General features: G+C 39.6%; 1 protein-coding gene and 2 pseudogenes across 1 annotated transcript; 2 read left to right on the plus strand and 1 right to left on the minus strand.

Annotated features, from left to right (window-relative positions):
* Positions 1-5,955: 5,955 nt before the first annotated feature.
* Positions 5,956-118,592, plus strand: HSD17B12 (hydroxysteroid 17-beta dehydrogenase 12). Its single transcript, XM_016197655.2, has 11 exons — positions 5,956-6,195; positions 38,009-38,055; positions 41,956-42,031; positions 70,337-70,444; positions 82,864-82,928; positions 83,776-83,820; positions 99,906-99,940; positions 106,506-106,587; positions 108,160-108,225; positions 116,698-116,847; positions 117,171-118,592. The coding sequence occupies exons 1-11, from the start codon at positions 6,036-6,038 to the stop codon at positions 117,273-117,275; spliced, it is 939 nt and encodes a 312-aa protein (XP_016053141.2). The 5' UTR covers positions 5,956-6,035; the 3' UTR covers positions 117,276-118,592.
* On the minus strand, positions 90,140-95,485 carry LOC148092047 (small ribosomal subunit protein uS11 pseudogene; annotated as a pseudogene).
* On the plus strand, positions 94,127-94,220 carry LOC148092048 (U6 spliceosomal RNA; annotated as a pseudogene).
* Positions 118,593-119,702: the final 1,110 nt, after the last annotated feature.

Consider the following 119,702-nt stretch of genomic DNA (forward strand, 5'->3'; position numbering starts at 1 on the left):
CAATCTATAGATTCAATGCAATCCCTGTTAAAACACTAACAGCATATTTCACTGAGTTAGAACAAATATTCGGGATTGAATAGCTGCAGCCATCTTGAGAAAGAAGAACATAGTGGGTGGGATCACTTTATGGGATATCAAACTGTACTACAAAGCCATTGTGATCAAAACATCCTGGTATTGGTACAACAACAGACACATAGATTAATGGAACAGAACAGAGACCCCAGAAATAGACCCACGCCATTATGGTCAGATAATATTTGACAAAGGAGGCAAGAGCACACAATGGAGTAAAGACAGTCTCTTCAATAAATGGTGCTGGGAAAATTGGACAGGTACTTGCAAAAAAATGAAACTAGACCACCAACTTACTCCATACACAAGAATAAATTCAAAATGTATAAAAGACTTAAATATACATCATGAAAGCATAAAATTCCTGGAAGAAAACGTAGGCAGTAAAGTCACAGACATCTCACACAGTGGAATTTTCACTGATACATCTCCTAGGGCAAGAGAAACAAAAGAAAAAATAAATAAATGGTGACTACAACATCAAATTTAAAAGCTGCTGACAGCAAAAGAAATAAGCCTCAAAATACAAAGGAAACCCACGGTCTGGGAAAACATATTTGCCAAGGATGTATCTGATAAGGGGCTAATTTCCAAAGTATACAAAGAACTCATACAACTCAACAAGAGGAAGACAAAAAAATCCAATTAAAATTTTGCAAAGGACCTGAATAGACACTTCTCCAAAGAGGACATACAGATGGCTAAGAGACATGAAAAAATGCTCAATGTCGCTAATCATCAGAGAGATACAAATTAAACCACAATGAGGTATCACTTCACACCTGTCAGAATGGCTACCATCAACAAATCAACAAATGACATGTGCTGGTGAGGATGTGGAGAAAGGGATACCCTGGTACACTGCTGGTAGGATTGCAGACTGGTGTAGCCACTGTGGAAAGCAGTATGGAGGTTCCTCAAAAAATTAAAAATTGAACTGCCTTTTGACCCAGTGATCCCACTTCTAGGAATATATCCTAAGAATCCGGAAAGACTAATCAGAAAGAATATATGCACCCCTATGTTCATAGCAGCGCAATTTACAATAGCTAAGATCTGGAAACAGCCCAAGTGCCCATCAGTAGAGGAGTAGATGAAAAAGCTGTGGTACAATTACACAAAGGAATACTACGCAGCTGTAAAGAAGAAGGATCTCGTACCCTTTGGGACAGTATGGATGGACCTAGAGAGTATTATGCTAAGTGAAATAAGCCAGGCAGAGAAAGATAAGCATCATATGATCTCACTTATATGTGGAATCTAAAGAACTTAATAAACTGATGAACAGAATAGATTCAATGACATGGAAGCATGGATCAGACTGACGAATCTCAGAGAAGGTGGAGGTGGGTGGGGAGAGACTAACCAAAGAATTTATATGCATATATGCATAACCCAAGGACACAGACAATAGTGTGGTGAGGGACTGGGGAGAGGGGTGGGGCAGGGTGGAAGGGGTCAATGGGGAGAAAAAGGGACATCTGTAATATTTTGAACAATAAAAAATCCCCCAAAAATTATTCTTAAATTTTCAGGTGGGGGATTGGTATTACAGTTAAATAGTATAATTTTAGAGGTACATGCTGAAGTATTTACAGATATAATAAAGGGAAAGGAGAAAAGAACTAGGCAAAAGTAATAGAAATTAAACTAGCTACAAATTCTGGGGAAAATACCTGGGTACAGATAGCAAATTCTGAGTCCATTGCTAAAGTAAACATTCAGGTGAAGAAAAGCTTCTGAAATTACCATATATTATTTACTTTAGGTTTGCTTATGTAACATTCCCACAGTTTTTAATTTTTTGTCCGGAAGTATGGTATTGCCCAAACATATATGTTTACAGGAGGGTCTATGAAATGTGAGCTTAACTCCTCTCATAAAAAAAGTAATAGAGTAGAGAGAGCCCTGGATTTTCAGTGCAGATGCCTTGGTTTTAGAACCAGGTCTAGTGCACCAGAGGATTCTTAAGCAATGGGGCGTTATTGTGATGTTTGCACGGGATAACATATGTGAAGTCACTTTGAAAATGAGAATGCAATATTGAAACATCATAAATGTTAATGTTCATTTCTATGGCAATATTGCTTGTTAAGGAAAGTAAGTATTAACTGTTTTGGAAACCACACAATTTGTAATGCCAAATATTTTTTCCTGTCGAATTGGCATGTTCCTCAAGGCACTATTATTTGTTTATCCCAGGACTGAACACCTTCTCAACTGAACTTAAAGGAGAGATCAAGTGCAGTATTTTGAGCCATGTTTAAATGAAGATGAAATAGAAGACTGACCTGGTAAAAACATGTAAGTTTTATTGTACAGCCAAATGAAGGATTCCGCTCTATTGTTCTAGTAGTCTTAAAAATTTATCATTTCTGTGTAATTCCCTAATTGTGGAATTTTCTTTCATTACATTGAACAACCCTGATTTCACCATGAAAATCTGATCTGAAAGTCAATTTACAGAAATATTGAAAATGAATGTAAAGATAAAGGGAACATTTGTTTACTAATATGATACAATGTTGTTCATTCTCATTTTTCCATGTTAAAGATCACTCTGAACTTTAAATCTTTTAAATAAATAAGAATGAAATCCAGTGTTGTGTCTGAGTGTTATTTGTGTAACAACCAAATATTTCTAGAGACTCTTCTCTCCCTTAACCATTTTTTTATGTTGCCTTCTTTGAGTAGTTCTTGAGACAGGATTTCATAACCACACCTTTTTAGTTGAAATCCCAATTCTGCCACCTACTGTCTAATGGTTTAAGCCTCAGTTTCCTCATCTTTAAAATGGGGATAAGAGTAGAACTTACTGATAGCGGACACAGGGGGTCCAAGGCCACCTGTCACTACTTGAGCCAAATTAAGCAGAGACAGGGTTGAATCACATGTGTTTATTCCATTATTGCTGGCAAAAATGGGAGAGCAGTTGGTCACTCTGGACATTCTGCTCTGACTCCTCTTGCCAGTTGGCTGATTATATACCAGTGAGGGAGAAGATAACTATGTGCAGTTGTGAACTGCAAGTGTAACAGGGAAAGGGGAGGGGAGGGGCTGCAGTCCGGCCTTCAGGAGCTCAAAGTCCGATAACCAGGTGGCTAATCTATGATGTTACAAACAGCACAGCCCGTTCCTGGGACCGGAGAATGGTCAGCATTCCTGAAGCAAACTCCCGGAGGGGTTCAGGGCCGGGGAACAGCAACCAAATCAAAGCGTGTCCTGTCCTTGGTCTGTTCTCAAAATGTATTTCTTTTCTGAGTGATGGACTTACGGAGGCATCTTATCATTTTACAGCCTTGTCTCATCCTCCAGTTTCCCAGGGTCTGTAAGAAAACTTCTTATCTATGGTTAGTAAGGTGAATGATTATTAAACGACTGCAGCTCTATTCTTATTACATGCCCTTTCCCACTATCACCTACTTCATCTAACACCATCTATCTGCCAGTTGTTTCTAAATACTTAAGTAATAATGTCCCATCTTACAGATGTAGAATTTGAATGTTTAGTAGCTAAATCTTCATAAAATCATACAGCTAATAAAAGGTGGAATCAGGATTTGGCCACAGATTTACCTGACACCAGAAGAAAGAGCTTTATGATATTGCTTTCTCTTTGGAAAGCTATTAATGTTTCATATTTGGTTAGTATGGCTTTGTCAATTTCTAGGAACCCTGGTCTATATGTTAAATTTTAGCACAGAATACTGCTAAGTAGGAGTAGGGCATCATTATAGGTTCTTATATGCATTATAGTTTTTAGTGGGTCATAAATTTTAACCAGAGACAAAGGATTGCTGTTCAATTCTAGAAATGTGTAACCATCTGAACCCATAAAGCTTAACTCTGCTTCATATCACTTCACTCTATGAAGTCACTATTTTTAGTTTGAGTCAATCAAATAGTTATTGCTAAAAGGAGGCTGAGGTGATTAGAATAAAATAATGCATTTTAAATAAAGATTATTCCTCTTAATTGCATGGGTAGTGCCCAAACTTTATAGAAAAAGAATGGATACCAAAAATGAGATGGTTTCAATCTTTAATATTTCTTTAATTAAAATAACACTTAATATGAGTTCTAACATCCATGGAAAGTCCATTTCTAAGGTAGCTGTCCTTATTAAAAAATTGAAAATCAATAATTTTTTATGCCTGTTTAATTTTATGCCAGATGCTATGGTATGTGCTAGAGGCACATATATTTTTTTAAAACCACAACAAAAGTATTTGTTGCTCTTTCCTCTCCTCTATCCCAATTATCCTTAGATCTCAGCTCAAATGCTACTTTCTCAGAAAGACCTTTCAGAGCAGTCTTTTCTCCCTTTACCCTCCTTCCTTAAGCCCTATTCTTTTCTTTATACTTATTATAATTTTTATTATGCAATTGGATGTCTGTCTCTCCCATTAGACTATTTTCATTTATTCACTCACCATTCATTCAAAAGGTCTTTATTGCGTACTTAGGAAGTTTCAGGTACTCTTAGGTGCACATCTTAAGTGGAGATACAATGGTGAACAAGGAGAGGTCACTGTTCTCAGGAACTTACATTCTATTGGGAAGATGGAGAAAAACCAAATAATTCGAAAGCACTTAGTGCTTTGGGAAAAACAAGTTAGGGCAAAAGAATAAGTGGTAATAGGGCAAAGGAGAGGAGACTATTTGGGATATTTATGTAGGGCAGTCAGAGAAAACCACTCTAAGGGGGAGGATGTTTGAGCAAAAACCTAAATAATATAAAGGAGTGCGCCTTGCTAAATAGAGGGCAAAGGTCCCAGGGAGAGGGAACAGAAAGTAGAACTGCTTTGAGACTGGACTGAACTTGACTTAAAGAAACTGCAAGAGGTGTGGCTGGAATCAAGTGAGCATAGGAGAGGAAACAAAAACTTGATGGGAGTTATGATAAGAGGGTAAGTGTGAAGCTTTTTATTGCATTACACAATTTCTTAAACTTACTTTATGGTCTCACTCCTCAGGAGCTTTGCTGACGTCGTTCCCATACTGCACACTTTTGTGCCCCCTCACAACTCACTTCCCTCCCCCAACAGCAACAACAACAAAAGAAATAAAAAAGGAAAGCACACGAAAAATCTCTATCAGACCCAGTTAAAACATGGAGCTCCTTCCCAAAACCAACTGCTCATCAAGCTGTGTTCCTATATCTGTCATTCATCGTACAGCTCTATGTCCTCGTGTATTAGTTACGTGTCTCCATGAAGCCATTTGCCTTGAACTCCAAGATTTTGGAAACTAAGGCCAAGCGCGGGAGGGAGGCCTGGGCTCGGAAGGCCCTCAATAAGGTGGTGCCACCGGCGCGAAGCTGTGCTGTGGGGAAGGCACGGAAACAGTAGATGCAAGACTTTATCTGGAAAAGCCCATGGGAAAAACAACAGCACATTTAACAACGATAAAGCACTTAATAAAGAGGCGGAAATACAACCATGGCTCCACGCCTACTTCTTACTACATACAACCTGCCCATTCACTAGCGGCTTCTCTGAGCCCACTCCCCCGTCCAACCCGAGCTCAGGCTGGGCCTGATTGGCCAATCGGAGGGCAGTCTTCCGCAATCGCCCCAGCAGCCAATGAGGGACCTGGGTTATTCGGTGGGGTGAGACTTTGAACTTTAGTTGAGACCCTGGGGGCGGGCCGAATCTTGATTGGCAGGTGATCAGCCTCCCTAGAACGGAAACCCCGCTCCGTGCGCGGGAGGTAGGGGATGTGGGTGGGAAGTGAAACTGGAGTTAGCCAATGGCTGACGCACTACGCGCAAAGGAAACAACAGATCGCCAAAGGCGGCACGGATATGGCGCTGTGGGCGGGGTTTAGGCAAATACTGTGTCGGAGCAGCTCCTTATTAGGCTCGTCCTCACCGTCACGGCCGGCTCTTCTTCCAGGATTCATTCATTAGTTTTTTTTTTTCCATTCACGAGGGTTGTAAGGCCTGGTTGAAAGCCATGGAGAGCGCTCTCCCTGCGGCCTGCTTCCTGTACTGGGTGGGCGCCGGCACCGTGGCCTACCTGGCCCTACGCATCTCGTACTCGCTCTTCACGGCCCTTCAGGTCTGGGGCTTAGGTCACGAGCCTGGGGTTGGACCGGGGCTCGGTGAATGGGCAGGTGAGTTGGGCGGAGTGCCGCCCTCGTCCTCGGCCCTGCGGCGGCCCGCGCGGTCGCGGCGCGGCCTGGCCGGCGCTGCCCAGTGCCGGGCCCGGCGCGTGGCCTTCCCTTCCCGGCTCCCCTCCCTCCTGAGACGCCGGCGTCCTGCGTGCACGCGCGGCCCCGTAGCCGTCTCGGGCGCGCCTAGACCTGTGGAGCTTCTAAGCGCTAAATACGTTCCTGGCGAAACTCAGCGGCTCTGAAGTGCCGCTCGGTAGGTGAGGAGGAAATCTGGACCGAACTCTCAGGGGCTTGTCATTTAAGCCATTCCGGGTTCACGGCCCCGAGTCAGTCCGGCTCCTTGCTGCCTTTTCAGCTGCACTCGACCCACCTTGTTTCGTCCCCTATGAGTGTTTTAATGATAAAGTTTTTCGTTTGATTTGAACACAGGCCCAGTGCTAAGGATGTAAAACATTCTTTTGACTTTTTTTTTGGCGGGGTGGGGTGGGGTTGAGAGCTGGAGGAAGAGAATCTGCGAAGTCTTTCTGCTCCTCGGACCCACTTCCTTGGATTCGGCCAATTTCACGTAAATTACAAAAAAAAGAAAAAAAAAGAAATCCTCGCTAAACTTTAGTTCTGGAGTCTAAAAAGTAGTAAGAACTATTGCTTCTGCAAAAACGGTAACTCTCCATGTAGAAATCAGAAACACTTTTTTGCAGAAGGACATTTGTAGGAAAGAGTATTCTCACAAAGAGCGAGCTAAACAAAGGGATCTTGTTCCATCCAGTCGGAGGGTTTTTTAAAATGGAAGAGAAAGGTCAGATTGGAGAAGTTGAGTGTATTACCTGCAGGAAAGTTTTGCGCTTGCTTTTTTTCTTTTTCTGCTTCTTTTGTTTCTTATCTTTCCTGTATTTTTCGTTTCTTTTAGGTTTGTTTTTTAACCAAGTGATATGCTGTGGTCATTCCCGGATGCGATTATTTATTCTGTCGTTTTATAATTGAATGGTCACTTCACCAAGCATTTTATTGAATTCTGGGGTGTTCAGGGGTTGCTTTCAGAGTAGACTCATGTAAGGTACACAAATAATATTACTCCATATTCTTTATCATTCAAAAACATTTAAATATCCTTTTGGGGCAGCAACATGAAGAAAACATTTTAAGTAGGAATGGACATGTAAGAGCTTTGTCCATTATGTGAAGCAGCTATTAACATTATTGTACTCATTTTTAAAAATTACTTACTGTTGTTTTAATAGTCTTTGAAAAAGCAGGTGAATTGCTCGACTTGATTATAATCAGGATTATAATTTCACAGTTGGCTTGTCCAAGTTCTTGGTTGTGCGGTTTGGAGAACTTGATCGTGAACTTCTGAAATAGTTACACGAGACTCCAGCGTCTTAAGAAATCATATATCAAGAAGAAGTTCTGTAATTTGTAAGCAAAGACTAATGTTAATAGCTTTAAAAATATATGTCTAAAATTGGCCATCGTGGCTGATAACTCAGATGGTCTAAGTCATCTATATGGATCCATAGTAAAAGTCAAGTGATGCCACATTATCATTTCACAAGTAATATTTGTATTGAAAAGATCCCAGAGGAAGGATTTTCAATAAATTAAGAGAACTGTCTAAAAGATTTAGAAATGAAATTTGAACTAGAATACTGGAATATGGCAGAGAGGATCATAGTGCCCTAAAGTGAAATACTGTTGAGTTTAATTACCCGGGATTATTGGAAAATCTTTTTTAAGTACTTAAACAGAAGTGATCAAGTTATTTGTAACATTACTTATAAGCGGTGGCCTGGATCTTAACATACTTCCTTTATCTCTCCAAATTCAGTGGATCTTTATTTAAAACAGAGGTGCAGTATTGCATGCATTTTTTTTTTTTTTATCTTCACCTGAGGATATTTTTTCCACTGCTTTTCAGAGAGAGTGAAGGGGAAGGGAGGGAGAGAAACATTGAGGTGAGAGAGACACATCAACTGGTTGGTTCCCGTATGTACGTGCCACGACTGGGGCCAGGGATTGAGCCTGCAACTGAGGTACGTGCCCTTGGCCGGAATAGAATCTGGGACCCTTCAGCCTGCGGGCAAACGCTCTAACCACCGAACCAAACCAGCTAGGGTCATAGATTATCTTTAATCTCTCTTTGAGCTGTGCTGCATTATTCCCAGTGTACAGAGGAGGAAATGGAGACAAGTTAATGACATCCCTTGTCTGCAGTTTCATAGCTAATGAGTTGTAGAATCAGGATTTGAAACCAAGTTGTCCATTCTGCACCATCTACATGCTGTGTGTGTTGATGATTAGTTTACAGATTGCCTAGTATGTGGGGGTGGATTCCTTTATACCTTAGGAACTTTATTGCTTTTTGACTGAAGGCACACTTTCAAGTTTGCACATGCTTCATATTTCTGCAAGCATTGCAAAATAGGTAGCATGTTTTAGAATCAAGTAGGTCAGGATTTTCTTCAGATTTGCAACCATGAGTCTTGCTGCTGCCTGAGAAAACATTGAAAAGGTATTCATAAGAAAGCAAAGGTTTGACTGTTGTCAGTATGGCTGGACCTGACCTTAATGATATTTTCTGTTTATCACTCGCATTCTCAAATGGATTTAGCGACTTTTTGGAGGTCCAGCATGGTAAATGTAACGTGTTTCATGTTGACAGGAAAGTAGTATACCTGTTTTTGCTAGTGAGCTGATGTTGATCACAGTAGTGGTTTGAGTTTTTTAAAAAGCTGTCCTCCCCCCCAACCACCAAAAAAAGGCAGGACAGGTAGAGGAGGGCAGAGAAACAAATAGACTTAGTCATAAAAATTCTGAAAGATATTTCATTCTGTACTTCATCTCTGAAAAGAGTCCATGGGCCTAAATGGTACGAGCTTTCCAGATTGGAGTTAGCAGGGCACCCTTAAAGCACTAGTGCTAGAACTGTGTAAGAAGCACCAGATGCAGCTGGAGAATCAGACCTAAAAGCATGTCTTGCCTGGCCGGAGTGGCTCAGTTGGTTGCTGGTTTGATTCCCAGTCAGAGTGCATACCTGGGTTGCAGGTTCGATCCCCAGTTGGGGCATGTGCAGAGGGCAGCCGATGGATTTTTCTCTCTTTCTCTCCCCCCCTTTTCTCTTTCTCTCTCTCTCTCCCTTGCCTTGCCCTCTCTAAGTATGCCCTCTGGTGAGTATTAAAAAAAATAAAAGCATGTCTTGTCCCTACTTGGAGAAAAAAAAGAGGAAGGTTTCCTGGAATTAGAAATTCAGCCTCTGTACTCTGAACTAAAATATATTCCCCCTCCCCCCCCCAGTCCCCATTACACCCTCCCCCCCCTTCTGTCCATCTCCTTCCTTTCGTGCAATGTTAAGTTTCCTATTTGGAAGTCAAACTTGATGCCTTGGAGACTCAAATCTAGACGTGAATGATAGGTCCTCTACTTACTAGCAGTGTAACACTGAGTCAGGTAGTAAATATCTCCTAGCCTCCCTTTCCTCATCTGCAAGATAGAGATAATACTGGTGCCTATTTCATAGGATTGTTGCGAAGGGTAAATGAGAAAAATGAGAATACTTATTTTATGTAAAACAGTACAGTCCCTGGCACATAAATGCTTAATAACTTACTTATTATATATTATAATATATATGTCAACCATTGGTAATTGGTGCCAATTCAATGCCAACAGGAATCCCCAATTTGGGGTGTGGTGAACGAGGATACTATTCAGTGCAAACATCTCCGTTGTGACACTGAGTTGCAAAACCGCATGGCTGTAAGACAGCTCAATAGTGTTATAGCTCATTTATGAAACAGCATGGCTGTGAGGTGGCCCTGTGGGGAGGTGGCCCTAGGGTGAGACCCGTCTCCTGCCAGATGTCTTTGGTCTTTGGTGTTTCAGTTCCAGCTAGGGAGGAAACAGTCTTTACCCTTTGCTGGGAAAGGGAACGTGTACTCTGAGGGCCAGAGTGGAGCTGACTTACATAGAGAGAAATCCCCACACTTGGTCCCTGATTGGCCCATCTTTATGCAAATAAGGGCTCCAAAGCTTCACAGTTTGATTGGTCCAAAAAGCACTGTACTGATTGGTTAGACTGGAGCTGCTCCGATTGGTTGGTGAGGGTGCTAATGAGGCTATGGGTACCAGCTCTAACTGGACTGGGAAAGTCTCAGACCTGTTGCTTGAAATATAGTAACAGGAACTCCTTTAAAAGGATTGGCTCACACAGCAGGGACAGTGCAGGCTGTTCAGTGCCAGTAGCAGGCAGTTTAGTGCAGCCTTCTCTTTAACGTGCAGCTTGAATGAGAGGCCCCTCTTTAGCAGTGGCTGCTGTGCTCTTTGTAAATTTGAGCCTCTTTAGCCACCAGGGGGTCTTCTTGGTAGGTATCTTCTTTCTTGGGGTCAATAATATATTTATTATATATCTATATGTATTAAATGTATTTATAAATGATAAATTATATATCAGTAATATTATTAGTCTTAGTAGCATTATACAGTAATCACTTGAGCCAATTGACAAGGTAAGACTTAGTAAGAAAAAGTTAATATCTGGGTGACTGCATGTTCAGAAAACAGGTTACCATTGCTACTGCAACTGAGAGTGTTGAGCTTCAGTACTAATTCTTTTCATTTGTTTTGGTTGGTGGAATTGAGGATAATTTGTTTCTTTTAGTTTTAGGGAAAAAAATGTTGAAAGATGTAGATAAATGATATTTATAAGTTCAGAATACATGGGTGAGTGTATTTGAATAGATTAGTTCCAGTGCCATTAAATGTTATTTATATAGAAAGATAAGTTAAAAAAATGTTTTTAAATAGTGTGTTAATTTGTTTGGGCTGCTGTAACAAAATTAATATAGACTAGATGGCTTAGACAATAAACATTTATTTCTCACTGTTCTGGAAGCTAGAAAGTCCAAAGTGCTGGCACATTGAGTGTCTGGTGAGGGACTGCTTCCTGGTTCATAGAGGATTGTCTTCTCTCTGTGTCCTTACATGAAAGAAAGGGCCAGGGAACTCTCTGGGGCCTCTTTTATAAGGACACTAATCCCATTCATTAGGATTCTACCCTCATGACCTAAATACCTCCTAAAGGTCCCATCTTCTAATACCATCACATTGGGGGGTAAGATTTCAACATATAAATTTTGTCTGTAGAAAATGAATTCAGTCTATAGCATAGTGGATCCTTTATTTCTCTTCTCATCTTTAGTAAAAATAAAAATGTAGCAATTTGCATTTTTGTCTTCTGGAACGAATTGGATTTAAGGCTGGGAGGCAGGGTGTGAAAAGCCTTCACTGTGCTTGGTGGAGAGTATGATATGACACGATCCACTTGTCTGTCAAAAATACTGTTGAGTGCTGATCATGGACCTTAAAATAGACCAGTGGGATGGCAAATGATAATCAAACGAACAAACGGTATCCCCAACTACAGATTAATGGCACTGGATTGCCAAGGAAATACTGTACTGTTTTAGTATATGCTTCTCAAGGAGGCCAGGAAAGGACAGTATCTTTTAGTCAGTTAGATGCCAGTTTTAAAGTTCCCTTAACATTCCTTGTGAGTAGAAAACTCATTCCCCAGATTGGTTTTACTGTAATGACTGACATTAACGGCTCACCACCAAGCTAACTTCCAGTAGAAATATTGCCAGGCTTGCTTTAATGATAGCTGAGACTCCAGTCTTGTCACATTAAACAGAGCTAATACAGTAAATAAGCTCTCCTAATCTTCCCCATTCAGTCTCATAATTCTGCTGTGGAACAGGGAGCTGCTGCTTATCTGTGTGTTCCAATACCTATCACTGCCTGTCACGTGAAAGGAGGTGATGATCTCTTTACAGATAATGTGAAAAAAACAGCAGGTTAGACAACGATGTTCACATATTATGAATTAGAGGCTGAATTAATGACATTTTACTGTAATGATGACATCTTAATTGACAAAGTGCTTCTGCAAGTATTCTCAAAGGGTTTCCGCAACAACCTGGTGAAGCAGGTTAGGATTGGTTTTGTTATTTCCACATATATACCAGGACCAGTGACTGGTATAAAGGTTGCACAGCCAGTAAATGGCAGAAAAAATTGAATCTGGGTTTTCTGACTCCAGGCTCCCTGTTCTTTCCAATTTCCTGCCAAAGGTCCTGATAAGGATGATTTTGAGGTAATTTGGAATATCTGTCCAGCTTATAACTTGGAGAGTTCCTCAAATGTTGTCTGAAAGTGAAAGGTCTATTTATGTCCTGGCAATATCCAAACTCAGGTGGATCATGAGAATCAATTGGATGTACTTGTTAAAATATAAGTCTAGCCCCGGCCAGGCATGGCTCAGCGGTTGAGCATCGACCTGGGATCCAGCAGATCGCAGTTCGATTCCCAGTTAGGGCACATGCCCGGGTTACAGGCTTGATCACCAGCAGGGGGCATGCAGGAGGCAGCCGATCAATGACTGTCATCATTGATGTTTCTCTCTCTCTCTCCCTCTCCTTTCCTCTCTCTGAAATCAATAGACATATTTTATATATATATATATATATATATATATATATATATATGTCTAGTCTGGCTGGTATGGTTCAGTGGTTGAGTGTCATGCACCAAGAGGTTGCTCGTTGGATTTCTAGGCAGGGCACATGCCAGGGTTTTGGGCTTGATTCCCAATAGGGGGCGTGTGGGAGATAGCCAATCAATGTTGCTATTTCTCATCAATGTTTCTCTCTCCCTCTCCCTTCCTCTCTCTAAAAAATCAATGAAAATATTAAAAAAATATATAAGTCTAGGACTTCACCACAGACCTAGTAAATCAAAACCTCTAAGAAAAGAACATGGAAAAGTGTATTTTTAACAAATAAGGTAATTCTTAATATCGTGCAGTTTGAAAAACACTGGACTAAGGTCAAGCTAGCCCTAGAAGTAGTCAGTGGGTTATACATGCAGGCTTTTTAACTGGATCTCTATTCTCAGTACCAGAGCTTGGTTTATAATAGTGTTAAAACTTCCAGTGATTTCTGTATTAAATATTTACTTATAATTTTGACAGTTACATAGAGATTCTATTTTAGACTAGTTCTGTGTTTGTGCATTTGAAATAGATTAGGAAAAAAAAGAAAACTTGGAACTTCAGCATGTTTCTATGCGATGAGAACCATAAGCAGCACATCCAGTATTTCCCAGTCTTTACTAATTGGAGATTGGGAGTGAGAGTAGGGGAGTGAATAAGTGGTTTTTGGTAGATTCAAATAACAAGTTTTAATTTGCTTTTGGTTTAAGTGGACCATAAACTTTATTTTTTACACTTAGAGAAAATAAAGTTTTAAGTCTGCTTTCTTTATAGGTGGATTAAAGAAAATTATCTTTATTGTGAAATTAATGTGATATTTATTGATGATGATTCTTAAAGAGCCAATAGACTAAACGAGAATGTTCTAATTAGTTTTTTCCTTAAGTTTTGTTTTTTTAAAAAATCCTCTAAATGATGAGGAAGAAGGAAATGGGCTTAAGTTTAACCAGAAGGAATTTAGATTTTAGCTGGCCATCATGATGATCTTTGTAGTGATTAAATGGTGGAATTGGCCATTCATTCGGCAGGTGAATGCTCATGATGCGCCCACTGCGTTCCTGATTCAGCACTGAGTGTGGGAATACAGAGGTGAGCAAGAAAGCCATGTTCCCTTCCTCCACTGGGCCAGCAGAGGACGCAGATCGTTACACAAGCAGCTCCAGAAAGTGTAGCAGGAGCCACCTTTGGTGTCACTAACCGAGGCGGCGGGCTTCGAGTAGGTTTTCTGATAGAAGTTACATTTAATCCAACGTGTGGAAGAGAAGTAGTGGAAGGAAGAAGATGATGATATTCATAGTGCTAATGAGATACAGTGTTTATTAAAAAGGTTACCATGGCCCGGCCGGGCGTGGCTCAGCGGTTGAGTGTCAACCTAGGATCCAGGCAATCGGGGTTCGATTCCCAGTCAGGGCACATGCCCGGGTTGCGGGCTCGATCAATGACTCTCTCATCATTGATGTTTCCTCTCTCTCTCTCTCCCTCTCCTTTCCTCTCTTTGAAATCAATAAAGATATATTTAAAAAAAAAAAAAAAAAAAGGTTACCATGTACCAGATCCTTTTCTAATTACCGAAATGAATTCATTTATTCCTCACATAATCCAGTAAGGTAGGTCCTATTAATATCCCCAGTTGCTGAAAGAAAGCCCTTTGCCCAAACTCACATACTAGTAAATGGAGGAGCACCTAGAATTTGAGTGCCTGTTGAGCATTCTGCACACTGCATTGATGAATTAGAGGTGGGTAGGTGAGGGGGGTTGGAGGGCAGAATATTTTCAGCAGAGGAAACACTTTAGGTGAGGACCTTGAGGCAAGTGAGAGCATCCAGGAACTTTGGGCTGGGAGTCCTTGGGAGGAGAGAGGCGAGAGATAAGACTAGAGTCCAGTCACAAAGGACCTTGAGGCTACAGTGAGGGTTTTGTTTATCCTAAGGGCAGTGGGAAGTTGAAAGAGTTTTAAGCAGTAGATGTCATGATCAAGTTTATATTTTGGACAGTTTATCTGGCACTTTGGAGAATGGACGTGGATCCCTCCAAACCAGGAGACAGGGAGAACAGGAGACCTCTGGTGGTGGTGAGCCAAGCATTGGGTGATGGTGGCTTAATTAAGGTAACGGGGATGGGGACTGGGCAAGGGGGTCCGATGAGAGAGAGGAGGTGGAAGTACTGAGCCCTCATCATGAATAGATTGTGCAGGTGACGGAGTCACAAGGTCAAGGACCGTGAGTTGCGGGTAGATGCTGGCACTTGTCACTGACATTGGAAAAACAAAGAGAAGGAGCGAGCTTTGGGAGGAGATAAAGAGGTTGATTTCTGACAGGGTCTGTGTGAATGTCAGGCAGCCTTACCTCACATTAGCACCAGGCTGAGCCTAACGGTCAAGTTCCTCACTGGAGTCCTTTGGTTCAGCTATCGTTTATAGTGGTCATAAATCATATGCTGTATTATATGGTCTGTAGAAAAGTTGGGAGCCTCAGCATGCACTCTTTTAGGAAAGGGAGAAGAGTATTGAATGGTTTGAGTGTATCCCGTGTAGCACTTTGTACCTTCATTTGGTAAATGTTTGCTATTTCCTTTTTAGGCAGAGAAGTAGTGAAGTAATGTGGGTGGTTAGAAGACCTGAGTTCATATTCCACCTTCCCACCTTTGACATTTATTAGCTGTGGAATTTTTGGTCAGCCAAAAATTCTGTTTATTTGATCTATCAAAATGTCTAAAAATACTCACTTTGTCTTCAGAGATGTTAAGAGTCTCTGAGTAGTCTTTGGAAGCACTGTAGAAAGCACAAAGCGTTATACACAAATGAAACATTGGGCCTTTTCCCCCTTCCGTTCTCAGTCAGAGGCCTAGAAATAGAATTGCCCTGTGAGTTGATCAAATCCTTTGTGTGAGGTTCAAATTGCTTCAGAGGTTTATTTTGGGATCTGTTGCAACTTTGTCGTGATCAACACCTAAGTTTCTTTTGATGTGATTATCTAATATGTCACTTTTAGAATGTATCTAAAACAGATTTTTTTTTTACAACTTTGTTAATGTAAGCTGGCTTCTGAATTAAAAGTTAAACTTATTTAACCACGAATTGTGTTAGTTTGAAAGAAAGAACTTAAGCTTCAACTTTATTTTTAACATATACAAAAACTATGGTTGCGTATAATGGTAAGGATATAGTTAAATTATTGGTAGTGATGTGTCATTTCAACTGTGATATAATTGGAAGACTTTCAAGCCAGACATAAAGGAGGGAAACATAGAGATAGAAACATAAGGAGGGAGACAGGGAAGGGAACTCAGACAATAAAGGGGCCATTATCAAGCACCGTGGTCAACTGGATTCTGATCCCACTGCAGAACTCTAGAGCTATGCAGAATTTAAGTTTCAGAGTTATTTCACTTGAAGGGTCAGGATGCTCAGGAATTGATACACCAACAGCTGTTGGTGGGGAGGAACATTAATTTGATAGCACTTCTACCCACTGTGTGCTTGGGTGTTGCTGGTTTCAGCTACCAGAGAAAATCTCTGGGCCAAGAGATGTAGTTGGAATGTCCTCCCCAATGGTATGGCCAAAGTGGATATGGATGGGGCACCACCGGCTTAGTTGTAATTCCCATCACAATATTTGCCTTTGGCTTCATTTTATTTAAAGAAAGCAACAAAATAAGGCCAAGGAAAAGGTATAGAAGGAGTTAATTTCTGGAGGTATTCAAAGAAATAGTAGATTTGAGGCATAAATTGATATATGTTATAATCTTTCATTGTGGGTAAAGGTCTTGCCATTTCTTAGGGTGGATTGGTCTAATTCTGACTATTTTAACATTTTTTTTATAACTACACATGATTAGTGAATGGACCTTGCAGGTTTATTGTATTAAAAGTATAAATTAATCTCTTCGTCTTCATAATTGAATTCTGATGTACTGAATGGGAGATTTTTAACTCATTGCCATTTCTGCCCCCTTTTTGGTATTTTTCCCTCATATCAGGCATTTGACATATATCTTGGGTAGCTAAGGATAAGGTATATCAGGGAAGCTGTATCATCTATTCTTTTTTTTTCTTTTTCTTTTTTTTAAAAATATCTTGATTTCAGAGAGAGGAAGGGAGGGAGAAGCATCAACGATGAGAGTCCTCGTTGATTGGCTGCCTCTCGCATGCCCCCGACTGGGGGTCGAGCCCGCAACCCGGGCATGTGCCGTGACTGGGAATTGAACCTCGATCTCCCGGATCCTAAGTCGATGCTCAGCTGCTGAGCCATGCCCGGCCGGGCATGTATCATCTATTCTTGAGCTCTCTCCATACTCCCATAATTTTTCTTTTTTTAAAATTGACTCCACAAACATTCGATTACCTTGCCGTGCCAGGTACTTTGTAGTGTGCTGGGGTGTCGCAGTGAACAGAACGGGCGGCCTTGGCTCTCACAGCTTTCATTTTACTGGGGAAGGATGGACGATAAGCGAACCGATATTGGCTAAGTCTGGTGGTGAGATGCACTAAGAAGACGAATGAAGCAAGGTGGGTGCTGGAGAGCAGCAGAGGGAGAGGACAGGACATTTTCCTCCTGCTGCCTCGCTGGGCTGGCAGGGCAGGGTCTTCTCATGAGGTGCCCTTTAAACTCAGACCCGACTGCAATCTCCTCTCTCCGCTCCAACCACACTGGCCTCCTTGCTGTTCCTTGTGCATCTACAGCACAAACTTTGTACTAACTTACCCTTCTGCCTAGAATGCTCTTCTTGTGGATAGCCCTGATTTAAATACATAGAGAAAAGGAGTGGGAGCGACAACTGGGTTATCAGGCAGATGGAATTATTTCTTAGGACCGCAGAGGATGGTCTGGCTGCCATTGAATTATGTAGAAGACCCTAGCCTGGACTTTTGGGTTTCTTTGGTGAATCGCTTAAAATACCATGAATAATTTGTTTAAATATACTTGTTTAGATGATCTTTTTGAAGGTGTAATCCCACCCAAGTTATTTTACCACATTTTCTACTTAAAAAATATTAACTTGGTCTATAACAAAAAACTGAGTTATGATATTTTGTCAGTTGATCTAATAAGGCATGATGTCCTGGGTAATATCCATATAGAGGTGTCCTCCATCACATTACTTTCAATACAATAAAAGCTTAGAAAGCTTACTGATAAGTTGAAGCCTAGTAGTTTTATTCAAAAGCAAGTTTTAAAACGAGATTATTGTTTTATAAGCTCCCTGAAAACTAAGTTTATTGACTTTATCTGGAAGTGCAGTATTTATGTGTCTCTTTGCTAATCTTTTTCCTAAACATACTGAACACATTTTGCACTACACCTTAAGATTGTTTAGGTTTATAAAAAGGCAGCTATGAATGAATTGCTGAATAGCATTCCCTGTTGGCTTATCTCTAAAATGATAATGCAAAAACTAGAAAATAAAGATAAACTACTTTTGCTGAGCATAATTTATGTCATTGCAAAAGAACTGAGTAATTCGACACCACATTCTCATGGAAATGCCTTGTGGGGACTGTGGTAAGGGTGAATTTCTGTTTGCACTCCCACTTTAAGTTACTGTGTACCTAAAGTGGGTCATTTCCATCATTAAAAAAAAATCAGTCTTAGCTTTCCACCTCATCTTTTATTTATCCTTTATAGATAGTGATGTTTGGAACACATTTTTTTTTGTCTTAGCTCTTAGCCAGTTAGTGATTATCTTCAGTGATTTTCGAGGAGAACAGACAGGTGAAACTGAGAAATATTACTGAAACATCCTTTATGATAGCAGCTTCCCCCTCCTTTCTCGCCCACACTTTTTCTGGAACTGGAGAACAGACCAAATTAGGTTTCACCAAATTTTCCTTTAGCTAACTGTGCCCTCCAGTGGAGAAAACACAGGCAGGGCAGTGAAATAGCCCAGGTAATAAGCAGCAGAGAGGACAGGATGTTTCACATCCAGGTAAGATCCAAGCTGTGGGACTATTTTCTCTGTAAAAGAAAGAGCTCGTTTCACCCCTCATAACTAGGAACGTTAGGCATAAGCCCTCCTCTTTATGAGTTTGTTGAAAACCCGAAGAGGGATTATTAGCAGTGCTTTGACTTAATTGCCTTTAACAAAGTATTTGATGCAACGCTGTGCTGCTTTTGCCCCCTTCTTAATGACGTATTCAGTTATGAAACATTAGGTAAATCTAGTAAGAGGAGAGTTGGGAGTAATTGGATTTTTCCCCTAGAGTGAACTCAGATGATGACTTTATCTTTTTTAATTTTTGAAGAGACAAAAGAAAACCCCACAATAATTTAGCGGATGTAAACAAGAGACATTTTGCTGCTACACCCATGCAAATTTAAAGCACTCAGAAAACTGTGAGTAGAAATTTTCTGAATAGAAAGGGCTGCTGTCTTGTGCTCTGATTGCTGGCCTGACTGTGGCCTCTTGGTGAGCACGGGGGCCTCCTCTGTGGGAACGGTGGCTGCATGTGCCTGAGCCCCTGAGCATTGCAGAGGCTCCTGCTCAGGACATAGCTGGTGAGCTCCCAGCTCCGGCTGGGGAGTGGAGCCAGGGGTCCAGGGTCAGGGGCCCTCTGTGTCTGCCTTCCAGGGAGGGAGAGCTGGGACCCAGCTGAAGGGGAGACATAAAAGGAGATTTGCTAGTAGTTTTTGTGTTGGTGGAAATTTGCAGGTAAGTTTCACTACAAAAATTTAGTGGGCGGTATCTGAGAAATGGTATACACAGGCTTCCTTTTTCTTGACTCTTACAAAAACCCGTCCAACTGTCCTTACAGTGAATTGTCAATTTGAAATTTTCTACATATTCAAGAAATACAAGCTTGCTTCTATATCTTCTTTTAATGGAGTATATTATGCAAACTTTTTTACATTTAGAGTGATTCTTAAAATTTAGGCATATGGAAGACAATTAAAAATAAAAATACGTGACTTAGAAAACCTTAAAAACACAGGTTTTTTAAACAAGGATCTTGCATATTAAACCCTGAAAGGTATAGTGTCTTTCACTTGAATCGTCTTTTGCAAAACAGCATACATTTCTTAAAGAGACACTGCCAAATGGAACTTATTTTTAAAAAAGCATATGTGAACTTAGAGGAGAAGTTTGAAATTTATAAGGGAAAATTATAATATGAAGATGATTTAAGTTTCTTAAAAAGTCTTTACCTTTGTCACTTTTATTTTAAATAATGAATTACTATGTCTTAAGAGCTGCTTTATTTGGACTATAATAATTGACTCTAGAGGGTGCTGATGAGCACCAGACACTTCTAAAAATTTATATTGAAGATGATTTTTATTAAAATGATGTTTCCTTTGGGTTTTAATCTAGTACTTGAACATAAATGCATATTTTGCCTCCCAAGAGAGCTCAAAGCAAAGATACTTAAAATATTTTTTTAATTGGGCAAGTAATTTACCATCGTACTTTGAAATTCTTTGAAAATTCCATGGACTTTGTGCAATTTCTATAACCCACCTATGAAAGTTTGTTTAGTATTTCAAAAGAAAAAAACCTATTTCATGGATATAAAATATAAACCTTAGTACTGGATAAATTTTTCATCTTTTAAATTCAGAAAAGTTTGCAGAGATGTTTCTTATCTTTAGAAAGAAGCTGTTTAAAAAGTGTATTCTAAAGTTAGATTTTTAGAATTAACATTTAGCTATTAGAGTTCCAAATAACATATGCTTTATATATTTTAGCAGGTAAAATACTTTATAGTGTGATAATTTGAAGGAGATAATTAGAGCTTTAAGATGAGAAGGTTTTTAGAAAGTTGCTTCTTTTACCCAAACTCAGAAGGGAGTGATGCCGAAGATGTACATTAAGAAAAAGGTTTATGTTACAGGAAGAAAAGTTTATTAAACAAAATGAATTGCCATTAAGTGGAATATTGGTCACGTCAAAAAATGAATTTTAACATAAACTTTTGCATCTTATCAACCTATGAAAAACTGATGTATTTCTTTTTTCCCTGACTACCCCCAATTTAACATTTCTTCTGAAATCTCACACTGTTTTCATTACTGCAGGCGGGAAGCTATATTGGAAGAATTCTCTAGTAATTTGATATGAAACTATGTTTCATTTCATTTAAGGCAGCGTTGTCTAATAGGACTTTCCATGGCGATGGAAATATTGTGTATCTGCTCTGCATAGTTTGGTTGCCACCAGTGACATGTGGTTATTGAGCACTTAAAATGTGGCTAGTGAGACTGAGGAACTGACTTTTAAATTTTACCTGATTTTAAATTAAATTAACAACTACGTGTGGCTAGTGACTACTGTGTTGGACAGCATAGATTTAAAGTGCCTCTGCTAGATAGATATATTGAGGATTGAATTATGTCTCTGATGGTCTGTATGCTCACCTGTTCAGTGCTCTGCATTTTTAGGATATTGCCTGAGATACTCTATAATAGGTAAATATCTTGTTTTCAAAAAACCACCTTTATGTGAAAAGAAGAGGAATTGTGTCCTGAAAACCAAGTTGGTAAGGTTAAAATCTGTCTAGGTCTTGACTCCTGTGACTTTTAAAACCCACAAATTAAATTGTCTTTACCCTCTGGGTATGTCTTAAACCATGAAGGTTTTCTTTTATGCTTTTGAGATAAAAATACAGATACACAGGGTATGACAGGTGACTGCAAAACAGAATGGCCTATTAAAACAACATGAAAAACAGCAAACCAGAACTCACATGTACCTGTGTAGGAACTTTATCTGGGAGTCGGTATGCTTTTCTGAATGCCTTTAAGTGTAACAGGTCTTCCTACTTTGAGAGTAGTAAACTTCAGTATTGGAAAGGGGAAATTTGTGCTCCTATCTGATAAATAATGATAAAAAGTTTGAATAATGCCTTATAGTTTCCCAGGCAGTTGCAATTCCATCTTTTTTGGATTATTAGCTCCATTTTGCAGGTGAGGGAATCATGATTCAATAAAAGTTTTAAGGTTCATTCATTCAACAGACATTTATTGTTCACTTACTATTATATGTAGATTTCTGTGTTAGGAATGGAAAAACGATTCCTCTCCTGGAAGAACTAACAATTTAGTGGGGCAATTAAACAGATAAGAGGTTATAATGTAATAATATACCCCAGATTATGCTATATGTGTGCATAGGATGCAGTGAGAGAGCTGGAGAAGCCCCTGGAGTGGGTGGCTCATGGGGGCGTCAGGAGTCCACCACGTGAAGAAGGTGGGGGAAGGGCCCTCCAGGAAGAGCAGGCAGCTGAGCAAAGGCGCGACAGTGCTGGCCTTCTAGTTCAGCACACTGAAGACACCTGAAAATTCAGGTACACGCAATTTGGTCTTATATCATCTTGACCTTGTCTTTTTTCTGGCTCAGTCTGAAGAAGGGCAGGCTAAAAATAGCTCCTGGTACAATGATAAAGCATCCAAGTAACAATTTCAAGGAGAAAGTTAAAACTAGATTTAGTTACAGTATTTGGCAAACACTAACTTACAATATTGATGTACTAATTAGAAATCATTTTGTTTATTAAAGCAGATTCCTAAAGGCTTCTCCTTATTCCCCTTGCTATAATATAAGCTCCACAGGGCTTTAATTCACTGATGTTTTCCCAGGCTATTCTTCTAAAAATCAGTGTGAATGTTTAAAAGTATTAAAAAAGTGTTTTTTCAAAATTGAAAATTTCACACATTTCTATTACTCAGACTGACCTTTTCCTCAGTGTTTCAGTTACCAATTGCTGTGTAACAGACTATCCCAAAACTCAGTGGCTTAAGAAAACAGCTAAACCTATTACTGTTAATGATCTGTGGGTCAGGAATTTGAGCACGGGTCAGTGGAGACAGCTTTTCTCTATTCCACATGGTATTGGCTGGGGCATCTCTCCTGGGGCTAGAAGGAGCCTCAGTTTTCCTCCATGGGGCCTCTCCAGAGGGTCTCTAATCATTCCCTATACTAAGTTGAGCTTCCTTACATGGCACTGAGATTGTTCTAAGAAGGTAAATATAGACGTTGCAAGGTGTCTTAAAGCCTTGACCTGGAAGTAGACCGCGTCACTTTTGCCACATTCTGTTAACCCCAGGGAGTCACAGCACCATCCCAGAATCAAGCAGAAAGGGAAAGATTCCACTTGTATATTGAAGAATGGTAGCTTCCCAAAGCAGAGTGGCATAGGATGGGGAGGTATTGTTGCAACTATCATGGAAAATGATCTACTGCAGTCAGCTCTCCGAGCATAACGATTTTCATCTCTTCCACGTGCAAAATACACTTGCCTGTCTCCCAGAAGTTTTATCCCGTTATGGCATCAACTTAAAGCCCAGGATCTTATCAAAGTCATGATGCATATGAAGTTTCTTAGGCACATCTGCTTCAGTGCAGCTTACGATCTAGAGATCTGTGAACTAAGGAGTAAAGTTGTCTACCCTACCCCCTCACCTGCCCACCCCCAATATATGACTTCCTTACGTGCCTGCCAGGCCTCCTAAGGCCTAGGTCAGAAGACCCAAAGCAAGTTGGACAAAGTGAATCATCTGTCCAAAGGGACGGAAAGTAGATTCCATTTCTTGATGGAAAGAATGGCAAATGAACATTGTAAAAGGGCATGCGGGGGTGGGAGGGCAGTGGTGGTGTGGTCATCTTTAGAATAACCTGTCACACCTACTAAGTTTAAATTTAGGAGATTTACTATAAATGAGAGCTCAACAAATAGTGACCTGTGTATGTATCTGTCTCAAACGTGGTTTATTTGCCTTATACAGAGTTTTAATTAAAAAATAAATCACAATAATTTGCCGGCATTAAACAATTGGAAGATTTCATCTAGAAGGAATGTACCTGGCCTCTGTTGACAAATACTAAGCTATTATACTGGGCCTCCATTTCCACATTAGCTAGAAATTGCCTGCTTAATGCTACCAGTCTGACTTCTATCGGTATTGGAGTTTGTGCTCTGTTGCTGTAGATGATTGATTTATGTATTAGGTGTTTTAGGGGATACAGTGATGTGTAAGACATAAAGCTTATATTCAAGTAGGAAAATATGGACAATAGTCAACTGAACCCATAACTAATACAGTAGTAGGTGGTGATCAGTGCTCGGATGGAATAAAACGAAGGTAAAAGCATAGGAAGTAACTGGTGTGTGAGTAGAGTGGTGGGGATGTCTAGATGGGGTGGTCAGAGAGGCCTCTCTAAACCCAGGAGCCAGAGCGGAGGCCTGGTAATGACAAGGAGCTGATCTTCTGAAGCCCTGCAGTGAGAACTTTCCAGACATGGGGAAAAGCAAGTAAAAAGACCCTTGGTTGGGACTGGACTTGGGCTGTCTGAGAAGAGCCAAGGCCTTTGGCTGAGCTGTGTGACTGGTGGAGAAAGCTCGGAGGGGACAGTGGTAGAAGAGGTAGGCCGGGATGAGGTCAGGGAGGATCCCACAGGACCAGGAATGAACTTTGTATTTTATTCAAATGAGAAACATTTGAGTAATGGGAAGTCACTGGGGGAATTAAGGAGGGATAGTGATATGATGTCATTTACTTTTTGTAGAGATTACCCTGGCTGCTGTATGTAAATAGGCTGTAGGGCCAAGGGTAGTAGTAGGAAGGACAGTAAGGAGCCTTGCAGTCATCTAGGGGAGACATGAGTGATGATGCCTGAACTGGGGTGTGGTGCTTTAGGGGATGAGAAGTGCTTGTGAATGGTATGCACTGGAGGGAAGAAGTAGACAGGTCTGTGAATGGATTAGGTGTGTGGGAAAGAGAGGAATCAAAGCTGATGACGAGCCTTCCAGAGGGTTGTAACTCTTAGAGTTGAAATTACCATTTAGCTAAGAGCAGAATCGTCACTACATAAGGCAGGATTGAGCAAGGTGAATGGATTTGATAAATTAAAGTGCTGCTCGTGAAGGATAGTATATTCGCTTTTGCATTTGAGCTAACAACTTTTTATTGTAGAGTTCAGATGTAAAATGAGATCATAGGTTTTTCACCTCATCTCCAAAGTCATTTGGAGATAACATTTTTGGCAAGATCTGCCATTTAAGTCAGCTTGTCTTAGAAATAATTTATAACTTTATTTTTAAATTGATATTTTAGGATATTATCCCAAGATGGTCATAATTGTACTTTATTTTACTATAATTTTTGGGCTGGGAGAAATTAATCTTTATATAAGGTGACTTAACGGTTTATTACTATTACCATTTACCTTTTTTTAGTAAATAAAAATCATTTAAACTTAAATTCAAATGTATATTATATAGAGAACATAACTGATTTAAAACCATGTAAAATATCTTCTCTTGCCAACAAAACATTCAGTTTTTCCGTCTTTGTGAAACCTTGAGTCAGAACGTACTAGTGAGTGAGTGTGTTTGTATGCCAGCGGTGTAGCTGAACCAGACAGGTCTGCAGCACAGTGGTTTATTTTTAGACACTGGGTTGCCGTTTTTATCCTGCAAAAATATTCATCAGTGTCGTGCTGACAGGCCATCAGTTTTATAAACGTGCCACACAGGCCAGATTTTGTTCTTTGTCTCTCTTTCCCTCCAACTCTCTTCTTTTCCCCTTGATTTGTTCATATAGCTGTTTGGAGGAGGAGATTGTTTTTATTTCATGTATTAGATACTTCAGTTCACAGATTTTTAGTACCATACAGTTCACTCACCTATCTGCAGCTGCTTCAGCGTCCCTACTCATCCATTATGGGAAACTGTTCTGAGCTTAAGGCAAGAAAGAGAGAAGCATGCATTGGAAGCTCTCTTTCTGGGTCCATTCAGTTTTTGGCTGCCTTCTTCAAATATTTTATGTATATATGTGTGTGTGTGTTTATTTCCTTATCTTACCCAACTAACGACTGGCATCATTTTGCATGAACAATAGCTGCCTAAGACTAGGGCTTACCCCATGTGGCAGAAAGCCTAGCAGTTTACATTGAAAATGAATCCGTCATTATCTCTAAATACATACAACATCAATCATTTAATTTGTTAGGAGACTCTTTTTTTATTCTAGATGCTTGAGTGGCAGATACAACCACTATAGAAGGAGAATCCCTGCAATCAAAAGAAAGCAAGGGGAAACTCATGAATATAGTAAATTTATTATTATTATTATTTTTAAATACATCTTTATTGATTTCAGAGAGAGGGAGGGAGAGGAAGAGAGAGAGATAGAAACATCGATGTGAGAGAGTCATCATTGACTGGCTGCCTTCTGCACGCCCCTGACTGGGGATCGGGCCTGCAACCCGGGCATGTGCCCTGACCGGGAATCGAACCATGATCTCCTGGATCCTAGGTCAACGCTCAACCGCTGAGCCACACCCGGCCGGGCTAAATTAATTTTTTTAACAGTGCATACTCATGTCTCATTTTCCTAAAAGTTCAGAGTTCCAAAGTAGTTTTGGTATTTACTTGTCCATCTCTCCAACAAATGTTTACTAGGTAGATACTTAAGGTCCTAACACATTAATAGCTTCGATGGATACCTCAGCTTGGAAAATAGGGTTCCTGACTCGTAGAGCTTATGGGTATTTTAAGGAGATAAGACTTACATATGGACATTCACAGACATGGTAGAATAGTATACTAGGAGAGAGTGTAGGCACAGGAACCGGAAACTTGGGTTTACAACTTGTGCTTATCATTTCCTAGTTTGGTTACCTTGGGCAAGTTGTTTAGCTTCTTTGAGCTGCAGTTTCTTCATCTGTAAAACTGGTATATATCTCAGAAGTTACTGTAAAGGTTAAAAATAGGTGATGCTTCTTTAGCAATATGCCAAAAATATAGAGCATCATGCATAGAACATAGTAAGCACATAATAAATGCTAGTTAATTTACAATAACAGAAATAGCAATAATAATAATCACAAATGAATCTTCTACCAGTATTGTATAGTCTAACAGTCAGATGAGTGAATTAAGGTAGTTAATAGATCAGGGTTTTTATTTGTCTTTAAGGACAACAAAGGAAAGAGGCAAACAGAGAGCATCTCATTCCACAGTCCAGTGTATAGAGTAGGTGAGAATAATGGGGTGGGAGTAGGTTGAATCCCTAAAGCCTGAGCAAAGGGTCAAAGGAGAAATTGAGGGTGTGAGTTGGGCCCAAGATGGCTGTAGAAACAGTTACCCCTGATTTCTGCAACTAAGCCTTACCATTAGATGTGATTTGGTCCAGAGCTCTGTTGTATTTCAGTCTTCCCATTGCTAAGCCCCAAGCATATACCTTGCTCAACAGGTACCATTAGAATCCTTTGCTCTTAGAGAGTGTCTTTGTTTGTTTCTTTACTTGGTTATCTCTTGAATTAAATGAAGGAAGAATTTCCCAGCTTCAGTACTGGTCTTTTAATGGGCTGAGTTTCCAAGATTAATTAAGCACACTGAGGTAGTGTCTGAATAGCTCTTATAGAACAAACGTTATGACATGGCCTGTCTATTAAAATTTCCATACGGTTTTTGGTACACATTCTGTCCCTAATTAGAAACTACCTGTCTGTCAGAATATAGGCGTAGTCCACTCTTAAGAAAACCTGGTGTAAGAAAATATAAATTTACAAAAATAGCTAATGTGTGCGTGTGTGTGGGAGTTTGCATTCTAAAAATATTCTTAAGGCTTCCGTTAATTTATTTGGGGGAGTTTGCCTTATATAATGATTCAGAGAATAGATTTGATTTGTACAGTGTATAAGTGTGGGATCACAGTCACTCTTTAAAGGGTAAAGTTACTTAAATATACTTTGTATTGAGGATTTGGTCATGATACAGTGTCATGCTCATTCTCTTTAACAGGGACAATTGTGTAGTCAGATAGCATATGACAGAGAGGACTGTGGCCTGTTAAAGGCCAAGAGGCCTGCTGGAGCCTTGCTGGTTGAGCAGCCCCTGTCAGAAGGAATAAGTAGATTCATTCCATCAGACAACAAATTTAATGTAAAATGTTACAGCAGCCCTCATTTTTTTCAGTAAATACTTCTTAATTATTATTATGCTATATAGTATCTCCCAAAGTAGCGCTGTTGTATTGAAATAAAACCTGAGTAGAAGGCTCCCAGGGAAGACCCAGGTCAGAGAGAAGTTTATGGGAACTTTGAGTCTATTTGAATCTTTAAATGCTAGAGGAGGAGCTCATGATCATAAGGTACGTTGTTGATAGAAATTACCCTCCTAGAACAAACCACCATCTCTTAATGCTGAGTTTTACATCTTTCTTTCTCTGAGTGCTTGGTATTTTGGCGAAGCAGTAAAAAACCCACTGTAATCCCCTTCTCTCCACCCTTTTACCCCTTTTGACTTTTGGTAAGTCCTGTTGTTGTTTTCTGCAGTGTACCTCTTTGGTGTCGGGTTGGGAGAGGTGGACTGAAGTTGTAAGTGTACAGTGGGCAGTGGCTTCTCACTTCTCGGAAGTGGTAGAATAGGTCCAGTTCTTTATTTTGTTTCATTTCTGGAAGGCCTAAGTATATTAAGTGCTTTTCTATCTTGGGTTTTACATGCTAACTGAACTAAACAGACCATCTCACTGTGGCAATAACCTGATGGGGGCTTCTGCAGTATAATTCTGTTTAAATTAGCATTTAAAGAATATAATTTTATTTGAATTTTAAACTTTATAAAAACATTATATAAGAAATACATGCAATTATTATAGAAAAGCTAGAAAATGCCCTGCCTAGGAATTGAACCCACAATCTTACACTGCACAGTACAATATTCAACCAACTGAGCCACTCCAGCCAGGCCATTGTATTATTCTAAATCACAGTCTGACTTGACAGTACTATGGATGTGTATGTTTTTAGAAATTAAAGATGAGCAAGAAGCCATTGCTATGATTTTATATCCATCATAGTCATGGAATCATAGGGTCTTGGCTGTACATTTAATATATGACTAAAAAGATGCTGAAACTCAGGCTCAGAAATGTTAATCACTGGTCCAGGTTCATTTAGCTAGAATATAGGTTTCCTGACTGCCAGTCAGCTCTCCACTATTTTATGTGGAATATAATCTAAAACTGAGAAAAATATTGTTGGATTACATGAAGCTCCTTTTAAAAAGATTTGGTTGGAAATGTATCTCATTGAGTGTTCATTTTGAAAAGGGTGATAATTGTTGAGTTGCTCAGCATAATTTCATTGGCAGTCATGAGTTTTCCTAAAAAGTAGAAAGGATCCAGCCAGATGTTGTCTGACAAGAGGGAATTGTGCTTCCATGGTTTTGGCTCTTCAGGGATGAGTTTAAAACAAAACAAAAAAACAAAAAACTAGTAGAAAGAATAGATTAGCGTTCTCTTTCTTTCCTTCCTTAAATTTGTTGTTGATAATAGTCCTCAAGATACATATCATAAATTGTGTGTAAATTGTTTTTTGGGGAGGCTATTTTGAAGTTCTTGACCAGGCCTGCATCAGGTATGACAAGTAGATGAGCTTGATTTCTCCTTGGGGTAGGGTACCTAGGGATGCTCTGAGGCCTCTGGCTGAAGCATCAACATTTAGGCCTTTAGGGAAGTGTTTAATCTTTGAAAACAAAGAAATTATTCACTAAGAAACTCTGGCTCAAAATAGGACTTAATTGTAGTGTTACTGTGAGAAACATAGTGGCTTCAAAGCAGAATAGTTTCTCAGTAGGGAGGGACTGACTTCTCAGAGTGACTGATATCCAAGGACTCTTTGTTTTGGAGGAATTTACCCACTTTTTATCTGAAGAATGTTGGTTAAAAGCTTAAACTGGATGAATTAGGTTGAAACGAGCCAAATAAGCTACACCATACCCTCCCTATATATCTACCTTGGTGTTTATAAATTTGGGCCATTCAAAAGAAGTTAATTATTGGAATTAGCAATTAGTTCCCATTCCAGCTCTTTCACTTTACCAGGCTGGAGTTATACATTTCAAGGACACTCATGTAGTAGGCACTGTGGTCCTACTAGTGTGTTTGCATACTGCTTACAAGCTAAAGGAATATTGATTTCATTATTACTCCACCAGTTAAATGTGTAATCATAAGGTATCTCACAAGCTAACATTTCTTATTTTGAGCTACAGGACTGTTCCAATTTAGACTTGTTGAAGTAGCCTCAAACTTATAGGCATTAATGAGATGTAAATTTCTTACAAAGGAGTAGAGGCAATGTTAGGGTTTATGTTGAACGTAAAACAACTGCATAGGCTGGACAGGTCTCATTTGAATGTTAACTACTGCACATTAAGAAGAAAATAAAGCCAGAATTACACTGCATATCAAAGATAAGACTCGTCTTATTCCACCAACCCTTTTTCCTTGCCATATGTCATGACCTAATTAAGCATTAGGATTAAGAACAAGAGAACAGATCAGGGAACTCTGGTTCTATTTCTTTACTTCCACTTATTCTGAACTTGTGTACATTATTCAGCCCCTACTCATAGAAGGGGTTTGACATCGTAGAGGCCACATAGTAAGCCGGACTTAAGGATTGAAAGGTGGCTGATGGGGTTGGGGAGTAAAGAAAAATGTCATTCTCAATATGAGGAGTGACTTGGGCACAACATGAGCTGATTCCCTGGCATGTTATATTTGGGAAACACCAGACAGATTGGCTTTCATTCAGCCTTTTTATGGCTGAATAATGTTCCATTGTGTGGTTATACCACATTTTAAAGGTCTGTTCATCAGTTGATGGGCATTTGGATTGTTTGCACCTTTTGGCTGTTGTGAGTAGTGCTGCTACAAACATTCCTGTACAAGTTTCTGTACAAGTTGGGTTTGGCATTCAGATTAATGAGCAAGGAGCGCTTTGTAGCTTGTGTATGCACAGTGCATTATTGCTAAATATGACTGTTACAGATGGTTCCAGGTTTGTAAGTCGGTGTTCTTTTGTGTAGCGGGTTCATGTTCTGGTGATTAGATTTAAGATGATGTGATCATGGGCAAGTCACTTAAGGTCTCTGAAATGGTTTCTTTATTTATAAAATTAGGTACTGTAATAAGATCTTATTATGTGTAACCCTCACTCATCTAGTTACTGGGGAAGTTACTAATTGTACCTAATATAGTGTTGAGAAAATTAAAACTGTGTCTGTTTGCTGCTGTGTTTGGCACATACTAGGTACACAATAAATTTAGATACATGTAAAAGTGTTGTTCTACCCATGGGAACAATCCAAACTTAGGTTCCTCCGTATTCTATTGCGTAAATTGATGTTATTGATTGGAATTTTACTTCCTGAATTCAGGGGATGATGCAGCAAGAGAAATAGCAATTTCTTTTCCTTTCTTGATCTAGCTCTTGGTAAAAAGCTATTATTTACTTACTAGCTGCTTTTTAAAGAGATTTTTTTAAAAAATGGAGGTAAAATTTTCAACATGCAATTAACCATTAATCATTTTAAATTGTACAGTTCAGTGGGATTCAGTACATTTACAGTGCTATACAATCATCACTTCTGTCTAGTTCCAAGACGTTTTTATCACCATAGGAAACACCATACCCGTTAGGCAGTCACTCTGCCTCCCTCATTCCCTAGTTCCCTGCAACCACTAGTCTTTCTCTGTTGATTTACCTATTCTGGATGTTTCATGTCAATAGAGTCACTTTGTGATGCAAATCTGGCTTTTACTTAGCATAATGTTCATACATATAAGGTTCATCCACACTGTAACTCGGGCCAGTACTTCATTCAGCCTTTTTATGGCTGAATGATGTTCCATTGTATGGCTATCCCACATTTCAAAAGTCTGTTCATCAGTTGATGGGCATTTGGGTTGTTTGCACCTTTTGGCTATTTTGAGTGTTGCTGCTATAAACATTCCTGTACAAGTTTCTGCTTGAATACCTGTTTTCAGTTCTTTTACATATATAGAATTAGTAGGTCACATGGTGATTCTATGTTTATCTTTGTGAGAATCCACCAGACTTTTCCTCAGTGGGTACACCATTTAAATTCCCACCAGCTATGTAAGAGGCTCCAGTTACTCCACATGTTCTCTAACACTTCTTATTTTCCAGTTTCATTTTTAAAGAAATTATGGCCAAACTGGTTTGCCATTGTAGTTTTGATTTTCATTTCCTAAATGATGTTGAACATTTTGTCATGTGCCTGTTGGCCATTTGTGTATTTTCATTAGATGAATATTTGTGCAAATCCTTTACCCATTTTAATCTTGGGTTGTCTTTTTGTTGTTGAGTTGTAGAAGTTCTTTATGTATTCTGGATACTGGACCCTTATTAGATATATGATTTTCAAATATTTTCTCCCCATTCTTTTTACTTTCTTGATATTGTCCTTAGATGTACAAAAAATTTAGTTTTGATGAAGTTCAACTTATTTTTTACTTTGTTGCTCGTAGTTTTGTTGTCATAGCTAACCTTTGTTGCTTTTAAATTTTCCTTTCTATACCCCTTCCACTTTCTAGTGCTCCTTGGCTATTGCTAACATTTATTAAGCATTTACTATGTGCCAGGTCCCATGCTAAGTACATGATATACATTGTCCCATTAAATCCTCAAACAGTCCTTATGGTGGGTACTACATTAACATTTTTAATTGAATCTTTACAATGATTCTGTTGGACAGAGTATTGCCTTGCCTTCACTTTACAAATAAAGAAACTGAGGTAATAGAGGTGAACTAGCTTCTGATAGATGGCAGAGTTGACATTTGAACCTAGACTTGAACCTTGCTGGTCTCATTTTAGTGCCCGTGTTCTTAACCACTTTATATACTCTCTTTGTACTAAAATAATAAAAGCCTAAAGTCTTTCCATTATGGTTTTACTAGGCCTGTGATCCAGAAGTAGTAGCTTCTTTGTTCCCAGCCAGAATTCCTACTCTCATCAAGCCCCTTCCATGTTACCCTCACATTTGGGGTATTCCCAGAGAAAGCCACACAGCAGTTTAAATCCACTGAATCACACTGAAGCCCAGGATTGATAGCTTTTTAATTTTTATACAGGGGTTTGCATTTTTAAAGAGGATGTGGTATTATCTGAAATGAATCATTATCTGAAAAGGTTTTCAGTTAACCAAGTCAAGTGAAAAATGCAGGCAGAAGATATTTTTGGGTTTTAGTGCCACCAGAAGGCATTACAAGTCCTTGCCTGGAAGTCAGCCCAGGGGATTAGCTGCTTTCAGCAGATCCTGCTTTTCACAGCTTCTTTCCTCTCTTCTGAACCTATAGGTTGTTTTTGAATGTTGTTGTTTTGCTTTTTTGTTTGTTTGTCTGTTAGTTTTTTAACTGGCATGCTATAACTATCTGCAGTATTTGGTTGGCTCAAGAGAAGAGAAAGGAGGGCTGAGAGGGCTGATCATTAGGGAACCTGGGAGGACTGCGTGGGAAAAGGGGCCTGTCTCATGGGACAGTGTATTTGTATACCGGGCATTTTCTTTCTATAGATATACTGTACTTGAAAAAAAAAGTGTACCTTTCCCAAACCATGAGGTTGTGGGAAGTGCCCACAATATCTGGGTTGATGCATAATCTGTTTTTTTGCCTGTAAAAATTTTTAGTACAATATGATTAGAAGAACAAGCTACAGTAGCCTTTTCTTATTTTGCATCGCTTGCACTGATTATCTTTAATAAAAATGCAGGAAGTTGCTGCTGTTTTATTAACTCACAGCCTGCATGCTTCTCTTTGGTCTTGTTAGATATGAGCTGGCATGTGTTAGACTACATTAGCATTTGCTCTTGGGGGACTTCAGTGGTTTCTAAATTCAGCACTGCTAAGCCAGTCCCTGTTTGCTTGAATCAATCGAGACTGCTATTTTTAGCAACAAAAGGGAATTGAAATAGCAATTTTCTTTCCATGTAATAGATCCCCAAGTGGAATACTGATGCAAGCTCTCTGTCATTTTCTGTTCTCCCCACCCCCAAAAGCACTTGGAGGAAAGGCAGCTGTCATGGTTTGCGGCAGTATTAATCTTTAATCAATCGAGTGTTTTCTGCATTCAGGTGTTCAGGGGAAAAAAAAGGGTCACGACAAGGAACCTGCCTGGAATAACTAAGCTCTTATGCATGGGCTCTGCAGTCAGAATTTAGTAGGCAGTGGCAGGGAGTAGACAGAAGAGCTAAAAATAGCGTGTTTGCTGCCAGTGCTCCTTTATTCTAGCCTATTTTTGATGTTTGATTTTGATAAGTTGATTGGGTACTTACTAAAAATATCTGTTCCTAGCAAGTTGAGGACAAAAAGAGTAGAATATTTTTAACCTACACAAACTAAAGTATTTTTGTTGACTGTATAAAATCTGGAAGCTGAGCCCTGGTCAGTTGCCAGTATTTTATATAATCTGTAACAAGCTAGACACTTTTGGATGCCAAGTTGGGATATTCTTTATATTTGTCATTTTCCATGTTCTCAGAGGCTTGCAAATTTGGGTTCTGGTATTGTATTTATATATGAAGACATAGCCTTTTTTGTTTCCCCCCTCCCCGCTTTATGTACTCCTGTAACCTGTAGGACTGTGGGTAATACCTGAGGCTATTGGTTATGGCCAAAACCTGTAGCTTTTTTCTGTGTATTGTTGAAAAGTACTTTAACTTATCCATTTACTTCATAGCACAATGAAAACAGAACACCCAGTGTTCACTGAAGAAGCAAAATCTTAATGACAAGAATAGTGAATTGTCACTACTTCTGTAATTTGGAATGCTGTACTAAACCAAAATGCTTCCTCTTCCCATCCCCTAATTCTGTCCTGGATTTATTAATTTCATATCCACCCTGCCTCATTGTGAGTGAAGCAGTTCCCTCTAACACTGAAAATTACCTCTTTTCAAGGATAGCCTCAGAATCCTTTGAAAATGTATATCTACAGATTTATCATAAAGTGAAACTTTGTTACATTTTTTAAAATTTTATTTTAGATCACTGATTCTTGATGTTGAGAGGGATTGAAGAGCATACTGAGTTGTGTACAGTAGGTGATTGGACATTATTTCATTTAAAAAAAAGTGGGTAAAGCAGTGGGCAATGTCATAAGAGGCTAGTTTTCCATTCATAGTCTCCTTTTATTCATTCATCCAGCAAAACCTCATTAATCATCTGCTTTTGCCAGGCACTGTGCTAGCAGTTAGACTGTGGTGGGAAATGAGTAAAGGAAACCTCATTTTAAATGGGAGTAAGGAGCCCTGAAGGAGGAGCTGTCAGGCCCTACCACTACTCTTCAGTTTCATGCCCCAGGAGGAAAAAGGATAATTACAGGGAAGAGATGACTGTGTATTTCCAGCATGCAGTGTCTCTACTTTATCATCCTAGTGGATGGAAGGGAGATTTTCTCCTTGCCTAGCAACAAGCCCAGCCAATGGGAAGCCATCACTACCCTGCACTCTCACTTTCTTTCACGGACTTTCATTCAAAACACTCCATCTGAACTGCCTCCTTTTTCTCTATTAAGTAACTTCCCTCTTCTTTGTTTGCTGGACTTGCCTGTAGCTTTTGCTGTAGTTTGATTGTCCCAAATTGCAGTTCTCTGCTATTCTTGAATAAGCCCATCTTTGCTGGTAAAATAACTTTTTCATTTTTAAGGTCAACAGGGGCAACTGAGACCCTCATGGAAACCTATGTGATGAATGCCATTATGAGGGAGTACAGAGTGTAAGGGGAACACAGAGCTCTGAGGCCTTGCTAGTCTAAGGGTTAAGGAAGCTTGATGGGAGAGGAGATATTCAACTGAAGACCTCAAGGATGGGAGGAAGACACTGGTTGGAATGAAATTAAGAGTAGAGGGAGCTGCGAGGAGAGAAATGTTTTCTTTCTTTGTAGTGACCTGGAAGAGTGGGGTTGGCGGGGCTTGAACCAGGCTTTGAAGAGAGAGGAGATGAGGTTATGGGGATCTTGGAGAGAGCAAAAAGTTTATCACAGATAGAAGGAAAAGGAGAGAGTTGGAAACATTAGAAAATGTTTATCCTTCATGTGTGAAACATTAGTGAATCAGAAACAGGAATATAGTATAAAATTTGAGTCCCCATATACTCCTCGGCCACTACAAAATACTCATGAAAAGTTACAGAAATGTGCGATTAAATTAATCATGAGGTTGGAGGAGCTTTCATATGATGCTTAATTTCACATGGGTTCTACCATAAATGTTTAAATCCACGAGTTAATAATGTTTCTTATAAATAAAACCACAATGATAAAAACACATGGGTTACCTTTGGAAGATGCTAGGGGACCAATTTATTTTGAAAACTGGTAAACAAAGGAGAAAAAAACCAAACATTTATCTAGTGTTCCCATGCAAACTCTGTATCATTTTAACCAAATAATAACAAATCATTTCTCTATGGAAATATTCCAGCTAATAAATGAAGATGGAATGATAGAATTTAAATATCACCATTTTGCAATCTCTAATGAAATAATGTGTCATCAATAGCTGCTAATAAAGCAAAAAGAAAGATAATCAGAAATATGTCTCCTGGTGCAAATAGGCAATATTACTTATAAAGTATTCTTACCAAAAATTAAACCTGAATTTGAGCAAGCATCTATAGCCAACCACTAGGGGACAGAAGGGCTTGTTAAATGACATTGGGGAATGCAGTCAGCAAATGCCAGGCTGGGAAAGTATAAACATATTACCCGATATTTTCAACGAATAGGGAGAAGACGAGGAGAGGGAGAAAGAGGAGGGAAGGAAGAGAGAGAGAGAGATGGAGATTAAATAGATAAATAGATATAGATAGATAGATGGATAGAAAGAACCTATAGATTAAAAGAGACTTAATAGACATTAAACCATTTTTAGGTATGGAACTTAATAAAGATTCAACGAAATTATTTGAAGTTTTTGAAACATTGGAGAAATTTCTATACTGACTTGATATTTAATGTCAAGGAATCATTACTTACATTTTTGGAATGTGTTAATGGTATTGTGGTTATTTTTAATAACATAGATTGTGAAATACTTATAATGAAGTGATGGGCTATTTGGGATTCATTTCAAAATAATCTGAGGTGGAAGGAAGCTGGTGGGGATAAAGCTGATAAGCAAGATTGAGCTCGGGTTGATGATGGGTGAACCTAGGTCATGGCTACATGGGAGTTTGTTACACTGTTCTCTTTATTTTGGGATATGTTTGACTTTTTAAAATTCTAAAATGTTATTTGAAACTGGAAAGATGAAGGCCAGGCAGGAACATGATGAAAATCTAAGATTATGAACGACATGGCTAGAAAGAATATGGATACGTTTGATGTATTTCTGAGTAGTAAAAGTGGGGGCCATCTCATGTAAGAACTGGTTTTAGGACAAATACAAGAAAATCCTATTTTACACCATAACTTGTTTTCCATAAACTGTAAATGGTTTGGAAAAACTCCTAGAGATGTTTGGGGAGCATCCCTAACCCTTAAGAGCAGACAGCTGTGCTCTGAATTTATAACAAATACGATTTCAGTATTTCAGAGATACTATGGTGTAGGCTAACCCATTATAATTATCAAATGTTTCTGATGCCTAAGTGTTTTGAGCTTATAAGAGGAATATGCTTTTCCATAGAAGAAATAGATGTTATTCAATTTTCTTACTACCTATAATTTTAAAAAATTAGTTTATTGAGGTATAACAGATGCTGTGTGTACTTAAGTGTATACAGCTCAATGAAATTACACACACATGCACACACACACACACAAATTACCCTGAAATATCCCTTGATGCCCCTTTCCTGTCATCTACCCCCTTACCCAGAGGTAACCAATATTCTGAATTCTATCATCCGTAGATTAGTTTTACCTGTTTTTAGACCATCATAAATGGAATCATAACAGCTTGTACACTGTTCTGTCAGGGTTTTTTCACTCAACATAATACGTCTGATTAATTTGTCCATGTTTTGCATATATCAGTAGTTTGTTCTTTTTTATTGCTATTTAGGATTGCATTGTTTGAATATTTTAATTTACATATTCTCCTGTAGCTTAATATTTGGGCACGTCTACCAACTGTGCATGAACGAAGCTTCTGTGGACATCCTTACTTCTTAGGAATTGCTAGGTCATAGGGTAGGTAGGTACATGTTTAATCCTGGACATAATGGCAAATAGTTTTTCCAAAATGATTGTACTTTGGAAATACAGTGCCACCAACAATATATGAGAGTTCCAGTGGCTTCATACCCTTATCGACACTTGGTATTGCAGTCTTTTTCATTTTAGCCATTGCGGTGGGTTTTCCAGAGCTAAATTTGAACCCTGATACTGTTCCAGGTGGTTCAGATTTACATCAAAGTATTGCCAGGTCCTCTTGTGTTTGATTGGTGAGTCCTAACTATATATGATCAGTTCTTCATTGTAATTCTTAAACTAAACTCTTACTTTTTCTCTTTTCTCAGTTGTCACAGGTAGTACTGATGGAATTGGAAAATCATATGCAGAAGAGGTAGGTCATTTTCCAGACCTTTCTTTTTGTTATTAAAAATACAAAAACAAAATAAGTATAAAACTTTCTCTCCTGGTAAGTTGGAATTGTGAAAAATTTAGTGTAATTTTATTTTATATTGTGTATAAACAGTTTTTGGTTTCTATTTATTTAAATTTTATTTTTTCAGTTACAGTTGACATTTAAAATTATTTTATATTAGTTTCAGGTACACAGCATAATGGTTATACAGTTATATAATTTACAAAGTGATCCTCTGATAATTGCAGTACCTACCCGCCACCATACATAGTTAATACAATATTATTGACTATATTCCCTATGCTGTACTTTACATCCTCATGGCTATTTTGTAACTAACAATTTGTACTGCTTAATCTCTTCACCTTTTTAACCCAGTCCTCCCAGCCCCCCTCCCATCTGGCAACCCTCAGTTTGTTCTCTGTATATATGAGTCTATTTCTGTTTTATTTGCTCTTTTATTTTATTTTTTAGATTCCACCTATAAGTGAAATCATTATGGTATTTGTTATTCTCTGTCTGACTTATTTCACTTAGCGTAGTACCCTCTAGGTCCATCCATGTTGTCGCCAATGGTAAGATTTCATTCTTTTTTATGCCTCAGTAATATTGCGTTGTGTATATTACCACACCTTCTTTATCCACTTGTATATTGATAGGCACTTGGATTGCTTCTATATCTTAGCTATTGTAAATATTACACTGTAATGAACATAGAGTTTTGGATTTCTTCAGATGTATACCCAGAAGTAGAATTGCTGGGTCATAAGGTAGTTCTATTTTTAATTATATGAGGAACCTCCATTCTGTTTTCCTTAGCGACTTCACCAATCTGCAATCTCACTAATAGTGTACTAGGGTTCTCTTTTTCCCACATCCTTGCCAACACTTTTATTGTTGTTGATTTAATGATGATAGACATTCTGACAGATGTGAGACGATATCTCATTGTGGTTTCAGTTTGCATTTCTCTAATTAGTGATGTTGAGCATCTTTTCATGTCTATTGGCCATTTGTATGTCTTTTTTGGAAAAGTGTCTGTTCAGGTCCTCTGTCCATTTTTTAATTGAATTGTTTATCTTTTTGGTGTTGAGTTATGAGTTCTTATAAATTTTGGATATTATCCCCTTATCAGATGTATCATTGGCAAATATGTTCTTTCATTCAGCATATTGTCTTTTTGTTTTGTTGTTGGTTTCCTTTGCTATGCAAAAACATTTTAGCTTTACGTAGTCCCATTTGTTTATTTTTTCTTTTGTTTCCCTTGCCTGAGAAGATATTTCAGAAAACATATTACTAAGAGAATTGTCAGAGAACTTACTGCCTGTGTTTTCTTCTAGGAGTTTTATGGTTTCGAGTCTTACATTTGAGTCTTTAATTCATTTTGAGTTTATGATGTATATGCTGTATATGGAAGTATATTGTGTAAGAAGGTAGTCTAGTTCCCCTCCCCCCCTTTTTTTTGCATATATTGGACAGTCCTCAGTTTTGAACTGTTTTCCAAAAGGTAGATATATTATTATATAGGCTATATTTCCAGGCCAGTTTAGGGTATCATTTTCATCAGAAGGACTGTGATTGACAGAAAGATATTGGCAACACAGGCCAAGGATTCAAAATCTCTGTAATGTAATTAAAGGATAGGAAACCATAATAGTTCGAAGACCATCATACCAAGCAGGAACCTTGGCAGTACTCTTCAGGTAAGCTTCCCTGCCTTTCAGTTCCATGAAGGCACCCACAGCCCAGTTGTGATGAAGCTCCTGTGATTTACTGAATCTCTCATTTGTCATTGCCGAAGGTTCTTTTTAAAGAATCGTCCTTTGTTTTCCCTCCTTTGTATCAAAACTACAGAAAAGTGGCAAGAAGACTATAGTGAACACCCACATACCCTTCACCGGGATTCATCAATTATTATTTGCCACATTTAACTTTCTTTATTATAATTATAATTTAGTTGGACCGTTTGTGAGTTACAGACATCATAACAATTCACCCCTAAATATTTAGCCTGAATCTTCTAAGACCTAGAATGTTCACCCTTATAACCACAATACAGTGGTCAGACATAGAAAGTTTAACTTGATACAATACTATTTATATAACATTCAGCCCATATGCAGATTTCCCAATTGCCCCCAAAACCTTCCTTATAGCTCTTTTATTTGTGGTTTCACATCCAGTTAAAGATTATGCATTGCATTTAGGTATCATGTCTCTTGACTGGAATAGTTCCCTAGTCTTTTTTTTTTTTTTTTTTTTTTTTTTGTTAACAGTGGCATTTTTGAAAAATCCAGGCCAGTTGTTTTATAAAGGTTTCTCGTTTTGGATTTGTCTGATTGTTTCCTCATGATTAGATTCTGGTTAATCATGTTTTAGCAGGAATGTGACACAGGTGCTGTTGTGTGCTGACTTTATCTTATCAGGAGGCACAAGAAGTCTACTTGTTTCATTACTGAATTCGTTAAGACAAATCATTTGGCCCTGGCCTGGTAGCTCATTTGGTTAGAGTGTCTTCCCCATACACCAAGATTGCAGGGTTCGATTGCCGGTCAGGGCACACAAGAATCAGCAATGAATGCATCAGCAGTGGAATGATAAAAATTAATGTCTCTCTCTCTCTTTCTCCCCCCCTTCCTCACTCTCTAAAATCAATAAATAAAAAATTTTTTAAAGATAAATCATTTATGAAAATGCTGCCCACCATAATTCTCCATTATAAAGGTACCTTTCCCCTTTGTAATTAATAAGTAATACAGGGGGCAGTACTTTGAGACTGTATGAATATCCCATTTCCAACAGTTTTTCACCCAGTGGTTTTAACATCCATTGAAAAGTTTTGCCTAAATTAGTTATTGCTGTGGTGGTTTTAAAATGGTGATTTTCTAATGATACCCTTCCTTCTACACTTATTAGATGCCACTTTTCTATAAATAGAGCTTTTCTTTACCCTTCCCCCCCAATTGAAAAAACAGCAACATACCAGCTTGGACTCATGGGTTCTTTAGTGGTTTTACAAACTTAACAAATTAAATTTAACAAATTATTACCAACCTTTGTTATTTTTATTAAAAAATGTTCCATATCTTCTCATTTGCAGTATTACTTATTACTTAATAAAAATCAACTTTAGGATTTAAGACTGGAATATTAGTTTAGTAAATCACTGGTGAGAGTTCATAGCAGCTAATTTATGGCTCATTTATATGCTGTCTGGAATAGTTTGCTAAAAGTTTTGTGTGTATTAGTGTTTTTCCTCTGCCCCTCTATGTATGTGTCTCTGGAGTAGAAACCAATTTCCTGTAAATCTTATTTGTTCTACACAGCACTCATACAGTGCTAGGTAAGTACGTAGAAGGTGCTCCTCAGAAAATGCTTTATTAGTTTACCCAGTTCACTCTCTTAGTTCGTTGTCCATGAAGTATAATGCTTCAATAAAAAATTTAAAGTCGATTTTGTCTTTAGGAATTCCTAACATTTTAACTATAGTTTTCTTTGCCATCCCTCCAGTCTTTATGTATACTGTCTGAATAAAAACTTTTTCTAAAGTTAATTTTTAAATTTTAGAGGTGAAAGATAATTTTGATTTTAAAAATTCAAATAGTATAGACAGGCACAAAATGAAAAGTAACAGTCTTCTTTGTCTAAAACCCTTTGGCATTTATATACTAGCTTGATTTAGAAAGATAACCATTTGGGGAATCCTTTTGTAAAGTCTTCATTTCGGATTGCCCATTCATTATACTTGGGTTTGTTTTTTTAATTTCGATTATCACATGGTGGTCAGGTTTTCTTAAAATGAGAATATATCTAATGTCTGTTTGTAAATGGAAAGCACAGGTGTGATTGAACTGTTTGGTGTCTCTTTTGCTTTTTCAGTTAGCAAAGTGTGGAATGAAGATCATCCTTATCAGCAGGTCGCAGGATAAACTGAACCAGGTTTCCAGCGAAATAAGTAAGTGCCCACATTACCCTCCCCTTCCCTCATGATTAGAAAATGAATACAAAAGCTTTTTCATTCTGTTAACAGGCTATTTTAAAGGTGGGTCATCAGTTTTTCAGATTAATATTGGGCTATTGTAATTTGCCTAAAATGTCCTTTACAGACTCATCTAGTTTGTCAGGAATCACATTCTCTGATTATTTTATTATGTTTACTTAAACATTTTCTGTTGCTTCATTTCAGTATTCTCATATGTTTTTTACTCATGACTTTATTGTCTCTAAAGTGTGTATTATATATGATTGAAGAAAAATGCAATAGGTAGCATATATACATGCGATAGGGAAACTATTTTGAATTTCCTCCTTAGTCAGCTGTGCTTGAAACCTGAATTATATGGACAAAGACTTTTTATACTGACATCTAATTAACCAACCAGATGGATAAACCAGTGCTGTCTGTATCCTTGGGAAGACTTACTGACTGGTGTTCCCAGTAGGGAGCCTGTGGCTGGTAGGCCTCTCAGTATGATGTTTGTACACTTTTTTTTTCTTTATTTATTGATTTGAGAGAGAGAGATATCGATATGTTTTTCTACATATCCATGCATTCACTGGCTGAATTTTGTATGTGCCCTGACCAGGGATTGAACCTGCAACCTTGGCATATCGGGATGATGCTCTTCCCAACTGAACTACCCAGCCAGGGTAGACGCTTGTGCACTTTTACACCCACAAGTCAAATTATTTACTTATGAAGAGTCGGTTGTGTTTGTTCCCAAACTCACTTTTGCTGGGTGCATTTGTTATTAAATATTCTGTAAACTGATGCAATCTTGGTGTAAAAAGGAGAGTTCTACAAAAACTAAGTTGAATGCTCTGGAAAACAGAAAAGCGAGTTCTTTGAGAAATTGGCTGTGGAATTAGGGTCTAACAAGACAAGTGTAAAATATTGTAAAAATTTAAAAAAAGCAAGAAGAAATTTGCTCTCTGATTATTTCATTTGTGTTGAAGCTTTCGCTGCACTTTAAAACAACTGGAACTGCCATATGTAAATAATGCATCATGGGTGTGGTTTAGGCAAGAAAGACTGGAATTCTACTCAGGAGGTCTGAACTCAAAGATAAGGCGTTGGCCCTACACAGAAGACTGGTGAATGAATATATTTATATATGGTTTAAATTAAAATAAAATGGTTAGAATGTGTATTTAGCATTCTGTAGGATTCGTTGCTTTAACTGACTTCTCTAAGTATCCAACTAACAAACTGCCCCAATTCTTTGGAAAGAGGGGATTTCTAGTGTATTTTATTATTATTTTTCCCACCTTTATTGAGACATAATTAACATATAAAGTTAAGTAAGTTTTAAGGTGTACAACACTGTATTTTATTAACATTACCACTTACCACTAACATTTATATAGTGCTTTATTATTTATTTATTCCCTCACGTGTGTTATCCCTTTGATCCTTCAAGCATCCTCGTGAGGTATATATTTTTGTTGTTTTTTCTTTCCAAACCAGAGCTTGTTCTACTGGAAGGTTGCACATAGATGCACTTCATTTTTAGGTGAAAAATGATTTTTATAGATTCCTAATATTAAGTGTGTTAAATTTTTTTAACCCTGCTGAGAGCACAGATCTTTACAAAGGTGAGCGTATGGTATATAGATATACAAGAAGTCTTTGGCATTTAAGGATTTTACGAAATGCTACCCTGAAGGTCCAAGACACAGAGTATTTTGCAATTTTGCTGAAGTGTGAATTTGAATTAAGCTGTGACACTAATGAGCCTAGGTGTAGTTACTTAGATAGTAGTTACCTTTGCATACTGTCTGGATCTTAGTACTGTTTTTTTTAATCCCCACCCAAGGATATGTGTTTATTGATTTTAGAGAGAGGAAGAGAGATGTGAGAGAGAAACACAATACAATATACAGATGATGTATTACAGAACTGTACACCTGTAACCTATCTAATTTTATTAACCAGTATCACCCCAATAAATTCAATTAAAAGAAATAACTTTTCAGTCAGTATCTAGTCCTGACTACATGAATATATTTCATATGCTGAGATGATTGTTTAATATTTGTTCCACTAAATGTGACACAGGCAGGCTGATTTTCTTGCAGAAATAAACCCTTTTGTAAATGAAGACAAAAAAAGCTCTCTGACGTCTGTGTTTTTGGACCCCACTCCTGATTCCATTTTCTGTACCAGTCGGTTTAGTCAGGTAAAAAGTCTAGCAAGTTCCTTTCACTAGGCTGACTTGTGTCCTCTGGCCCAGCACTTCCACTAACTGGGCGGTTAGACTCCTCCCTCCTTCCTCCTCCCTCCCTCCTCCCCCCTCCCTTCCTCCCAGCTCCTTCCCTCCTTCCCCCCTTCCCTCCTTCCCCCCTTCCCTCCTTCCCCCCTTCCCTCCTTCCCTCGCTGACCAGGAAAGGAGGAGACTGAGAAGGGAACCACAGGCTGAAGGAAGAAAACTGGGGCCTTCCTGGCCCCTCCCGCCTTCCAGCTCCCCACCGTCTGTATGTAGACTTGGGGAGTCCAGGCCTTTCGAAGTAATTCCTTGTGAGGGTGGAGGGCAGCCCACTCATCAGTGAACGTTCTTCAGAAAAAATGAAAAGGATTATATATAATTTAGTAGGGAACTGAATGTTTGCCAACAATGGTTAAGTGCTTTCTCAGGATTGACTACTTTGATGAAATTATAGTTCTCTGTAAGGATATCTGTCACCTGTCGAATTAAGACAAACTGAAAGTCATCGCACATGTAATAACCTTGTTTTATTGTCATTGTTAGCCAGGATTATTAACATATTAGGTATTTTTGTCAATTTTGATTTGAACTCTGAGCTGAGTTTTTACTTGCAATAAAGCACAATGCTAAGGAGACTAGCTTTCAGAACAACGTAGTGGTCTGCAGAAGACGTATAAAGATGGTGATATTTACAATTGTATTGTTATGTGGTAAATCAGATTGCATACAGTTCAAACAGCTTCAATTAAAACACACACACATTTCTGTCTTTGATTAGAAACACACACATAGTGTTTCTCTTCTTTGTAATTTATCTCAGGTGTAAAGCTTTAGGATGACCCTGTAATTCTATGACTTTCTCTCTTGAAACGCAAAGCTTTTAGAAATGTAAATTTCATTGGTTTATAGTTCACCAAGGAATAGGGTAAGGTAAGAATACCGGTTTCACCTTTTCAGTTTTTACCTGTTATCAAATCTGCAGTTACAATGTGGATTTGACCAAATAAGTTTGTCCCACAGTTTTCTGATACACTACCAGTAGCATTAGTATAATGCTTTGCTATATTTAGCCTGTTTTATTTGCATAACACGATGAGGCATTAGTGAACATAAAGACCTTTCTGTTTTATGTTTAATAAAACTAGAACCACATGATGTTAGGATTAGAGAGTTAATCTGATGCGGCCCCTAGATATATAGTAGCAGAAATAACTTTTTGCCCCTTGAGTTCGTTCACATAGTCCAGGGTTAGGAACCAGAAACCACCTGGTTTGCCTCTACTGGCTTTGCCTGTGGTACCTTTACTGTAGAGTTAGCTTCTTGCTCTAAGATCCCCAAACTTGTCAATGCGCCTGGCCTTCGGGAAAGTGACATTTACTACTTATAAAACAGAGACTCCACAAGCCATGGAGGTACCAGGAGAGGTTCTGGGAGGCTTTTGAAGCGGTTTCCACAAAAAGGAGTGCATTCCTTGTTCCTTCCTCATGGGCTTGCCATGCCTAATGAAATGAGATTTACCGTTAAATGAAACATTTCTGGCATGGTCATGGTTACAAATTTGTTTTCTCTAATTATAGCCTGGTAGGGAGGATAGATTCCTGTTGAGCCTGTGCAAATCATCACATTGTCATGTGAAGTGAAAGAACTCTAAAGACGTGTGATATTTCACCGTTGTTCCCATTAGTTTTACAGGCAAGGCCAATCAATGTGTTGTATTTTCTACACAATTACTGTCTTTAAATTCAACAAATGATTTACTAGTTTATGTTTCAGTTACTTTTGCTTCATCACAAACTACCCCTACTTATCAATGTAAAATAACGACGATTCCAGATGCTCGTAAATTTAGATGCTGGTCAGGAATCTTGCCAGGACTTGGGGAAAACTCTGTTGTCCTCATGGCATTGCCGAGGCCCCTCACTGATACTCAGCTGATGGGTGGTCTGGTCTGAAAGGGCTGCGATGCTTCTCTCTCAGGCTGGTGCAATGGCGGGAACGACTGGAAAGCTGGAACTGGTGACTAGACTGCCTACATGTAGCCTCTCTGGCGTGGAAGCAGTTGTACTTCCTCAGTGGTAACTATCTTCCCTGACTGAATGTTCCAAGAGAACCAGGCAGATGCTGATTTATTTTTGTGATCTACTCTCAGAATTCATTCAGTGTTACTCTGTCGGTCAAAGCAGTGCTGAGCCTGCCCAGATTCAAGGGGAGAGGAAAAGACTCCATCTCTTGACGGGGGAGTGACTTGGTAACTGTGGAGAACATGTGGGAAGGGAGATATTTTTTGAAAACGAAATCTGGATTTGGAAAATACAATCTACCATAGTTTATAAGCTATATTAAGGTTTCCCAGAGAATATTTTTTCCTGAACTCAGAGGGATCAGTAGGAACAACATACTGTTCAGAGAGTATCATTTGCTCAAATATAGCCAGACACAATGAGGGTTAGTAAAAAACTTACAAAGAAAGAAAAGATGTTTTCTCAAAACCATTATTCAATTTTCCTCATTGGTCCCATTTAGTCTTGGAAAATTAATTCTTGTTTCATTGGATCTTGGGTCAGCAGCATGCTTTTACAGTGTTTGACTTTCAAATAAAGAGGCCTGTAAATTCAGTCTATTTCCTGTTACATTTGTCTGGTGGTCTGCCTTTGGTGGCACTGTTGGTTACACCAGGAAGGAAGCATGACCAATGAGTTAATTCTCTGCAGCATCAGTAATAGCCAAGAGTATTGATACAGGCCTACACTCAGGCTATTCTTTGGATATTTCTTCCTACAGACTCAATTTTCTGATTTATGGCTGAGGCGTTTTGGCAAGCTTGAAGGAAAAGTAGGAACCACCTGTTAATAAGACTGATGGTCTCTGGTTAATTTATTACAGTAATTAACAGTGTCAGAATGGAATCCCCTGTTGGGATATAATATAGAGCTAATTAATGATTTAGTCAGTGATTATCCTAAGGGTATGAGCCTTGTGATGGACACGAAAGGCATTGATAAATCTCCAGGGACTTCTATAGAGTGTTTTAAAATTGCCATCAATTAACAAGAGTGTCTTATACTTAGAGACATAATCTTAGAAATCATTTTGCTCACTTGTGCTAATCTTTGCTCATGATACCATGAATCATGAATCTGTTTCTGTTGACCCTGAAAAGCATACAGATGTTGAACCATATTTATTAATAGTTATACCTTGGCTTTTCCTATATTAAGACAGCTCTCATAAGAGAGTTGAGCTAATTGAAGATGCGGAGAATACACTGTAAATCTAGTTGTTCCTAATGTCCTCCTTGCTCAATAGTGCTACCTAGTGGCTCTCTGGGAAATACCAGAGATAGTTTGGGTATACAAATATATCTTAATTTTATTACTCTCAATTTGGAGCCCAAATCTGTGAAAGCTGTATTATAAAGAGTTGCCAGGAGACTAGTGAATACAGGAAAATATAAGCATAAGTCATAGGTGCCAAAGGCAAGAAATGATTGCAGTCTTGGTTTAGAGTGACAGTAATTAAAATAAAGCATAGCTACACGAAACAATAATTATTAGGAAATCAAGCTTTTTCAGAAACAAGAAACTTTTGTTAAAAATGACTCAAGGGCATGACAAAAGTCAACACAAAAGCTCAAGAAGTTAACAGGCTGTTAGGAAGTGAGAGTGTTCTGGGGAGATAAGGAACCATTACTGGCCAGGCTGGATACTGAAGGCACAGAATAATTTTTTATAGCTTTCTCATTAAGATTATATTACCAAAGATCCATTTTCTTCTGAACAACTGGTTTCAAGCTATTTAATTCATATTTCTTTTAATATATTTTATACATATATATACTAGGTGACAAGTTCACACTTCTACTCGGAACTCAAAATGTATTAACATTGTTTTCTGTTTTTGTAAGGTAATGTACATATCAAATTGAATTTGGCATGCTAATTGGAGTTTTCTTTAGGAATTTAGTCTTTAGAAATTGTTTAGGTAACCAAAGACTCCTCTTTATATAATTCACTCTGATATTAGTATAGTATTTTAAGTCAAGTAAGAGTCATAGGCCCCGCTGGCATGGCTCAGCAGTTGAGCATTGGACTATGACCCAGGAGATCGTGGTTCGATTCCCTGTCAGGGCACATGCCCGGGTTGCGGGCTCGACCCCCAGTGGGGGGTGTGCAGGAGGCAGCCGATCAATGGCTCTCTCATCATTGATGTTTCTATTGCTCTCTCCCGTCCTCTCTCTGAAATCAGTAAAGACATACTTAAAAAAAGAAAAGAATCCTAGGAATTATGTTTACACTGACATTGCAGAGCACTCTAATCATTATAGGTAGCAAGTTTGTCTGAGATGACATTTGAAAGTTATACACAGCAAATGGGAAAAGAGTAGTGAAGATGAAATGATATGTAGCTTTGTTTGAAGTTTAGATGAGCCAATATTTTTATAAAGAGATCAATTTTTAAAAGTTTAAATAGTTTGTGGAAGCAGTAATAATATAACTACCTTGTAAAACCTATGTCAAAAATTTAAAAGTTCAGAAAATGAAATGTACCAGTGGCATTGTATTTTATACAGAAAGAAGACCTATACCTATTTTTAAGATTAAAATGATCAACCAAATCTAATTAGCCCAAAGATTTACCTTAATTAGCTTCTGTACAACTTGAATTCTTATATAATTCTTATTCATTTACCAAGTATTAAAATATTTCAAAAGTTTATATTAGTACCTTTTTTTCTTTAAAAAAATTTTTTATTGAGTTTATTGGGGTGATATTGGTTAATAAAATTACGTAGGTTTCAGGTGTACAATTCTATAATACATCATCTATATATCGTATTTTGTGTCAGCACCCCAGGCCAAGTCTCCTTCCCTCACCATTTATTGCCCATCTACTCTCTTCTTCCTCCCTACCCCCCCCCCCAGTAATTTGTTGTCTGTATCTATGAGGGTTTTTTTCTTTGCTTAATCCCTTCATCCCCAACCTCTGACAGCTGTCATTCTGTTCTCTGTATCTATGAGTCTGTTTCTATTTTGTTTGTTGCTTATTTTGTTCATTAGATTCCACATGTGAGCTGGGACACCCGTAGCGCTCACCTCATTTGTTTACCTTCCCTTAGCGATTGCTGTCCTGAACCTCCTGTTGCCCAAGGTCTGAGAACCATTGTTTCATATATTTCGTCCATACAAGTTTTTGAGTTTAAGGCGGTAGAGTCAGTCTGATCTCTGTTACACCATCGTGACTAGAAGCAGAAGGTCCCCTTCCGCATGCCTCTGTTTTTACTATTATAGATTTCCTGGGAAATATAATTATCTTCACACATGTCTCTGAACGTTTGGTCTGCGTTAGACTTTAAAAAGGACTCTCCTTCTGCACGTGCCTGCACGAGGCCTGGCGTGATTTAAGGGGGTGTGCCTACTGAACGGGTCATCTTTTGGTGACTGAAGAGCCATTCTGAAACCTCATCTTACCCTTAATGTTATACAGAAAGATACTTTTGAAATTTAGTTTATGTCCCAATTTTGTCACAAGTGGTTTTCTAAGCTCCTGCGGGATCCTGCTGTAAAGCTGTTCAACTGAACAATTTCACTGAGTGTAGCTTATTTCAACCCCATTACTGTTCGTTACCAATCATTTGCTGTGATAGAGAACATCTGTAATATGGGTGGATATTTTGTTAGAAATGTAGCATACCTACTAATTAGTTGGCCCAGCCAAATTAGCATGTGCTGGTCTGCATCTCCAATGAAGGCAGCTGCTTGAATGTTGCTGCTCCAGCTGGCATGAGGCACGTGGGAGTGTGCTGCACCATGGCCAGACGAGCTACACCTCTTAATTAAAATATTTGCTTACGTTTGTATGGTTTCCTTAAAACAGTAAGTGGTCTTTCCAATTGGCTTATTGATGGTTCAGTGACTTTTGTGTAAAAAAGCTTTTTTTGGTTGGGGAAATGTGGGGCCAACGTGTGCTGTCTGAAATGGGTCCCATTTAAGTAGATGATTAGTCTCCTCCCACTATTAAATTGTTAGTTGTTGTCCTAAGTGGATAACTGTAATTTGGGGTACAGCCTTCATCAGTAAAGGAATCTGTAGAAAGGCATATTCTTTGAAACATTTATAAAGCTTAGTAGTTTTATATAGGATTTCTTCCTTTTTCATTTTAGAAAGTACTTTGAAAGTTTTATGGAAAAGGGTCACTTTAATTTGACTTTTCCATCAAGGGAAGTTATACATTTTCTTGTCAGTTATTCATTGTTTTGATAATGGCATTATACCATTACTTATTAAATGGATATTTTACTTTTATGTTAATCTTTAAAATAACTACAAATCAACTAATTTAAATGACCTACTGCTGTATCTAATACTAGACTCAAAGAGAAGATGAGTCCATTAAAACTGGCAGTAAATTTCAGAAATTTTGAATTATTTTATTCCTTTGCTGTTAAAAAACAAATAGGATTAATATTTAATGAGAGCAGGCTACTAGTAAGAGGAAAAATGTTGGTGTAGAATCAGCCTTTATTGTGTTTCTATTCTGTTAATGCTGTAGAGATGTATAATATCTCAAGTGTAATCACTCTTCAATAACTGATAAAATATTAAGCCACAAATGTAAACATACTCACTTTTATGGAATACATGGAATCACATGGAGGCATATGTAGTCTGGAAAGCATATTCCACATGATTTTAAAGGGCAGCCCTGTTTAGGAACTGCACATGGACTGAAACCCTCACTTTGTAAATCTGGGAACTAAGTCTGAGAAACCAGGTCATACCTAATTAATGAGAGAGTTGTACGGAGTCCAGATTTCTGGCCTCTTCATAATTCTATTCCATTGCCCTTATGCTCATTAAATATACTTCAAACATAGCTGGGTAACTGAATGGTAACTTGGGAGGTATGCCCCAAAAACATAATGTTAGAATAATACAGCATTCAGAGTTTAAGAAGCCAGACTGAGCTGAATTTGCATCGTGATGGTGTTTGAATGGGGTTGCCTATGACAGTCATCATTGGATCATTTAAAGGACACATGAGCATTTTCATTAAAGTAGATGTATTTGTTTCTTTTCATTTTTTTAAGACACAGAGATATGTCCAACTGTGTATTTAAGGATGACTTTGAATTAGTAAAACCCTAACATTACTAAATAAAACTATGTATTGATATTAACACAAGCTTTGATTAAATACAGATAGTCTTACAGTCATATTTGTGATGTTTCCTGAATAAGTGATGAAAGAAACATCCATAGTTGAACCTTTGAGCCACTATGAGGATAACTTGGCACCTGGGAGCTATAAAGCTGATCTAACTGCAGGTCTAGTTTTCCTTCTACTCCTACATGATACTTCTAATTATCCAGCCCCCTCAGTTTACCCTTTATGGTATTAATCCAGAATCCCAGTGTCCCTTTTTTTCTAATCTTGACATGCTTAGTGTCCGTGATTTTGACTCTCAGATCTGAATCGCATGGAGGATGCTCCTGTCACAGCCCAATTCTAGAAAGCCTTTATTCACTCTTTGTGTGTGTTTTTTAGTGGTGGCTTGTGTGGTGGGATGTTGGCCTACCAGCCAGATAGGGGTCGTCCTTATAGGTGGGCCTCCAGCTTTCCTACTGCTTCAGTGTTGGTCACCTGCTTTGATCAGTTTTGTACATTGAGCTTTGCATTCTCTTGATAAAAGGGCCTGTTGCAAGGAAGTTTGAAAACCACTGCTGTAGAGATCTCCCCACACCTTCTCTGCCATTTCTTACTGTTTTCCTTCTAGCAGAGAGCCTGTTTTACTCAGCAGTGACTCTAGATGCCTAGTCTTCTGTCCTCAGAGGAGAAATGTCATCTTCTCTAAAAGCCAACCTTTTGCTGGTATCTTGATCCCCAGTTTTTTTCCTGGTTCCTTAGGGACTTGTTGCCATAGCAGTCTTCTCTTCTGATATCTCAGTCAGGTACCTTTTAGACAAGTCTTGTTAGACAAGTCTCACTTCTAGTTTTAAAAACCAGCACATTACTTAATCACATAAATTTAATTTATGCCTTCTTTTGAAAATCCAAATGACCTGTTAACTCTGGGCCCAATCTTCCTGTGGGGCAGCACTTGACTGGAGTTGTGAACCAGTTGCCCTTTAGATGGGCCTACCCTGCAGCGGGTGACACAACCCCTGCCCACTCACACAGTGCATGTGTGTGTACTTTTAGGAGGTGCTCTTCTCCCACTTGAGTGACATGCTTGGCCCCTGAAGACAGTTGAATTGCATCCACTGTTGTCCTTTACAGCCTTTCTTAGCAGCACATCTAGAGAGAAATTCTGTTTCATTTGCAAGGCGTGTAGGACATTCCGTCCCTTAGATATGTCTTATTGTCAATGAAATATATTTCTTCTAGTGTGGTATGTTTATACTTTATAACATAGTCTTCATTAATTTTGCTTTTGTCTCATAAGAGAAACCCACCCACCTGTCAGTGCTGATATTGAAAATAATATAAATGTAGGGTGTAGAAAACTAGAAAATACTCACGTACAGTGGTCACTCATGTAAAAGGTCACAAAGTTAGGGAATCATATGCTTCCTCCCAGTTACTACTTTCCTCCCTTAAAGTAACCATTGTCTTAATTTCTAATATTATCACTTAATTGAGACTTCTTTGGGTGTCATAGGCATTGCGTAACAGTGTGTATTTTCCTTGGAATGTTGACTTTTTCACAACATGTTTGTGAGCTTCATCTGTATTTTGCACGTAGTTTTAGTACTTTTATTTTCATCCTCTTATGACTAGGCGACAACTTGGTTGCTTGCAGTCTTGGTTATTACCAGTGATGTTACTGTGAACAGTCCTGAGCATGTCCTTTGGAGGACGTGTGTGTGTGCACTCTGTTGGATCTATACCTGCACGTGAACTCATTCTTGAGACATATTGATAGGCTCTGTGTCACCCAGAAGGCATTGCTGATTCTCGCAGGGTCTTTGGTAAAGAGATACCAAATACATTTCTTAAGGCCATGCTGCAAATATAGTGGCAGACCTGGAATCAGCACCTGAAACTTATTCCTTCTGCGTGCTGCCCAGAAAACAAGAACAAAACAAAACAAAACCATTTAACGAGCCTGCTAAATAACTTTACTTTTATGGCTTAACTTTTGGTACTCTATGAATTTTAAACCTAAACAAACAAAAAGAAACACCAAAAACCTGAACATATTTTGAAAGCTGAACATCTAACCTTTTCACTTAACTGCTTTAAAATTTTCAACCTATAAAACTTTATAAGTTGGTTCGGTGGGCCGTTTGCCTTCACTTGGCACGGGTCCAAGCGTTGAGGAGAGTTATGTTCATTTTAAAGATCAGTTTAAGGGTGATAGAGATTAAATGTGCTGCAAATTACTGCATTACACGGAAAATAAGCAGGGAAAGCTCCCTGTCAGCTCTCCACCCTTGTTTCCCTTAAAAGTTTATCCTTGAAAATATTATAGAACAGGTATGTGGATGCATATGTTAACATGTACCACCTCGATCAAATTATGAATTAAAATATTTCTGTTATTTTTTGGCTTTGCCTTCTTTCCATCACCCTTTCACACACAATGCTAAAATGTTATTAATTGAATTCTCTCCTGGCACAACTACAAGATTATTTCTGCAAGAAGGGCTTAATGTTACTTAAATCATCATTTTACATAGCAAATTGCCTCTGGGACTTTTATACAATGCAGCTGCTTATGGTAGATGAAGAAAATCGAGTACTACTGCACAGACTTCTAGGAATATTAATACATTTTTAGAAGCAAGCAAAATATCTTATGTGCTAGCTTGTGATCCTGCATGAATGGAGAATAAATCCATACTTTCTCTTGACTGGAATGGAGCATCATGGGAATGTAGACTGCTTCTGATCTTTTTTTGTGAATGTGTTTTAAGTTGTCAGATTTTTATGAATGGTTTTGGGGGAAAGAAAATACTTCCAACCCATTTTGAAGGTGTTTAAAAAAATTAAAGAATATTTTATGGAGAAGGTGGCATCTTACTAGATTTTAAAAAATATCTTGTAGTTGATTCTTAAAATAGACTTTTCCCCCCTTTTTATTCAGTTTGAGAGAGAGAGAGAGAGAGAGAGAGAGAGACATGGATTAGTTGCTTTCCGTAAACACCTGGGACTGAACCCGCAACCTGGGCATGTGCTCTGACGGGGAATCGAACCGGGACCTTTCTGTGCACGAGACGATGCTCAACCAACTGAGCCATTCTGGACAGAGCTAGACTTATTTTATAAAGCAGTTTTGGGGTCATAGCAAAACTGAGTGGCAGGTACAGAGCTGTCCCATATGCGCACAGCCTCTCGTGTTAACAAAGCCCTGCATCGGAATGGTGTGCGTGCTACCAGGGATGAGCCTATGTTGACCTATCGGTACCCTCCTCAATCCACAGTGCAGTGTAAGCTTTTCATGCCCCTGAAAGGCATACATTTACGTCCCAAATTCTGTTGTTACTCTGCCTACAAAATGTTTCTCAGTGTCTACATTTGATTCCTCCTTAGTTTGTTCTCATTAGACTTTTAAAAAATGGCACGGAAAGTATATTTTTTGCCTCTTGTCCTTTTATTTTTTTAAGCTAACATTGAGTGTGTTCAAAAATATATATTTTACTATCTACCTGTCTTCTGTTTCTGTCTTATACACTTGGCATTGGCTGAAGGGGATCAGTTGAGATCCCAGCTCAGAAATTCACATGCTCATAGGGACCGTTCATTCAGTGGAAATGGATCTAGTGAGCTAGGGTGAGGCAAGAGGGAGTGGTGTGGCCTGGAGCACCAAAGAGCTCTTGCCCCACAGAAAAATGTCAGCTTGAGCCAGTTACTATGTGGCGGTGCAAGCCCGAGGTGCTGCATTTTCTAGCTGTTTTAAAAGAATTGAAAAAGGAAATCAAGATGTCCTACGTGAAACTTTACAGTTTTACACCAATTTAGCCCTAACAGAGGCCCAGCAATATTATTTCTGTAGTGATTCAATGCGCTGGGGACTCTTCTGAGAGCTTTGTGGAAGTGAACTCATTGAGTCCCTGAACAGCTCTCTGAGATTGGTGCTTTGTTATCCCTGCTTAAGTGATGACACAGGCAAGGTGCAGGCCTGTCCCGTGGCTACAATGAAGGTACCTGGATCTATTACCTTTAGGAGTTGTGACTTGGTTTCCTCAAAACTGCCAGTTAGACTTCCAAAAAATTGGGCTGAGAATACATATATAGAGACATGGAATTTGTTAATGATAGACAAATTGTGTTTTATATTTTACATTAAATTGTGTCACATTTATCAATTGAAAACCCTTCAAGCAAACTAATTTTGCTTTAGAAATAATTGAAAGGTATAGAGAAAACAAGTAAAAAAATTTCACTTCTTAAGGATTCAGTATTCAATCAGTTGTATAATTGGATCCATTCATTACCTGTGACAGCACAAATTTGTTGCACACTAGGATTTGACATAGGAATTTAAGTAGAATATTGTACCAGTTTAATAAATCTGAAATAGGCGGCTTCTTAGCTTCAAAAAACATTCTCATTTTTAAAGAATTGTTCTCTCTCTCTCTCACCTTGCTTTATTTTTTTCTTGATGGCATTTATTACCATATTTGATACATTATATTTCACCTGTTTCTTTCCAAGGTAATCGCTTGGTTTGGGTCACAGCTAATATCCCAGTCCCCTTAACAGTGCCTGACCCATAGTAGGCACTCAATAAATATTTATTAAATGAGTGAATGAATGTCCATAGCATCAGCTGCCTTATAAAGAGACATTGGAGGATATGCTTTCTACCATGTGAGACTATCCAGATTTGAATTGTGTTAACAGAAGATTAGTTGAACTCATAGTGTTCAAGGCCATGTTTCCCAGATATTCATACATTGAGTTTCAAAAGTAGATTTATGGGTTAAATATCCTGACAATATTCAGCAGAGCAAGATTAATTACAGTTACTGAAAATTTTCTTATTTTGGAAGGCCGCCAGCCTCAATTGACAAGGAAATGGCATCTGGCATCATTAAGAGATTATTGTAGCTGGAAGTAAGATGCCTTCTTGAGCCCTGGATACCTGGGTTCCCATCTGCTCTCTAACAGAACTTTCTGGCATTGGCCAAGCTATTTCACTTCAATTTCCTCATCTGAAATCGGAGACAGTTCTCAGACTGTGTTCTAGGATTGTTATGAGAATTAACTGAGATAATTCACATAACACACTTAGCATAGTGCCCAGCACTCAAAAGCTGCTATTGTGATTTTTTAACAGAGCACAGAGAGATGAGAGAAATATTTTAAGTCAGAAATAGAGCGACAGAGTTCTAATTGTAGGAGGAATGTGCTCACCTCCAGTCGCAGTGTGGAGTCTGGCCTGCAGGCTGGCTGCCCTGGACCCGGGCTGTGTCCCTGCAGCGCCCGCAGCGATGCGCTGATGGCTCAGTGACCTAGGCGGGGCACAGTCTGTGCGCCCCCAAGACAGAAGCTTCAGCTCCACACCGTTAGGTTCAAAAGCGGACTCCTGGAGAACCGACCAAGGTTTAGGAACTGGCGTGGAAAATGTGTAGGCCCTGAAATCTACTTTTGTCAGGATACTCAGTGAATATGCCTTTCAAGGGGAAACTTGCAGGAAACCACGTTTAATAGGCTGATAAAATCAAATGTGAAGTTTTGTTTTTTGTTTTTATTTTCTCAAAGGAAGTATGACTTGGTGTCTGCTTATCAGTATACTTATAGTAAAACTTATCAGCGTACTTAGAGTATAACTGCTCCCTGTAGGCAGATGTACAGAGGAAGCCAAAATAAAACCAGAGGCTCCCTTCATGAGTTTGCTGTCTCTTGCCCAGAGAGTTTGTATGTTTAAGGGCATCAAGCAAAGAGAGACTGGCATCTCCATTTCCATGATAGCAGCAGCCTGCCAGGATACCAGCTGTTTAATGCGCTGGCCAATTTCTCCCAGCCTGTGCTTGGATGAACATTTCCAAGGCCTGCCCCAGTGACTCTCGTTTTTTCCTACATCCCTTTCTCCCCAGCACTCCTCTCTTTTCTGATCAACACTTTGTTTCTTTGTATATTTTACCACTTGCAACCTGGCTCTTTTTATAGTCCTTGTAGGCCTGGGAGCCAATCTTGACCAAAGGGAATATATTTTTTTTTCAAATGACAAAAGCGCTACTTGTTTTCTGAAATTAGACAACTAATTAATTCAGTTGTACAAACTGTAAAATGTGATTCCCTTTCTCCTCTCCCCAATCTATAAACACATATACCCTTTGATCTGACTATTCTGCTTCTAGAAATGTATCCTACAGAAAAACTCAGCAACACAGCATCCTTTATAGTGAAAAATGAGAAACTGCCCAATTTGTGTGTCAGTAACTTCTCTAGTCCATTCTCTTTGGTTAGAGACGGAGCCCACCCTCGCTACAGATAGTGAGGACTGGATGCTCTGTGTTATCGAATCAGCGTATATACAGGGCCATCGGAACGTAAGCTTCTACCTCTTCTTGATCAGTACTTCCTGCCAGACCTTGAAATGAATGATTAAGACTGAAGTCACATGATTCATCTGTCTGGACCATGATTGTGGGGGTAAAATAGGAGACCAGCGCCCACAAATGCTCTTCAATGCTTTGGCTAAGTGTGGCTCTTTAATTCACTCCTCAGATTCTTTTCCTGATGAGTTCCTGCCTTTGTTGCCTGTAATACAGCCCCCCAAATTCTTCCCCAGACCTTTCCCCAAGATGGGCTTCACTAGCCTACTTGCGGATTCTGATTATTTTACATACTTTGTTTGTATGTGTTTTTTCTCTTTTATGACAATGTCTTTGGCATGGGGAGGGGTCCTGGAAGCAGGGGGGCAACCTTAGTTGCATCCATAACTTCTTCTGGTCAAACAGCTTTTGCTTTAGTGGTAACAAATATAAACATGCTGTAGTTTCCCCAGCCTTATTTTGTCTTTTTAAAAAATAATGTCTTGATGACCTATAAAAGTTCCTCTGAATTCATTGACATTCTGTTTCTTCCTAACTTGCTATGATACATTCCCTTTCTCCAGTACAGTGAATTCTTCCTTTGATCTGTGCCTACTCATACCATGTCTTGGATGACTGATTAAATAAATTATGGCCCAGCTATTCTATGTAATTTAAAATGTCTGTATGTACTGACATGGAAGGCCATCTTTAGTGAAAAAAAAAGCAAGTTGCAGCATAGCATATTGAGAAAAAGTCTGGTCTTTTATTTAAAAAAACAAAAAAAGAACATCCTACATGCCACAAATAGAAAACTCATGAACCAACTCTGTGTATACATCAGAAAAGGTCTGTAAGATTACAGCCCAGACTATTCGTGGTGGTGATTTTTGGGGAGCAGTTACACCAAATATGTTTCCTCTTTTGAGGGTCACGGATCTTTTTGTGAATCTCAATGATAAAAAATGTAACCCAATTAAAAATATGTATATATAGCAGGACTTCAGATAACATCGTTTCATTCAATGTCGTTTCATTATAACTTGATGAGATGCTTATATCCGTTAGTCGGTGATAAAACTGGTTTCATTGTACATTGTTTTGCTTAAAGTCTCAGAATCTATTGATGACATTAAGTGAGGATTTATGTATACGGTATATTTTGCCTACAATTTTAGGGAGTTCAGGGAGTACTCTAATAACTGCTTTGATCCAACCAATGTGTATTGATATTACTGTCTAATATCAATCTTATTTCAGCTATTTTTAAGTACTGAGGAAACCCCTTAATTTTGCCTTCATAATACCTACATTCTAATAATGTCTATGGAGATTCTATGACATTACTTTGAGGCAACTATAAGGGCAATGGAAATGACACTGCCTCTGCTACAGAGAAATTTGTTAATATAAAAGAAGGTTTAGCTTATACTTTCTTGAACATTTTATTTAAAGGCCCTTGAACGCTCATACTGTCATTCTCCTAAATTCTGAGAAGGCAGTTTTATTGTATATTAAGTTAAATCGGACTAACATGTTTTAAGGCCAAATTTATGATATGATAATTATATTTTTTATATGCTATATATATTTTTTATTGTAAGCTGGGACCTCAAGACAATCAGTACTGGGAGCATAATTTTACTGGGAGCAGTATTTTAAATTATTATAGAGGCTAGTGGTATTATATATTTGTGTATTTATATTATGTTGTTGGGCTTAGCTGTGATTGATATTAGTAACAGAAATTTCAGTTATAAAATTGTTTCTGTTGGCAAATGGGATCTACTTTTCAGTATCTGTTCGGTACACTTTTTGGAAATGCTTTGGGCAAAGGATGGAATTGCTTATATATCTTTAACATGAAACTCAATAAGTAACCAAGAGCTTGTTTTGCCCCTGAAAATCTCAAGTATTTATTTAGGCTTTTATCTACCAAATGAAGGCTACAAATAAAGCTATTCTTTCTTAATCTGAGACTTAAATTACAGTATTTTATCAGCCTTTATTAGCAATATATATCAAAGACATTTGTGTTTCATTTCAAAGATGATGTACAATGATCTGAGCTCTGGAAGAGAACCCCAAGGCCTGCCTATTGCATCTTTGACTCCTCTGTCAAAGTTTCTCAGATAATGGCTCTCAGTTGGCAGTGAATTGCTCTGGGACACTCCCCCATAGCTACTTGTACTGTGTCTGTGACCCTGCAAAAGTTGCTCACTAAAGCTTATGGTCTTTCCTGGGATCAGCAGCACCCAACCACAGCGAGCAAGCTCAGCACCCAGACCTTAGTTTCCAGATTCTGTTTTCTAAGAAAGGGTCCAGGGCTCCTTGGAGGAGTGGCTAGTTTCAGGGCTGGGGCAGGAAGAATAGAAGATGAGCCTGGAATATCTCATGCCAGAATGCAAGAAAGTAGTCAAAGAAAATGCGGGCATGCCAAAAAGACACAGAAGCCAGCTTGAAGGGACTCCCTCCCATGAACCAAGTCTGGACAAATTCAGCATTAAAATTAAAAGGAGAGAAACAAGTTATAATCTGTTTGAATAAAATAGGAAACCATGAGCTCATACTAATAATGATAAATAAGTATATAATAAATAGAAATTTTGATGAAGATTTTATGTAGTCTTAAAATATCTCCCCACAAAATACTAAAATGTTTGTTAAGTGTGTAGTGCTGGTGTAATGGTGAGCATGGCTGCCTTCCAAAATACTTGTTAATTACAAAGGGAAAAATATTAACTTCACAGTGGAGGAGCCTGGAAGACACCACCTTAATAAGAGATCAAAGTCATCTTCAGTAATGGGACGTTTGAAACCTTGTGCCGCCTGATAGGATGCAGTGAGAAACACCACTTCACTTCTGTGCAATTCCCTCCAAGGATGCATAACCTGAATCTAATCATGAGGACATTCTGCAAAGTAATTGCCTGTAATCTTCAAGGTGTCAAAGTCATAAAGGTCAAGAAAAGTCTGAAAAACTTCCAGGTTGAAAGAGGCTAAACAGACACAGCAGCTAAATATGACTGGTGGTTCTGATTTGGACCCTTTTGCTGTAAAGGACATGGTTGGGACAATTGGTCAAATTTGAACAGGCTCTGAGGGTTAGAAGGCAGGAATGTATTTGTGTCAATTTCTTGATTTTGATGGTGATATTATTTAGGAGACTGTCTTCGTAGGAAACACATACTAAAGCAACATTTTTAAACTTCTTAGTCTCAGGACAGATTTACTTTATTCATTTTTTAGAAAATGTCTGCCAGATCTGAATATTCAGTTTTTCCTGTCAGTTGTTCTTTCAAGTAAAACGGTGCTACATGAAAAAAGTGCTAAGTCATCTCGTGACTCAGTTGCGCAAATGTGTTCCTCAAGGCAGCCATAGTATTAGGTATACAGAAAAAGTGCTTTATGCATACTTACCATTTGGTTACACAGAACATTAAAAAGATGTGTACTCAAAGGTAAAGATTTAATAAAAGTAATGATTTTACTGCTTCATCAAGGGACATTCTTAAAGAAGACTGATTTTTTTTCTTTTTTACTGCAAGTAAGTGACTTCTAGTATAGTTAGATGTGACTGCTATGATTTGTGTTAAGGTTCTAGCAGTTTTACTGCCATTGCTTTTGTGCCATCAGTGCAAATGTCAACACACTGAAGCAGGCAAATAATGTCTTAGTTTGAAAAAAAATATTTTTATTGATTTTTAAAGAGAGAGGAAAGGAGAAGGAGAGAAACATCGATGAGAGAGAAACATAAATCGGCTGCCTCTTGCACGCCCCCTACCAGGGATCAAGCCCACAACCAGCCAGGGCATGTGCCCTGACTGGGAATTGAACCAGTGTCCTTTCAGTTCACGGGATGACTCTCAACCAACTGAGCCACACTGGCCAGTGCTGTCTTTGTTTGTGTTGTTTTTATTTTGACTCTCAGGGACCCTCAGGGTCATTGACCACTACATTGAAGTATTTATGGACATCTTGTTAGCAACTGAATCTAACATAGTTCAGGGAAAAAAGTTACTTGTACAGTATTTGCAGCGTTTCTTTGCTTGAGATGATTTCAAAATGTAAAAAATACAAATAAATGATGGCCTTTCAAATGTTGAAAACTGAAATTTATGAGAATAATCATTTGCAAGTTTAAGATTAAATGACATGATACCATGTAGCAGAGTTCTTGGCGTCTATTTGATGCTCAGTAATTGGTAACTATACTTATTATTAATCCTCTTTAGTTGGTAGAATGTTGTTTTTTTAAATATATCTTTATTGATTTCATAGAGAGGAAAGAAGAGAGATAGAAACATCAATGATGAGTCACTGATTGGCTGCCTCCCACACTCCCCCAACTGGGGATTGAGCCTGCACCCGGGCATGTGCCCTGACCGGGAATCGAACCCCGATCGCCGGGATCCTAGGTCGATGTTCAGCCGCTGAGCCACGCGCGGCCGGGCAAGTTGGTAGAATGTTAACTATCCCTGCGCCGTCCACGTGGCACCTCTGGGTCCCTTAGGACACCCTGGATTGGGATGGTTTGTGTCAAGGTCTTATCCTTAGTTCTAAGAGAACAGGAGAGGGAGGCTCTAAATTAAGCATTTTTGCCTTTATTTTTGTTTAATATGTGAAAACTATGTTCTTTTAACAATTTAAGTAAAGGGTATTTTTTGTATTAAACTGTATTGTTCTTCAAAGTGTTAATTGTTGTAAATAACCACTTCAAGAGCTGGTATTTTAAATTTTATGGTAATTTTTTCAAAAGTTCTAGGTTTTGTTTTGTGGTTTTTTTCAAAGAAACAAAAGCAGCTGTTAAGCTTCCTTTTTCTAAATACCAAAGTGAGAGACTCAGATCTTGAAAAGAATACTTTTTTTCTCAGGGGCAAGATTTTACAAAACCCGAACACAATCTCTTAAGAACAAAGTGACAGGTTAAAATTAAAAGAGGTTGCTTTAAAAAGGAGCTCAATCAGCACTTTTAGAAGAAAAGTACTGTGTGCTATTTGACTTCTAATTAATTTTAGCTGTCTTTCTCTCTGAAAGAAGAAGGGAGGAGTGTTATGGAGGGTTACAAAAATATCTTTTTCGCTTTCCAATCTGATTTTAGTTCATGGCTATCCTGCATGGGGAATTGGTCAACTCTGGCCCGAGTCTCATTGGTAGTCATTTCATTTTTCCAGCCAACAAAGACAAGTAAGCTACCTCAAGGAAAAAACAAAACAAAACAAAGAACCCCCAAAACCTTGCTTTCCTAAAAAATAACAGAGAAACATTTTACATGATAAAAAATATGCTGAGCTATAATCACAGGAATATTGCCTCCTACGTGAAACTAGGAAGGCTGTTTTAGCTCTGAGATCCGATGGTTTATTAACCAGATTTCTAAAGCCAGTGGCTGAAACCGTGTGTCCCCCTCTCCCCACAGCCGTGCGTCTAACGAGAGGGAGACCCCATCAGACTAACCGGGGTCCCCCGAGCCGCCTGCCTGCCCTCGCTCCGCGGGGCCTCTTCTCCCCCAGGACTCGCGCAGTAGGTGCTGCGCTCTCCCTCTGCCATCACTTTTTACAACAGGCCGCGTGCCCTCTCCTCTGCCACTAGCGTATCTTTCCTAAAAAACAAGTGTGAGCTTGTCACTTCCTAGCGTAATAGCCTCTGCTATGTACTCATAACACACAGGATGAAACGTAAGCTTGTTACAGGGCCACCATCTCAAAATTCTTAATATCTTTTGATTAGAGGGCCCCTCCTTTTTATTTTGTACTGGCCCCCGCAATCATGTAGCTGGCCCTGGTTGTTATCTTGGCTCACACCTCCACCAGCTTCCTTCTACGGGAACTTTTTCTTTCCGCTTCTCCCTGTGTCGCGCATACTCTACCCACAGGGATTCTTTCAACCTGTCGGTCCTTCCCCCCACTTTCTGCCTTTGCCTACTCCTCCCCTTCTCTGCATGGCCCGTTCCTGGAATTCAAGGGCTCAATGCAAATGTCACCTCCTGTTTGAAATCCCACTGCGAGTGTGAGCTGCTTTCTCTTCTCATACTCTGTTCATATTTACTAGAGCAACAGTTGGGTTCACATGTAACTCCACCAAAATATGACCTATTTGAAGCTGTCTGCTCTTATGCTCAGGGTAGTCTGACGTGTGGGCACTCCTCAGCGTCCGTAATGCTCTGCTTCCATAGCGTTAGCAACATCATCTTGGAATCTTAACTACAGTAATGTTAAAAATCTTCTTTGCATTTTGCTCATCTCAAAAAAATAAAAGGCAGATGTTTCCATTGGCAGGCTTTATTTTACCTCCCAGGTGTAGAAAATATACGTCCTTATTTGAAAATTTCTTCAAAGGTGTCTTGTCCAAGGGTTTACAATACCTGAACCAAGGATACAACTCAGGACTTTCAAAAACATGGGTCCTATTCATGCCCTACCAATAGAACAAATTCACATGGTATGAGGTTTTTATTTATTACAGAAGGTTGTTCTAGTTAAATAGGTTGTAATGAATAAAATATAATAACCTTGGCTTAAAATAAAGAAATACTTGGTTTGGGATGGAATCTTGATGATGCTGTGATGAATTTTTTTATTTGACTGAAGTAGGTCTCTTCATGAGATTAAAATGATCGTGAATATATTTTCAAGGGCAATGGAGAAAAGAAATGGACCATTATTTGTTTAGCATCTCTGATAATTATAATTAAATGTGCCTTTAAAAATGGAGTCAGATAAATTATTCCTTTCTAGGGCACAATCGCTGTTTCTCTAGAGCTACATAAGGGAGGCTTTCTCAGGGGGAGATGTCTCACTCCAAGGGGTAGGGAGTAGAGGGAGATGGTAAGGCCTGGGTGAAATAAAGAAAATAAAAAGAGGTAAGTGGGGAGAATTTTTTTGTTTATTTTTTCCTAAAATTAGAGAAAGTACAAAAGACTTGTACTTTTTACATCTCTGAACATTGTAAAACATTTTATATGAAAATGGAGGGGTTTTTAAAAACATGCAATACATTTTTACAGTTTTAAATGGATTTTAATGAATTTAGACTTAAGAAGATAAAATTAGTAGGCATTGAATATAGTACTAGTTCTCCAAGAGTCTCTCTTCTCTCCCTAATTATCTTTTTCAGGGCTGGGTAAAGGGAGAGGGGTCCATGACTAAAGTATCTTCAGCATCATCTCCATGTCCCTGAGTTAAGCTCCTGAGTGGTGTCTAAGATTTCTTATAATTCTAAAATGTTTGTTTTTATGACAATGATAAGTGTCCATGTAAGACAGATGGAAGAACTAAATTGTTTCTCAATTTATCTTAATGCTTTAAAATGCCTATAGTCAATACCTTATGTTATATTATGTCTCACATAGATATCTCTTACCAGCATGTAGTGTTATTTCTATAGAGAAAAGCAGTGTTGAGAAGATGATTCTAATAAGTCAGGAGTGTTGGCCTAGATGCATTTAGTCAATCAACAAACATTTGGGTGACCGCTGCTATATGCCAGGTATTGTGCTAGGTGCTGGGAATACAAAGATGAGAAAGAATGATCTATGCTTGTTAGGAAATAGAGGCTCTTTGAATAATATAGTATGGTAAGTATTTAATAGGGTTATGGAAGCTTTTTCTCTAGGAATGCAGCCAAGAGAGTAAGTAGCTTAACCTTGGAGCAAATGGGAATCGTGAAAAGTCAGTCCACAGAGGTGGTGACAGCGTTTGAATCTTAAATGATGAAGCTTAAAATATGGAAAAGATGGTGAAGGGTAAATGTAACAAACTTTCCTAACGGATAACATCCAAAATTTAGGGGAACAGATTGTTTATTTGGAGCAGATGGAGAGACAAATAAATTAATATATTATTGTTGGTTTTCATTAATAAAAAAGTTGTAAATAATGCATGAGTTTATGTAGATTAGACCTCTTTTCTAGCATTCTCAGACCTAATATCCTCAGGAACTGGGAGGGAAATTAAAAGTCTTTCTAAGACCTATAAAATTATTCTTGGAGAAAGACTTACATTTAAGAGATCGATTTGTTGAGCAAAATGAAAAGAATGATGGCCAGACCAGAAGTGTGTTAAAGAGCAGGCTATTTGGAATGTGTTCCTGACTTTTTTAGGTTTGAACCTAAAAATGTCTTGGTTTTAATATTGAGAGGTGTTTTACCAGCATCTTGAGACTTATGGGTGCCATTCCTTTTCTGTCAATTCCAGACTTGACCTGGGACTACTTCAGGATCTCTGAGTGCAGATCAGCAGTGTGACTAGGAGTGGGCACCCATGCTTGGAGGCGATGGAGTGGCTTGAGGCAGCAAGGGCATTCATTGTTATATAGTTCTATGGTTATGAATAATATTTGCTTTCTGTAATCCCACAGTTGTGGTTGTGTGGTTTTCAGTGGAATAGTAGAGAAAAGGGAATGAATGGTATCATCAGCCCAGCTATTTCCTAGCTTCATTCCCTACTATTTAAGCCAGAGTTGATTTTTGCCTTCATGTCTAGTGAGTTGACTGCCTTGCATAGCTCATATCAATCGTCAGAGTTTTCTGCAGCTTAGTTTTTGGTTTTAGCCACTATGCTGAGAGACAGTGGGCCAAGACCATCTCAGAACCACTTCAACCTGAACAAAATGGGAAGGGCATGATTGTATTTGGCCATGACTTAAGGAGCAGGATGCCAGCCCATCCAATTTCAGATGCATTGAGTATCTTTGCATTATGGTGTGCATTAGTCTAATGATGGAATTCTTTAGTTCTTTAGTTTCTTGAAGAATTTATAGCCACAAGATTTTTACTGTGAGACACAGAATAAATACAGAGCCTGGAGGAATACCACACTGTTGTTCTTCGTAAATTTAAGTGACATGTTTCATGCGGCCCCAATGAGAACTGAGACTAAATAAGTAAGGATAACCAATAAACTTTTGAAAAAGAGTAATAGTGAGACTTGCATTGCCAGAAATATTAACTTATCTTAAAGCTAGAATAATTAAAGTTAGGGTATTATGAAAGAACAGACATGGTATAATAAATAGACTGTAATTTTGGAATCAGAATGTGGTAGATCCCAGCTATCCAATGGTTTTATACTCCCACCTCGATCCGTCAAGGGCATGATCTTGGTTCAGGTGACTCTCAGAAGCCGAGGCACACCCCAAAGGGACTGATACCTGAAAACTGTCTGCTGATGATACTCCAGCAGCTGGGGCAACCAGAGTTTCCTCAAAGGGACAGATGAGTGGCTCATCTTGTCCCATCACAACCTCCAAGGTCACTTGCTTGTATACCTTTGTCTTGCATGCTTGTGGGGTACTGATTTTAACTGTCACAGCTCCTGCCCTGTGAGAAGGACTTGACAGAGGCCGGCATCCCTTGGGCCTTTGTGGTGGGCAAGGATCAGAGTACTCAGAAGTACCTCTCCAAAGGCTTTGGGAAAGTTCTTTTTCCCCAGCAATGGGCTCCTCTTGAGTTGTGGACTGGTGGTTATATGAAGAGCCTTGGGTGTGGGAGGTGGTGAAGGTGGAAATTGTGTGGGTATGGTCCTCACTTGTATTCTGGGTGCCTAGTATTTCCTTGCGCTGATGTTTAAGATTAGAGGACTTGTTCATCTGGTTTGACTTCTGTGGGCAAGGCCGGATGAGGGCTGATAGGCTGTGGGAAGGGAGAAGGTGCCTTGATTTATTTCCCCAGGTCCCAGGGAAGCCAGCTACCTCCCACCTCAGCCTTTTAGAACACCCCTCATAATTCTCAACTGATTGCTTGTGCTCAGAGGGAGGCATCTCCTGTTCTATTCTTTTATATGTGCTGCTATTTCTGACTCACACAACTTGGTGTTGGCAATAGGGGCAGTTCGTGGAATCAGAGCCCATCCATGGTCAAGAGCATGCATCTCATAATCCTGGGAAAGGAGATTTGAGGGGAATTTGCTGGATTCTTCTGGGGAAGTTTTCCTCACTGTAAAAAAGATATATAACAAGGCCCCTCCTTTTCTACCTCTGAACATGGCCATCTACATGAGATACTTGAAATGGCAGTGGCCCTCTTGAAACCAGGAGAGGCGCCAACCTAAGGGAATAAGAGGAGGGTGGTACATTACCCTTTGTGACATTGTTCAGCAACTGGACAAAACAGGCCTAGGTCCTTGTCTTCACAAAGCTTATTTCTAGTGGTAACGGGCAACAAACACATGCATTGTGAAAATACATAGTGTATTAGAGGGGTGTCGGCGTGACAGGATAAAACAAAGGGAAGGGGGACAAAGATTGCTAGGGGAGGGGTGGTTGCATTTTCTAAAGGGTGGTCAAGGAAGGCTTCTCTGAGAAGGTAACATTTGCTTAAGGACCCAACAGAGACCAGGGATGTGGAAGAGCATTCCCGGCAGAGGGAACAGTAAGAGCAAAAGCCTTGCGTGTATTTGGAGAACACTGTGTTTAAAGAACTGCTAGGGGCCTTGCCTGGAGCTGGGGGGCAGCTGGAGAGAAGTAGGTGGAGATGCATTCAGGGAAGCATTAGGTGGCTGCCAAAGACCTGGGCTCTGACTGTGAGCTACCTGGGACTCTGGAAGGTTCGTGAGGAGGGGAGGGGTGTGGTCTGACCCACGTTAGGAAAGAGAAAGCCCACAGTAGAGGCAGTGAGGGTAAGTTAGGCGAAAAACAGCAGTGTTAACTGAGCTAGACTGTGACTCATAATAATCCATGTGTAAGTTCAAAACTTTATCTTGTAAAACTTGCATCAGACACCATTTTGCTTATTCTAATGTGAACACAAAGCAAGAGCTTACTGGAGGGCTCTTATTAAATAGCGTTCTTTCTAAAGGGGACTCTGAATTTTTTTAGCAGCATATCTGTATCAGACTGCAATATAAGTACATTCACCAAATCCTGTGAGATTTAAAAGAGTATATTTGATTCAGGGATGGTGACATGGCTTTTATTACTAGAGAGAAATTTTCCTAAATGCCAGTGTATGGTGCTAGTATGGCAACATACTTTGTTGTTGTTTTTTCAAAATAAAGAGATAAATTTGTTGTATTCTTGAATAAAATTTTACATTTAATAAAAGATATTCTTCGGCCTTTTGATTTTTTTCTCTTATGAACTTGTGGCTCTAATAAAGGCAGAGTTCTTTCCTTACTTGTGGTCAATTCTGTGAACCATTTCTAGTGAGACATGTTGGACCAGCTGCTGTGAAATGATACAGCTCTGTGTCTAACTGGCTCTGCATTACATGAGCACATATAGTAAGTCACTTATATGGGAATAGTAAACATACCTGTAACACCAGACAAGGTATTTTCCATATCACTTATTACCCTCTGTAGTTTACTCATGGATTCCTACCTGGGTCAATACTTTTCATTGAGTCTAATAAGAACCGCATCTCTTGTGAACCAACTCTTTCATTTTAGACATAGATCCTTTTAGATCAAGAGTGGAAACCTTTGTGGATTATTGCTGCACACTCTGTGATGAGCTAACATTGACTGTGTGCGATGGAGAAGCATTTAGGTTTGGAAGCTGGATTTCTAAACGAATTCTTTTGAATTTTCATCAGTTTCCAAAGATAAGCATTCTTAGCCCACTGAACTACTAAGCGATGTGAGCGTGGGGTTAGTGGGGGTGGGAGGAGGGAAGGGAGACTAACATTTATGGATGGCCTCCTGTATGCCTGTAGATAACACGTGAGCCTCACACCATAGTTGGGTAGTGTTACCTTCATTTTCACAAGGGGATGCTAAAACTCAGAGGATGGAGATGGGACAGGCTCAAATGGGATATGTGACAGACTCATAGAGGGTATGTGACTTGCTCAAAGTCATTTAGCAAGTAAGTGTGGAAATGAAGTTGGTACCCATGTCTGGGTGACCTCACAGTCCGTGCCTTCTTTCAAAGGGGCTCACTGGTGAAGGCCGATGTAAACATTATAGTTATCTCAGATAAGTCTTGTTTCTCCAGGGTCTCATTTCTCAATGTGTTATTTCCATGAGCTCTGTTGGATCTTCATAGCCCTGTGTAAAGTAGGACCCTGAAGTCTTTCTTGTGTCACATTGTATCTCTGTTACTGTTTTGTGTGGATTTTCAACCGTAGTGACTATTAACTATTAACCAAGCTCCTAAATTTCAATGCAATCATATTAATTTTGTTTTCATTTTAATAAGGTGAACTTTTGTTTTACTCTTTCACACTTTAAATATTTTATAACATAAAAACTTCTTCCTGAGATAATGAAGCATCAGTTTGCAATTAAAATCACAAAACTGGTGTTATTTAAGGAGTATATAACATTATGATGTGAACAGTGCTTTAGTATTTGTACCTAAGGGTCTAAAAAGGAGTCATTGATTTTTAGAAGGAGAACTGATTGAGGAACACCTAGCCAGCTCAGTGACAACACTGGAGTTTTTGTTGCGGGACTATCGTATTGACTCTGTGTCCTCTCTTAGATGGTCTCATGATTGCTTAAAGTTATCCTGGTCTAAATTTCATATCAAATTGGGGGGTAAAAAGAATTTGAAAGGATAATGGCATCAAAAGCTTAATTGTCATATATTAATTTTCTTCCTCTCTTTCCATTTGTGTTTTTCCCCCAGGAGAGAAATTCAAAGTGGAAACAAGGATCATTGTGGCTGACTTTGCATCTGAAGACATTTATGATAAAATTGAAGCAAGCTTGACAGGCCTTAAAATTGGTGTTTTAGGTTTGTATCTTTGCCACATTTATAGATTCTTCCTGCATTTATTGTTTGACTTTTACTATGACCGTACGTTTTCTTTCTGGAGGTTAAGTGCTCCATTGGTAAAATGACTAGCGAGTTGCAAATTGTCTTATTAATAAAATTGATTATTAGGTGATATTAATCTATCTGTACTTGAATCGTTGTGGTTTTAGTTATATTTAAATGGCTATTCTGCCTTTGGTTGTCTTCACTGCTTGCTTTATTTCCAGTCTCTCTTTGTCTGTATATATTTATAGTTATAATAATCCTTTAAGGTGGAGGATGCTGACCCAGATTTATAGTTGAGAAATGAAGGCTTAGAAAAGTGTTTCTCATTTGTGAATGTATTATTTAGGTATGCATATCTGTATTTTGTACATACAAAGAATAAGACCTCATGCTCCCTAGCCCCAAACCAATTTTTGTCCCTTGGGAAAGACATCACCGCAGTTGAAGGTGTGGCTTAGAGAGCTTAGCGACTGGCCTAAGATCACATAAAGACTGAGTGGTACAACTGGCATTCAGCTCTCTCTTTTTTTTTTTTTTTAAATCTAAGTCTACTACTCTCTTTTGTTATACCTCAGCTACCTTGCTCTTATTACCAAAAACCAGTGATTTTCTGAGATACGGAAATATTGTACCTTGTTATGGAAAAGATTGACCAGATTTTAAGGAAAGAAAAAGGGCTTGGAAAAGTTACCCAACATCTTTTGAGTCATTTCTGGGAAGAAACAGGGTATGTAGTTCAGAACAACTTCCCTTCACTAAACCTCTTTATCTCACTGCCTAAATCGGTGTGAACCTGGTAATTGCCATTGTTTTCTTTATTGGGCTATAAAAAGGAGGAAAAAATGAAGAGAAAACTTAAAAAAATGTTTCCTAACATTTCTTCATTCACAACCCTGCCTCCTACTAGAAAAGGATGGTCTTTTATATAATTCTTGGTAAGGCAGTTTAAAAACAAGTTAAACACACATAGCCCTTCACAGTGCCTTTGGACGTGGGGTTAACCCTGGCATAGCCGTGCCAGCCCTTTCAGCTCCTGCCTGGTCCATTTCACACACAACTGTGCCCCACCTGCCCCCGCTACTCCCCCACTTACAGGAGAGCCAGCAGCAAAATATGGACAGAGCCCCAGGCCTAGTTTTTGCCTGCATCTACACGTCCTTTTCTAATACTTACTGTATTGCCTGGTGTCTTTCACAGTTCCTCTTCCTTGGCTTAGATCTGGAATACCTGCCGCACCACTAGCATCTGTAAAGTTCTTGACTTTTCTAAAACTTCCACATCAGTAGCAGCTATAACTTACTAGTCAGGATAGACACTGCCATAGTCCATCCTAACCCCTTTCCAAGTAGACCTGCCCTGGAGACTGAAGGCTGGCTTAGGCAGAGACACGGATTGAGACTTGCCTTCGACTTGTGTTCTTGGAGGGAAATCTTTCTTTCAGGAGTAGTTTTCTTGATCACAATTTTTCGTAGCTTTACATACATTTTAGGTGCTTTTCACTAGGTAACTTTGAACTATAGAGATTTAAGGATGATACCATTGAAGATGGAGAATGTTGGGCATCTGGATGCTGTAGGACTGCAGGGTTATAAAAGGCATTCTTCATCTTTTCTTTCCTGACTTGGCTTATAGAAAATCTACCATCTGAGTTTAGGCACAAGAGACAGACCTGTTAAGGATGGGAGCACAGGGCACATGGTTCTCAAGCATGTTTTCTCCCAATTCTAGAATCCTCGGACTTGTGTTAGTACATAAACATTGATATTTAAGCATAAGGATTGATGTTTTCCGAGGCCACATATGCTAATGGAAACATTGTTTTTATAGTCCAGCTCCTTAGTAATTTGCAACCTGGGAGGCAGCAGTTTATACCTCTTTTCATTCATTCATTCATTCTTTCACTCATTCGCTCATCAGTGAACTAGAGATACAACAATGAACAAGAAAGCACATGATTTTATGTAGGATAATGTTCTAATAGGAAAGATAACACTTTAAAGTTATACTGTAATTAAACCGTTCTGACTGAATACTTATTGAGACATACACACAACTTTATTTTTGACTTCTCCTTGGTTACAGATTAATAATAAAAACAATTATAGGTAATATTTACATAATCCTTTGAAGTTTATAGCAGCGCTTTCGCATACATTATCTTATTCTACCACACCTGTCTCCTTAATCATAAGCTTTGTGTAATTATTATTGACAGTTGTTAGCAGATATCTTATACTTATACTGCATTATAATTTTAGTTTCTCAAGATTTTTGAGGGAATTATTAAAACTCGTTTGTGAGCTAATTTTGTCTTATTGCTAGGTCATATTTCACCTCGAGCTGATAGCGTGGGTATAGAACTTGGGGGATATGATGTTTATGCTTTCTTTTTCTTATGATTACCTGAGTCTGTAGCCCCTTCACCTCCTTTCTCCCCTCTCTCATCCCCATCCAGATCACACATGCCCCCACCCCTGTCTAGTGAGGGGAAAATAATCTTATTTTCCTACCTCTTCTGCTTAATGTCAGTCTCCCCTTTATACTATTCCCTAAAGTAATAAACATATGGATTGATTTCTGGTAAGATCTAGCAATCCATATTAAGTTACAGGAAGGAATTTTTTTTCCTACCAAGTATTAACAGAACCAGTAATGATAAAAAGAAAAATAAATTACCAAGGTACACCCCATTTATTTGAATAGCATTAACCACCGAAGTATAGTCAGTGCTTAATAAAGAAAATTAATATTTCCTGAACTACCAAGGAAAATGCTAAAGCCCTTTGTCATGAGAGAAACATTCAGTTTTCAATAAGATAAGTGGAAAGAAAACAGCCACGAATTGTGTGAATTTATACTGAAAGGTCACGGTAACTTGATAAGACTCTATAAATGCGTAAGGTTGAGAAGTTGGATCCCTAACGCTCTTATGTAAAATAAGTAAGCATCTGCTGTCTTCTCTCAGGCAAATGCCAAGAAGCACAGAGTTGAGGAAGCTTAAAAAACTCCAACTATTCAGAGAAAGTGACATCAGTATTGCTTTGAGTAAGCAAACAATTGGTTAACAAAATGGGACTGCTCTAATGCTTACTTGATTCCTCAAGAGACTCTCATGTGGGCTCCAAATGGGTTTGGAGGACTTTGCACAATGCATCGCGGGAGGCGTAATTTACCAAGGCCAAAGGAGTAGCCTTGGATTTCAAGTATGCCACAGATAATACTTTTTTCAGATTACACTGCTATGAGTTTTTAACTTTTTAAAAAGTGACATTCTTTATTTTCAAATTAAAAATAGAAGGGTCTTCCTGGAAAAATGTAGTGACTTAGTTTGTGGTTCATCTAATAAAAAATCAACCATAGCTTTTATTCAGACTTTTAATGCATCCTATGCTTGACCGAGAATTTCCACGCCAAATGCCGTCAAGGTCTTCTGCATCCCATGTTGTCACGGTTTATATAAGTTGTAGAAGCAAGAGAGTCAGTTGGTGCAGACAGGGAGACTTGTGATGCTGTGCTGGCTGAGTGCATTCAGGCCTATGTATTACTGTTATATAAAAAAAAAAAAATTCAACTGTGTTAATGTGAAGCTCTTAATCGTCCCTACTAAGGGATTCATGAATTACACAGCATCCCATCTAGCAGCTAGAAGGGCGCTCTGAGGTGTACCAAATGGAAGGTTTTTATAGGAGGAACTGTGGGGCAAGGGGGCTATTAATAAAAGAAAAGAAAGGATTATATATCTGTTTATACTTAAGTTTCCAAAGCTTCTTAACAAAGGACCCAAGGGTATTATTAGCTACTTGGGGGAAAGAAGCAGTTGGCTTCCGATGGCAAACTCCTAGGTAATTAATTGGGATGGCTTCCTTATAGTTCAGTTCTGAGTATCTAAGGGAGAAGAAATAGCTGTAGGCCTAGGAGAGGGAGCCACAGGGCTACAGGAGCTGGGTTGAGGGAAACTTTTCTAGGTTCCCTGGAAGGAAGGGAACTCGGGCACCCAGGAAGGAGGTTGTGCAGCTCCCCAGCCTCACTGGTGAAGGAAGTTGCAGGTGGAAGAGCACTGCTGCTGCTTCAGACAGAGGATTTAGAAGTTAAAAGCTACCGATCATCTTCTCACCATTCTCAGGAACTCTACTAATTAGAAATTAGTTTTAAATTGTCTTCTTTTGAAATGTAAGCAGCTCTGAAAGGACCAATGACATCTTCATTTAGATCTTATTGGGATTAGTACGTTCAGTTTATTATCCACTCGCTGGATTGGATCAGTCACCCTGAGGAAATGACTGTCTTAGTTAGTGGAAGACCTGGAGAAATTTTGAAATAGAGAAGGAGAGGCTCAAAGAGGAGACCATGGGGGCAGGAAAGTGATCAGCAAGGTGCTGAGGGGAGGAAGAATAGGAGGGCAGGCAAAGAGAAAATTAGTTGAGAGCACCAAAGGTAAACTTCGTATTTTTGGAAGTAATCCCTTGCTGAACCCCGCCCACTTTTTTCTTCCCTGTGGCCCAGGTATAAAATGGCTCAGGCCGGAGAAAGGGCTGAGGTTCTCAGCCTAGGATTACGGGAGCACGATAGGATGCTAGTTTCCTGAGATAGTGGAGTAGCTCTCTTATACCAGGATATGATTTTTGTGCTTTCTAGGGGTTTAGGACACTTCTAAAACTTCCCCTTTGTACTGCAATCAAATTCTGTCCCTAACCACCCAGAGTTAGTGTAGACTCCGTAAGTTCAAGGGCACAGTTACCAATAAGACAGCCCTTACTTCAGGTACTAGCTGCAAAGTTTGGGGCTCCCTAGGGCATCTGCATTTCTGACCAACTGACTACAAATTCAGGTTTGATATTTGCTGGAACATCTTACAGAACTTAGGAAAACAGTTTTAGTACGAAGGATACAAATCAGGACCAGGCCAATGAAGAATCACATGGGGCAGGTCTGAGGGTTCAGAACACAGAGCTTCTGGTCCTCTCCTTGTGGAGTCAGGACTCATCACACTCCGCACACATTGATGTGCTCACTAACCAAACGGCTCCACTGAACTTCAGTGTCCAGAGTTTTTATTGGGGTTCATTATAGGCATGAATCATTTCTCGAGTGATTGAACTCAATTTGCAGCCCCCCCCTCCCCTTTCCAGAGGTTGGGCTTGCTCAGAGCCCCAAACCTCTGGTTACACTGTTGTTCTTTCTGGTGACCAACCACCATTCTGAAGCACCTCGTAGTATAAACTCAGGTGTGATCCACAGGCCCACCATGAGTAACAGACACTCCTGTTACCCTGGATGTTCCAGAGGTTTAGAGCCTCCACCCTGCAAATCTGGAACAAAGACTGGACAGATTATTATATAGCACCTCTCCTTTCCTATTTGTCGATTGATTCAATCAATTGTATACTGATTCATTCAACAAGTAAAAGGCAAAAGATTTATACGATCTGTAGAGAAATCAGAGTTTCAACGAGTAAAATTGCAGAGATAATAACAGTAAATAAAACTGATATTGTTTCTGCTCTCATGGAAGACAGCCCTTGAACAAGTAATTGGGAATATGTTGCATGCCATGAAAGAGTATCTTACTGAGAAAGCTGAGAGTGTTAGAGATGTTCTCCCTGAGAACGTAATATTTAAGTTGAGGCCTGGAGGCTGATTAACCCTGGAAGAAGAGCTGTGGGAAGGGTTTCCAGGTAGAAAAACAGATTGTACAGAGCTCTGAGGCAAATGTGCTTGGCAGGGTGGAGGAACTGATGAACGATCTGTAAATCTAGAGCACGGATCGCAAAGAGAAAGCAGCTGGAGTCTAGAGAGGAAGCAGGGCCAGATCACAAAAGGTTTATTTTAGAAAACCAGGTTTATTAACTTTTGGACTTTATTGGAAGGACAGTGTAGACATTCTAGAGTTTTAAGCAATAAATTGACATCATAATAGAATTTTAGAGAGATCATTCTGACTCCCAAGTTGAGGACAAGAATTGAGAAAAGGAGACCAATAAGTCCGTTTCAGCAATGAAACATAATATGATGATGGTTTTGTATTAGGATGATGGTAGTGGGAGTAGATTGACCAGGGAGATGTTTAGGAAATAGAAATAGAACCAGTATCTGGTGAAGGTCTTCATCAGAGTTCTTGTCTGACAGAAGTGAAGAATAACAATAATAGTTATTTGTTTTTAATTGCTATTACCAACATTCATTAAGCATTTTAAAAAATATGCCAGATACCATGCTAATGAATTTCATTTAATCCTCATCTGTCCTGTGAGGTAGGCATTAATATTTCCATGCCCATTTTTACAGAAAAGAAATAGACTTACAGAATTTAAATGCGTTATCCAGGATTATGCAATTAGTAATTAGCAACTTCCAGGTTCTGACTTGAGCAACTGGGTGCTATTTCTCAACAACAGGAAACCCTGGATCAGGAGTCATTTCTTTGGAGAAAAATGATGATTCCACTTTGGGGTATGTTAAACTTGAGAGGGCACTGAGAAATCCAAGTGGGAGGCTCAAGGAGACGGCTGGATCTCTGGCGTGAATGCCCTTCTTTGTGTTGAGTGAGGTAGCAGCCTGGTGTAGCCAGTCATGGCAAGCAGAAGAGGGACATGGAATTTTTTATTTTATTTTTTTAATACTAGGAGAGTCATCAGGAACATTATCAGACTAAGTATGGTTCTATTAGATGAATTGAATGAGATTGGATTTCTAAAGGGAGCATAAGACTTAGAATTCAAATGGATTTCCTCTTACTAGAAACCCACTAATGGTATTTTAGAGCAGAACCTTGAACTTAAAACTGGGTAATTAGCTGTGATTTCAGAAATGTAAATAGAACTGTAATTCATGAAATTGATAGGTGTTTCTCTTTTAACTACCAACCTCATGTCTCCTTCTTTCCTCGTGCCCTCTTCTCAGTTTATGGATGGCAAATCTTACCCAGTTTTGTAATGAGGATCACATAGCAACTTATAATTAAACAGTGGAGATGAAACATTCTGCCGTGTTGCTTCTGACTCGATCTTAATTTTTCAATTTCTGATTAAAGGCACTGCAAATTTAAAGTCTTATAAACTCTTTTTTATTTAGAAATTGCTACTCACAAGTGTATGAAAACTGTGAAGTTTGCAAAATGTTTTACATGGTGTTCTAAATATCATCTGTCAGAGTATGAACATGTGCTAACTACCACAATATGTTAAATAAGGCAAAAAAGGAATTTTCTTTACATCGCTTTCCACACTCTAGACTGGAAGGCTAGCTCTCCTTGAGTGAAATAAAGGCAGTAGAGAAGCAATTAGGATAAATCTAATCAGTGTAAACAGTTATTCTGATGAATGGTTGCCCAGAGCGCTCTTTCGGAAGGGCCTCCCCACTTGGATGCAGGTCATAAATGGTCAAAGCAGCAACCTTGGCTGTCCTGCTGCGTCCTCAGCACCTAGAATCGTGTTGGGTATGAAATATGAGTTCAGTAGCACTTGTCGACTGAATGGCCACACAAAATAACAACTCTTCCTCTTTTTTAACAAAATATGTTTTTATTGATTTCAGAGAGAGGAGGGGAGAAGGAGAGATAGAATCATCAATGATAAGAGAGTCATTGATCGGCTTCTTCCCACATGTCTCCTGCTGGGGATCAAGCCCGCAATCCGGGCATGTGCCCTGACCCTGACCGGGAATCGAAGCATGACCTCCTGGTTCATAGGTCAATGGTCAGCCACTGAGCCACACCATCCGGGCTCTTCCTCTTTTTATTAACAAGTAATATGTTTCAGGGTTGAGTTAAAGATTTTTGCATATTATCGTTTAATTCTTTAATTTTGAGAGAGAGAGAGAGAGGAAACAGTTTACTGGGGTAAAATCACTCACCTTTTCTTAAGAGCTGGTAACAGTAGAGCCAGGACTAAAACCTGGGTATATTGGACTCTGAGACCCATACCCTTTTAGTTCAAAAGCTTAAGACAGAGGTTTCACCCCACTTTTGGTACATACACTGTTACTGATGCCTACATTTTAAAAATGTGGTTTATTTTGAAATATAGCAAAAGTGGCAGCATTTTTTTCCTAATCCATTTTCATTAATGAACTCTAATAAGTTTTTCATTTCTCTAGTCTTTAATTTGAGTGCTAGACTGATTAGTATATATAACTGCTAATGTGACTGAAATGTAGACGTAACGCTTTCCACTTTGATATGATGAGGAAGAAATAGAGAGCACTTTGTATTGATATATATTGGGAAGCCTAGCCATTAGGCAGTGTGTTTTTAAATCACCTTAATTTCTCATGTCTCCGATGAATCTGGAAAACGCGCAGCTTGAAAGTGATGTGCATGTGGATGCTCATATCTGTTATTGTGTTTGTTCAAATGGATTTTTACTTTCTAGTTTATATTGTTATTTGCTTCTCCCTCATACGCAACCCAGTTATCAAAAATCTAATTTTCTCATGACGCCATTGTCTCTACAGCAGCTGGTTTTGATAAAGGATTCTAAAAATCCAGTAGGTCAGAAGCAGCAGCAAATGGATTCAGAAGGAACAGAAATCTTGTGTATGGGTTTTTTTTTTTCTTTTTTAGTATGAGATGGGGAAATGATTTTTAAACTGTGGCATGATATCATTTAGAGTATTTATCTAACATTCAGAATTACTCGGCGGATTTTCCGAGTCTTTAAAATATAATACTCATATCCTAGTGTTTTCGAGAGTTTTGGAGGGGGCCCTGGGGAGTGCTCTGCGGGAGCCAGCACGTGGGATTGCTCTCGGCCGGTGCCCGCGCTTCCCACTCGCCTTGCCTGGCTGGTGGCCGGCCTGCACTCTGCTCCCTCCCTGTCCCCTCCCTTCTCCTGAGCCCTTCTCAGTCTCCGAACTCCAGTGGAGACTGATGGGGTGGGTAGGCTTTGTATCTGCTCAGGGTCCTCTGATGATTATGGCAGTGGTGGTTGGGATTCCGAGACTACATCCTTTGTTTTCTGAAAGACAGTCTGTTACACTAGTAAAAGGGTTTTGTGGGTCATTGAATGAAAAATGTTAAACCTGTCTCTGGTGCTTCCCTTGCAGGATTCAAAAAAACCTCCCTAACGAACAGCTATTGAATGCCAATTTTAAATGCTTCCATTTAGAAGGGGTTTTCAACTATCTGAGTAATGTAGGAGTAACTTGTGACATTGTTTGGTTTGGTGAATCCTATAATGAATCCTGTAATGAATCCTGTAATATATAAAGATGGCATTGCATGCGCCCATTCTTAATGAGATTAAATCTTCATGGAAATATTTCTGTCCTTGACTCCTACCCTAAGCCGGTTTCCTTCCTTTCCAGTTCCCTGAAAGCTCTTCTCCTGCCATTTGGTTATTGCTGCCACCTAATGTCACAAAATAAAATTGCAATGGCTTTGCCTTTTCCAAGAGATTCGCACTATTGTGCAGTTTATGGAAATAAGTAGTTGAGAGCAACAGTTGTTTTTACCCTATACTCTTAAATAATAGCACTCTGAAATGGTTACTTATTGTGGAGAGATTGTGGGTGGCGTATATCCCACCAGCAAAGAGTTCAGCCAATAAGGCAGGAAGGGATTTAAGGGCCCTAATCCCCACTTTAGGACAGCGATTTTCAACCGTTTTCATCTCCTGGCACATAAACCAATCACTAAAATTCTGCGGCACACCAAAAATATATGTTTTGCCCATCTGACAAAAAAATAGGTATAATTTTAATTCATCCACACCAGACAGCTCTTGTGTTGGCTGTTACAATTATTTTTTATTTTTATTTTTTGACAATCTAAGGGAAAAGAGGTCACTGTCCCTGACTAAAATAGGTATTGCATGTTTTAAAAATTCTTGTGGCTCACTGGTTGAAAATCACTGCGATAGAACATTTTACCAGTGTGACATTGGCAGGCACTTCCCCTCATAAAATTGGACTCAAATGTTCTGAAATATCTGTCCCAGCTTTAACATTTTTTTTCTGTGTGTATTTTTGGTTGTAACAGTGTAGACCTTATACATGATACTATTTATTTATTTGAGCAGAAGTTCTCCATGTTGCCTGGGTTTTCTTTTAGAGCTGTGTTAGGTGGGTGTTCACGTTTTCATTGTGTGAATAGAGAGCTTGATAGATTTCCTTTGCTCAGTTTAACAGAGACAGATCTGAAGACTTCCCATCATTAATGCAACCTTAGTTACTCAGTTACTGGTGGGCTTCCTCAGCTGGTCTTTGTACTTGTAGGACATGTTACAAAGATGGCAAAGTCAACTATGCTGCTTGCAAAGTTCCCAGACTTTAAAAAAAAACACAACAAATCTGCGTCTTAAAAGATTTATAATTACACCAGTCAATTTTCTTCAGTATTTTGAAATAGAGCATTAATTTTTCCATGGGCTAGACAGGAATCTGAGGATAGCAAGTTTTCTCCATATGGGAAAGTGGAGGGAGATGGAGTTTGCTGTATGAGATGGAAGTTTTTTAAAAAACTGATGAAAGTTACAACTTGGCAAATCCTTTTTTTAAGGATTCTGTTATCTTAAACTGACTTTGTAAAGACTGTTTCATGTGGAGCATTTTAACAGGTATTTTGGGTGTTGCTGTTCTCAGTCACCCTGTAAATAAGTTACTCATCCTTTCTAATTCTGAAGATGGTTAAGGCAAAGTCAAGGGAATATAAGGGCTTACTTTCAACTAGTTTTGGCTTAATTTTAACAGCTCTTTTATAGAATTGATTCCCAGAGCCCTGGTAGGTGGAGAACCTATTGACTAAAATAAAAATGGATTTGAACCTGCTGTTAGGAATTATGTTTAGATACTAACCCTATTCAGATGGGCATGCGTCCCAATTAAACACAGTTTGCTTTGCCATTACCCTTCGCTTCCAGATTTCAGACAGGTTTCAGTGATCTTGTTCAGGCTACGCTGACCAAATTGTGCAAGTAAAATCTTGAGACTTGCAGCCTCAAGTCACTGGCTTACTGCTAAATATAGAACCCTATTGAGTTCTTTTGAGCTACTAATTTTGTTAGTCTATTGAAAAAGTTACTATTACTACTATCAGGTTTATCTGGCATAATTCCTTATGAGCTTTAGCAGACTGATCATAATTTCATTATCTTTTTTGCTACTGAAACTTTTCTTTTTAATACTTCACAGTTTTATTAAACATTGCTATCAGATTTCTGTTTATTATCCAATTATTACTGATACATTTTCCTGAACTGAATGCTGGATGAAGGCATATGGTGGCTTTAATGTAGTGGGTAAGGGCCTAGCCTCTGAAGTCAAATTTCCTGAGTTTGAATTCCTTCTCTGTGACCTTGGGTGAGTTATTTAACTGCTGTGAACGTCAGTTTCCTAATATGTATAAGGGAGTTGATGTAGTTGTTGTGATGATTAAATACAGATAGACAGGTAGATAGATAGTAGTCCATTTTCCTATTTATTTGGTTAAAATAAATTCTAAGATATTTTATTTATATGATTCCTGCAAGTATGCCTTATTCTGGGTTTGTCTTTATCTTTCCAGGGCTAAGGAAGACATAGAATATCTGAGTATTAATCATGTACCTAATTATATATGTTTACTCATAGCTTCTCGATTGTCTTGTAGCCCCAAGCTTGGGTTAGGTGATTGGGAAGTAGGAATACAGGAGACTAAGACATGACTTGGACTTTCAAGTCTTATGGGCTAGTAGGCAAGGATGGTTTGCTGGAGACATTTAGTCTGACCCACTCTTGGCCTCCACAGAGAAGCGTTCGCTCACATCCCAGATGAGCTCACACTTTCCAGGCACAGGCTCCCATGGCACTCTGCACTTTGTAATGAAATCTTTGTTTTAATTCTTTTGTTGAGTTCCTTTCTCTTCCTACTCAAGTGTATGCTCCATGATGCCAGAAACTGACTTTTCTTTCTGGTTTTGTTGGATGATTAAATGAGTTCTCATTTTAGAGTTGAAGAAACAGATGCATGTTGTATGTGACTTATCCCATCACACATTTTCTGAAATAGTTATAAGTAGAACTCAAGTGTCCAGTCTTCTGTGCTCCAGTGCGCTCTGCTCTTTCTACTGTACTGTGAAAATTTAAGATCTGGAGAGGGGTTAAGCAATATCTACAAATAACTATTACAGAAGCAGAATAGACATAGTCCAAGGGGCTGTGGAAATTGGAAGGCAAATATAAGTTCTTTTGTCAGGAGTTGGGTGGTAGGTACAAAAAAGCTTAATGACAGCGGAGACATTTGAACTGTACACACATGGATAGATTTTTGGATAAAAAGGCATGGGAAAGGTCAGTCCAGCCATAAATAGTATTTTATGTCATTGTATCATTTTAGTATTGAAATCTTTAATCCCAGTATTTTTAAAAAATCTGTAAAATATATATGTTAGCAGGCTAACAATCTTGTCTTATTTCAGTGAATAACGTGGGAATGTCATATGAGTATCCTGAATACTTTTTGGAAATTCCTGACTTGGACAATGTAAGTCTTTCTTTGTATATTTTGGTAACAAAACGAATGCACACAGGTATTGGGGAGGCAATGTGGTATAATGGTCAGACTGTGAGCACCAGAGTCCAGCTGCCTGAAGTTCAACCCCTGGCTCTTCTACTTGCCGCCTGAGTTACTCTGAGGGTGATCTCAACCATACTTGGTGTCCATTCCCTCACCCATAAAGTAAACTTCATAGGGATGTTTGAAGGATTGAATGAGAAAGTCTTTATAACCTCATGTACGGTTCCAGGTTTAAAATAGCCGTACTTCTATTATTGTTATTTTTATTATATCAAAACAGCTCCATTTTAAGTATTAGGATTCTAAACACCGATTTAAAAATCATAAAGTTGTTAATATATAGGAGTATACTAGTTGATTCAGGTAAACTAGCTCTACCAGAATGAAAGTTGTATCCTTGATACATGCACAATTCTTTAATAAAGACTAACATCATTGAAGGAATATGTAATATTTTTAAAAGTTGTTGAAAACCTTAGTTTCAATCATTTCTCCCTTTCGTTTTAGCAGAGAGGAAATTACAAAATGTTCATATTTATTTTAGATTAAGTGTATCTTTTTGCTTTCAGATTTTACTTGCACATATACCTTGGATTTTACATATTAGCATGAATTGCTGCTTTTGGTAGAAAAGTACTATGACACTGAGAGTAAAATAAAATCTGTCTCTTTATCCCAACTCCTGTCATTTCCCGAGGTCTCTGCAATACCTAGGGAAACTTTCAATGCATCTCCAGATCATTCATGTTACATATATATAGTATGGTCATCTCCAAGAGCAAATATATATGAAATAATAAAAAATTTTTTGCAGATCATCAAGAAACTGATCAATGTTAACATTCTTTCTGTTTGTAAGGTAAGCAGCTTCTTTATAAATATGTCATCCTTTTTGGTCCTTTCTGTTTAAGGATACTGACATAATCAGCTTGTTCATTTCGGTCAACTCTTCTTTTGATGTTAGTATGTGTTCCAGATGAAAGTGGTCTATTTCCTTATGTCTTCAGGAAGTAGAAAGAACTGAATACCAAACAGATGTCTGTATAATTTTGCCTTTTAACAACTGAACATTTATTAATTGCCCCCATATTATATGCAACCCTACGGAAGGCCTATGGACTACATTAACTTAGGCTGAAGATTGATTTTTATAAAGTTTTCATTGACATGCGAGTCATCACTGGTAAATTGTTCCCATTTTGTATTTTCTGTGATACATGTAAGTTGATGAGTTAAATATTGTGGTAAAGTATTGTGTGGGAAATATGAGACTAAAAAGTAATGGGAGTGATTTTTCTTACCCACATATAAAAATTATTCTAGTTTCTAGTTGCTAGGCATACATTATAGCCACGCCACTTGTATATGCTGACCAAAGACACCACAGCTAATATATGCTAAAAGGAAGACTAGCTAGCAGATATGAGCATCTGAGTACCATTTTTCCTTATACATAACAGTAACTACAGTAAGATGCCATACCTTGATTATACCAGACCATCAGAAAATACTGCCTGAGGCAGAATTCCTGCGGGCAATGTCAGATACTTTAAATTTGAACATATAGATGGCAAAGTTAAATTTATTTTCAATAACTCATATATACTAGTTTAAGGAAATCAAAAAATATTTAACTCAAAACTATTAGAATTGACCAGATACATATAAATAAGCACTTAGGGATTAATTTTCATTTTGTGTCATAATCTTGATCTTTTCCTCTCGTGAATGTTTAAAGAAAATTCTCCTTGTGTTTTCATGTTCTGAGAAATCATAACCCTTACACAGTCTATTCAAGTCCAAAGACCCTGAAATCTATGTCTTATTCAACTTTTCATGTACGGCCGTGTTTCTCCTTGTGTAAAATATGTGTTGCTTTTAAAGTATTTAGCTAATTCAGTTTTTATATGATTTTCTCAGTATGGTTGATTCAGGTAAACCAGCTCTACCGTAAAGAAAGTTACATCCTTAATGTATGCATACCACATAACATTGGAGCTTACTGTTTAAGGACACATCAAACGATTTGTATTTTAATATGACAAATAATTTTATAAAACAAATAATTAGTATCTTTTCCATTGTTATTAAGCAAGGATTTTTCTCACATATGATTCAGTTTAAGTGAGGTACACTACTAATAAGCGGACCTGTGAGTATACTTGGAGCAAGAAAATGAGCACAAAATTGATGCCTTTAAGACAGGGATAGTATGAATATATCTATAGTTTTATAGATTGGCATATTTATAGAGATATAGGCAATCATCCTTCAGTAATCTATATGAGGTTTCAAGTTAATTAAATAACCCTCCCATTTACTGGCTACATGACCTTGAGCAGATTACTTACCCTGTGCTTCCGTCTACAAATTGAGGGTGATAATTCTTTTTACCTCAAAGAGTTATTTTGGAAATTAAACAAGGTAATATGCGTAAACTTCTTTGAATAGTGCCCAGATCATAGTAAGAGCCCTTTAAAAATGTTACTATTATTTAGTTGAACTTAAAGCTGATAACTTTAAGCAAGGTTTCTTATGAAAATTATTATTTCTAGCCTATAATTTTTATGTTTTGTGGTTTTACCTTTTGAAGTGATTGGGGCATATCATACAGTTGTTTTGATAATCTTTTCTAGTTCATTTGGCCAAATGCTTAAAAATAATAAGTGTTGCCCTGGCCAGTGTGGCTCAGTTGATTGAGCGTTGTCCCGTGTGCTGAGAGGTCACCCGTTCAGTTCCCAGTCAGGGCACATGGTAGGGCGCATTCGGGGGCAGCCAATCGATGCCTGTCTCTTTCTCTCCCTCTTGTCTTTCTAAAATCAATTAAAAAAAAATTTTTTTAAATGAGTGTTAAAGTTATGTACATGTGTTTAATAATATATTGTAATGAGTTAATGATGAAAAATATGTCCAAGTGTTTAAATTTTATTTTATAGAATTAATACTAGCTACAAATTAGTCCGATTAGTCTCCTGATCATTTTAATTCCTCTGTCAAATGAACTATATAAAACTTTACACTAGACACATTAGTATTTTTTCCTGCTTGTCAGAACTTAACTGATGTATACACTCGTAGCATAAAACCCTGGCCTCCTCTGTCTCCCAGGGCCTGCAGTTTTGGTTGGCAGAATACAGAATACTAATGATAAAAGGCCAAGGTCTTGGCCTTGATCTGTGAGAACCAGTCAGCTTGCTGTGCTCCATGGCCACGCACTGCATCCTTCAAGCAGCATCTGAGCACAGATCAGTGTGTGCGGTCGTGATCCCCTCATGTCCCTGCTTAAACATGAGTAGTGCAGGGGGGAAATGTGCAGAAAGCAGCTCACATCCACACTGTAGAGTGCCTTTCAGTTTGTTCAAAATAATGATGAAATAAAAATGAGTCACCAGCCCTAATATCCCTACAAATATAAAATGCTTCTCCCACCCGTTCATTCTTCCTCTCCCACTTTCTCTTTTTACACGGGCATATATGCATGAGCCCATGAAATGAGTTAGTGGAGACAAGTGCTAAATTATTAAACACACCATTTCCTATTATATTGTGAGCCACGTTGATGGGAAGGATCACAAGCAGAACTGGATATATGCTTACGTTTTTGTATGTAAACTTTTTTTTTTTTGGCAAATCAAATCTCACAGAGCACTCAGGATATTTGCTATTTAAAACACTTTTCATTAAGCCAAACAATCATTCTTTAGCTTTAGTATAAATGCAAATTTTCCTGTACCTTCGTGATATGCGCTTTATTGGAAAAATAATTTAAAACTCTTGTCCGGCTGGCGTGGCTCAGTGGTTGAACATTGACCCGTGAACCAGGAGGTTGAGGTTCGATTCCCGGTCAGGTCACATGCTGGGGTTGCGGGCTCCATCCCCAGTTGGGGGCATGCAGGAGGCAGGTGATCAGTGACTCTCTCTCATCATTGATGTTTCTCTCTGTCTCTCCCTCTCCCTTCCTCTCTCTGAAACCAATAAAAAAGAAAAACAATGTAAAACTCTTGATTTAGTCATTATGGAGTTAATGACATCTGGAGGAGAGCCCATGTTTATTGTACTACAGGCAGGATCAGGGTAGTTACCATCTCTGTAGGACAGTTGAGTAGTTCAGATATGAAATGGTTTGACTCACAGCAGGAGGTGATCGGTGTGCAGTGGCTAACATGAAGGCCAGAAAACTAAGCGAGGACATAATTGTGGAGGAATCCCTGAGTGCTGTGCTCCAAAGGGTGGGGAGCCATAGGAAGCTTGAAAGTAGAAATAGGTGTGACGGATCTACATTTTAGAAAGGCAGGTCTAGAGGCAGAGGGACGTGGCAATAGTATGTTAGGTATCTGTGTTTGTCTGTTTATACAGAGAAGAGGGCATTCGCCTTGATGCAGTTTTGCCTGTGGCTTCCCAGGCTTAGCGCTTTCAGGCTGCTGTCATTTGCGCCGTGGTATATTTTGATGAATTGTGCCTATTGTCCTTTTGTTGACTGTACTATGTTGCCAGGGCCAGGGCTACATTTTCAGTAGCAATGGTTCTTTGGAGCCCTGGGGTAACTTAAAAGAAGATGAGAATTGTTCTGGCTCTAGAGTCTTACAAGTTTTATGGTAGCTGGACATCGGGGGAAGGAAGGCATGGATATCTGCAGCCTAAAGCCACAGTGAATGCATCGAAAGGTTTATATAAGTAAGAAAACAACCTCTTCTCGCCATCAATGTTGATCAGAGTATTGTCTCCTTACCAAAACCACTGTAGGGGTTGACTGGCTGCAAAGCATGCCAGGAATTTGGAAATGTTTGCTGGTAGGGCCCCAGCATCTTTTAAGTTTTGTGCTACACCATAGCATTGAATGACCAGGATTATTGCTTGGTCCATGTGCTCCTGTCCTACATCAGTAGTTCAGATTGTAAAAGTCACATAAGTGTCATATTCCAGCAGCAGAAGAATAAAAGTGAAGTATCCTGACCAAAGGAATGGCAGGTTGTCACCAGACGAAGTGGTGGTGAGTGGGACAGAGGAATACTGGGGGAGGAATACTAACCGAGTGCCTTTGCCTATAGACCCCTGATGTTTATTCACAGAGTCCAGTTTAGCTCTCTCTCCCTGGCTACGAGCTCTGCATTTCCATCTGATTGTTTCACTTTTCATCTTACTCAGTAATTTAGATTTATTCCTTTTTTCCCTTTTAGTGACTTTGTTCACTGGGCTTTCCCTTTACCCGGCATGATGCAGTTAGTTGAGGTAACCTAAGGGGTGTTTAGAAGCCTTGTTGCTTGCTTTTCCAGTTTTGCTTTCATATCTTCCAGGGTTAAATATAGTTTTGTTCTTGTTCCCTGCAGAGCATGTAGATGCCAAGGTGAGAAGAGCAGTGGTGTGGAAATAAATTCTATATAGGTGGCCAGTATGGCAGGTAGAGTGGCCTTAACCTGGAAGAGAGCCCTACTAGCTAGGGGTTTTTTCCTTGTCATTTCATGTGCTCTGTGACAAAGATCTCAGATAATGACCTTTAGAGCAGAAATGGTGGAGTTTAGAGATCTTTAAACCTCCGGGTATTGAACCAAACTCTTCTAAAATAGAGCTTCATGCCTGGAGGGCTTTCCATCTCAGAACACTGAGGAATTTGCAGATGAAAGTGTTGTGCCGATATTGATTATTAGAGGAATTGTGGAAAAAAGGCAGGTAAGTACAAGTCCAGTTTCAACAGGTAGGGTGCTGAGCTTCACACGGCCCCAAAGACAAGTTCCAAAACACATCTTGTGTTTGCTTCTGATTTGAGATCACTTGTTTTAGCATCTGCCAGATGTGGAGTTGCCTTCCTTCTCTCAGCCTGTTTTTTTATCTTTACTAACAGTTTTAGGATCTCAAGACACCATAGACTCTTCACTCCTTTTCAGATGGGTGCTGCCCAAACCAGCTCCCTAGGGGTGGCAAAATCATTTCTGGCGCTGGTACCGGCTCCGGAAACTACTACTGGGCGTGGTGAATGGGTGGGTGATAGGGAGGGGCCCTGCCGGTACCTGACCCCTCAGGAAACTTCCCGGCTACCATTCAGACAACTGGAGGGAATGTCCAACCCTCTTTCTTCCCTTTCTGGAGCAAAGAAGGAAGGGGGCGAGGGTGTGGCCCAAGGTAAAATTTATTAACAACCTCCACTTGGCCACTTGGAGCGAAGTACCACTGAGTTTGCTTTGCTTTTGTGGGGATGGGGAGGAAGAGTTTTAAGCAGGGGCCATAATTTAGTTCTTCCTGCATCACAGATTCAACCAAAGTAGGGACTTGAAACTATGTTTTGTTAGAGATGGTTGAAAGAGCTAGTAATATTTGGCATGAAGAAGGAAACGCTGCCACCATGCTCACACACACACACACACACACACACACACACACACACACACACACATAGACATACACACACACACATACACATGCACACATACACAAATAGACATACACACACACATGCCCCTACTCTTGATCAAGGCCACTTAGTTCTACCTCTTAATTATTTTACAAATCAGCTCACCTCTTTTCATCCCCAGTGATACTTTCCAGATTCCAGCCCCGAAATTCCTCAGTTGGAACTGCTAGAATAGTCTGATCAGCTTCTTCATCCAACTTGTTGCCTTCCAGTCTCCATACTCCAGCCACAGTGTTATTTGCATCAGATTGTGTTGCACCCCTGTTGAATCCTCAGTGACTTCTCCTTTTCCAGTCCAGAATCGTGAGTACGACCCATAAGGAAGGAAGGACCCACCTGACGTGCCCCGGCTCACCCCCCCCCCCCCCCCCCCCCCCCCCCCCCCCCGTTTCACTTCAAGTCTCTTCCCCTCTGACTCTGTGCTCAGGTCATAGCGCCTTCCTTCCCTCAGTCCTTTGAACCTAATGTTCCCTCAGGCTGGTCTCTCCATGGCAGGCTCATCCTTTAGTTCTCAATTAAAGTATGGACTTGGGGGTGAGGGGTGGGAACCTTCCTGATCCCTCCAGACGAGATGAGGTCTCTCAGGAAGTCTCAGCGCACACTGAGCGTCTTCCTTTCGCTCAGCTGGACATTTTTAGTTGAGTGTCTCCCTACGGATTATAAACCATGCGAGGGCCAGTGTCTCGACCTTTCTGTTTCTTGCCATTTCCTAGCCTCAGGCCTCACATATGGTGGGGATACAATGAATGCTTTTGAATAAAAAATAAATTAATTAAAAAACTGAAAATTCTAGTTCGTTGGGAATAAGGATCACACTTCCTGTGTGTAGCCCTAGAAGGCTGAACTTGGGTCCGTTGTTGATATCTATGCTGAAGTAAATCGGAAGAACGTGCTCATCTTTGAATCTGCCAGAAGGGGAATGGGCAGAAGGTGAGTTCCTTTTCTGATTCTAGGTCAGAGGTTGCAGACCAATAGTCTGTGGGCTGAATGTGCCCTACTGGCATACTTCGGTTGGCTCAAGCAGTGTTTTCAAAATGGGGACATTTCACACCCAAATTTCTAGATTCTCTTGGGGAAAAATCTGAAAATCAGGTAACACTGAGCTGAACTGCTGAGTGGCAACAAGTGATTAGACTGAGTAGCAGCTAAATTACCACAGTCCCCACTAGTCCCTATTGTCTGATTTGCTGTACTAGTGTATATTTCCTACCTGGCCCTTTTAGGCAATTGAGTTTGCATTCCGCTGTTCGGGTAGCTCCAAATATTCAGCCTACTCAAATTGCAGAATTGCTTAGTGATGTTGACGGATAAGAATGGCTTTGACTAAAATCTCTTCCATCCCTATGATTATCTGAAATTAAAACTCTTGGAGTATGAAGCCCTTAGCATGCTTTTGAAAAGCTAGCTTTTTCTTTCTGCTACCACTGTGTACTCATTGAATGTTACTCAGCCAGAAGCAGGTAATGCTATGCCCTGTCTTTTGGTGATAAATGTTTGGATGGATGGATCGACAGATGGATGAAAATTTGTTTCCTTTTTCTTACATGGATTTGCCTCTGGCATGTGACATGATACCAGTAGGGGGAGCCCTCCATTAACTTGGAAATCTATGAGAAGCATCTCTGTTCAGCAGTCTAATTGTTTTTAATTTAGGGATTATGCTAAGAATTTATCCTCCCCCCCCCCCTTGCCTCAGGAATTCAAGTTAACAACATTGGGAAATTAGTAAGTTACAGGCAGGAGAGTATGACCTTCACCCCTGAACCCCACCCAGGGCTTTTCTAGATGAAGACATTCCAAGTTAATACCTAGAGTCTTTTAATCCATTTGAAAACAGCGATCATTATGCTCCTAAAAATTCTAAATTATTGGATACATTTAGCCCTTAGGGTCTCATAGAAATGGGCTGTTCCAAACATAACTACAAAATGTTGGGATTGCCAAATGGAGTTAGCTGTAGATTGGTTCCAAGGTTCTTTCTAGCTCAGAGTAAGGCCAGTATAGGAGAAATGTCTTACATGTGGGTGAAAATGTAAAAATCTCTCTGAGAACTTGAAGGATTCTTTTCTCCTCCTAAAATCTGTAACTTGTTAAGAAGTCAGCTTATTTGGGGGAGATTTAAGTACTGGAAGCTCTTAGCATATTATAGTATGCTAAATTTGGAAAAAGAGTCTATGATGGTATATGTGTTCTTTTATCTTAACTTTTTTTAGAGCTTATACGTTATAGCTTTAGATCCATTATTATTAATTGACTTGCAGTGCTCTGTTTTGGAAAGTTCTTTTCTTATTCTTTTGTGAAATTATTTTAACTTATATCAGACCTGAATTTATTACAATATGTTTGGTTTTTAAGGTGGGAAATGGCAAGGAGGACTCTTCCACAAAGACTTAAACATTAATAAAGAGGAAAATCAAATGGTGCTCGGGATCTCAGAGCACTGTATGAACTTGATCTAATTGAGCTTTCCTCCCCTGCACAGTAAATGCTCAGTTAGCCATACAGGTAAAATTGTAAGCATTTCTAATTAAGTCGTGTTCTTGGTAACACAGAGCTCAAATTACACAGTTTGCCAAAGGAAACGTGTGCTATATCATTCTAGCATGACTTCCAATCAAGTTACCATCCAGTTTCTCCAAAACAGGCATTGTGTAACACTGTTGCTACTTTATGCAGTTCTTTTCACTATTATGCTATGATTTTTAAAATTATTGTTAATGATTCCAATTGAAAACCTGTTTAAAGCGTTTACATCTATTTTCTTCTAATTTGTGTGGGTTTATTTTTCAGTTGCTTGAATTCAGACTCTGTTTACTCTAAGCAGGTTACTCTGGGGTAGAGGGCAGGGCAGAAGTGAACAAAGTGGCTATTTGTGGTCCTAATTATTGTATGAATAGCCTGATTCTTGGGGCTTTGCCTGGATTCCGGGGCAAGTTGTTACACTTTCTTTCCTATTTATATATAATGGTGATACAGGTGGCAATATTCGTTTTCTTATTTTACTAAGTTATCTTAAATTTTAGTCTTTCCAGTTGGGGTTTTGGTTGTCTTTTTGAGCATTACGAAAAAGTGTTTTCTTTGTACTGTTCTCTCCCCCAAAATGACCAAGAGCCAGAGCTTACCTGATGCGAAAATAATTTGCTTGTAAAAATAAATCATTTGCTCGTGTGATCAGTTTCATACTAAACTAAAATTGGGCAACCTAGTTAGGTTTTGACTATAAAAGTTTCTTCTACAGACTCTTGATTATGGTGCCAGAGTAGTAAAGAGAAAAAATTATTCATGTTAATTGCTTTTAGAAATAACATTAATTATGGGAGCTTTTCTAATTACAAAACAATGCAAACAATTTCCAAAAATATGAGAACTATTTAGGATTACCAATTCGTTTGTGACATTTTAATATAACATTTTTGTGTATTTTCTAGGCTAGCCAATACATTTTTGAGTTAGATATCTCAACTAAATGATCTAATAGTACTGATTTTGATTTTGTATGAACAAAATGAATCTATTTATTTCCTATCCAAAATATACATAGGTATGGCAATAAACACTAGTAAATATTTCACCCTTGAAAACAAATATGCAGTGTCCCCCAAAGGAATTTTAGATTGAGCTGTCATTGATAAAGACTTCCCTTTATCTTTGTGTATGTGTGCTGTCTGTGGCCAGCTTGCATACAAAGTGATGCTGTATCAGGTGTGATATAACAAACATTGACCCTTCCACTTTTGATTTTAGGCTTGTAGGTCTTTCTTTGTGTGTGGTAAGGATGAATGAAATTGTTGTTAAAAATATACATATATAAATAGGGAACATTTGCTTTCTCTACAAGGATTTGGAGCTCTCGTTGTTGTAGCAGATACTATTGCAGGAATGTTATCTACTTTTCGGGAAAGAAATTAAAATCGTTTGCTTTATATTTTTGGAAACAAGTATAGAAATCATTTTTATTACTACTTTTTTAATGTTCTTAACCACTGAACTTACAAGTTATGTTAACCTTATTTTAGCAATATCTTAAGGGGAACAAAAAATTTCCTGGTACAGCAATTATCACCTGCAGATAGCCTAAAGTTAGCACGTGGAGTTAACTGCAGAAACAGCTTGTGAGCTGTGAATTGGAGTTCAGACAGATAGTGAGATTTCACAGAAATGCTTGGTATATGGTATAAATAATCGGATAGCAAGATACCAATTAATGCATAGAAAGTAAAATGAGATTACTAATGGCCGAGTTAAAATATCCTGTGTAAAACCTGATGTTAAGGAGAATTTAATTTGATGTGGACATAATGAAGCCTCTCAGTTTATCCATAGAATATTAGGAATTATTTGTATGCATATACCCAAACAAAGAAGGCTTGACATTGAATTTATGATTTATAATCTGATTAGAAGGAAGATGATTTTAAGTAGAGATGAAGGCATTAATCAGTTTTATAAAAGCATGCGGATTTCAGGTTAACTTTTCTCAGGCTTTTCAATGTTGTTATTATTGGACAGATCAAAAAAGATGTTCCATTATTGGCGAGGAGAAATAATTTAGAGTCAGGATTTAAAAGGAGAAGCCGATAAATAAAGCAAAAAATTTAACTTTTTCATGAGAAGACTTGGGGGATCATTTGGTCATTGAGCATTCATTAAGTATTACTGGCCCTTTAATACCCAGGCATTGAAAACACTGCTCCTTCCTTTGTGTTAAGGTATCAAAACTTCTTGGGTTTTGATTCACGTGTATAAAGAATATGTTTTGGTGCTCACTTCGCAGCATATACTAAAATTGAAATGACACAGAGAAAAGTAGCATGGCCCTGTGCAAGGATGACACAAATACATTCCATGTTTTTTGATGTTAACTAAGTTTATTGTATTTTTATTTATGTATCAAATCATTATCTTGAACATCTTAAACTAATACAAAGTTATATGTCATTTATATCTCAATAAAACTGGGGTAAAAAGAATATATTTTGAACATGTCCAGACATTGAAGACCATCAAAAACGTATGTAAATGTTTAGCAAGTCATAGATGTAACTTTGTGAATGAGATGATGTCTTGTGGGGTTTTATTTTGTCTGGTCATTTTCTGGATAGTTTTTGCCATTCGGAATGGAGACATTGAATGTATGACATGCACACAGCGTAAAGAAAAACGTAGCTCCCATTGTATACATGTGTATTGCCTCAGTAACCCAGGTTAAAGGGATGTTTCTTAGTGGACTATTTAAATGTATAAATTGATATCCTGGAGAAAAAAAATCTGAATTGAGCTTTAAAACTGCATGACACTTACTAGATATGCTTATGGTGCTGAGATCCCTGGTTAGATTAAAAGGCTCCATCCGCAGGTGACGCAGACTCGCCTGGCAGCTCCCCAGATTGACTGCTGCCTACAAAGCCTATCCCCTCTCCTTTGTGTAGGGAGCTAAACCGTCAGTGGCCACCCTGTAGAGGCCACTTAGCTGCTTTGCACGTGACGTCTCATTTCCTTATTACACACACATACACACCCTTCCACCCCTGGTGAGAACTTTTTTTTTTAGCTGACACAAATTTATTAACAGAAAACAAGAATTTGAGGAGTCTTGTTCACAGACAGCAACCACGGTAACCCCCTTCCTGCAGGTGCTGTGGGAGGGGGTGGGGGTGACCTCCTCAATCCGTCCGATCTTCATTCCCGAGCGGGCAGGGGCTCTGAGAGCTGACTGGGCTGACTGGGCCCCTGGTCCAGGGGCCTCGGTCCTGTTTCCTCCTGTGGCCCGGAGTTTGATGTGGGGGGGCAGCGATGCCCAGCTCCTTGCACCTCGGGGCCACATCCTGGGCAGCCAGCGTGGCAGCGTATGGAGAGGACCCATCTCGCTCAGCCTTTACCTTCATCCCACAAGTCACATGGCAGCTGGTCTCCTTGCCAGAAAGATCCGTGACATGGACAGAAGTGTCACTGAAGGCTGCACAGATGTGGCAGACACCCAGTTCGTTTTCTCCTTCAGCCACCTGAGACCGGGGCTGATGTCCTGGTCTTCCTTCTTTTCCTTCCCCTTGTGAGGTGCCGTTTCTGTGTGTCTTGTCCAGACTCCGCCACCAGAAAGAGAGATGAGAACATTTTTCATTATCAGTCTTGTCCTTCATTCTGTTTCTGGTGATCTCAGGACTCTGGGGAACTGAATAATAGCTTCTCTTTACAAAATGCTGAGGGACCTCTTTATAATACATTAGCTAAGCATTGTGGTCCCCTGTTGATACATGCTAAATAAAAAATGTTTTTAGATGTTGCTAAGAATGCATATAATCTGTCCTTGCAATAAAATTCTCCATTACTGTTAATATGCCTGCTGTACATCTGTCTGTACTAGCAGGGGAAGCTGTCCATGATGTCGTCCATATGCAAATTGCATGACATATTTTAGGATGCACATACTTGTACTTCTTTCTTATTTCATCCATTCAACAGAGTTTTTTAGTGCATCGATTCTGTAGCATGCATGGTGGTTTCTTGTGGCTGTTTGCATTTTTACACTCAGTTTCTCCTATTAGAATTTTTTTCTGCCTGGTGAACCCCTGTTTATTCTTTAATCTGTGACACGTTCCTAATTCCTCAGATGTAACTAGTCCATCTAAGCCTCGGTGCCCTCTGTCCTTACCTCTGTGGTACCACTCATAGCATTGTGATGTAATGATTGATTTCTAGAAATATCTGTTCTCCTGCTAGATGGTAAGTGAGTTCTCATCACCAAGCTCGGGGTCAAGTACAACGTGGCCTCCACTGGACAGAAGCCTCTTTATTAGTTCATGTTGCCCCAGCCATATGCCGATGTGCATACAGCATTTTTAGAGCTCTTTTATCTGCTGTGTTGGATAGAGTAACATCAAATGTATTTTGTGAATCCAGTTCTTTAATTCTTATCCGTATGATTATTGAGATTTTTTTTCCCAAAAACAATATTGAGAGATAACTTATGTACCATAAAGTTCATTTAAGTGTACATTTGAATGTTTTTTAGTAAATTTACAGAGTTGTGCAGCCATCACTGCAGTCCAATTTTAGAACAATTCTAGTACCCCGAGAAGATCCCAACTGAGGTGTTTTTATTTATTTATTTATTTATTCATTTATTTATTTATTTTTAAATATATCTTTATTGATTTCAGAGAGAGGAAAGGAGAGGGAGAGAGAGAGGTAGAAACATCAATGATGAGAGAGTCATTGATCGGCAGCAGCCCACAACCCGGGCATGTGCCCTGACTGGGAATCGAACCCTGATCGCCTGGATCCTAGGTTCATGCTTAACCACTGAGCCACGCCCGGCCGGGCCTGAGGTGTTTTTAAATGTTGACGGAACTGTCCAGAGACTTCTGTGTGAGGAGTTGAACTGGATGACCTCAAATGTGTCATTGTTTTTGGCTCTGAACTGTGTGGGGCACAACATGCTTAAAGGAGGCCTAGATACTTATCTGAGCTGCATCCTGGAAGAATAGTGTTTGCTGGCAACGAGGGACACCGATTCCCTTTCGGGGACTTGCTCTGCGATGAGCTGTATGCCAGGTCCTTCTAGGCATTATTCATCGAGACTGAGTCTGATGGCCTCTAATACAGCCGCCTTCTGCTTTACTGCTTATGGGCCCTGCAGAGGAGGAGCTAAGCCAAGGTCGCACCGCTGGGTAGCGGAAGGGCCGGGATTAGAGCTTTGGCCTGGCTGTGTACCACACTTGCCTTAAACATTCGATAGCTATATATCGAGCAGTTCCTATGCTCCTATAAAAAGGCAAATCTTAGGAAACACATAAGAGTTCTATTTAATTCGAAGAGCTATTATTTAATCTGCGAAGAAGAGAGGTGACTGTGTTGAGAGCATAAGCTCTGAAATCAGCTTTTTCTTTGACTCAGTTCCATAGAGTTTAGTTTGAGGCCCAGTGGGCATATTCCAAATGGGGTCAAGCAAACTTGGAAAAGAGGAGAAATAGAACCGTGTTTAAAACTTCTAAAATAGTGAGGCCTTTGGGAGGTCAGCATACTCCCTGATGGAGTTTGCTTTGGGAATTGTTGAGTTTTAAAATATTAATATTGGTTGGTCTTTAGTAATGCACGTGGTAAAATTATATTAGGATATTGGTTTGGCTGCTGTAATTGAGATCTAGGAATAGCTTAAAATAGAAATTTCTTTCTCTCTCAGATAAAAAGCTGGGTAGGTAGTCAAGGTTTAGCATAGAAGCTTCACAGCCATTGGGGATCCTGCCTCTTTTCGTCTCATTGCTCTGTCCCAGCACATGGCTTTCTTCTTGGCTGCTGTAGGCCCTCCCGTCACATCTATAGTGTAGCCATGAGGGGGAGAAATAGACAGAGAGGAGAATATATATTTTTTCTCCTTTAAGGGCATGACCAAGAAGTTATATGTATTTACTTATGTTCACATCTGTTAGATAGAACATAGTCACAGGACCGCATGATGTTAGAGAGGAAGTAGAAAATACGGTTTTGTGGGGGGTAGTGAGCGTGGGACAGAGGCCATATATTCAACTGAAAACTCAATTATTATATATTATGGAAAGAATGAACGCTGGAGGACAGTTGGCAACTTCTGCCCCATCACTCTGTGAAGATGAGATTAACATGAAAAGCTTAGATTTACATGTAAGAATGCTTTAGAACACACTCCTTCTTATGGTCTCTGTTCTCTGCTTTTTCTTCTGGGCCAGAAGATTCAGACAAATCTCCCCCAGGCTTTGAAGACACTTCTTTGACTATTTTGAAGTCGGCAGTGTGTCCACCTCTCTTTTATGATGCAGTGTCAGTTGGAATTCATGTTTTTACTAGAAAAGTGTATGCAGCAGTTCCAAGGTTGACAGCTGGGTTCGGAGTACTGCGTAGTAGACCTTGGTAGAGTCTGGATGCATTTTCTTTAAAATATTTCTAGCTGAGTAGTATTTCATTGTATATGTATATGTGCCATAGCTTTATCCATTCATCTATTGATGGGCACTTAGGTCGTTTCCATGTATTGGCTATTGTAAATAATCCTGCAGTGGGCATAGGAGTGCATGTATCTTTTTGAATTAGCATTTTCATATTCTTTGGGTAAATACCCGGATGACTTGCTAGGTCGTATGGCGACTCCATTCTTAATTTCTTGAGGAGCCTCCGTACTGCTTTCCGTAGTTACCGCGCCAGTGTCCAGTCCCCCTGCAACAGTGCACGAGGCCGCCCTGTCTCTCCATCCTCGCCAACACCTGTTATTGCTTGTCCTTTTAGAACAGCTGTTCTAAATATTGCCATTGCAACAATATGGATGAGTCTTGAGGCTCTTATGCTAAGTGAAGTAAGTCAGACGGAAACGGACAAAAACTATATGATTTCACCCACATGTAGAGTATAAAACAAAAAGGAAACAAACAGAACAGAAACAAACTCATAGATACAGACAACAGTTGGTGGTTACCAAGAATGAAGGGGGCGCGACACGGGGAACGGGGGTGAGATATATGGTGATGGATGGAGACTAGACTTTTGGTGGTGAGCACACTGTAGTGTATACAGATATCAAATTATAATATTGTACACCTGGAACTAATATAATGTTATTAATTAATGTTACCTCAATTAAAAAATAAAGAAAGAAATAAGATACAGCCCATTGGTAGGCGGCAATATTTCTAGGAAAAAAAATTCTCTTCTTATCAGAATGCTATTTTAATTAAGATCTAGTATTATTCAAGATAGAAAGCTTACAATTCCTATGCTTAGCATGCATGCAAACTTTTCTGTGGCAAAACAGCATTTGTTTCTTAGGAAATTGTTGTTGTCTAGGAGTCAAGAATTCATGTTTTAACCTTAGTACTTGATGGCACGGCCTTGACTAAGCTAGTGGATATCTTAATTTTTCTTAGGTAATTATATCTTAAAACAGTTTACAAATAGTCTCTGTCATCATCTTCTATGTGTGTAGCCCATGAAGTCCGTTAATAATGCAAATATTGTGTTTTCATCATTGGTTACTTGAGATCACAGATTAACCTCAGTTTTCTCTGAGGATGAGTTTCACTCACACCTGGCTAGAGCAACAAGAGAAGCAAATGCTAAGATATCCTTAGTATTTGCCAACATGCCACTTTATGGCCTTCTAAAGGCTCTTTTGATAGGAAAAGATCATTTGAGCTCTTGAAATGAGAAAGCTTAAGTAATCGTGTAGGCACGGTATTTCTTGTGATGACCCATGTCCTTTCCTGAGAATGCATTTTGAGATACTTAGATTTCACCATAAATCCTTAATTATTTGAAGAGCTCTGTCAGTATTACATATCAGGCAAGAATAATTTTAGCCAAGTTCACTGAAAGTGTTCCCAACGTTCTCTCTAGTAATTTCATCTGATTCCTTTTCTTGGCACAAATTACATAGACTATATAAAATAAACCGCTGTCTGTGGAGGTTGTGAGTGGCTTTGTGATTCCCTTCTCGTTTGTGTGGGCGAGTTCTTTTCACCTTTTCTCTGTTGCATCTTCAGCCATCATGAATGTTTTGTTTTTCTCTCTTGCAGATGACACGCTTGGTGCTGCCTGGCATGGTAGAAAGGTGAGTCACGAGCTCACACATAAACACTGGGGAGACAGAGCTCATGATTATTTATAGGGAGAATCCTTTCTTTGAAAAATTCACTAAAGTGACTAATGAACCTCTCCTCCAAGTCTTAGTGACAGCAGTGTGCTGGGTGAGTCACAGGGTGAAGTGTGAGTCATCTGGTGGGGGAGGCTTTTTCCACTCGATTCCCTTTTTATTTCCCTCTCCGGGGTTACGGTGGTTCCTTTAGATCTGGATAAAAAGTCTGCTTGAGTCACCATCACTAACTCAATTGCCTGCTATTCTGAGGGGGTGGATAGAGTTCCTGGGATATCCCCTGGAATGCTTTCTCAAAGCTCTGTGCTCTCAGAGCCCAAATCAGTGGAGTTTCATGAAGTAAGCCCCCATCCCCTGGTTTTCCAGTTCTTACTGGGAGCATGGACGTATGGGGAATTGGGACTATAAGATGATTATAGGATGCTAAACCCCCGCTTGGAGGAAAAGACTATGTCCACTAGCCTCATCATTCCACTTTATATTGGGTTCCACTGGGATACCCTGGATGTCTTCATTTTTATTGAGAAATGTATTGTTGAGCTCTTACATTTGAAACAGCACAAAGTGTGAAATTGTGGTTAAACCCTGTTCTTGCCTTGGAAAAGCCTGAATGATGGCTAGACCTTCAAAGAAGACCTGTTGCAAAGAGCTGGGCTTGCATCTTGAGCTGGCTTGCTCATTTGCTAAATTTAGGGCTTCACAGTCATCCTTCCTCTGCAAAATAGCTTTGAGTTTGGAAGACATCCAAAGGAATCACAGCTTTGAGAAGGGAAGACCCACAATCCTACTTCTGTGTAGAAACCTCTGACCAGCTTCAGGAAGGGATTACAGCTAATGTTTATGGAGTATATATTACGTGCCAGGTGTTGTACCAAGAGCATGATATGTGTTAACTCATTTAATTTTGATAGCCTCCCACCATTGTACAGATGAGGAAACTGAGGTTAGGAATCCATTTTGTTTGGCATCTGCAGAGACTGGTTGAGAAACTGCTCCTTAGCAATGCTCTTTGTTTGTAATAACATTTTATATGTAGTTTTGTATATTTTAATAGCTTGACTTTAGTCACATTTCTCTTTAAAATCTTCAAACTGCTTGTTGTTGGTTGACCATGGGAGTGTGTCCCCTGGGTGGTCAGATATGGAAGTGACAGTGGTCAAACCAGACCAGAACCCTAGAAAATTGCAGAGAATTAGGGCAGACAGAATAGAACTCAGGAGAGATGAAATTTGGAGCATCACCTTGATCCTACTTTGACAGCTGTAAGTGACATGGTATTAATTCAGAGTAGGAAGTCCATCCATTAAAAAAGAAATACTTACATACTTTTAAATCACAGAGGTATTGTAAAAGGAATTTTTAAGTGTGTTGGTGAAAACCTAAATCAAAAGAGGTCATGGTTATGACATATTTTGCAGACCATAAAGTATTGGATTCAGAGTCATAGAATTTCATTACTTTAAGTTAAATGAATGCTATGAAGCTACATAATTAGTAAATGCACAAGGTACTAGGAACTTCACCCCTGTCTCTGTAGACCTCGCAGTTACGATCACGGTTGTAGTTGAAGCGTTAGATAAAAACAAAGAATGCAAAGAAAAGGGTCCACCCATTCAACAGGCATTCATTGAGTAGATTTTATCATGGAGCATACAGAAGATGCATTGGATCCTTTAAGAACTCAGGTTGATTTTAAACTGAGGTTGAGGAATGATCTGGCGGAAAGCCATCATAGGCTGGACTGAAACTGACATCATGGGGTGATCGTGGCATTTGTTAGGAACTAGTAAGAAATGTGACTGGATTTTATGAGTTTGTTCTTTTGGTTAGGAGAAGGACTAGCTATATTCACTTGAGTTCAAGGGGTTTCTAGTTGTATTAGTCAAGGTAGGCTAACTGCTCTAACAGACCACCCTCAAATCTCCATGGCTTAACACTGTAAGAGTTGATTTTCCCCTTGCAGCATGGCCAACGTGAATCAGTGGTCAGGGCTCTGCTCTGCCCAGTCGTTCAGGGTCTCAGGCTCCTTGCCTCTGGGGCCTCCATTCCTCTTCCCTTGGGTATTGCAGTTCTCTGCCAAGTCCTCCGGATCCAGCTAGCGAGGCGGTGAGAGAGTAAGGATGATTTTATGGGAGGTTTCGTGGGCCAGGCCTGGAAGGGCTGTACATCACTCTGCCCACATTCCATTGTCCTGGACTCAGGCAGAGGCTGCATGCCCAAGAGGAAAGAACTCCAGTTTAACAGAGCACCTGGTAAGCCTTATACATTATAAATGATTGTATTATAGCCTGCCCTTTACACTGTCCCCAAATGGCATATTTCCTATGCTTGGTTTCCATCAGATTCATCTCTATTTAGTAAAAGCAGTCCTATATAAAGATCCTTTGTTGTTTTTTCCCCCTTGCACTGATTCTATCTCTGATGTATGAGGTTTTCCAAACCCTCTAGAACTATAGCCTGGGGCCAGCTGACCATCACTAAACAAATATCTGCAAGCAAACGAAGGTATTATATTACCATAGAGGTAGAAAGTGCATAATTACATTACAGAGGAAACTTGCTCTCTCCACTTCCCTGGAATTATAAACATTGTGTACAGCTGGAGCCAGGAGGTGGTTGCCATAACAACCATGGAAAAGCTAAAAATAGCCTCTTTCATACTGTATTGCTTAAGGTGGAATTATGACATGTTATGGTGTTTTAGGGCAGGCAGTTCTCTTTCATGTGGCAAGTGTTTGCAAACTTTCTTCAACAAAGCAATATTTGTACAAAGCTCTTGGATCACTAGTTCTAATTATCTACCTGACCCTGTGTTCCAGGATTCTCTCCTGACATACAACTGTTTTGATATGTTTCTTGGTTTTCCTGAGAGTCTGTTAGAGAACTGTCTGTACCAAGTTCAGCATTATGTTTAAGCTTAAAAATAAGAGGAATGACCCTCCAAGAGCACACTTTTGCATTCCCTGATAAGAAATGGGACTATGAAGAATCGTGATGGTCTTTTTTACACAGTCTCCCTTGACTGCTGTCAAACTCTGTATACAGTTCGACGTCCACACTAGGGTTGACCGTGTTCCATTTCTTCACATGGCATTTACGCCCCCACCTCCCTCTCCTCACCCGCAATGTGGGGCAATGATGAGGTTCCCGAGAAAGGCAGAAATCAGTGACTTACTTCAAGGGAGACCTATCGCTTCCTCTATGGCAATAATATTTTTCTAGAGCTCCAGACAAGGTTACTACAACCTGGGATAGGGGGACATGTAGAGAAGAGTAAGGCCTTGGCTTTTTTTTTTTTAATCCAGGTGACAACGAAGGGGAGTGTTGTGATAGGGATTTTCACAGGTCTGAGGGAGTTCTAACCTTATCAGCAGTGGTGCTCTCCACTTGGTTTTTGCAGTGTTTTAGTTCTAGTCGAGCCTCAGTGATACGCACCAGGACACCATCGTGTGGCTGTCAGCAAGTGAGACGCGTGATGGATTAAGAATGTTGTGTCAGAAAATATTACTTGCCTTGTTTATTTGGATTATTTGTCATAACAAACTGGAAATGCGCTGAAGCGATGTGAGTCTTCATTGTGGAGCTTCAGCAAATATTCTTAATGTACCTTCCAATCTTAGAATTGCTCCCCGAGTCCCCGGAAAATGAGAGATTAACCAGGCTTTGGTTTTATGTTTGTTTCTCTGTGCAATTAAGCGCAGCCCCTTTTGTCCTTCTGCTTGAGAGAACAGAGTTGTTGTGAGTCTGGCTGTGCCATGGAAACTGGTTTGACGTCACTAATTCAGCTTAGATAGAGGATCAGAGCTCAACAGAGTAGTTTATTTTAAAGACGAGTCCTCTGTGCCTCCCCCTCCCAACTCTCCATCCCCCATCTCTGCGTAAAGAATAGATCCTGCATGTACAGGGATTAAGGCAGCTGTACCAGCGTTATTTATGATTCAGAAAAACTAAGGCGAACGTGATTGTCCTTGGGGAGAGAGAGAGGATTTTGTGCTGTTGTGCATGTGGCTGTGGGAGGAAGGCTTCTGCTAGGCAAGCAAATACGTGTGCTTCTTGGTAGCACGGAGTTTTTGTAGAGGGCTATTTCCTCTGCTGACACTTTAGTAAGGTTATAAATGCTTCCCTTTTATTTACTTAGGCCTAGTGCATTCTCGCTTTATACTTGGTTGGTCTTAGGCTTGTTTTAATGTACTTTGGAGTGCAAATGTTGTGTTGTGAATCAAGTACCCTCAAATTCTGACTTGTCACTAATTCAAACTAACGCTGCCTCCTAGAAATTGTAATTAGGGTGGAATATTTGAGAAACAAAAATCTCAGTTGACTCAAGGAATAGACAATTAAACAAGCAAGGCTGCATAATTGTGACATATTTGATTTGGTCTGTTATATTCAAAAACGGGAAAGAAGTTTTTATTATCTTTAAGTGAATTTTCCTGTGTTGAAATCATTGCTCTGGTGAAGTTTTAAGAATCCATTTTAGTGAAAACAAATCGCTTTTGTAGCTTCCACTTCATTGGGATCTGCTCTGAGCTTAAAGGTGGCACCTTCTAATATATCATAAATATATATTTTTTCCTCTTTTTTTTGGACAGATTTATTGAGATACATTTCACACACCATAAAATCCACTCATTTATAAAGTGCACAATTTGGTGGTTTCTAGTATATTCACAAAGCTGTGCAGCCATCACCACAAGCTAATTTCTGAATATTTTCAACACCCTAAAAAGATGGAGATATTTTAAGCACCATAAACTAATGCTATATTAAACATCTCCAGTTTTGCAAGTGGTTTTTAGTCCATTTTCATCAAAGGAATTTCTCACAAATATAGGTAAAATGAAATTACCAGAAATTCATTGCTAATTCACAGGTTTTTATCTTAGAGTGATTGGCTTCTAACTCCTGATAGAGAGTCGGACACTCTCACCTTAAAATTTAAAAAGAAAAGGCTTTTCTGTCTTTGCGAGAGACATAAGCAAAAAATACAAAATTAAAAATATAGTCAATAATATTGTAATAACTATGTATGGTGCCAGTTGGGCATTGGAAATATCAAGGGGAACACTTTGTAAAGTGTATGATTGTCTAACCACTATGCTGTACACCTGAAACTAATGCAAAATAATATTGAATTTAAAAAAATACAAAAATGGTATAATTAATACATTGACTAATTTCCAACTTTCTTCAAAACCCTAGTATGACGTTTTCAAATTTGAAATTTGATTTCTGTGACCAAAATGTTAATGGATGTCACCGTTTAGGAAAGTGTGTATTACAAACAAGGACTTCAGTTAAAAAAACAAAAACAACAACTTGTTTCTAGTGATAATTAAGCTGAGGAGGATCCAGGATCCAGACTCCGTTTGACGGTCGAAGTGGCATCTTGCCCAGAGGCTGGCAGATGGACCGGGTGACCTTTGGGGATTATTTCTTTTCAGATTTATGTCTAAAATAATGGAGATGCCACTTAATCATGTTTCTCTTATTATTTTGCATAAAAAGGATCTAGTCCCTTTTTTTAATATTAAAAAAATAGGCTTTGGGGGAAGTAAATGCAGGTGAAGGATACTGGGAAACTGGGTTGAGGGGAAGGGACCTGACCGGGCGGGCAGCAGAGGGGTGAGGTCAGGTCGGCGCAGCTAAAGAAGGGGACCACCCCCAATGGGAGTGGACTTGAGGGGGAAGAGCTGGCTGTTAAATCTAACGTGCCCCAAACCCTCATTCCACACCTCACCTAACCCATATATACTTGCTAGCAACTTGTATATTTACAGTATTGCTTTCCCCAGGCTACTTTTCATTTGTAGAATTAGTAACTCCTGCTAACTTTCTGACTTTTAAATTCCCTTAGCCTCTAAAAGTTACAGTAGAAACTTTTGAGCTTTGCCTTTTCGCTAGAGAAAATGGTCTGCTGAGCTATAGCGTCTCATGTTGGCGTCAGCTCTTCATTTAGCACCTGAGTATCCGTGACCCAGGGAAGGTGGGAGCGCTCGCTTCCAGAAGCTTTTATTAAGCACTGGTTACATGCTCGGCTGTGCTGGGTGCGCTGAGGGAAAGTGAGGACAAGGTGAGTGATGTCCAGAAGCTTATGGTTCTGTTGAGGGAGAGAAATATGTACGCATATAAAAATGATTAAACGCCACAGCAAGGCAATACGTGATGATACCAGAACAAAGGCATGCAGGGGGTCTGGGAGTGCTTCCACAGGTGGGAATTCTTGGTGCTGTGGGCCGAGAAGACCTCAGGGCGGAGGTCAACTCGGGGACTGTGGCCCTGATCCGGCCATGCCCCAGATTGCTAAGGCTGAGAAATGAGCGAACTGCAAACGAGAGCTATTTTTAGTTGATTGAGTTATGCCTCATTCACTGACCGAGCGCATCACATGCTGATGAAAGGCAGGGAGAGACGTGCGTTAGAAAACAGCTGGGTCATTCTGTTTCCGATCTGTCTCTCCATCTCTAACGTACAAACAGCGTGTATATATTTCATCCTGTTTATGGAACATTTTCCTTTTCAGATCTAAAGGAGTGATTCTGAACATCTCCTCTGCCAGTGGCATGAGCCCAGTCCCGCTGCTGACCATCTACTCTGCGACCAAGGTGAACGATCTCTCAGTAATGTCAGAGTAGAAACGAGGGATCTTTTTCATCTCAGAGATGAGCATAGAACTTTCTTGAAGTTCTGTTCTTGGCAGTTTTCAAGTGAATGAGAAGAAAAGGAAAATACCCTACACCGGTTTCAGGGGAGCCAGAGCCAACGAGAACTGATTGGTACAAACTTTATAAATGGGCACCAAGATCTCAGATCCACACATGGTTTCTTTCCCCCCACTAGTTTACTGCTGTTAAAATTGATATTTGAACTTTCCAGAGACAGCTGGCCTACGCCAGTTAGCTCAGTCGATCAGAAAATAAGGTCAGTGGATCTAAGATCGGGAATTTGATTCATGAATGAGTCACCTTCATACAGCATCAGTTCAAGTCGAAGGGCTGAGTAGAAGGGTCACAGCCAGTCAGCACTTAAATACACATAGTAGGCACAAGATAGACTGGGTGAGAGTGTATTTTGCCATACTACTCAGAATTCACAGATGTTTATTGTTGCTTCTGGAGTGAGATGAGAATTTTCCAGAACTGTGAAAGATGTCGTAATTTATATATTACCATTCACCTCTTCAGATCACTACCAGGAAAGTAATTTAGGATGCATTTCCCACTGCCTGCAGGTCAATAGCATTATCTGCATATACATTATCAAGGCATAGGCTACATCTCTGAAATGGAAATGCCCACTGAGATGCTGGAATTAAATACACTTTTAGGGGAAATGAGCAAAATATAATACATAATAAGAACGCGCAATAGGTCAGAGAAGGAAAAGACCGACACACCTGCCTGCTTTTTCACTTGGCTTTGTGTCCACTGGAAAACCGTAAATAGCAACTACTGTCTTTTAGGGAAGCTTGGCACCACCGCACCCCTGCAATCTGCTTGCCTTCTGTGGCTCTGAAACATGCAGTGGTGGTGTTTATGGCCAACACCAGGTTTCTGGAAGTGAAGGGTGAACTCCAGCTGCCTACCTGTTCTGCTTCGTGGACGTAAGACTAATCCTTGGGACCCTAGTAGAGTCCTTACTGATACTTTGCATTTCAAGCCTGAGGTCCCGTCCATTATATTTCACAAGCAGATTTAAAGTTGTGCTACAGAGGAAGACGGGCTGTCAGGTTCATCTCTACGCTTCCTGGACCCCACAGGGCCAAGGCGATGCTTGCTCTTTCCTTATTGACAACAAAGTGCCCACAGAACAGAGCTGACCAGAATTGATACTGTGTTTCTGTTTGAATGGCAAGTAGGGAGGGGGAATGCATCCTTTGTTGTATAAGCAAACATTTCTTCTCGTAGAGCAATTTTCTGAAAAAAGAAAAGAGCTTTTTCCAGTTACATCAAAATTTTATCTGGATATTATATTTGGTAAGAGAATACTTAATTTAGTGGCAGATAAAAATGACTTGAGGGCTTGAGGTGTTTTTTTAAGGTCTCTTCTGCATTTGAAATAAAAAGAATGATTAGAAGCTATAGTGTTAAATGGTTAGTTTATTTTTGTTTCCGTGGTTACAAGTCAGACAGATTGATGTGATTGTGTGTTTTCTTCTCACTCCCACCCCCTCCCAGGCTTTTGTGGATTTCTTCTCTCAGTGCATCCATGAGGAATATAAGAGCAAGGGCATCTTTGTGCAGGTGAGTAGAGTTTGTTTCAGTTAAGTATTCCTGTTTTTGTGTGGTTTCCACAGCAACTGTTGCCATCTTGGTAACGAAAGAAAATCTCATTCCTAAGTAAGTGACTGTGATGTTAGCACACTATTAAAGGCATGATTTCTTTTTTTCTTCATGCACTTCAAGTCTGGATTTAAAAAAAAAATTATTCCTTAGGTATCCTTTTAAAGTCAGGATACCTAGAGTAGAAGTGAATTTAGTGTAAACAGTTGAAGCATAATTATTGTAAGTTCTTAAGGTTTTATTTCAAGAGAATTGGACTGTTAATATATCTTAGCTGCCAGGTACACAGGTATGCCATGACTGTTCCAAAGCCACCGTGTAATAACCACCAGAGAGGGTGGAGAGCGGAACAAAACTGACTTTTACTAGAGCAAGGATGACAGCAAACACTGGGATGAAACAGATACGGTAATGATTCTTAATAGTTAAAAGATTGTGGTGAAATATTCGTAACAGAAGACACTATTTAGATATTTTTAGTATTCAGTTCGGTGGTGTTAAGTACATTCACATTGCTGTGTAACCATCACCACTATCCAACTTCAGAATTTTTCCGTCTTCCCAACTGAAACCCTGTCCCCATTAAACTCTGACTCCCCCTTCCCCTCCCCCAGCCCTGGCACCCACCATTCTACTTTCTGTCTCTCTGAATCTGACTGTGCTAGGTACTTCATCTGAGTGGAATCGTGCAGTATTTGTTCTTTTGGGACTGGCTTTTTTTACTTAGCTAGCGTCTTCAAGTTTCATCCATGTTGTAGCATGTGTCAGAATTTCCTTCCTTTTTAAAGCTGAGTAATATTCCACCATATGGATATGCCACAGTGTGATTATCCATTCATCTGTGGATGGGCTTTGGGTTGCCTCCACCTTGTGGCTGCTGTGGATGCTGCTGCTGTGAACATGGATGTGCACCTGTCTTTTCAAGACCCTGCTTTCAATTCTTTCGTGTATGTGCCCAGAAGTGGAATTACTGGATCTTATAGTAATTCTACTTTTGTGGGGAAGAGAGAGAATTGCCTTACCGTTTTCCATAGTGCTGCCCTGTTTTACATTCCCACCAGCAATGTGCAAGGGTTCCAGTTTCTCCACACCCTCACCAATACTTACTTTCTGGTTTTCTGTGTTTGAGTAATAGCTGTTCTAAAGGTTGGAAGCAGTATCTCACTGTGGTTGTGATTTACATTTCCCTAATGATGAGTAAGGTTGAGCACCTTTTCATGTGCTCATTGATCATTTGTATGTTTTCTGTGGAGAAAAGTCTGTTCAAGTCCTTAGCCCATTACTTAATTGGATTGTTTGCTTTTTATTATTGGATTGTAGGAGTTGTTTATATATTCTGGACATGAATCTTTTATTAGATACACAGTTCGCAAATATTTCCTCCCACTTATGGGTAGCCTTTGCACTCTGTGGAGAGTGTCCTATGATTCACAACAGTTTTTCACTTTGATGTGGTCCAGATGACCTATTTTTTTCCTTTGTTGCTTGTGCTTTTGGTGTCATATCCAAGAAATATTGCCACATCCAATGTTATGAAGAGTTTTCTTTCAAGAGTTTTCTTACACTTATGTTTTCTTTCTAAGAGTTTTATAGTTTTAGCTCTTACATTTGGGCTTTTGGTTCATTTTGAGTTAATTTTTATAGGGACCTTTGATTTTATTATGCAGCTAACAGATATAATACTGTGAAAATATAATACATAATACAAGAGGAAGCAAATGTAGGAGTTTTTATGGGTATCTGTCTCAACACAAAGAAAAAATGGCTCACAGCATTTCCATGCTTAGGTACATTTTTAATAGTGCCTTGGGAGAAGTTGACTTTCTTACGCTTTTTCTGCTCCTGCCCATGACCTGCCCCACCGCTTCACACACATAGTGTTCCTTATGGCTTTCATTACTGTGTTTCACTTTTTGTACCCTGAAGCCCCAAATGATCAACCCTGCAGCCCCAGATGATCAACCATCATAACAGTAGCTAATATTTGAGGGGAGCTTCTCAGGCACAGTGCTAAGCACTTCATATATATCCATTTATTTCACTGCATCTCATAATGACCTTTCATAAGACGGTGTGATCATCATCTTTAAATTTATGGAAATTGCAGTGTAGAGAGGTTAAGCCACTTGCCCATGTTGAACCAGGACTCAAGTCCGAGTCTGTCTGGCACCAAAGCGCTGCTTGCTCCGGGCCTTTAGGACACCAGCGGTCACTTGCTGGGTCCCCTGTGCTCGGACAGTCATGGAACCAGGAGGCACTTGGCCACTCACTTCCATTTCTTCCTTTATCTCTTTAGACAGTCAGGAGGGGCCTAAGAGTTACCTAAATGTAGCTTCTAACCCTTTTCATTTATGAGTAGATGCTGGTGCTGAGTCACCCACAGCGAGGGGCTGGCCGGTCGAGGGAGAGTGGGGTGGACATTTCCCCATCTTCCAGGGTCAGCTCCGAGCCTGCTTCCTCTCACCGCGCCTGCAGCTCTGCTCAGCGGGCACTGAGATATCATAGCCCTTTGGTGTTCTGACTTGCAGCATCCCATAAATACAGGGCACATGGGGCAAGACAGGGATTTCGAGAACCGGGGATTTTAAACTCCCTTCCCTACACCAGGCACTGTCGTGTCAGTGGCCTGAGCCTGCTGTGTGTGATGTGCAGTGTTTCCTAACATGGGAGCCAGTAAGCACCCATGGGAGGCAGGACATCAAAGCCACAGTGTTGTGCCGTTTTCCCAGGCTGATGAAATTATTGTCATCAAGCTATTAATCTGATCATTTTTAAACACCGAGACTCGGCAGGAATGCTGAAGGTCCATTGGCAGTGTGACCAGAAGCTGCAACTGTTTCCATGACAAAAGGGAGTGTTGGGCTCTGTGGGCACAGATGAGTGGTTTCTCAGATTCTGTCAATGTACAAGACTATCTCCTCCTCTCCCGTTCCCACAGCTTGTTTCCCTCAAAGGTCTTTTCTGCTAATTCGCTGCCTATTAAGTTGATGTGACTAGAAGGTACTATGAAAGCACATGTTTTCCAAAATATTGTACTCTGATTATTTTTACTTTTCCCTGATAATGAATACGAATCATGTAATTTCACTGATCATTGTCTCCCTTCTTGTGAATTCATTCAGCTTAAACTTCGAATGAATTTGGTGAGAATATAAAATTCAGTCATTGGTGAGGGGAAGTACAGTTGTCATTTCTGTGTGAACATATCAGAATGCTGGAGTCTCATGTCCGTTCTGACCAAAGGGACAAAACAACCTGGTCTCTATATATGACGCTCCCAGTTAAAATGATGGGTGTTCTTTGGTGGTGCTTTCTGCACATTTTTGGACTAGGAATCTGTATCCCCTCGTTTCCCCATCCACTCCATCCCACGTGCTGTTTCCTGGGTGAACTTGTTAAAATACAACTCGTGTAACGTTGCTTTCCTTCGTAGTCTTCCAGTGCTGCCCAACGTTTAGGATTGAGTGGAAACTCCACGAGGCCATGGCCTGTCTTGCTGCTCCATCATCCAGCCTGTGTCCGCCCGAGTGGGCCTTGTGTCCATTGCATGCTCCTCCGGCACACCCTTCCCAGCTCCTCTCCACATCGCCTCCCTGCCCAGTCACACCCGAATCTGTGACCCCTCCACCTTTCCAGGCTCAGGCCGCACTTCACCTGCCCTAGGAAACCTTGTCTCACCACTTGGCACAGTGGTCACGCCTTTCCTTCTGCTTTCCTATTTCTTATGGCGGCCCCCTGCCCGATACTCGCTGGGCCTTCCCCCTCTCCTACTTCGATGCAGTCTTGAGAACTGGGCTTTTTATCTTGTCTCTGTGTTGCTAATTCAGGGCTCAGTACAGACCCGCCTTTTGTCTGCCGCCACGGAGGACTCTGGCTATGCATGGCCACGCTTTGCAGTACACAGGCATCTGTTTTGAGGGCCCTTTGAGCTTCTTCTGTTGCTCCCAGATGCCTCTGGTCTTGAATTTCCAACCTCTATATCTAGAGGGCTTCCAGGCTAATGTTACCAAATTTCTGTTTCTCCTGGTCTTTGGAAGGAAAGCTATCTTTTTAGGTCTATTTCCATATGAATGTACATCAGATCGCTCTTTCAGGAGAGGAAGAGAGTATGTTTTTCAAATCCTAGGTTGTTTTATATTGAATTCCCTATTAATATTTTTTCCTTTGCTTTTCTTTCCCCATCTTTCCCTCAACTTCTTTCCTGTAATTTTATAAGATCATTTAAAAGTCCCTTCATTAATTCAGATTTGCCATTATGTAAGCATTTCCTGGAAATGAAAATAAACAGTAGTGACAAAACAAGTGCTATCAAGGCCCTGGAGGTGAATTTGGGTCCCAGTAGACCTTGTCTGTTGGTTTTAGAATAGAGGGTGAGAACTGCCTTTTTGTGAACCTTACCAGAAGGGTGCTCCGCTGTCGAGAACGATCTGGTCTCACTCTGACCATGTAATTAAAGCACAATCCAGTGATGCTTAACTCTCTGAAAGTGCAAAATCAGAAGTAACCTGACTGGCTAGTTGGCGGGCCCCACTACTGGGCTCCTCTGTGGGCCCTGTGCTGACCAGTTATAATGTGGGGTATGTAAGAAATAGCTAACACCAGGACAGACCCTAAAACTTTACTTCCTGGACTCATTTTGTAAAACTTCCACAAGCCTTGTTTTTTAAAAACATTTTATTTGGAAATAATTTCAATCTACAGAAAAACTGCAAGAATGAGAATAGTACAAAGAATTTCCAAATACCCTTTACTAAGATTCAGTCCTTGTTAACATTTTACTCCATTTATTTTATCATTGGTGAGTTGCATACATCATGGTTCTTTACTTCTAAATACGTGAGTATTTCCAAAGAGTAAGGAGACTCTTACATATAGTGACAGTACAGTTACCAACTTTAGAGTTTAACATTGCTAAAATATTTTTACCTAATTTGCCATTTATACTCCAATTTGTAATCCCCATAATATTTTTATAGCATCTTTAATCCCCCAGTAAAGAATTCACTCTAGGACCAGGTGTTATATAGTTGTCCTGCTTCTTTAGTTTCCTCTAATCTGGAATATATCCACATACTTTATCTTTTATGACACTGATATTTTTGAAGAGTGTAGTACTCTTCCTGCTTTTTTAATTGAACAGACCCTGAAATGGAAAATGAGTGCACAGATTTAAGGACAAAAAGCTTCCCTCCCACACCTCACAGAAGCTGCAGCCCAGCCTTAAGAACGAGTGCGGCTACACTGGTGAATTTAATGCTCAGAAAAGGCAGGTGAAACACCACGTCTAGAATCCATATTGTGCAAACAGACGAGCCGGATCCATGTTTTCCAGGCATGGCTGTGCGTTGTTCTGGTCATTTTTAAGGCAGTAAGGCACGTGTAGCACACAGATGGCTGTGTGGAAGGTGCTCTACCTTGTGAAGTTACCAGGTCCAGTGTTGGATTCTGGAATCCCCGCCGTGCAGCATGGGGCGCCCATCCTTCCACTGCTCCATGACACTGGGCTGTAGTAGCCATTCAGTTTCTCGTCAAGGGTCCCCTCAATTGTTTTGTGAAGACCAGATGCCTAAGCCAGCTACTCCAGTGGGTGAGAAAAAAGATACCAAGTTATCTCCAGGGATTTTTTGTTTTAATAGGCTGAGCAAGGACCAAACATCAGCTTTGCTTTGTGGCTTAGTTAATTACTTTCATTTTGGGATTCTGAAGTTGAAGACCAGGACACTTGCCCAACCTGTCAAGATTGGGGTGGTTTCAAGTTGGCTGTATTTATAATGGCAAATTGTTGAGCTTGAACAACTTTTACATTTTGCTTTGCCCCAAATACCTCCTATGAAGGTGGAAGTATCTTCTTGACCTGGTCACTGTGTCGTTTCCCTGAGGAAGCAGGAAAGATGGAGCAATTCTTGTTTATTGTGTTTTTGTTGACCTGTTCAAGGATGTTCCTCCATGACCTTTTGACCTATAAGGTATTGACTTTCATGTAATCGTTAATGTTCCTTTTTAAATTCTGAGCAAGCAGTTGACCTGTAAGTTTGCCTTCATTGGATCTTGCTTAAGCTCGGGAAGGTCTAAAATTTTGCTTTAAACTCTCATGTCACGTTGTCAGCGAAGCGTTGTGTTGCCAGTTCCTTTAGCAGCTCCTCCTTGCGCGTGCACGCGCGCCGGGCACTGTTGCGCGCGTGGGCAGCAGCGGCGCGTGGGACCGCGCGGCCCGGGCCTGCGCTCCGCGGTCAGCGCCGCCCGGCGTTGGGCTTGGTTGTCTGTGCTGCGCATGCGCAGCCTGCCCCTGTGCGGCTCCCCCGTGCCCGGCGTGGCTCCTCCGTGCCCGGCTTACAGTTCCCTGGGGGCGTCCTGCTGCTCCCGGTGCCCAAGATGGTCCTCCCGCATTTGTCTGCCTGGCAAACTCCCCGCTGCATTAAGACCCAGCTCGAGTTGTTTCCCCTGAGTCCCGCCCGCCCTGCAGCAGACCGTGTTAACTGCCTCGATCTTAAGCCGCCGTGGCAATGAACGAACACCCTTCCGAGCAGAGCTGGCGTTTCCACGGCGTCCGGGCTGCGCCCCACCTGCAGAGCCGGGCTGCGCGGGGCCACCCGGCCGGGTACGGGGAGGAGTTGACTTTGGCGCCACCCAGTGGCTCAGCCGGGCCATGCGGCTTCATTCCGCAAGATCAGCACAGTCCAGTTTCTCCCAGATACAGATATAAACGGGCGGTTAAAGAGTTCTCAGATCATCTTTGTCTTGAGAAGCTCAAAACTTTACAAGCTTGTGATCTATATATGCGAACAGTTTTTTAATCTTCACTTTTTCTGTAACCAGGAAGCCTGAGGCATAGCGATGTGACTTGCTTTGCTTACGTGCTTCATTATTGGAGACAGTACATATCCGCGCGCTCTTTTGCTTTGTTTGCTCCTCAGCTTGGTGAATAAACTCTTCTTTCCCATGTGAGAGCCTCACTGAGCTCTGCATTTCATACTGTGTGACATTCGGAGATCTTTGATCTGTGCTCTCATATATTGTGTCCTTGCAGGAACATGATATAAAATTAAAGACCTTTTGGATGAAATACTTTTGCTTATTAGGTGAGGGATAAGTGGATAGTGATAATTGCAATAAACAAATTCTCCAAAACCAAAAGTCACCTAATCAGAGTTGGCCCACGTGTTGAGGTACTGGGGACATTAATTCACTTAGCGTGGGCTTGTGGCTGCAGGGACTGAGAGAGGGGAAGGTGGAGAGTGACAGCGGTTAGGTCCTCGGGTTCTTGGCTCTTAACAGGCAGGCTGAAGCTTTAGCTCACCTGTTCAGGGGGGGTGGGCTGTATCCCTTACCCCATCCTTGGGAGTGGGAAAACACAAAACAGAGAAACGAAAATGAAAGGGACATGGAACGCTCCTTCCAGCTCTCAGCAGGAAGGAGGTCCATGGTGAGGAACACGTATCCATTTTCTCTCTGTCTCTAGCGATGACGTGTTTATTGTTTCCACGTGTCAGAACAGGTCCTTTTTAATTGAAATGTCATTGTAACCGATGCCCTTCCTCTCGCGCGTGTGAGATAGACAGACATCCACACTGGTGAACGACCACACCCAAGTTACTTCAGACTACACAGGAGCCTCTTGTCAGGACTCAGGACTCGCCGTCAGAGGCCTCCTCACGTCCCCTGTGGAAGCACATCCCAGATGCCGCAGGCATGGCAGCCCAGCCCCGGCGCTGCCCAGCTCCCCCACGGGCGGTGCGCGGCCGTCGCCCGCCAGTCGTGCCGCATGTCTGAGTTGCTCCAGCTGCTTCCCTGTTGTTACACTGTCTTCCCCACAAAGAAGAAGGGAGAGGGAAGTGGTCCTGTCTTATCAATAGCGAAGTTTATAAAACTCAAAAGCAGCTGTACACCTGAAATTTATATAATGTTGTATGTTACCCCAATAAATTAAAACTCAGAGGCAGAATGGTTAGAAACTAAGGAAGGAGAGCGGTGGTAGCCCAAGACTGAGAAAGTGCAGTGTTCCTTGTAGCAGGGCCTAAGCTGGTGGAGCAAGCTTAATTGACTATAAATTACGGGGAAAGTAGTAGCGTCTCTTTAGGAGGATGAAATGCCAAAAGCCTCTTACTTGGCTGTTCTGTAAATGTTCAGATAGAAGCTCTGCTCTCTAGACTTCTGTAATGCCTTCTTTTAAAGATTCAAAAATATATTTCTGCTCATCTTTAATACTCTCTTTCGTCTCAAATTCTGTTTCATTGAGAGACTGATTTATTAGTTTGCTTTGTGCTGCCAGGTGTCTTTAGATAGCGGCTTCTCTTTTTTCTCTCTCTCCAAAGATGCAAACTTTATATTTCATCCGAATGTTTCTGCCACAGAGCAACCGATCATCACTTTGAATTCCGTTTGTAGCCTTCCTAACCATGGCATGTTTTTTTCTGGGGGGTGTTGCCTTTCTAGAGTGTCCTGCCATTCTTTGTAGCTACGAAAATGGCTAAAGTCCGGAAGCCAACTTTGCAGGTGCCCTCTTCAGAGACGTATGTGAAGTCGGCGATGAAAACAGTGGGGTTGAAATCTCGAACCAATGGGTACCTGGTCCATTCTCTGATGGTAGGTAGATTTTTAAGTCCCAAATCAGCACTTGGGTTTGGGTTCTTTTTTTTCCCCACTGAGTCACAAAATAGGATGTGATATATTAATACATAAACACACACACATATATATGAAAATATATATATATATTTATATTTATATATATGTATATATACTCTAGACTTATTGACGAGTTATCTGTGTTTTATTTTACACACCCAAGAACTCTAAAACCTACCTATAAGTAAAAATATATATATAAAGTAAAACACAAGATCATGTGTTTTAATTTAGTTCAAGTTGTAGGTTGTAATTCTGTATTTCCCCATTTCTTTTCCTAGGGAACAATCCTGTCAATACTGCCTTCTTGGTTATATATTAAAGTGGCCATGAATATGGGCAAGACCACGCGGGCTCACTATCTGAAGAAAGCCAAGAAGAACTGAGCACTGGTAGCTGCCTGAGCAGCCCGACGAGATGCTCTGCCTCTGCTCGCTCCCTGTGGGTCACCCACCCAGCTCCTGAACCTTCAGTTGTTGTTTTAATAGTTATAATAAGGCTGAGTGTGGTCACAATCGGGAAGGAAGCTGGAGCTCCTGACATATATTCTGGGTGCTACCAGCAGTTATTTTATAGTTTAATAGAAATGCTTATATCAATTGGATGTAGAACTAATATTAACAAGAGCAACTTAATAGGAAGGAGCAGGAGTATAGCAATTCGTAGATATGAGTCTGGATAAAGCCCAACAGTTTCATGTGGACCAACATGTCAAATGATGATTCTTGTATTTCCTCTGGAACATAGTTTAAAAAATTAGGGCCAGCTACTCAGTCTTGGCTTTACCAACCTGAGGGACCGGAGGTTCATGGGTTCACTATGGGAGGGCGTCCTGCCATCTACATGGTTCTTGTCAGCTTTTCTAAAGGCCTGTCCCAGTTTGTATGTTTATACGGAACTATTCTTTCTCAAAGTAGCTAATGACATAAAAATAATTCATGAAGCTTGGAGTTTTTCTTATATATGAAGCCCATAAAAATATGCTTTCCTCTAATACGTATTTCTTCTCAGTTTAAATGTATGTAACTTCTGAATGCTGTATGGTATGATTTATAAAGGTAAACGGGCAAAAATGTACATTGAACCTGGCAGCCACTTGTGGTGCCACTAAACCCTGACCCAGGACAGTGGCCTGCTTGGACCCTGGCTGCTGTGGTTCCTGTGCTGCAACAACACTGCTTACGTATGTGACAGGAGGCTGTTCCTAGGACAGTAACGATACCCGAGGAGTGGCTCTACACTCTTAGATTGGTCCCTATAGATACTGACGTAATTAGTTTTAATGAAAGATGATATAACTGTGGTGTTGCCTGAAAATATATTTCTTTGGTGCTTGAAATTAAGGCTGTTTTTACACTGGCTTAATATAAATTAAGGCTTATGTTTATCCTGCTACATAACTTGTTTGGGGAAATTGCTAAGCAATAATTCAATATTGTGAGACATGCTATTTGAAAGGTAGATCTTGCCCGAGGCTGTGATTTCGAGGCTGAGTTTTAAGCACCAGTAAATTAGCAAAAAAATTTTTAATTGGAGTATTTGTTTCTAGCTTTTAATTTTGTCAGCTAAGGACATAAAATAAAAACAGAAAACCTAGTTACCATTATTCTATAAAAGACATTTTAGCATACAAAGTGTAAGAATACAATCTACCAATAAGGAATAGACATTTACATCAAATAAATTGAGCTCTATGAAAAACATTGCCCTATTCTCTCTCTCTTCTTGTTGACACCACAATGACAGCTGAGCAATATTCACTTACTTTCACACACTGGTTGGTCGGTTGTGGTGGTGATTGGTGGAAAGCTCGCAGAGAGGGGAGAGGGGTTGGTTTACAAGTATACAAAATACTCTTCCTTTTATCCCAGTTAGAAAATAGTTCTGTCCTGGCTAGGAAATCCCTTGGCAATCTCACAGCTTCCGAGCTATGGCTTTGACCTCTTCAACTTAGCAAATTTCCTCGTGTATTTGACACTCAAGGTTGAAGACAATGAAATGAAAATCTATGTTTCCAGGCACATGAAAGAAAAATTACTAAAAGAGAAATGAATCTTCTCAAAACCTTCAACATACTGAAGCATAATTTTGAGACTTAACTCTCTATTGACTTGATTGTCTGATATGTGCTGGGTAAGGTCTGAACCCAAAAAGCATCGAGTAGAAGACGGTATTGATATTTATGTAGAGTGAGCTCACCTCACAGCATAGAAAGCAGATTGTAATGTACTGTCCCCTCACTGCCCTTTCTGGAAATAGCACAGGGGAATGTGGGAGGAATTATCCTGCACACGTAATGGTGTGTGCCCTTCTGACTTGTCCTTGTGTCAGTCCCACGTACACTGGGAATAAATAAATGCTAAAGGTGACATATCGGTCTCCTTTTCCTCAGTTGTGGTCCTGCCCTAAAGAGATGAATTCTGATTTCTCATTTGGTATTTATTGCATGGAAATACAATAGAGCTGAACTTTACAAGGAGTGAACATCCATCCCGATACCAATAGATATGGTGCTGTTTCAGTGTGGAAGAAAAGATTTATTGTGATAATATCTTATGAGAATGAAATGAGCTTAAGTGGTACTACAATGTCCTCAGTCTGTCGACATCAAAAATTACTTGAGATTTAGGTGGTCCTGGATTCTCCTACTTTGCTCTGTAGTTTGTCAAAACCAACTATCAAAGCTTTTTATTGAATATGTTGGAAACTAATTTAAAAAAATTTTAAGGCCCTGGCTGGTGTGGCTCAGTTGGCTGGGCATTGTCGCGTGCATGGAAAGGTCGCCATTTGATTCCCAGTCGGCGTATGTCCAG

This window comes from Miniopterus natalensis, chromosome 11 (assembly GCF_054644295.1).
Source record: "Miniopterus natalensis isolate mMinNat1 chromosome 11, mMinNat1.hap1, whole genome shotgun sequence".
NCBI lineage: Eukaryota > Metazoa > Chordata > Mammalia > Chiroptera > Miniopteridae > Miniopterus > Miniopterus natalensis.

Bases quoted from the DNA above. Each gene is read 5' to 3' on its own strand.
- HSD17B12 (XM_016197655.2), top strand. From the start codon at position 6,036: ATGGAGAGCGCTCTCCCTGCGGCCTGCTTCCTGTACTGGGTGGGCGCC. The intron at 70,445-82,863 runs GTTTGTATCTTT...GTCTTATTTCAG, and splicing joins CCTTAAAATTGGTGTTTTAG to TGAATAACGTGGGAATGTCA. The intron at 106,588-108,159 runs GTGAACGATCTC...ACCCCCTCCCAG, and splicing joins CCATCTACTCTGCGACCAAG to GCTTTTGTGGATTTCTTCTC.